Source organism: Pogoniulus pusillus, chromosome 25 (assembly GCF_015220805.1).
Source record: "Pogoniulus pusillus isolate bPogPus1 chromosome 25, bPogPus1.pri, whole genome shotgun sequence".
In the NCBI taxonomy this organism is placed as follows: Eukaryota; Metazoa; Chordata; class Aves; order Piciformes; family Lybiidae; genus Pogoniulus; species Pogoniulus pusillus.
In genome coordinates, this window is record NC_087288.1 from 15,540,861 (window position 1) to 15,684,445 (window position 143,585).

A 143,585-nucleotide genomic window follows, 5' to 3' on the forward strand; every position below is an offset into this window, starting at 1 on the left:
GTGTTCTACTCTGGGTGATCCTGCTCTAGCAGAGGGGCTGGACTAGATGATCTCCAGCGGTCCATTTCAACCCCTACCATTCTGTGCTACCCTGATGCAAACAAATCACACGGTGCAGCGTAGACATATCTGAGCTCAGAGGTTTAAACCTGTCTGGCTTCACAGAATGCAATCCGCAGAGCGTCAAACCAGGCTTGGAATGACTCGCCCAAAGACTCCGTCAGCAGTTTTTGGTAGGAGCCGTTCAAGTTCATATTGTTGCAAAGGCAATGCAGTGTCATGCTTTCACAGTATCACAGTATCACCAAGGTTGGAAGAGACCTCACAGATCATCAAGTCCAACCCTTTACCACAGAGCTCAAGGCTAGACCATGGCACCAAGTGCCACGTCCAATCCTGCCTTGAACAGCTCCAGGGACGGCGACTCCACCACCTCCCCGGGCAGCCCATTCCAGTGTCCAATGACTCTCTCAGGGAAGAACTTTCTCCTCACCTCCAGCCTAAATCTCCCCTGGCGCAGCCTGAGGCTGTGTCCTCTTGTTCTGGTGCTGGCCACCGGAGAGAAGAGAGCAACCTCCTCCTGGCCACAACCACCCCTCAGGTAGTTGTAGATAGCAATAAGGTCTCCCCTGAGCCTCCTCTTCTCCAGGCTAACCAATCCCAGCTCCCTCAGCCTCTCCTCGTAGGGCTGTGCTCAAGGCCTCTCCCCAGCCTCGTTGCCCTTCTCTGGACACACTCAAGCATCTCAATGTCCCTCCTAAACTGGGGGGCCCAGAACTGAACACAGTACTCAAGGTGTGGTCTAACCAATGCAGAGTACAGGGGCAGAATGACCTCCCTGCTCCTGCTGGCCACACCATTCCTGATGCAGGCCAGGATGCCACTGGCTCTCTTGGCCACCTGGGCACACTGCTGGCTCATGTTCAGGTGGGTATCAATCAGCACCCCCAGATCCCTCTCTGTCTGGCTGCTCTCCAGCCACTTCGACCCCAGCCTGTATCTCTGCATGGGGTTGTTGTGGCCAAAGTGCAGCACCCTGCACTTGGAGCTATTTCCCTCCCTCCCCCTCTCTCCACCTCCCCCCAGTATATTTTCTAGGTGGTTCTGCAGCACCTAATACCCTAGCAAATAACTTCTCGAATGCTTGATTGGTGGACCGCTGCTGGTTTTAGCACAGAGGGTAGCCGGAGCATGACTGCACTTAACGCTTGCTGGCTTTTGTCCTTGGCTCTTGCTGCTGAGTTTCAGTTCAACTTTATTTGACGTTTCCCTGCGTTAGCAGTTTCACGTGTCCTGGAAGTATGGGTAGTGGTTCCATACAGGAGTGTTTTCACTCATCAGGTAGAAGGTGGTCTGTGCCATGTGTCTTCTACACTCCCATTGCGGTAAATGATCAGAAGAATAAATTACAGCAGAGTTATAAAGGGGCTTGTGCTGAGGAAATTTCCAAGCATACGTACCAGGGGAGCTTTTGGTTGGACACTAGAAGAAAATTCTTCACTAAAAGGGTTCTCAAAGATTGAAACAGGCTCCCCAGAGAAGTGACATTGTAGCCAGGTGGGGGTTGGTCTCTTCTCCCAGGCAGCCAGCAATAGAACAAGCGGACACGGTCTCAAGTTGTGCCGGGGAAGGTATAGGCTGGATATTAGGAGGAAGTTCTTCACAGAGAGAGTGATTTCCCATTGGAATGGGCTGCTCAGGAAGGTGGTGGAGGCACCATCCCTGGAGGTGTTCAAGGAAAGCCTGGATGGGGCACTTAGTGCCATGGTCTAGTTGACTGGATAGGGCTGGGTGCTAGGTTGGCCTGGATGATCTTGGAGGTCTCTTCCAACCTGGTTGATTCTATGATGATTCTATGATCAAATCCCTATCCCTGGAAGAGTTTAAAAGATGCAAAGGTGTGGTGCTGAGGGACATCTTTTAATCTCAGACTTGGTAGTTAGAGAATGGTTGGACTCAACAATTTTGAAGATTTTTTTTTTCCAGCTAAAATGATTCTATGACTCTATATAGCAAGTCTCAGATGAAAATAAGGATAGAATCTACCTGAGATTTTAGAGCCCCAGCTGGAGTGTGTTCTGTCTCCTGCAAAACTTGGACAACTCAACACATCCCAAATAGCAATCCTGGCCATCTCAAAACTAAGTGCAGATCAAAAAACTCAAAAGGTTCATTTCTAAGAATCAAAACTGTCAGCTTTATTATAAAATTGCATTATCCACCCAGCTAAATTCTCAGCTTGTTTGTATTTAACACAATAAACCCTTGCTGATGACTGCATGCAACGAAACTCATTGATCAAGACCAGGCAAATGATTTAACATTGTTTTCTGCCCTGAATTTTAAGATGATTTTTGGACTGCAGTGTTACGATTAGCAGTATATTAAGCACAGGCATGACAAATGAATATTCCCAAAGAACACACTGAAGGATTTTGACTGTTTTGATGTTACCTGTTCAACATAGCAAAAGAATCTCATCCAACATACATCTAGAGATTCTGTATGTCATTTTGAAATTATTGAACACCTTAATGTAAGAATTCAGTTTGGATTCTATAAAACAAAATTTCAAGCTCAGTTATCTGCTTGCTTTCTTTTCCACCAAGCTCACTCTCTCAGCCTTCCAAGTGAAGAAGTTTTAGTGCTTTAAGGCACAAGAGATTGTTTAACTGTGTTAGGAATGCGACTGGCGTAATAGTCATAATTTCTCAGAGTGGCAAGGACCCCAGCTGAATTCATGTGTTTCACTTCCTTATTATACTGAAATGAATTCCCATGCATATCAGTTATCTTGCCTGCAAGAAAAAACAAAGAAAAATATTCCAGCAAACAGCATCTGGAAAGAATTTATTAGTACAAGTGATGTAACTAAGAAAAAAACAATGGTCTTTGGCATACAAATGCCTCTCTTCAGATTGGAAATACCTTTGCCCCCAGTGCAAGTTTTTTATTGACTAAACTTGAATAGCTAATGCTTTTACTTTCTTTCAGCAATGCTTAAATTCCTTATGTTTCAGGAAAACAACCCCTTTCTCTTATGGATTAATCAAAATGCTTCCTGGGTAGTTTTGATGTTGGCCATTGACAAAGAAAGACAAATACTAATTTCAGGTAAAAGCCAGGCTAAGTGTACAACAAAATCTAACATAATATAGAAATAACCTCAGTTAGTTTTAAATGAGTTTCTAGAAATCACTTGGTGAGAGCAACACAGATCTTTATGCAAGCTAATTTAGCAAGATACCTACATAATGAGGCTAAATACAGCACTGTGCTGCCCCAGATCAGTTGAGGGTTTGTGCTTAAAGCTATGCCAGTTATCAACACTGGAGACTGCAGAAGAGTTAAATAATGGCATTGTGAAGCCTGTATCCTGGCTTGATAGAATTTAGGAGATCAAATCCCACAACCTTAGCTTATGGTGGTGAAAGGTCTCTCAAGAACAACAGATCATAATAATACTGCAATTTATATTCAAATGGCTATCAGTGAGATTTTTCATAACCTCTCTAACCTCTTGCCCTCTAGAAAAGTAAAATGGCTCGTGTTGGCTAAAGACCACTAATTTTACTGAATTAGACAGATTACTCACTTTTGGACTTTGAACATCCAAAGAACAATTGCATGATTAGGGTCATTTTTGTTTTAAGAATTCAATGTCCACATATTATGTAATATGTTGCTTTTAATACACTACTCTATCCAGTTAGTAGGTCAGGATGACTTCACTGTGAAATACTAGCCAATAATAATTTGCTGTCCCTTTGGGGTTACCCTGTTGATTCCAAAGGGCTCAAAGCTTCTAGTGAATTGTGACTATTTAAACATACAACTGTATTGTCATTTTTCTTTTCAAGGATGTGCTTGGAAATTCTTTTTTTTCTAAGAAAAGTATAAATAACTTCAGTTTTAGTTATCTCAGAATTTTGAATGCCATTAACTTACCTCCCACAGCATGTAGAATAGCTTCAGGTGCACATGTATCCCATTTCTTGCACCCAGGACTGGCAAATACATAAGCAGATGCCTTGCCTTCTATAAGCTGAATGATCTGTTATGAATAGAGAGTGGCAATCTTTTGCAAAGGATCTAGGCATTTAGAAATGGGTAAAAAGGACACCAGGAAACAGAGATTAGATCAGTTTATTCTATGTACTTAGAGAGGGAACACCAGCCATTTCCTTTTCAATATTAAGAGTTAGAAAGCTATACTCTATTACCATTCTGAGTGATTGTCTACAGGGTGAAAATCTGCCTTCAGCTTCAGAAATAAGAGTTTCCATCTCATGTAAGTACTAGTAAGTAAAGCACAAAATATCTGAGTGTTGTCTTGGTGCTGTTTTGGGCTTCACACACATGGAAGAAGAGAAATTGTATGGTCTTTACAGTAAGTGTGGTGAGACACTGGGACAAGTTGTCCAGAGAGGTTGTGGATGCCTCCCTGGAAGTGTTCAAGGCCAGGCTGGGTGAGGCCTTGAGCAACCTGGTCTAGTGGAAGGTGTCTCCATCCACAGCAGGGAGGCTGATCTTTAGTGGCTAGATGATCTTTAATGTCCTTCCCAACCCAAATAATTCTACAAATCGTTTTTTGACAGCCATGACAAAATTAAGCTTCAAAACCTGTAGTATGTACGGAGAGAAGTTTTGCAAAGGTAGTATCACTGCATGCTTCTACTTTTAGCCTTTCCCATGTGCTGCTACATAGCTGGAACAAAAACTTCATTAACACGAATAGGTGGAACTGTCTATCAATTGTGATTAAATCAAATTCTCATTTAGTCATCCTAGACTCACACATTTTAATTTTCTCCCCTAGAAACAGAATGTTGGGAAAGATGGACCTCAGCCACGACCAGCATAAACACTGTTACAAATATATCTGTACCAAACTGCCTCTACCTCTTGTCAGACTGCATACTGGGAAGATAGGTACTACTGGGTCAGGAGAAGGAAGTCAACTGTCAAGTCAAGCAAGTAAGCAAATTATTTCTATAAAATTATTTTTCCAAAAGAATCACCTTCCAGTGAAAGGAAAAGATTTGGAGTTTTCATACCTTGTTTCCTGCTCCTCCAACTCTGATAACACTGTCTGGGTTCAAGGCACTGATGCAGTCGTTCACCAGGGCACTACTGTGAGAACGAGTGGTAACAACAATGTGTTTCCCAGCAGGTGCTTCTGTGAGCTGAAATCCAAAGGCACCTATGCCCAGGACTCCCCAGATTGTCCTGCCCAACACTGCATTAGCTCCTGCCTACAAAAAAAAAAGGTACACAGGTTCAGGTGATAGTTAATCCTAGTGACCAGCATTTAAAGCACAAATGGAATTAATTCAGTATTGATACCATATTCCCTGATAGGAAAATATGTCTCTGTCAGGGAATGCAATATTAACACTGAGTTATACATTTAAACAATGACACTTAAGAATAACTACTCTAGAACCCAAAGTAAGAGGCTGGCTCATTTTCCCTCAGAGGCATTGACATAATTTACTCTTTTCTTATCTGTGACATTGTGGTGGTGCATTGCATCCTGCCTCCAGTGACTGACAAATTAATATTTCTATATTTAGGTACTTCAGGCACAATCTCTAGTTGAAAATATGATTTTAAATGTTTGGTCATATGCATCACATAGCACACACAGAGTCAGCTCAAATACTTTTTCTTTAAAATACTAGTAAGTTTAATTAATCAGGCTGCATGATGAGCTATTGCCTCCCCTCACAGATACTACTGAAATAGTCTCCAGACATGTAAATACCTGTAGGTGGCCACCCAGCACTTATACCTGAAACTTAACCCAGCTGTCTGTGACAGGTATGCTGGGACTACTAAGGGCTGCAGATTTATAGCAGTAACCAGACATCACAAATGCACCTATTGCATGGATTTACTGCAGATTTTTCTAGCAAAGACTGCCAGAACACCCATCTGTACTTGTTTCACAGTGTAAGCTTTATCTGTCCTACAGAAACATGTACAGTACATATGTAAAATATACCATTTCAATGTATTACACAGGCCTCAGGATTCAGTACAGCTCTTAAGAGAGCCCTGAGATTCACTCAACTTTGAAAATGTTGAGGAGGGCCATGAAGATGATCAGAGGGCTGGAGCACTTCTGCTGTGAGAGTTGGGGCTGTTCAACCTGGAGAAGAGAAGGCTCTAGGGATACCTTAGAGAAGCTTTTCAGTATCTGAAGGGGGTCCACCAGAAAGCTGGAGAGGGACTTTTTACAAGGGCTTGTAATGATTGGATGAGGGGGAGTGGACTGAAGCTTGAGGAGGGTAGATTTAGATTGGATACTAGGGAGAAACTTTTTACAGTGTGAGGGTGGTGAGACACTGGAACAGGTTGCTCAGGGAAGATGTGGATACCCTCCCCGTGGAGGTGTTCCAAAGCCAGGGTGGATGAGGCCTTGAGCAACCTGGTCTAGTAGAAGGTGTCCCTGCCCATGGCAGGGGGATTGGAACTAGATGATCCTTAAGGTCCCTTCCCCCCTGAACCATTTTATGGTATGTTTAATAAAAACATCACCTTATATTACAACACCAACTCCACACTGCTTTTCAGTTTAGAGTGTGCTAACTAGAAAGAGACAGTTAGAAATCACTTAATGCTTTTAAACAAATCAATGCATTTAATACCTCATAGTTGTAATATGGCTGGTTAATAACTCCTGCTATTGCTTTGCCTCCATAAGCAATTCCAATTAAAACTGTTACGTGGTCAAGGAGACCTGTACAGAAATCAAATGAATGTATGCTTGAAAAACAGGAAGTGTATATATTTAAAATAATATCTTTAATGAAAGTCCTCAAATTAATATACATGCTGGGGTCTTAAAACTGCAAATATCAATCAAGATTTTCAGGTGTAATAGGGTTGGCTGATATAATATTTACTTTTGCTTTAGTCATTTAGCCTTGAAATCTGGATAAAAATGGCCCACGTAGAATTCTCTTAATAAAGCTACAATTAACACACAATGAGAAAAACTTAGTAACACAGCTACATAGCAGTATAAGATGATATTATTCTGTAACTGTATGAAATCCTTAACAGGATTCAAAACTAGTAATATGTTGACAGCTGGAATGGGTTGCCCAGGGAGGTGGTTGAGGCTCTGTCCCTGGAGGTGTTTAAGGCCAGGCTGGATGAGGCTGTGGCCAGCCTGCTCTAGGGTAGGGTGCCCCTGCCCATGGCAGGGGGGTTGGAACTAGATGATTCTTGTGGTCCCTTCCAACCAGACTGATCCTATGATTCTAAAAACTGCTGGGCACTCAGTAGCTCCTCAGGATCATTGGATACTGGTTAGAACTAACTGGAATGATTAAAAAAAACCCATAGAATTCAAACTACAGAAACAACAATAGCCTTATGAAACAATATTGTGTGTAACTTCTGTCATACAGCTACCTACATCTATGCTACTTTATTACATAGCTATAATTATTGTTTTAATCAGCACAATTGAAAGAGAAGCCAACCTTCAGTGTACTCCTTGGTTCCATCCAAGGGATCAACCCATATTACAAGCTTAAAAAGTAAAAAAAAGAGGAAAATTAACAAATACAGATCATGTCAATTACTATGCAAAGTATATAGTTCAGTGGTTTGGGTTTGGAGGTTTTTTTCTTATGATGGTAAGGAAATAGAGATTCCATTTTATAACCTTATGATGTGACTGAAGCCTACAATAGTATTTCACAGTAAAGCTTGAACACTGACTAGAACTAAGAAAATATCTTAATGGAGATATTAAGGCTTGAACTGAACTTAGTGATGACATTACTTTCTTATGTCCAAGTAGATTCCTTCCAAATTAATTTGAATTACAAGTTGTAGAAAGCCAAATTTACATTTCTCATTATTTCACATAGGGATATGCAGAATTTCCAGTTCTGGAGGTATGATTCTGATGACTGTATGTTGATTTACAGACAATAAAAATTTGGCATCATTCTTAGCTAAAATCAGTAAGTAATACAGGGTAAAATGTGAAGACATGTATCACATTATCACACTACCTCTTCCTCTTTAATTCCTGAGTACTGAGCAGGACAAGCTTTCTTCAGTATTTCCTCACAGTGGCCATCTTCAATTAATTCCTCACTTACTTCATCACTAGACAGTTCCTAACAAAACAATTTCCAAAATTAATAGAGGAGTTGCAGTCACTAAATTTGCCTTAGAATTAGATTTGCTTGCTGCTTAACTGACAAAGATAATGAATGATCTCAGAGGTCTCTTCCAACCTGTTTGATTCTATGATTCTATGAATGGAAAGGTGAAATGCCATGGAAATACTATTGTAAAAGAAAAAAACCAAAACACACACACACAAAACCCACTACACAAACAAACAAACAAACCAAACCAAACCAAAACCACAACAACAAACCCAGATGATTTCCTACAACCTACCAAAGGAAATCCCACTGTAAGCTACAGCAAGTTACATTGTTAGTATGATAGAAACTAGGTACTTACTTCTTCTCCTATAATTGTCACCTTGGGAAACTTCCGTGCCAAGGAAGCACAAATGCTCATTTGTACCAGTCTGTCAGCTTTGGTCTGCAAGTCATTGGCTCCAGTCTGTCAAAGGATGGGCAGGGTTATTCTTCCCCTGTAACAGGGGTTATTCTTCCCCTGTACTCAGCACTGGTCAGGACACACATTGAGGACTGTGTCCAGTTCTGGGCTCCTCAATTCAAGAGAGATGATGAGATATTGGAACATGTCCAGAGGAGAGCAACAAAGTTGGTGAGAGGCCTGGAACATAGAGCTGTGAGGAGAGGCTGAGGGAGCTGGGCTTGTTTAGCCTGGAGAAGAGGAGGCTCAGGGGTGACTTCATTGCTGTCTACAACTACCTGAAGGGAGGCTGTAGCCAGGTGGGGTTGGTCTCTTCTCCCAGGCAGCCAGCAATAGAACAAGGGAACACAATCTCAAGTTGTGCTGGGGGAGGTCTAGGCTGGATGTTAGGAGGAAGTTCTTCCCAGAGAGAGTGATTGGCATTGGAATGGGCTGCCCAGGGAGGTGGTGGAGTCACCGTCCCTGGGGTGTTCAAGAACAGACTGGCTGAGGCACTTAGTGCCATGGTCTAGTTGACTGGCTAGGGCTGGGTGCTAGGTTCGCCTGGATGATCTTGGAGGTCTCTTCCAACCAGGTTGATTCTATGATTATCCTAATCCAAAATTCATGAAGGGCATGGTACTTCCAGCAGTTAGAAAATAGGAATGGAAGTCAATGGGAAAGACACATTAATATGATTTCTGACATGGTATCCAAAGTTGTGTTTTATAAGGAAAACAAGAACAAAATTATGCTGTGCTTAAGTGTCCAAACATCATTCAGAAATACTGGTCAAAAGACAAGTTATTTAATGCTATTTTAATCCTTTAGTAAAGAATATTTCTTGTATCAGGGAGGTGAGTACTCTATTTTCTTCTCCATTTGCTTTCAAAAATACTAGTTTGACCTGTATTTAACCCAGTATTTATGACAGAAATTAAACTGAAACAAAGTAAAAGTAATACCTTCTCAACTATCCCCAGGTCTCCTGTAGCCATTACATTTCTAACAATTGTTGCAGCTTTTTCTGCAACAGAGTAGGCAGAGGCAACCACACGCATGAGAAGAGCTGGAGAAGCCATTCTGAATGCTGAAAAGAAAGAAAAAGCAAACTTGTTCATTTCTATCTTCAGGAGAAGGCAAGAAGAAAAATATTTTACATAGAATAGAATCATAGAATCAACCAGGTTGGAAGAGACCTCCAAGATCATCCACTGCAACTTATCACCCTAACTTTCTCCTAACATCCAGCCTATATCTCCTCTGGCACAAATTGAGACTGTGTTGCTGGTTGCCTGGGAAAAGAGACCAACCCCCACCTGGCTACAGCCTCCCTTCAGGGAGTTGTAGACAGCAATGAGGTCTCCCCTGAGCCTCCTCTTCTCCAGGCTGCACATCCCCAGCTCCCTCAGCCTCTCCTCATAGGGTTTGTGTTCCAGGCCCCTCACCAGCTTTGGCGCCCTCCTCTGGACACATTTCAGTATCTCAACATCTCTCTTGAACTGAGGAGCCCAGAACTGGACACAGCACTCAAGGTGTAGCCTGACCAGTGTTGAGTACAGGGGAAGAATAACCTCCCTTGTCCTGCTGGCCACACTGTTCCTGATGCAGGCCAGGATGCCATTGGCTCTCTTGGCCACACTGCTGGCTCATGTTCAGCTACTATCTACCAGTACCCCCAGGTCCCTTTCTTCCTGTCTGCTCTCAGCTACTCTGTCCCCAGCCTGTAGTGCTGCTTGGGGTTGTTGTGGCCAAAGTGTAGAACCCTGCACTTGGCCTTGTTCAATCTCATCCCATAACATTTCAAACAGAGCTTAAGCTAAGTAAGAAGAGTAAAGTGGGTTACTGAGCTGCCCGGGGAGGTGGTTGAGTCATCAACCCTGGATGTGTTTAAGGGTCATTTGGATGTGGTGCTTAGGAATATAGTTCAAGGTGAATCTTGTAGAGTAGCATTATAGGTTGGACTTGGTGATCCTGAGTGTCTTTTCCAGCCTGTGATTGTGCAAAGCAGTAATGAAGTGAGCTTCAGTGTTTTAAAAATACAATTAAACATGGGGATCCAAGGCTATTTTAGGCCAGATTTTTCAAATATCTATTTCTCCTCACTAAAATAAAATCTAGATTTAAACAACAGCAGAAATTCTTTATCAGAAGCGTTTAAAAAATGTATTCATTTTTGTATGTTTTGAACATACAAAACTCAGAACTGAGCCTACAGAGCTGTTTTTTTGTTTTTTTTTTTTTTTGCCCAGATTCAAGTACAAGGCTACTAGACAGAATAAGAAGAGGAACTTTATTATTTGAATTTATTTTATTATAAAACAGGTTTTTGTCGGTGCTCTAATTAGACATTAGGAAAAACTTCTTGACTGAGAGAGTGGTGAGGTGTTGGAACAGGCTGCCCAGGAAGCTGGTGGAGTTGCCATCCCTGAAGGTGTTCAAGAAGCATGTAGATGTGGTGCTTCAGGATATGGTTTAGTGGTCATGCTAGATGGGTTGTAGTTGGACTTGATGAACTTAAAGGTCTTTTCCATCTGTAGTGATTCTATGATTCTAATTGTGGACATAAAATAAGCTACTGGTCTGCAGACACTGCAAAAATTTGCTTGTTAGAGGCTGTTCATCTAAATTTTAACATCATTTCTATTGTCTTTAACCTTTTTCTTTTAATATATTTTAGGAAATGTATTACATCTCCTTTCCTTCTTTTAGCATTTCATGCTCTGCCATTCTTTTTATTGTCTTCTACCTCTGTTGCCCTGCACACATTAGTGCCATACACCATGCCTTCAGTTCCCAAACAGGAAGATACCTATCACTCTTGCAAAAGGCTAACAGTCATCCATTCCTCCAAGCTTTTGTCCACTCCAGGAAAAAGAAGTCTTGATAACTACTCTGTATTCTTTAAATTGTGGTGCTCATTGCTGTCATTTCTTTTTCTGTGTAGATTGCATGCTCGTTGGGTTGGACTCACACATATGATGTAATTCCAAGTAAACACTTATCAGCAAAAAAATACAGAGGAACTCATTAACCACCACCACTTAGAAAATGATACTCCTCTTGCCTCAAAATCAGTCTTGGCAGCAATTGCAGCAAGCATTGCATAAGTAGCAATAGGTCATTGTATGTTTCTTGAGGAGTCTACCCAGTACAGTATAATATAATGAGATAAGTCTAGCTACTGTAGATGATATTGATGTGACCTCAGACAACATCTGTTTACAGCAAAGGCAAAGAGCAATGCTAGAGGTTAGCCACTATATAAGTATCACTCTTAGCTTCAATAAATGGTATCGACTTTATCCATCATATTGGTGAGTGAGCATGTCATACTGGTCTCCCACACAGACTTTGAGGAACCTGGCATGGTGTGCTGGATATTTTTGGTTAGATAAACATGTGTGCTAGTTAGCCTTAAGTTTCTCATCTTTCTAACTTCACTTTCTAAGTTGCTGGCATACTCTTTCTGATGAGGGCAATGCCCATGCCACAATCCATTCGTGGATATATTGCTTGTGAACAAACAAGGACAAGGCTGACTCTTACAAAACTGCAGTTAAGGAAGGCTGCACAGCACCTACCCCTCAGTGTAAATGTGCACATCATTTGCCCTTTCAAAGAAAGTCTGTGTGATTGCCTATGAAATAGGAAGCCTGCACTTCCCATTTCAGTTGCTAAAGTGCTTGCTGAGATGGGACTGTTTAACTGGAAAGAGAGGGGAAGGAAGTTTGTCATTGCAAATCTGCATGTCGACAATTAGCAGATCATGGGACTAATGTATTTTAAGATAAAAGAGAAAAAAAGAAAAATAAAAATAAAAAGAAAAAGAAAGAGAGGAGAGGGAAAGGGGAAGGGAAAGGGAAAGGGGAAGGGGAAGGGGAAGGGGAAGGGGAAGGGGAAGGGGAAGGGGAAGGGGAAGGGGAAAGGAAAAAGGGAAAGGGGAAAGGGGAAAGGGAAGAGGGGGGAAAAAAGAGGATTGACCAGCAGAAGTGAAAAAGATTAACAAGGAATTCTCTGGATTTCACTCCAGTGTTGTTGCTTGCTGGACAATCATCAAGGCAGGGTTCATTCTGTACTTCATTTGTACATATATACTGAACCTGTTCTAGTGGGAGGAGTCCCTGCCTATAGGAAGGTGTTGGAACTGGATGATCTTTGAGGTCCCTTCCAACTTAAACCATTCTGTGATTCTGTGATTTTCAAAACCCCTCCACCTCCAAAGGCCATCCTTTCTCCTAGCCTAGCAACTAAACTATTGAATGGTCTCAACTGAAAAAGCCACCCTGCTTTGATAACTCCTGAGTCCTCCAGTTCTTGTTACACGTGTTAACGTTGAAATAGTTAACTATTACAGTACGGCTGCAATTAAGTTATCAAGCAAGTGGGAAGGGTTTGTTGATGTTGCTATGATAGTGTCTTTTCTGCAAACATCCATTTTCCAGATTTACAGTTTCACCTGATGGAAGGAGAAGACGGATACCTTTTACAGCACATCTTTACATGCAAGTGCTAAACCACAGCTTCTTCCTCTAAGCCCAGATGACTAGAGGTCCCTATTTCTTTACAATAAACTTTGGCTCACATGTAGTAAATGATAAACTTTTCCTTCTGCATACCGTAAGGAGATAGTATTTACCCAGCAGAAGTAGGCTGGAGTGTGTGCCTGGGTCTCACTGGTTCGCCTACAGAATTCCAGTGGGAAAGCACTGTGCCACCTCATCGATTCACCAAAGTGCTCGGAGGTCTCTTGAGCTTGTGTTCTTTCAGTGGTGCACAGAGACCAGACAAGGGGCAGTGGGCACAAACCTGAACACAAAAAGCTTCATTGGAACGTAAGGAATAATGTCTTTGACGGTGACAAAGCACTATCTAGACAGTCTACCTAGAGGGGCTGTGGGATCTCTGGAGACTCAAAATCCACCTGGTTCCTGCGCAACCTCATCTAGGCGAAGTAGCTTTAGCAGGGAGGCTGGAGTAGACGGCGCCCAGAGGTCCCTTCCTACCTCTACCATCCGGATTCTGTCGTAACTGGGATTCACGCCAGTAAACCACGAGCACTGCAGCCCGTACCAGCCAGCGCTGTAACAGTGCTCTCCTAATCCGTTTAGGGGAGCATCGCACAAAACGGCGGACGCGCACGGCAGGCACGGCTCTCTCGGCTGCGGCGCCGCTTAACTCACCGTCTCCCGCCTGGCCTTTCTCTGGAGCTCGACGGTTTTCCTGGCGCTCCTCCAGCGACCGACGCTGTTCCTTACCCTCTCCTCCGGGCGCCGCTCGCCTGCAGCGTGCGGGGCAATCTGAGCTCGCTAAGAGCCCTTCCTGTCCGTCTCCTGGCCCGGCGATGAAGCAACCGGAACCGAAGTCCAAGCTCCGCCGGGCACTCCTTACCCGTGCCGCGGCTTCTGCTCCGGCTTTCTCAATAACACCCTCCGATCACGTCAAGGGGACGCCACCGTTTATACAAAATAGGTTAAACCCGTCCTAAAGCCTCGCGAAGTGTTGAAAGGCTCTCCCGTTTCCCCGCCCGGCACGGCAGAGGGCCTCCGCGGCGGGAAGAAAAACGCGTTGCTGCGAGACATGTCCTTCCCCGCGGCCCGTCGCCGGCGCGCCGCTGTCTGCAGCGCAGGCGGAAGCGCTTCCCCATCGCGCGTTGCGGGCGCCCGGTGAGGATGTTTCGGGCCTGGCCGGTGCCGCCGGTGGCTCTCGCCCGGGCGCGGGTGCTGCTGCGCGCCCGGGCTGGCGGCTCCTGCGGCTGGCCGCGCTCCGCCGCTTCGGAAGCGAACAGCCAGCAGCCCGCCGCGGAGAGCCGGCAGGACTCCCAGTACCGCGACACGGTGCTGCTGCCGAACAGCCGCTTCCCCGCGCAGCTCCCGGGGCGGCTGCAGCCTGAAACCGAGCTGGAGACGCAGCAGGTTAGCGGCTGGGGGTTGACTTGCCCAGGGGGTGCGAGGCCCGGCGGCTGTGGTGTGGGCGCGGCAAGGCGTGCCCAGGCGATGGACGGAGCCCCGGTCGCGGGGAGCAGGGCGGGGGTGGTGGTCGGAGGTTTGCGTACGAGCCCGCGTTTGCTGCGGTCACCTTCTTGTGGGGCAGGCTTTCGTGGGTGCCTGGGCAGGTTTCTGAAGTCAGATGGCAGAGGAGGTGGAGGAGCTGGGGATCTTTAGTTGAGTTATTTATAGCCCGAGTAGTCTCAAGTTTGTTACAGTTTTGTCTTTGTTTGCCGGGGAAAGTCTAGGCTGGATGTTAGGAGTAAGTTCTTCCCAGAGAGAGTGATTGGCATTGGAATGGGCTGCCCAGGGAGGTGGTGGAGGCACCATCCCTGGAGGTGTTCAAGCAAAGCCTGGCTGAGGCACTTAGTGCCATGGTCTAGTTGACTTGATAGGGCTGGGTGCTAGGTTGGAGTGGATGATCTTGGAGGTCTCTTCCAACCTGCTTGATTCTATGATTCTATGAAAGCAACGATCCTCCTGATAGTGGAGAGCCAGAATACGATTATTAAGCTTAATGTTGGTCTGTCTCAGACTTTTTGATGTTTGTAAACTACTAAAGTCTTGCGTTACTGAATTAGAGAAGTTAACTGTAGGTATTTATTTATTCATTTGGTTGGTTTTATTCTGTGTCTTACTCTCTATCTAAAATCCAGATTTTCTCTAAGCACAAAGACTTGTGATGGGTTTTAGTTATTTTTTTTCTTGTTGTCTCTACAGAAATGTGGTTTTTTGGAACTATATTCATGGCAAAGGCAAAGGAAAACAAAGCAGGAGTTTTGTCTTCATGATGGACCACCTTACGCCAATGGAGACCCTCATGTTGGCCATGCTTTAAATAAAGTAAATATTTCTTCATTCATGATTTGCTGGTTTAAAGTGATAAACACTTTCTATAATGTGCTGTGTGTGTTATCCATTCTCATGTAAATCAGTATCACTTTAACGTGTTTGGTGTTTTGGCAGTGAGGCTTTTGATAAGCAAATGATCTGGCTATGCACATACAATCTGCTGCCACGGTGACATAGATACTGTGCCATGGCATATATACCATATACCAGTATATGATACATGTATGCTGAATGTTTATTCATGAAGCTGAACGTTGCACTAAAAAAAAGAGAACATCTTTTTGGAGAAAGTCTGGTCTGTAATTAATTCTCTTGCATCAGGAATGGTGTGGCCAGCAGGAGCAGGGAGGTCATTCTGCCCCTGTACTCTGCACTGGTTAGACCACACCTTGAGTCTTGTGTTCAGTTCTGGGCCCCCCAGTTTAGGAAGGACATTGAGATGCTTGAGCGTGTCCAGAGAAGGGCAACGAGGCTGGGGAGAGGCCTTGAGCACAGCCCTACGAGGAGAGGCTGAGGGAGCTGGGATTGGTTAGCCTGGAGAAGAGGAGGCTCAGGGGAGACCTTATTGCTGTCTGCAACTACCTGAGGGGAGGTTGTGGCCAGGAGGAGGTTGCTCTCTTCTCTCAGGTGGCCAGCACCAGAACAAGAGGACACAGGCTCAGGCTGCACCAGGGGAGATTTATGCTCGAGGTGAGGAGAAAGTTCTTCCCTGAGAGAGTCATTGGACACTGGAATGGGCTGCCCGGGGAGGTGGTGGAGTCGCCGTCCCTGGAGCTGTTCAAGGCAGGATTGGACGTGGCACTTGGTGCCATGGTCCAGCCTTGAGCTCTGTGGTAAAGGGTTGGACTTGATGATCTGTGAGGTCTCTTCCAACCTTGGTGATACTGTGAAGATTAAGTGCACTTATTTGTGCAGTGAACATAGCACACATACACAACATGGATTAATGTGTGTTGCTTTATGTGTGTATGTAATAATTTGCTGTATTGCAGGGTTGAGCTGTGCCTTGTTAGTCTTTTTTTTTTGTTCCTCTTTGATTATTTTGTAAGTTTGTTCTGTTGCATTTATTTTATTTTATGTGGATGGCCTCAGTGGAACCACAGTGACTAAATGTTGGTGGCTTTTGAAATACAATTTTCAGCTTTGAAATACAACTCCTAAATATGCTTGTGGAATATGTAACTGCTATCACTCTCAGGCCTGATCCAAAATGTATTCAAAGTGGGGAAGACTAAAATGCACCCTGCAGCTTCTTTGCAGGATTAGTGCCAAAGCCTGGGCTTCTGAAAATGAGAAGCTTTCATAGGTCATCACTTATACCAAAAAACAGTAATATGCTCTAGGCCAGCACTGTAAATCTAGCTCAGTGTTTTAAAGATGAGAGCAGGTGGGATCTGTTCACTTCAGTTCTTGCATGTTTATACACTGCATCTTTCAGTTGTATTGAGCATGAATTCCTTTGAGGAGAGGTCCTCTGAGGTTCTGCCAAAGTACAAAATGATGAGGAAATAAAATCATGAGTGCATGATCTTACATGTGAATTTACCATGTGGTCTTTTATTGTTGTGTTGGTTTTTTTCCTTTGTTTTTCCAACCTGGTTGATTCTGTGGTTCTATGCAGCTATTCCATGTAGGGAAGCTAAAATGATAATACACTTTATGTCTTTTCAGATTTTGAAAGACATCACTAATCGTTTCTATGTCATGAGAGGTTATAAAGTCCATTATGTGCCAGGTTGGGATTGTCATGGGTTGCCAATTGAGCTGAAGGCATTGTCAGAAGTCAAAGATGCTGAAAATCTTTCACCGATGCAAATCCGACAGAAAGGTAATCTGCTGTTTGCTGTATCATTATAGAAAAAGTTGGCTTGAGTAACCTTACATCCTACTCACATTGTGCATTCTATCCTTTATGTTAGCTTTTCTGCTTTATTGTTGGCTTTTATGTTAGCTATTGGTGATGTTTTCTGTGGTCACTGTATCCATTTGCTAAGATGACGTGGCATCCTGGCCTGCATCAGGAACAGTGTGGCCAGTAGGACAAGGGAGGTTATTCTTCCCCTGTACTCAGCACTGGTCAGGCCACACCTTGAGTACTGTGTCCAGTTCTGGGCTCCTCAGTTCAAGAGAGATGTTGAGGTGCTGGAACATGTCCAGAGAAGGGCAACAAAGCTGGTGAGGGGCCTGGAGCACAAACCCTATGAGGAGAGACTGAGGGAGCTGGGGGTGTGCAGCCTGGAGAAGAGGAGGCTCAGGGGTGATCTTGTTACTGTCTACAACTACCTGAAGGGGCATTGTAGCCAGGTGGGGGGTGGCCTCTTCTCCCAGGCAACCACCAATAGAACAAGGGGACACAGTCTCAAGTTGTGCCAGGGTAGATATAGGCTGGATATTAGGAAGAAGTTCTTCACAGAGAGAGTGATTGGCATTGGAATGGGCTGCCCAGGGAGGTGGTGGAGGCACCATCCCTGGGGGTCTTCAAGAAAAGCCTGGCTGAGGCACTTAGTGCCATGGTCCAGTTGATTGGTTAGGGCTGGGTGCTAGGTTGGACTGGCTGATCTTGGAGGTCTCTTCCAACCTGGTTGATTCTATGATTCTATGACAGAGCATAATGTCATACTATGAAATGGGATAATTCAGTATAGGCTTCATTTGCTGCTGTGATGAACGCACATTAGCATTGACTATGAGTTATAAAAAAAAGGAGGGCAGGGGGTTTGGATTTCTGCTTTCTTTATGTAGTAGCATTCAGATGTATTTATCAGATGAGCATCCTTTTGCCATTTGAGAATGGGATTTGATTAGGATGCATGTGAAAATCAGGCTTCCTCAGGACAGCTTGGCTGTAGGTTCCTGCTGTTGTACAATATTTGTTTGCTGAATGTGTTTTTAGCAATGCTACAAAAGTAAAGGAGTTGATCCTTTCAGAGGAAGATAGTCTGTGTTATATGGAAACTGAAATTATTTCTTCAAAGCAAACATAGTGTGTTTTGGAAGACATCAACATTCAGCCACCTTAGGTTGAAATTGTGGCAATAAAATAGGCTAACTTGTTTTCAGATGCATGTTGCTTTGAAAAGTTTGGATTCTCCTCAACAGAGGTGGTTAATTCTTGCTCTTGTTTCAAATTATGTGAGAATACATTTTGAAAGCTTGTTCTTCATGACTAAATATACTGCTTTATTTTTCTCCTATTAAAAATACAGTTTATATTCTAGAGACATCTGTGGTTTATCTGTCTGTAACAGTAAAAAATTGCTGCTGCTGGATTTTTTTTTTTTAACTCTTTGCAGTCATTTTATGTAACTACTTCTCTGAAATAAGTATTTTTTGGAACCATAATAATCTATTTCATATGCTTCAGTGCATGGTTTCAATGTATTCAGCTCAGGCTTTTTCTAAGAATCATAGAATCAACCAGGTTGGAAGAGACCTCCAACATCATCCAGTCCGACCTAGCACCCAGCCCTAGCCTGTCAACTAGACCATGGCACTAAGTGCCTCATCCAGGCTTTGCTTCAACACCTCCAGGGACAGTGCTTCCACCACCTCCCTGGGCAGCCCATTCCAATGCCAATCACTCTTTCTGCCAACAACTTCCTCCTAACATCCAGCCTAGACCTTCTCTGGCACGACTTGAGACTGTGTCCCTTTGTTCTACTGCTGGTTGCCTGGGAGAAGAGACCAACCCCCACCTGGCTACAACCTCCCTTCAGGTAGTTGTAGACAGCAATGAGGTCCCCCCTGAGCCTCCTCTTCTCCAGTGGCATATTTATAAATTTATGTGTATAATTCATATTTCTATTTATATATAAATGGTGTTACATTTATTTTAGTGGGCTAAACCATGTGCTTAATTGCACTATTCCCTTCAGCCAGAGAATTTGCTGAAAGAGCAATTGAGAAACAGAAATCTGCCTTCATTCGTTGGGGTGTAATGGCAGACTGGGCTAACTGCTACCGCACGTTTGATCCAAAGTATGAAGCAAACCAGCTGAGAGTCTTCTATAAGATGTATGACAAGGTATGTTGAACTTTTCTTGAAATGTATTTTGATTTTCTTAGGAATTTCCACTCTTATAGCTTTCTTTTTTCCCTCCTTTTTCTCTTTAGGGTTTCATTTATCAGGACTATAAACCTGTTTTCTGGTCCCCTTCAACGAAGTGAGTATAAACTTAATGTATACCTTCAAAATTTCAGCAGAGATATCAATGGCTTTTCATGATCAGTTGGACTTGGGTGATCCTGAGGGTCTTTTCCAACCTGAATATTTCAGTGTGTTAACTTAATGTTTGATCTCTACCCAGGACAGCCTTGGCTGAAGCAGAGCTTGAGTACAATGAGCAACATGTCAGTCGTTCTGTGTATATAAAATTTCCCCTGCTGAAGTCACCACCTAAGCTGACTTCTGTGATAGGTATGACTGCTGTGTTGAATTTAAGACTGATAGCTGCTTGCTTTGTTTTGTTATAACTGTAAGTAAAGTATTTCTAATTTACTTCTGTAGATGAATCATCCCCTGCTAGTGTGCTGGTCTGGACCACACAACCCTGGACTGTGCCAGCCAATCAAGCGGTTTGTTACATGCCAGATTCAGCGTATGTGTCTTTCACTTGTGTGATGGTTTGGGTGTTTCCCCCATCCCCAATTTGGAAAATCACCCAGGCTAGATTCACTGGCTCTAGAAATTGAATGAAGCTTTGTATTTACAGCTTAGCACAAAGTACAAGCAGAGATTTACAGTATATACAGTTACAGACAGAAATATACAGGGTACAAGGTAATACAGAAACACAGCAGCCCTCCCAGAAACTGAGTTCCCATGAGGGCCTCTCAACCACCCTTCCACCTTCTTCCCACCCCTCAACCTTACCCTATATCTTGCCTAATGTTTAAGGTAGCTTGGAGGATTGGCCAGGGGGGTTAGGAAGCAGGTGGATTAGTCACACAGACGGCAGGTTAGGTTAGAGAGAGAGAGAGGTTCAGCCCAAAGCCCAGGCAGCGACTGTTATCTATGTTTTTGTTCTTGTTCTTATACATCTCAGCAAGCCTATGAATGAAGTAGACATCACCGTTGTTTCCCTGTCACAGCCTGTAATCCTTATCACCAAAACATTCTAGCTAGCTTTAAACTAGTGCAGTAATCTGCATCAGTCCTTGTCTACAAAGTTAAAATGTCCTGGACTACCATTACATTTCATCTAAAGCATCCTTTTTTGTGTGTTTACTATTTTAAGTCATGCAATTGTAAGCTTTGTTCTATATCACCATTAGTATTTTAATTACTTATTTATTAAGTTACTTATTCCTAATGTTAGAATATTTGGTATTTACAGATTAATTGTAAGCTTTGTCCTGTATCTCTACTGATATTTTAATTCATCTTTTTATTTAACTACTTCTTAGAAGTGACTTCTATAGAAGTGAGTTCTATAAGAGTTACTTCTTCCCAATGCTATATTATTTTGCAGATTTTTTTGAGGTTGATTTAATTGGACATGTAGATCTTAAAACATATTTTGCTGCCTTATGTAGATGGAGCATTAAAGCAATTTGTAGCTTTGTGATGTTAGTAATTATTATCACAAGTATCTATTTGCATTGCAGATACTCAATTGTGAAGTGTGCAACTACTGGTGAACGCTTCATTCTAGCTGCAGAAAGAGTTGAGTCTACAGCTGCTGTTTTGGACACACAATTTGAGGTTTTGTCCACCTGTAAAGGTGAGTTTTAATAGTGTTGCAACAAAGCTGCTTAGCAATCTGCTTGTAGGTGTCTGGACAGTGCTTCAGTTTTGATGTATTCATTTTCTTATGTATGTTTTGAGAACATTCTTCACCAAAATAATACAAAGGGGAGTCTGTCAGACTTAAAATGCTGTGTTGTAGCTCTGGTTTTCATCCATAGATTTCAAACTTTATTCATTTGCCTTTGTCAGCAATTCAGTGCTGGAAATATGCCTATGTAAAAGAGGTGGCAGTGGTGGTTTCTTTGACTCTTTTCAGGTCGTTCTGCTATGTTTCCTTCTCTTGAGACATTCAAAACATGCCTGGATGCATTCCTGTGTGGACTACACTAGGTGATCCTACTTTGGCAGCGGGGTTGGACTCAATGATCTCTGAAGGTTCCTTCTAACCTCTAACATTCTATAATTTTGTTTCCTTGTCTTTCTTTCTCAGAGGGGAAAAATTATCATTTTCACTGATGAATAATCTTGGGTTTGTCTAGTGACAGAATTGGAAGTGTTCTTCTCAAAGATTCCACATTTTTGAATCCTATAATGTGGAGATAAAATACAACAGTAGAGTTGGACCTTCTTGAAAAGAAATTTAATATTAGAACCTGTTCTGTGTTCCCACAAGTTCAGTAATTAGTTATATTTGTTACCTTTCTGTACCTGTCTCACAGCAGTTACTAAAGATCTTCCCTCCAGGAAGAAAGCTTTCAGTGAAAGCCATTTTTGTCATATGAAGCATTGCTTAAACTCTGTGATACCTTGATTTTCAGCAAGGCTTTGCTGCTAAGATTTCATCAGTGTCTTTTCAACCTTAAAGTGCCACTAGCTTCATTCATGTGACAGTTTGGGTGTTACTTGTCCCCTCCCTCTTATGAAATCACCCAGACTAGACTCAGCTGGATGGAAATTAAGGAATGAAGCTTTATATTTACATCTTAGCACAATATACAAGCAGGTATTTACAATATATACAGCTCTGTACAGAAATATACAAGTTAAAGAGTGATAGGGAAACACAACAGCTCTCCCAGAAACCAGAGTCCCTAAGAGGGGCTCTCAACCACCCTTCCACCTCCTTTCCACCCCTCTGCCTTTATCCCAGACTTTGCCTTATGTGCAAGTTGAGTTTGGAGGATTGGCCAGGGGAGTTAGAAAGCAGAAGAATTAGTTATACAGAAAGCAGGCCAGGGAGAAAAGTACAGACACCAACTGCAACAGAGAGCCACACTGTGTTATCTGTGTTTTGTGTTCTTGTTTTTATACATCTCAGCAAGCCTATGAGAGAAGTGCACATCACCACTGTCTCCTTTTTACAGCTTATAATATAATTTCTTTCACTAGAATATTTCAGTTAGCTTCAAACTAGCACTCTGTGCTCTCTTTGTATGTAATTTATGAGAATTTAAATGAACTTTTCATGGTAGTATTAGTACTTGAGGTCTCTTCCAACCTTGCTGATACTGTGATACTTAGTGGCAGAACTAGTAATACATTCCAAATTCAAGGTTTATAGCCTGCCCAAGTGTTACAGGGATATGTTTCCAGAGCATGGAGAATAGCAGTTCTTAAGGGTTGGGAATGTGTGGAGTGTCCAAACCAAAAAAACTTAAACAAACAAAACCCCCCAACTGTGTGCAAGATTGAAAATGCAGAGAATTTGGACTGGGACCCACAAACAAGATGAAGAAGTGGTACATCTAAACAATATCATGTGTTGATCAGTCGTTCCATTTCTGCTCTGATGAAATAAGCTGAATGCATGAATTGTTTCTCTGTTTTCTCTCCTGTTGTTTTTTTTTCATTCCCAGGTGTAGATTTGGCAGATGGTTCCTGTGCTCATCCCACAATTCCTGGCAGAGTCTCTCCTCTGTTACCTGCAAATCATGTAACAATGTCAAAGGGAACAGGATTGGTTCACACAGCTCCAGCTCACGGCATGGAAGACTATAGCGTAGCTTCCCACCATCAGCTACCCACGGTACTTCAGTTTTACAGCTATTGCTCTTGATTCCCTGCAACTGTTTGATCTTGTGTGCCCAAAGTGCTGTAATTTCTGCATAAAACTTTCAAAGTGTTTTGAAGTGTGGTTGGGTTTGGGTTTTTTGGGGAGTAGAGTTTTCCTTTGTGGGGTTGTTTATGGTTTTTCACTGTTAATTTTAAAAGCTGTTGAAATACTAATCAGTGGCATGGTGTAAGGTGTGGAATCATAGAATCAGTCAGGGTTAGGAGGGACCACAAGGATCATCTAGTTCCAGCCTCCCTGCCATGACACTAGATCAGGCTGGCCACAGCTTCATCCAGCCTGGCCTTTAACACCTCCAGGGACAGGGCCTCAACCATGTCCCTGAGCAACCCCTTCCAGGCTCTCACTCACTCTCATGCTGAACAACTTCCTCCTTCCATCCAGCCTGAATCTCCCCACCTCCAGCTTTGCTCCATTCCCCCCAGTCCTGTCACTCCCTGATATCCTAAAAAGTCATCCCCAGCTTTTTTGTAGTCCCCCTTCAGATACTGGAAGGCCACAAGAAGGTGACCTGGGAGCCTTCTCTTCTCCAGACTGAACAGCCCCAACTCTTTCAGTCTGTCCTCAGAGGAGAGGTGCTCCAGCCCCCTGAGCATCCTCGTGGCCCTTCTCTGGACACTCTCCAGCACATCCACAGCCTTCTTGTTATGGGGGGCTCCAGAACACAGGTAGCTGTGCTGTATCTGCAAAGAGAGTGGTGCTTTTTTCTTCCAGTATGTAAAATTCACTTGCTTAAGAGATTACTAAATCTGAAGTGTACTTAAATATAGCATACTTTGCTGTTAATCAGAAAAGTATATACTCTGCAGAGTACTTAACAGAGAGGTAATTAATTTCTATGTGTTATTTTATTGACATGATTAACATCTTTGCCTTAAGGATTGCCTCGTGGATGAAAGTGGTTCTTTTACTGAGGCTGCAGGTCCTAAACTTCAAAACAAGAACGTTCTTGAAGAGGGGAATGAAGCTGGTGAGCATTCCATGTTTAGTCATTTGTTACTTTATCAGTTACACTCCTGCAAGTATATTTTGAGGGTTCATGTAAACTGAAAACATTTTGACTGTGGATGAAGTATGGGCACTCTTTATTAGGTGTTCATTGTGGAAAGGAATTAATGATGTTAACAGTAGCAGTATGTTCAAACTGGAATTTAATCTTGCCTCACTTTTCCTCTTCAGTAATTCAGATGCTTCGAGCAGCTGGGAGCTTGTTGAAAGAAGAGAAGTATGTGCACAGTTACCCATATGACTGGAGGACTAAAAAACCAATGATTATCCGTGCCAGCAAACAGTGGTTTGTAAACACAGCAAATGTGAAGGCTGCAGCACAGGTATCTAATTTGTTTTATTATAAGACATTTAAAGACAGGTGATGCCATTTGGAACCACGAAAGCATCTTCCTGTAGCTCATTCCAGAATACATTCTTTTCTATGGTTTACAAGCAGTAGTTAAAGTATTTGTGGAACTGATGATTGTCAGTATTGATATAATACAAGATAAACACACTGACCTATTTATTCATTGTACTTACAGGAGATTTTTAAGTTTCCTAGAACTACTGATTTTTTTTTTTCTCCCCAAAAAGTAATTTTAAAATAAAGTGTTCCAAGTAATCAGTTCAGAAGATGCCATTTTATTAACTAGTGAAACTACCTTTGTGTTTTGATCTCATTGCATAGCCAGACATCTTTCTTTGCTCCCCCTACTATTTTTCATAGAATCATAGAATGGTTTAGGTTGGAAGGGACCTCAAAGATCATCCAGTTCTAACCCCCTGCCCTAGGCAGGGACACCTCCCATTAGAACAGGCTGGCCAAGGCCTCATCCAACCTGGTCTTGAACAGCTCCAGGGAGGAAACATCCACAATCTCCCTGGGCAACCTGTGCCAGTGCCAGTGTCTCACCACCCTCACTGTAAAGAACTTCTTCCTAACGTCCAGTTTGAATCTCTCCTCTGCCAGTTTAAACCCATTACCCCTTGTCCTGTCATTACATGACCTTGTAAATAGTCCCTCCCCAGCCTTCCTGCAGGTCCCTTTCAGGTACTAGAAGGCCACTATAAGGTCTCCTTGAAGCCTTCTCTTCTCCAGGCTGCAGACCCCCAACTCTTGAGCCTGTTCTCATAGCAGAGGCACCACAGTCTTATTTTAAACAACTTTAAACCATATTTTTTCAATATGCAGTGCTCTTTTAAATTATATATTAATCAAACTCTGACCAGCACCCTTAGGTTGTCTTGATAACTGTGATTTCACTCTACTTAGGGCATGGACTGTTTATTCCATATCCATCTTTATCTAGAATAGAAGAAAACATGATCTTTATTAGGTGATCTTTAAGGTCCCTTCCAACCCAAGCCATTCTATGATGGTTATCCAGTGGGATTGGGGGTGAATGGTAGTTGACACTCTGTAAATACAGCCAACAAGATGGTCTTTAAAATTGGATAACAGCACAAGACACAAGGGACTATTGAACTTCATGTAGAGATACCAGTGCCGTTTCTAGCTCACGTCAGAGTGTGTCTGCTAGAGCTGGCAGAAGGGCATTGTTTGCTCTCTGAGGAGATGTACAGTGTCTGAAAGAGATTATTGAACAGCAGTGTATGATGAAGTCAACAGAGAACATGACAGTTGCCCAGGAACATGTGTAGGTGTAGACCTGAACTTCTTCATACTGCTACCACAAACAGTGTTTGAATGCTGAAGTATATTCAACAAATCACTTGTGTACTTCATAGGAAGCAGTGAAAAAAGTGAAAGTTATTCCAACATCTGCACTGAACAGAATGCTGGAAATGCTGGACAGAAGGACCTTCTGGTGTATATCAAGACAAAGATGTTGGGGCGTTCCGATTCCTGTTTTCTATCAGAAGAACACAGGAGAGTGCTTGATAAACAGGTATTTGTCTAACTTTAGATACTGAACAGTGAAAGAATGTCTGTTGCATTGCAGTTACAGAATATACCACTTCTCACTATTTAAGTATAAAGACATGCTTTAATTACTGTTGTTTATCCACATACCTAATTCTGCCATGAAACAAGCAAGAAGTCATTGCTGAAGGTGACTTGTGTGTATGTAATAGGAATAAATTTCCTTATCCATTTAAGTTACATGACAGGTCCCCTTGATAATAATTACTCCTTTTATCCCTCATCTTCAGCTTGAGTTGGCAGTAATCACTGGCCTTTATATTCAAGCAAAGAGTGAAATGCAAGCTGTTGTTAGATTGGAGGTGTAATTGTTGTTAGATTGCAGGTGTAATTGTAGCATTGTGAATTGAACAACATAGGTGTTTTGTCATAATAGCTGTTTGCAGTTGGGTAAGTGACAGTGGGGTATCTGAAGTGCAATAGCCATGTGACAGTGGGGTATCTGAAGTGCAATAACTATGTGACAATGGGGTATCTGAAGTGCAGTAACCATGTGACAATGGGATATCTGAAGTTCAGTAACACTGACAATGAGATATGTGAAGTGCAGTAACCGTGTGGCAGTGGGGTATCTGAAATGCAGTAACCATGTGGCAGTGGGGTATCTGAAGTGCAATAACCATGTGCCAATGGGATATCTGAAGTGCAATAACCATGTGCCAATGGGATATCTGAAGTGCAATAACCATGTGCCAATGGGATATCTGAAGTGCAATAACCATGTGCCAATGGGATATCTGAAGTGCAATAACCATGTGCCAATGGGATATCTGAAGTGCAATAACCATGTGCCAATGGGATATGTGAAGTGCAATAACCATGTGCCAATGGGATATCTGAAGTGCAATAACCATGTGCCAATGGGATATATGAAGTTCAGTAACTATGTGATAATGAGGTATCTGAAGTGCAATAACCATATTACTCACTACAAGAAGGACACTGTGCTGGAGCATGTCTGAAGAAGAGCAAGTAAGGTAATGAAGGACCTTGAACACAAGTCGTATAGGGAAAGGCTGAGGAAAATGAAGTAGTTTAGCCTTCAGAACAGGAGACTGAGAGGAGACCTCATTGCTCTCTACGGCTACCTCAAAAGAGGTTGCATCAAGTTAGGGGTTGGTCTCTTCTCACATGCAACAAGTGACAGGACAAGAGGAAACAGCCTTAAGTTGTGCCAGAGGAGGTTCAAGTTGGATATTAGGAAAAATTTCTTCACAGAAAGGGTTCTCAAGCATTGAACAGGCTGCCTGTGGAGGGAGTGGAATCACCATTGCTGAAAGTGTTTAAAAAACACGTGGATGTGGTGCTTAGAGACATGGTTTAGTGGTAATGGCTTAGCAATAACGGGTTGTGAGCTCTAGGTATGCGGTTGGACTTGGTGATCTCAAAGGTGTCTTCCAATCTCAACAGTTCTGTGATTCTGTAGTAGTTAATGAATAATGTTTTTTTAAACACAAGGTGGTTAATCAGAGTGTTTTTGAAGAGTCATCCTCAATAAATACAAGTAAGTGACCTTTAGCCAGATGATCTGGTATGTCTGACACTTCAGATACTGTCTGTGTTCTGCCATCTTTTGGTTAATCCTATCCAAATTTTGCAGACACTGCATTTCAGGAATTCCAGACACTGTAATCCAAACTATGCTTTAAAACAAGAAATCTCCACCAAATGTGATCCTTTTCTATCTTTTCAGGAGTATTAGAATACTGATTTTACCTCTTGGGGTATGAATGTGATGAATATCTTCTAAGTTCAGTTATGAATATCCTCTAAGATGTGGTTTCATAGAAAAAGTATTGTCAAGTTCCACATTATTTGTTCATTTCCATAGTTGGTTTTTGTCATGAGGTAAGCTAGCCTAAGTCTATTTTATACATCCTAACCTTACAACCCTTTGTGCAGATTCGTTATAGATCATAGAATCAAGCAGCTTGGAAGAGACCTCCAAGATCATCCAGTCCAACCTAGCACCCATCCCTAGCCAGTCAGCTAGACCATGGCACTAAGTGCCTCAGCCAGGCTTTTCATGAGCACCTCCAGGGATGGTGACTCCACCACCTCCCTGGGCAGCCCATTCCAATGCCAATCACTCTCTCTGCCAACAACTTCCTCCTAACATCCAGCCTAGACCTCCCCTGGCACAACTTGAGACCATGTTCCCTTGTTCTGTTACTGGTTGTCTGGGAGAAGAGACCAACCCCCACCTGGCTACAACCCCCCTTCAAGCAGTTGTAGACAGCAATGAGGTCCCGCCCTGAGCCTCCTCCTCTCCAGGCTAAGATTGTGTAGCTGAAGGTGAACTTAAGTAGAACTATTACAGAAAGTGGATTTTATTCTGATATTGACTAAATGTACTGCAGAGTCCAGCATGTTTTCCAGAGGTTGGGCTGAGCACACAGGTATAGTAGTAGGTGAAGCTTAGGGTGTGGAGAGCAGGGAATGGACTTTAAGCAGTTAGTCTTTGGCTTCACCTGGGTGTGTAAAGGTGCACAGATAGGTACTTTGACTCGCTCATAGTAGACAATAATTGCAGGAAAAGACCACAATAACTGTAGTGGTTGATAGTACCTGAATCATGCTGACATGTACCAGGAAGTAATTAGATGAAGGCTCCATGGGGTGTAAAATCACTTAACCCACAAAAATTGTTAGTGTATTAAAAATTGCTTATATACTTAGAATCATAATGGTCTTTTCCAACCTTAATGATTCTAAGATCAAGTTCAACTGGAAAAGGCTTCCAAGATCATCAAGTCCAACTGTCAACCCAATACCACTAGACTCACTTAACCATATTTATTGTAGTCTCTCTGCAGATAAGGCTTGAGTGTGTTGCTTGTGTTCACTTTAGGTTATTGCATGTGTATTTTAACAACAAAATATGGCTGTAATGAAAAACAGTATAGCAGCTGTCAGTCAAACATGAAGGACACTCTGAATCAGTAGCTCCTTCAGAACACAGAGATGCTAACCGAGCTGCTACAGAAAGCACTTACAAAGGAGGATGCATGAGGATTCCTCTAGGTTGTTGTAAAATTACCTTGAAAACCAGTAACTTGTGTTAAAAAGCAAATGTTTTGTAAGTGAGATTATTGCTGGAGTTAGGTCTGGCCAGTGAGGCATTTTGATGTGATAAACTCTGCAATAGTTTAGCAACTCAACCTTTTGGTTGTAGGTGTTGGCCTTGCAGTTACACATGTAGGCAGATGAACAGAGAAACTGTATGGCATGTGGGGTTAGAATTGATCTGGGGGAAAAAAGAGACATTTAGGGAAGAAAAAAAAAAAGACATATCCAATATGCTTGAAAAATAGATTTATTTGGCTGACAGCTTCTGATACTCATTTATAGTCAGTACTTTGCTAAAGTATTTTACAGCAGAGGTTAAATTTTCATAGCAAAGTGCAAAAAAGTGCTCATTAAATATTTAACCTTAGCCATGGCAGACTTCTGTAAGCAGACTAGGAAAAGTGCACAGAATATTGGCCTATAGAAATGACAGACAAACTTAGAAAGCAGTCTGTCAATTCATAGGTCATTTTCCTGGACACCAGTTCTTGTTGAAGTAAACAGCTAAGCCTAAAATGTTGCATTTGCATTATTTTAATACTCTTAGCACAACAGGATACTGACATAAGAATGTTCATATTCACATTGTGTCAGTGATTAGTATCATTCATTATAATCAACAGTAAATAACTTACATTTCAGAACAAAAGCTGTTTTCTTATCCTGAATGCTGGATACACGTGCAGCTACTCTGGAGTTTTTTGAGTGTCTATCAAAAGTAACAGCATCTCCACTGGAAGTAAGCGTAGTCCACATGGAGTTGCTGTTACATATGAGAGCACCAGTGGTCAGTCTTGAGTGATTCTGTTCATGTAGCTCCTGTAAAAAGACTTTAACAAAAGAAAAGTCCCTAAAATATACGTGCTGTGTTTCCTTCTGTAAATGAGTTTATGTGAAAGCCTGCAGAAAGCTTATGCTTCTATTTCAAGATGGAACTGCTTGTCCCTAGTAAAAGTATTTTCCCCACATCAATAATGCTGGCTTTCTAAGTTGAGAACCAAGCTAGGTTTTAATTTTATATTCAAAAAGGTTGATGCAAGTTTTCCAAGACTCTTTCTGTTTGCAGTTGTGTCCTCCGCTGCCACCATAGCCCTTGGAGATATTTGACTGTATGGCACTCTTGTCTGTGGTTATAAAGAATCTAATTTTCTATAGCCTATTACATTTAGGTAGAGTATACCACATATATGCTGCAGTCAGGAATTTAGAAGGTACTGTAAAATAGCAAAAAACCTCTATGAGAGAGAGAAAATGAAGGTTTTTTTCATTACTGCTAGTTTCATTATAATACAGAGGTAAGATTCTGTGTCATTTTGCTGCACGAGTGGAGCCCAAAAGAGTTTAGTGAACGTGCACAAGTGAATGCTTATCCTCTTTCTCAACTTTGAGAACGTATTACATTTTGAGAGAAAACATTTTAATTCTGGGAGATTCTGTAGCTCATGGGAGAGAAGAGAGAAAAAGCTGCAAAAGTAAAATGAGAGGTTTCTATTTCCGGTAGTCGTTCAGACCAGAAGCTGGTCTGAGAAATCAGGAATGTAAAAGGAGCTATAAAATAGCAAAAAACCTCTATGAGAGAGAGAAAATAAAGTTTCTTTCATTAGTGCCATTTTCCTTAAGAATACAGAGGTAAGGTTCTGTGTGATTTTGCTGCACGAGTGGAGCCCAAAAGAGTTTAACTAGCGAACGTGCACAAACGAACGCTTATCCTCTTTGTCAGCTTGGGAAATGTGTTACATTTGGAGAGAAAACGTTTTAATTCTGGGAGATTCTGTAACTTGTGGAAGAGAAGAGAGAAAAAGCTGCAAAAGTAAAATGAGAGATTTCTATTTCCAGTAGTAGCTCAGACCAGGTAATCAGTGTGAGATACATACTTCAATCTGGCCTCATCTAATAACCTCTTTACAAACCCACCGTTCATAGCAATAAATACTAATGCAAGGATTATCTCATGCATGCGAACTTTTGTCCTCTGTAACTTCGATTAACAAGCAACTGAAATTTCTGACAGAGCAAAGCCCAAGCTGTTTTTGAAGTAGATTCATTCTGGGCTAAGATTTACCTTTTGAAAACATTAAGGCATTTCAATGGACTCTTAAGCGATGACAACTTACCGTAAGGTCAATACTTACCGCTACAGTAGTAGTTCGCGTTCATAAAGAGGACAAGCGCTCCTCTTTGCCCTTGTTTGAATCAAGAGAGCTCAAGAGAACATCAGGCACTGTATTCCTCTCCTCCTGACTATATCTTAATGCTGCCTAATTTCTGTTAACACGTTAAGTAAGCGTTCAGCATAATCAATATCAGACTTCAGAGCGATTGGCTAGTGTCATGGTAGCGTGAATTGCCGTAGGGGGTTCAGTCTTAAAACGTAGCGAGTGACACGTAATGCAAGTTCTTCTAGATAGTGGATGAATACAGGGCAAAGTTTTACAATGGCTTTTATTGCTAACTCGGGGAATTATCATGCTCACGTTGAAGCCCACAGATTATAAAATGATGAGTAGTTATTTGAGAAAGGTGGTGGTTTTTTTTTCTTCTCTTGCACCTCGCCTGAAAGTACTTTGCACAAATCTTACGGTACAAAAATCTTACTCCTTACAACGCAGATAGCTTTAAATGTAGTTCTTTCTCTCTCCTGTGGTAGTAGTTAATCTTTTCCTAGGATCCCTACAATTAGAGAAACAGGGAGAGGTTTTTGGGGTTTTGGGTTTTTTTAAGCTGTAGAAGGAAAAAGTCTTTATCGAAGCGATAGCCTGGAAATCTTTGCTCTTAACTGTCTCCTCTTATAAAATACTTGCTTGTTAATGGTCATTTATATTCAGTTGGGAAAATTTATTATAATGCTAAAAAACTTGCAGTGCTGACTTCTTTTAATGATAAAATTGTAAGAATGAAAAAATAACAAGGTGACTTCAGTCATTGACTCCTTATTTCTTGTAAGTCATTGATAACACAAATCTGACCTTTTAATTGTCTGGAAACTGATCTAGAAGGAGAAAGTAACAAGGTGACTTCAGTCCTTGACTCCTTATTTCTTGTAAGTCATTGATAACACAGATCTGACCTTTTAATTGTCTGGAAACTGATCTAGAATGAGAAAGTAACAAGGTGACTTCAGTCCTTGACTCCTTATTTCTTGTAAGTCATTGATAACACAGATCTGACCTTTTAATTATCTGAAAGCTGATCTGTAGCATAATTGTATTCACGTGTCATGAAAATGTGTCTTTAAAGTAATTCTGCCCTTCATAAATTAACAGTGTAAACCTTTGCATTGCCATACACTTTGTAAAAGGTTAGTCCATAATACTAGTAGTGTGTCCACAGTGGTGTGACATTGGCAATATCCACTCAGTGTAAATTAAGGCAGTCATTTTATGGTGGTTTCCCAAGGGAGACTGATAGCCAGGGTTTATTTCCATATTGTCTCTTCCCCCGCCTCCACTGGAGAGGAGAACAGTTTGTCCTCACTACAGGTGATAGACAGGTAGCACTAACACACTGTTTCAGCACTAGCAAGGTGTATCTCCACCTTGTTAAGTCTCCAAATATTTGTGTGATAGGCCTGACCTAATTATCTCTTCCTTTGAGGAGGGAGGGCATCACAGTTAACAGCTGCAGTGTTAGAAAATTGGTGGCACTTCTCCTTTGCTTTTCTCTTTTATCTCCTTTACACCACTACTCCTTTACCTAAGGCTTAGACAGATTTCTGCTGTGGCCAAACTGAATCCAGGCAGGTGCTGGAACACATTATTTGCTAGGAGTGTGTTCCCCTAGCTTGTTCAAGGTAGCTGTTAGTTTTGGGTCTGTAGCTGGATCTATCACCTTTTCAACATTCCTGCAAACACTGATGTCATCAAATAACTGCTGAATGCTTTAATAATGTGTAGGTTGAAAAATAATTAAGCACTAGAGTTTATGTCCATCCACTGAAGCATGTTTGCAATATGGAGAAGTTACTGTGGAAGCCAAGATAAGTTCCTGTCTAAATTTTCAACTTGCTTTATAGGGCATGCTGGTAGCTTTTCTGTACTAGTTATGAGTATGATTCTTGAGCAGAAAGTTCTTCTCTCTCTAATTTGATGCCAGGGCTGTTAGCTAAGCATTGAATTGAATTACACCTTCCACAAATGCACTCAACATGCACTAACATTTTATGTGGTATTAAGCACATTTTAGGGTAAGTCATCTTTTTAATACAGCTACTCTTTCTTCTGACGGTGACTTGTATGGGTAACACTTGACCAGTAACAGGAATGTGTTGAGACAGTAGAGAGAGGTCTTGAAATGTTCACACGTCTTGAAATGTTCACTTGAAGACTAGTTGTCTATAATTGTCTTTAAAATTTCCTCTGATAGAATCATAGAATCAACCAGCTTGGAAGAGACCTCCAAGATCATCCAGGCCAGCCCTATCCCCCAGCGCTATACAATCAACCAGACCATGGCACTAAGTGCCTCATCCAGGCTTTGCTTGAACACCTCCAGGGATGGAGAATCCACCACTTCCCTGGGCAGCCCATTCCAATGCCAATCACTCTCTCTGACAACAACTTCCTCCTAATATCCAGCCTAGACCTCCCCCAGCACAACTTGAGACTGTGTCCCCTTGTTCTATTGCTGGTTGCTTGGGAGAAGAGGCCACTCCCCACCTGGCTACAGCCTCCCTTCAGGTAGTTGTAGACAGCAATGAGGTCAGCCCTGAGCCTCCTCTTCTCCAGGCTGCACACCCCCAGCTCCCTCAGCCTCTCTTCATAGGGTTTGTGCTCCAGGCCCTTCACCAGCTTTGTTGCCCTTCTCTGGACACATTCCAGCATCTCAACATCTCTCTTGAATTGAGGGGCCCAGAACTGGACACAGCACTCAAGGTGTGGCCTGACCAGTGCTGAGTACAGGGGCAGAATAACCTCCCTCATCCTACTGGCCACACTGTTCCTGATGCAGGCCAGGATGCCATTGGCTCTCTTGGCCACCTGGGCACACTGTATATTTAGTATATTTAAGAAGTAAAAAGTGGAGCTTTCTGTGACAAGGAATGAAAAAGAATGTTGTGTATTGGTTTTTCTGAAGTGTTTCCAGGTGCTGTGCTCTGTCTCATCACTGGAGGTCTGTGTGTAAATGCAGCCTTTTCATTATGCTGACCCCACAAGAGAGAACAGTGGAATAGTTTAGTTTGGGCTGAAACAAACAAACTTCTTCTTGGCTTATTTGATTGTCTTTCCTGTGAGCTTTCTGAATTGAAAAGTTTAGTCTGAAGGAAGCAAGACATAAGGGATGCTTATCAGCTATCTGCCAGGACCGGAGTTGTTGTTTGCTTTTCTCTTGGAGAAGTAACGCTTCATAACTATAAGTGTAGGCAAATAGGGCCTCTGTGCAAATAGCTCTGAAAGGGAGAGATACCACTCAGAACCAGAGCTCCTAAATGTTGTTTTACTGAGATAAATGGTAGCAGATATGTTGCAAAGCCATAAATTGTGTCCTAATATTGCAAAGCCATAAATTGTGTCCTATCATTCTTAAACAGAAAGCTGAATGATACCCATTCTAGTCCGAAAGGGTAAGAATGGCAGTGGTATGCTAGCTGGTTATAGCTTTGCTAGCATTACTGGTTAGTGGATTTTCTCTCCAGAAAACCTACTGAGATGTTCTACAGGAACTTACTTTTTAAATGAATCAATTAATTGATGATTGAGTTATACAAATCAGTTGTCTATCGTTGCAATTTTATTCCTACGTTCAATAGCAAAATGGCATTTTCATCCTACTGTTGCACTTCATGTCATGTAATGGAGTCATAATTTGTTCTACATTTTTGTGGAGAAGGTGGGTTTTCATGCTTAGACCCTGTGTATGAGTCGACTAAGTGTTGTGGCCAAGTATCTCAACTTACTAGCAGTGCAGAAAAGTACTGTGCTGAAATCCAAGTGCAAACCCAAGCAATGAGTGACAACACTAAAAAAGTTAGATTGTTTTCATCCTACTGTTGCACTTCATGTCACAGTATCACAGTATCACAGTATCATCAAGGTTGGAAGAGACCTCACAGATCATCAAGTCCAACCCTTTACCACAGAGCTCAAGGCCAGACCATGGCACCAAGTGCCACGTCCAGTCCTGCCTTGAACAGCTCCAGGGACGGCGACTCCACCACCTCCCCGGGCAGCCCATTCCAGTGTCCAATGACTCTCTCAGTGAAGAACTTTCTCCTCACCTCCAGCCTAAATTTCCCCTGGCACAGCTTGAGGCTGTGTCCTCTCCTTCTGGTGCTGGCCACCTGAGAGAAGAGAGCAACCTCCTCCTGGCTACAACCTCCCCTCAGGTAGTTGTAGACAGCAATAAGGTCTCCCCTGAGCCTCCTCTTCTCCAGGCTAACCAATCCCAGCTCCCTCAGCCTCTCCTCGTAGGGCTGTGCTCAAGGCCTCTCCCCAGCCTCGTCGCCCTTCACTGGACACGCTCAAGCATCTCAATGTCCCTCCTAAACTGGGGGGCCCAGAACTGAACACAGGACTCAAGGTGTGGTCTAAGCAGTGCAGAGTACAGGGGCAGAATGACCTCCCTGCTCCTGCTGGCCACACCAACTCAGTATCTCAACTTACTAGCAGTGCAGAAAAGTATGCTGAAATCCAAGTGCAAACCCAAGCGATGAGTGACAACACTAAAGAAGTTAGATCATCTATCTTCTGTGTTTTGAAGATAATTATGCCAGGCCATTATTTTTCTTTTCCCCCTTTTGGACTACTGTGTCATGAAGTTAAGTAGGTAACATGAGAAATGAAGATTTAGTCAGACCCAAATCTCTGGTGGCTTTGGTAACAGCAGTTGTAGTTTGAACTTGGCAGGTCACAATGGTCTGCTGCGCTCCTGAAGTGCAGTGTGTGTTCCAAACATCACCTCTTTAGTAAGTGCTCTGTGAGTCAGCAAGACAAAGCATGTGGGGTTTCATTTATTTCCTAACCTTTAATTTATGTCTAGACTTAGCATTGAATGATGTTAAAAATCAGTTCCCTTACCTAGTGGGGATAGTGACTGTGTCATAAATAGTACACAGAACTGCATAGCATTATCTGTTCACATGAGGAAGAAAATACTTAGGCTTTCTTATTTCTGCAGTATCTCTTTATTTCATCTTGCTATACCATATGAACTCACCTGTTGCCTTCAGATTACACAGGGAATGCTTGCTTACATCACTCCTACTGGGCACAGAAGTTTCAATTTCTCACATTATTTGGGTTAATACATTTATATAGGTGCTTCTTACCATTTAAAATAAAAAAGATTGTTTTAAAAAGTCTAATACATATTCATAGAATGCTTTAGGTTGGAAAGGACCTTAAACATCATCTCAGCCCCTCCTGCCATTTGGAGTGATGCCTTCAACCATACCAGGTTGATCCAGGGATTATGTTCAAGGCCTTATCCAACCTGACCTTGAACACCTCCAGGGAGAGGGCATTCACAACCTCCCCGGGCAACCTGTTCCAGCATCTCACCACTCTCACTGAAGAATGTCTTCCTAATAGTCCATCCAAATGTACCCTCTCAAGCTCAAAGACATTACCTCTCTTCCCATCACTACAAACTCTTGTAAAGTCCCTTCCCAGCTTTCCTGTAGGCTCCTTTCAAGTACTGGAAAGCTGCCACAGAGTCTCCCCAAAGCCTTCTTTTCTACAGGCTGAACAGCCCCAACTCTCGCAGCCTGTTGCCATAGGGAAGGCACTCCAGAAGATACCTTTGTGGCCCTCCTCTGAACCTGATCCAGTAGTTCCATGTCCTTCTTATGCTGGGGGCATCAGAACTGGAGGCAGTAGTCCAGACGAGGTCTATGGAGAGCAGAGTAGAGGAACAGGAACTAACTCCGTTTCCAGGTCAAAGTCAAGAAACAGCAAGTGAAAATGATGCTGCTGGCATCTTTTTTTGAGTACCCAGTTATTGAGTATTTGAAGAAAAGAAGCTCTTTAGAATACATGTGGTTGTCTTTGTGTTCAGATTTTACACATCCCTACACATCTTGGGAGATAAAATGTAGGAAGTCTTTTTAATGCAGGCAGGAAGCTCCATGGAGTCTTGTCTGGATGAGAAGCTGGAAAATCACAGGTTTAAATAGTTTGATCTCTGTCAGTGTATCTCACCATGTTAGATACTTGTTGATACTTTACTTAGATACTTTACTTGGTACTTTAGATCTTAGATACTTGTTGATTAACTCCTCAATTCATAAACCCCTTTTTTCCTTGTAATTCAGTGAAACTGTCACAGATGTCATCAAAATAGTGGAGCAGCAAGGAACAGATGCATGGTGGAACCTTCCTATTGAACAACTACTATCAAAAGAGGCTGTAGCAAAGGCAAGTCTTTTTTTACTTCAAATACAGGTAGTGGAGACAATTCAATGATGAGAAATAATATAAAACTTTCATACAGTCCCCTGATCCTTTTCATATTTGTGCCTTCATGAGGTGTCCTGCAAAAGGGATACTCAGAAATGAGGTCTGGGTATGGTAAAATACACCTTCAGATTTGTGCCATTAATTGAGAGGAGAGATCTCCAGCCTCCTCTTCTTAATTCAGGAGGAAAGTAACTGAGCACATTTTGAGCCTAACCATATATTTCTTTTTGTTATGAAATGAGAATTTTGTTTAGAGCCTTCTCCTTTTTATTGTTCCTGTAAGCACAAGCTTTTAAGATAGCACACAAATTAAGGCGCCCCTCTGCCATTTCAGGATTTTTGGTCGTTTTAAATTGTTCTGGTTTGGGTTTTCATAAGTAATTATCTGAAAATGATTGTGGAAAATTATCTGCTTTGTCAGTGAACACAAATTATGTAGCAAAGCCTGTACAAAACTGGTCCAGAGAGCAAGTCTGCTTTGTTTTCAAAAGCACTAATGATATGAATATCACACTGGCATTATTTAATAATCTTTTCTCCAATAGGCTGGTGGTCAGAATGTTCTGGATTATGTCAAGGGACAGGATGTCCTGGATATCTGGTTTGACAGTGGAACTTCCTGGGCTCATGTTTTAGAAGGTACAGAATTAATACATTGATCTTTTTACTGGGAGAAAATCTAACTGGTTGGCCTGCTGATGTTGCTATCGGCAAAGCTGAGTTGGATCCCGCCAGTGGCAAACTGGTTGTGACTTCTTGTGAAGCAGCTTTTGCTTGTAAAGATAAGGATTCAGTGTTGGCAAACTCATTTTCAGTTGAGATTTTTCTGCTACTCTAGCCTGGCTGATTTTGCCCTGTGGCATACCATAGATCAGATCTTGTGATCAGAATGTGCTTGTTTAGAGGATGGAAGTTTGATGACATGAATGGCCAAGGGACTGTACTGCTGATTGGGAACTTCAAGTATTTTCCATTAACAAATTTCACTTTGTGCTTCTGCATGCTAGTTGAGGCAGAACAAAATTTCTCTGCTCGACCTAAGAAAGGCTTATAATTTTAAGAGTATAGGGTATACTTTTTGACTTCTCTTGTGATTTCTGGCAACAAAAGCAGAAAATGGCTTGAAATATTTGTTTGCTCTGTGCTGTTTGTAGTTCCTGCTGCCACTAGGAGCTACTCAGAAGGCAGCAGATACATATTTCTATAAAAATACATAAAATACACACTGCTTGAAGGATAGTTCAAAGTCAGGAGTCATAGAATCATAGTCCTTTCTGAAGGAGGAGTCTGGTCCCATACATCGAGTCTGTTGGACTTTAAACCCTAAGTACACAATTCCGCGATAACGATCTTGTTGAATTAAAAACACGTTAGTACCAGAGGTTTTATTTCTTAGCAACGTGGTCAGGCAATAGTGCCATCAGCACACAAGTTTTCTAGAAGACCTTTGCATATGTTAAAGTTCAGACTCTTTAAAAATCTTTCTGGTTTGGTTTTGAAAGGTGTAGCAAAGCAGTGGCGTTTTACGCAGTTACAGACTTGGGTTTTTTAGGAGCTTAACACCTCCTATACAAAATCTAGCTCTAATCCTGCCTAATGGAAGTTAGCAGTTTTAATAAGCAATAGCAGAATCAAAACTCAGTTCACTCTTCATTTGATCAAGGTTCCCTTTTGGATTCTGTGATGTCTAAATATGTGTGAGTCTTTTACAGTACCAGCTTCCTTCATGGAAGCTGTGAAAGTTCCTCTCTCTATCTAGCCATCTGTCTTCTTGTAGCTTGCTGGAATAGAATCATAGAATCAAGGAGGTTGGAAGAGACCTCCAAGATCATCCAGTCCAACCTATCATGCACGAGGCATCTTCTTTTGCTGTCTGATATGACTGGATGGGACCCCACTGGTTGAAAAGTTGGGGGAAGGACTAAGAAGCAGTGTGATCTTCTAAGCCTCTATCTTCAGAAATGACCCCAAAGTTGTGTTACCTTTCTTCCCTATGCTGCCAGGAGTGGAAGTGCAGTCTCAGTGATTCATAAGAAGTGACAGCTTTAGTTTAGCCTTTAAAAAAAGCAATTTCTCTTTCCCAGAGAAATTGCTGAATTCCTAGTTCTGTCTTGTGTTTCCCAACGTGCTTCAGCTTTTCTGACTTTTTGTAGAACTTATCCAGTATCAATAAAAATGATTGGCAAGCTTAATGGACAGGCTAACAGGTGGGATTCTTTTCCAAAGTACTCTTAGGGAAAAATGGATGAAATCCATGGAGAGGATGCCATAATGGGAAGAAGAACTTTCCATGGCTTCAACTGGTGAGAGCAGAGAGACTTATGGAAGCTGCTGTGCTTCTTGCAAAGTGTTACCTGTTAAGTTCGTAGCAGGAGATCAGTGATAACAGCAGTTATTGCCTCTGGTGACAGTGTCATGTATGGCAGCAGTTCTTTTGCAGCATGGGAGTTAATTTCAGGTCACCCAAAGGAGTAGATGGCTAAAACTGTGAGACTAAGGCTTATAATTTTTTCACTCTATCATGAACTCAAGTTCCAGACTGACAAAAATGAGTTGTGCTCTCCAGTATCTGTGCAGCTTGGAGAACTTAGGCCTGACTTTTCACTGGACTTGAAGTAGCTGCAACTGAGCTTATGAAATGAGATGCAGGAGTTATGAAATTGATCCCTTTAGCTGATGACCACACATTGCTTTCAAAAAATGTGGTAGGTTGGGAACAAGGTGGGGAGGAGAAAGAGGAGAGATTCTACAATATAAGAAGGCCATAGTGAGGTGTGAATTGCTGTTTTCTCTTTAGTATCAAAATGGGAGGAAATGGCCTTAAATTGTGCCAGGTGGGGGTTAGTTATCACAGTATCACCAAGGTTGGAAGAGACCTCACAGATCATCAAGTCCAACCCTTTACCACAGAGCTAGGGGGTTTAATAGGGGAAAAATTCTTTACTGAGAGTAGTCAAGCATTGAAACAGGCTGCCCAGGGAAGTGGTGCAGTCACATTCAAGAAATGTATGGACACAGCACTCCAGGCCATGGTTTAGTGACCATGGTGGTGTTAGGTTGGTATCTGGACTCCACCATCTTAGAGGTCTTTTCCAACTGAAACAATTCTGTGATTCCATGAGAGGTTTGAACAGGTTAAAGGAATTGCTTGTGACAGCAAGGTCATTGGCATATATCATAGGTTACATGGACACAGTCCTATTTCCAGAGCTTCCTTAGTACAAACTGGGCACAGTTCTGAAGGAAACAACTTAAAGTTGCTCTTTTTCATTACATTATGGTTGCCTTCCTTTTTCCAACCTGACTGAGGCAAAAGCACAACTTCTAGTGAAATGACAAATGAACCAAACCATTCTCCATCACCAGTGTGGCAGGTTGGAGAGCAGAATTGACACAGTAAGATCCAAGTTTGTGTGTCACAAACCCACCAATGTCCCGTTGTGACTAGATTTGGTGTAAAATAAATACTAACGACCTTGCATTTTTGAGAGCAGCTCCACAAGTGCAACATGCTCTGAAAAACCTGGGTGGGCAGAGGCCAATGGGATGAGATTTAACAAGGCCAAGTGCAGGGTTCTGCACTTGGGCCACAACAACCCCAAGCAGCACTACAGGCTGGGGACAGAGTGGCTGAGAGGAGCCAAGAAGAAAGGGACCTGGGGGTGCTGGTGGATAGTAGCTGAAGATGAGCCAGCAGTGTGCCCAGGTGGCCAAGAGAGCCAGTGGCATCCTGGGCTGCATCAGGAACAGTGTGGCCAGTAGGACAAGGGAGGTTATTCTTCCCCTGTACTCAGCACTGGTCAGGGCTGTGTCCAGTTCTGGGCCCCTCAATTCAAGAAAGATGTTGAGGTGCTGGAACATGTCCAGAGAAGGGTGACAAAGCTGGTGAGGGGCCTGGAGCACAAATCCTATGAGGAGAGGTTGAGGGAGCTGGGGGTGTGCAGCCTGCAGAAGAGGAGGCTCAGGGGTGATCTTATTACTGTCTACAACTACCTGAAGGGACATTGTAGCCAGGTGGGGGGTGGCCTCTTCTCCCAGGTAACCAGCAATAGAACAAGGGGACACAGTCTCAAGTTGTGCCAGGGTAGGTATAGGCTGGATGTTAGGAAGAAGTTCTTCACAGAGAGAGTGATTGGCATTGGAATGGGCTGTCCAGGGAGGTGGTGGAGGCACCATCCCTGGGGGTCTTCAAGCAAAGCCTGGCTGAGGCACTTAGTGCCATGGTCTGGTTGATTGGATAGGGCTGGGTGCTAGGTTGGACTGGATGATCTTGGAGGTCTCTTCCAACCTGGTTGATTCTATGAAAACAAAGCAGTTCTATGAAACCTACTGCTGCTGAAGTTTCCTGGGGACACTGTTGGCTTCTTTAGTGCTTTGTTTGCCTAATACTGAGACATCTAATCCTCGTTTTTTCTTGCTACATGTGTCTCAAATGTTTTTGGAAAGTACTGTTGCTGTATTCTTTTATCCAATATTAAGCTGTTAAGTCTGGATGCTTCCTACATGAATATACTCATTTTCACAGTACTGCTGCTGAGAGAGAGGAGTGCCAGTGCACTGCCTCCAAAAAAGAAGGTGTGGTAAAAGGAAAAAGCATTTGCTGATTTTGAATAGTCACAGGCTCACAGGATGTTAGGGGTTGGAAGGGACCCAAGATGATCATCGAGTCCAACTCCCCTGCCAGAGCAGGACAATGCTATCTAACACAGATCACACAGGAACACATCCAGACAGGCTTTGGAAGTCTCCAGAGAAGAAGACTCCACAACCTCTCTGTTCCAGTGCTCTGTGACCCTCACAGTCAAGAAGTTCCCCCTTGTGTTGAGGCAGAACCTCTTTTGCTGCAATTTACACCCATTGCTCCTTGTCCTATCCCAGGGAGCAGTGAGCAGAGCCTGTCCCCCCACTCCTGGCCAGCTCTCAGATATTTATAAACATTATCAAATCCCCTCTCAGTCTTCTCCAGACTAAACAGCCCCAGGTCCCTCAGCCTCTCCTCATTAGCCATGCCCTCCAGTCCCCTCATCATCCTAGTAGCCCTCTGCTGGACCCTATTCAGCAGATCCTGTCCCTCTTCAACTGGGGAGTTCTAGTCAGTGCTGTGGTGCCCAAGATTTCACTTCTTTCTTATTTCTCCTTCTTTTTTGCCTTTCCCCCCCCCCCCTTTGCTTTTAAGTTCAGTCTGTATTCAGTCTTTTGATAGAGCTTATTTCAGTAGCTTGTTTGGTATATCCATTTCAGAGAATAATTATTTTCTGTCTCAAAATAACTTTTACAGCTCTGGACTTTTTCTTCTTGGGCTGAGAACTGCCTGCACAACAACCTTAAGATGATTATTTTTTAAAGTATTTCATACAAAAGTGCAGATTGGTCTCTTTGTGATGCCAGTGGCAAGAGTCACAGAGCTTTTTACCCATAGTTTTGTCTCACAGTGATGATAGCTTTCGATATCATAACTTTTTCCTTTTCCCTATCTTATTGGCTAATATTTAACTGAATGAATATGATCATTTTACAACTTAACCTACCTAAGTGTTTAAACTTTTGTGCTGACTGAGAGACTTGAATTTATCTTAGTTGATTCATTCCTGACATTAAAATACAGTATGTTTAATCTAAAAGTCAAGGTCTTGACTTCAAAGATACGGAATCTTGAAATCCAAACTAGAAGGATCATAAATTGTAACTCTCTTTAATGACCTATGTCCTTTAACTCAGTGTAAAATAAACAACTGAAAAGTCTTTTCTGGCTTGCTGAACATACTCCTCCATTTACAGAAACATGTGCAGAGTAATTAATTTCTGCATAACTATTGTAGCTTGAATGAAGCTGGAGTAGGGGAGCTACCTGTGCACCTAAAAGGCAGGCTCTGAATATGCAAACCCTGTGCTTGTATTTTACAGAGTTAAACTGTTCAGGCCTCCATTAACTTTGTAAGCTACAGTAGCCAGCCTGCCAGATGTGCTAATTCCTGTCAGACAAGGCTGGTAGTTTGCTCTTTGAAATCAGTTGGTTGTTTGAACTCAGTTGTCTGAGTTGTAATTATGGCATCCCCATCAAAAAGGTTCACTCCTCTAAAAGCAGTTGCTAGTTGCAAATAACAAAGGTGTTGTTACAGATTTTTTCCACTGCTGCTTTTTTGCTGCCCCCAAATAGTCTGCCTTTTTTATCTTGTCCTCAGGAGGCTCAGGGGAGACCTCATTGCTGTCTGCATCTACCTAAAGGGAGGTTGTAGCCAGGTGGGGTTGGTCTCTTCTCCCAGGCAACCAGCAACAGAACAAGGGGACACAGTCTCAAGTTGTGCTGGGGAAGGTCTAGGCTGGATGTTAGGAGGAAGTTGTTGGCAGAGTGATTGGCATTGGAATGGGCTGCCCAGGAGGTGGTGGAGTTACCATGCTTGGAGATGTTCAAGAAAAGCCTGAATAAGGCACTCAGTGCCATGGTCTGGTTGACTGGCTAGGGCTGGGTAATAGATTGGACTGGATGATCTTGGAGGTCTCCTCCAACCTCGTTGCTTCTATGATTTTTGCAGCCTGTTAGTATTAAAGTCTGATTCCTACTTACTCTTTTAAAAGCCTGGCTCTTTGTAGTACTTCTTGAAGGGATAAACAGTAGTGTTAAAAACCATAACATCCACCCACACATTTTTCCTGTGCTAGCTGGAACTCTGCAGCCTTGACCTTTGTAATGTTTGAACTTCCTTTTATTGCAGGATGGATCTAAATATCGAAACTTCCATTAAGTTAAACAAATAAATCAAGTGTGTCAGCAGCAGAAAGGAGCCTTGTCCCAGGGGTCCTAGGAAGAGGTGGATAAAAGGAAGTAGTAGATAAAAACTGAGTAGAGAAACTTTAGTTGTGTATAGCTGGAAAATTACACCACAAGGTTTTAGAGTCAGAAGGAAATTCCTGCCAAGGATCTGTATCAATTTGCACGTTTGTAGGCTTTGACTTGTCTGTTCTGCTGCGTTCCACATGATTATGTTCTCACTCTGGTGGTGACCTCTCTAGGGTAGTTTAGGACAAGGAGGGACTTCTTAGGGAACCTCTTGAGTCAACAACTCTTGTACTTTATTGTACGATGACTGAACTCCATCAGCGAAGCCAATAAAACTTTGCTGTCCTCTTTCAACCCTGTGGGAAAGCTGAGTTTGCTCTCCTGCTTTTAACATGCACTCAGAATACTCAGGCTGTGCTTTGCAGCCACTTTTCCTCTGGTGCCAACAGACTCATTACTTCTACTTGTTCTTCTCCAGCATTCTTCTTTTTTCTGTATTTCATAGAATCATAGAATCAACCAGGTTGGAAGAGACCTCCAAGATCATCCAGTCCAACCTAGCACCCCACCCTGCCCAACCAACCAGACCATGGCACTAAGTGCCTCAGCCAGGCTTTGCTTGAACACCTCCAGGGACGGTGCCTCCACCACCTCCCTGGGCAGCCCATTCCAATGCCAATCACTCTCTCTGTGAAGAACTTCCTCCTAACATCCAGCCTAGACCTACCCCAGCACAACGAGACTGTGTCCCCTTGTTCTATTGCTGCTTGCCTGGGAGAAGAGATCAACCCCCACCTGGCTACAATGCCCCTTCAGGTAGTTGTAGACAGCAATAAGATCACCCCTGAGCCTCCTCTTTTGCAGGTTGCACACCCCCAGCTCCCTCAGCCTCTCCTCATAGGTTTTGTGTTCCAGGCCCTTCACCAGCTTTGTTGCCCTTCTCTGGACACCTTCCAGCACCTCAACATCTCTCTTGAATTGAGGAGCTCAGAACTAGACACAGCACTCAAGGTGTGGCCTGAGCAGTGCTGAGTACAGGGGAAGAATAACCTCCCTTGTCCTGCTGGCCACACTGCTCCTGATGCAGGCCAGGATGCCATTGGCTCTCCTGCCCACCTGGGCACACTGCTGGCTCATCTTCAGCTTACTATCTATCAGTACCCCCAGGTCCCTTTCCTCCTGGCTGCTCTTCAGTCACTCAGTCCCCAGCCTGTAGTGCTGCTTGGGGTTGTTGTGGCCAAAGTGTAGAACCCTGCACTTGGCCTTGTTAAATCTCATCCCATTGGCCTCTGCCCACCCATCCAGCCTGTCCAGGTCCCTCTGCAGGGCTCTCCTACCTTCCAACAGCTCCACACCTGCTCCCAGCTTGGTGTCATCTGCAAACTTACTGATGCTGGACTCAATCCTCTCGTCCAGATCATCAATAAAGATATTGAACAGGACTGGGCCCAGCACTGATCCTTGGAGAGCACCACTAGTGGCAGCTGCCAACTGGATGTGGCACCATTCACCACCACTCTCTGGGCTCTGCCATCCAGCCAGTTCTTGACCCAGCACAGAGTGAATCTGTCCAAACCATGAGCTGCCAGCTTGGCTAGGAGCTTCTTGTGGCAGACAATGTAGGGAATAATGTTTTCACCTGGATAAGCTAAGCAAGCCCCCAGACCTGTCTCTTCCACAAGCTGCCCTGACCCCTTCCTGAAAGTTTTCATGGAACACCAGTGACCAGAAATGTAAATTTTGTCACAGCTGAGCTGTGCTCACTGGCAAAGCTTCCCCATCTCCTCTCTAAATATCTGGTGCCTTACACAGGCTGGTCAGGCACCTCATGTATGTGACTTGTATTCTGAGTATTTCTCCAGCTGATGAAGTTGTAGGTTGTAGCATGGATTTTTAACTCCAAAGTATGTGATTTTAATTCAGTTAAGGCTTTTTGTTTTGTGATTTGATTTTGGTTTGGTTTTTGTTTTGTTTTTCTTAGGTCCTTCAGTTGGCTTAGGAGTACTTGGAAAGGGTTTTGAAAACTTATGAAGTCCTCTAAGCTCCTTTGTTGCTAATTTATTGTTTTGTTTGAATCAGAGAATCAGTCAGGGTTGGAAGGGATGACAAGGATCACCTAATTACAACCCTCCTGCCATGGACAGTGACATGCATGGACAAAAGGCTTAATTGATCTCTAATGAAAATGGAGGCAAGAATCCTTTGTGGTCCCATTAGCATTGTCAGGGAAACAATGAAGATTTCCCTGGCAAAATACTAATTCCATGCATTTTCTTGCTGTTACTTCATATTTAGAATCACAGAATTGAAATACTAACCAGTGGCATGGTGTAAGGTATAGAATCATGGAATCAGTCAGGGTTGGAAAGGACCACAAGGATCATTTAGTTCCAACCCTGCCCCCTGCCATGGCCAGGGACACCCTACCCTAGAGCAGGCTGGCCACAGCCTCATCCAGCCTGGCCTTAAACACGTCCAAGGATAGGGCCTCAACCACCTCCCTGGGGCAACCCATTCAAGGCTCTCACCACTCTCATGCTCAGCAACTTCCTCCTCATGGCCAATCTGAATCTCCCCATCTCCAGCTTTGCTCCATTCCCCCCAGTCCTGTCACTCTCTCAGAGCCTAAAAAGTCCCTCCCCAGCTTTTTTCATAGGCCCCCTTCAGATACTAAAAGGCCACAAGAAGGTCACCTGGGAGCCTCCTCTTCTCCAGACTGCACAGCCCCAACTCTTTCAGTCTGTCCTCATAGCAGAGCTGCTCCAGCCCTCTGAGCATCCCAGGGGCCCTTCTCTGGACACACTCCAGCATCTCCACATCCTTCTTGTAATGGGGGCTCCAGAACTGGATGCAGTACTCCAGGAGGGGTCTCAGCAGAGTGGAGTAGAAGGGGAGAATCACCTCCCTGGCCCTGCTGGCCACACTTCTCCTGCTGCAGCCCAGGCTCTGGTTGGCTCTCTGCTTTGGGAGAAAGCAGGCTCCTTTGTTAAATTGGGCATTCAGCAAACCATGGGTTTAAAAAGAAATTGTGCTACTACTGAATCACTTCATGTTCAAGTGCCCCTACACTGTATAAAAAAGCATAGAGCAAAATCTTAAGTTGTACTAATCACTTGCTGAGGTTCTCTGGTAAGTGTAGTCATTGTTTGAAGCCACAAGCTGCTGTTTTAAACAACATCTCCTGTTTTTAAAGGTGCAGAGCAAAGAGCAGATGCATACCTTGAGGGAAAAGACCAACTGGGAGGTTGGTTCCAATCCTCCCTGTTGACAAGTGTGGCAGCAAGGAAAAAAGCACCATATAAGTAAGTGTGTGGATTGCAAGCACGTTGCTAGTTTCATGCATTAAATACCAGGCTCTTGGTCGTGTGATGTGTGGGCAGCAGTGTTTGAACAAGAGAAGCCAAACCATTATGAAGGGTTTGATTTATGTTCTTATGTTTTCAGTATAAAGTTTTTTTCTTGGATTAGATGGTAGTGGATTTATTGTTTAGAGTTCCCATCATAATTTTAATAGATGCTTTTGTTTCTCATTCATTTGGGTATATCCTGTTGTATCATCAGGGACAGGTCTGCTCTTTTTCCATCTCTCCAAGTCCCATCATCAAAGGGACTGTTAGGGGAGGTGCAGTATGAAAAACATCACCAACTTGTGAGTTGAACATTAGGCTGCAGGGAGCTCAGAAGCACTGTGTGCATGTGTTATAGTGGAGCTGTGACCCACTGGTTGTCCCCTAGAAGATAAAAAAAGCATAATGTGGGTCAGCTGTGAAGTGCTGGGAAATATATTGCCTTAAATAGTAAATAAAACTTTAATCTTTATTTCATCTGAAATATATAGGCCCTGGATATTGCATTCTGTTGCTCACAGGAGAAAATTAAGTGAGGGAAAGGAAGTTGTATGTCCTACTGGGATGGGAGTACAGGCTATTTGTGGTTGGGTGAACCCAAGAGATGAAGCTTAACACAAAAAAGAGGTTTTCTGTATGTTTTGGCTTAGAAGTATCCTCATTAGAAATCTATAGTTTTAATATAGATTTCTTTTTCACTGAGGTTTTGTTTTCACTAAAATCTTCAGGACACTGGTAGTTCATGGATTTACTCTTGGTGAGAAAGGGGAGAAGATGTCTAAATCTATTGGCAACGTGGTGGACCCCGATGTAGTTATCAATGGAGGTGAAGTAAGTCAAACTTTGGAGTTTCTAAGCGTGGCCAGTTCCAATTTCCTTTCACTGCCAGAGTCTGCGACTGTCTTGTGAAGTGTTTGTCTCTGAAGAGTTTCTCGTAGCAGAACTCTGTAAGGCTCTTCTAAAGGCTTTGGCTGTGCTGCAATTGGCACCTTTGTTCTGTGCAAAGACAAGAGAAAATGTATTGCATGGAAAGGGTAGAATGGTTCCTTTTAACTCAGGAACACCGTTGAATGTGTGATGGGTTCTGCACTTTGGCCACAACAACCCCAGGCAATGCTACAGGCTGGGGACAGAGTGGCAGGAGAGCAGCCAGGAAGAAAGGGACCTAGGGGAACTGGTGGATAATAGGCTGAAGATGAGCCAGCAGTGTGCCCAGGTGGCCAAGAGAGCCTATGGCATCCTGGCCTGCATCAGGAACAGTGTGGCCAGTAGGACAAGGGAGGTTATTCTGCCCCTATACTCAGCACTGGTCAGGCCACACCTTGAGTGCTGTGTCTATTTCTGGGCTCCTCAATTCAAGAGAGATGTTGAGGTGCTGGAACATGTCCAGAGAAGGGTGACAAGGCTGGTGAAGGGCCTGGAACACAAACCCTATGAGGAGAGGCTGAGGTCCTCTTCAACTGGGCAGCCCAAAACTGAACACAGTATTCAAGATGAGGTCTCAGCAGGGCAGAGTAGAGGGGAAAGAGAACCTCCCTTGATCTGCTGGACACACTCCTCCTTAGACACCCCAGGACCCCATTGGCCTTCCTGGCCACAAGAGCACATGGCTGTGCCATGGATGTTATCCACCAGAACCCCCAGGTCCCTCTCCACAGGGCTGCTCTCCCAGCCTGTACTGGTGGAGTTTGCTATTCCTTCCCAGCTGCAGGACTCTGCACTTGTCCTTGTTGAACCTCATCTGGTTCCTCTGTGCCCAGCTCTCAGTCTGCCCAGGTCTCTCTGGATGGCTGCACAGCCTTCAGCTGTCTCAGCCAAGCCTCCTTGTTTGGTGTCATCAGCAAACTTGCTGAGCAGACTCTGCCCCCTCATCAGTGTCATTGATGAAGATGTAGAACAGGACTGGCCCCAGCACTGATCCCTGGGGGACTCAAATGTCAAGTGTTCGAAGGATTCAAGATGAGTTTCTCTCAGCTTAGCTGAGTTCTAGCGTTGCCTGCACCCAGACTGCTGGGAGTTTATCGTGTAGCCCTGGCCTAACAATAACTCTTGTTAAAAGGGGGTGGAGAGCTCTAAATGCAGTGAGCTTTCTTGGCAGCTGTGCACACAGCACTGGCAGCACAGAGCTGTGCTGCTCACCGTGCTGCAGGACCCCCAGCATTCCTCCTCTTGTGCCTTTCTGTCTCCACTCAGGATCACAGCAAGGATCCGCCGTACGGTGCCGACGTTCTGCGCTGGTGGGTGGCTGAATCCAACGTTTTTGCTGAGGTGCTGATCGGGCCTGTTGTGCTTAATGCTGCAAGAGATGACATCAACAAGGTAAGAGCCAAATATGCTTAAGCTCTCCATTCTGAGGACAGGTCTGGGGGAATCCAGTGTGAGAGAGAAAGGTAAGGAGCAGTGTTTAAGCGCTTGACCTTCATTCCCACAGCTTAAGGATGCCTCCCATGGAGGTCAGGCCACACTTTGAGTGCTGTGTCCAGTTCTGGGCCCCTCAATTCAAGAGAAGGGCAAGAAGACTGGTGAGGGGCCTGGAGCACAAACCCTATGAGGGAGCTGGGGTTGTTTAGCCTGGAGAAGAGGAGGCTCAGGGGTGACCTCATTGCTGTCTACAACTACCTGAAGGGAGGTTGTAGCCAGGTGGGGGGTGGTCTCTTCTCCCAGGCAACCAGCAATAGAACAAGGGGACACAGCCTCAAGTTGTGCCAGGGGAGGTATAGTCTGGATGTTAGGAGGAAGTTGTTGGCAGAGAGAGTGATTGCCATTGGAATGGGCTGCCCAGGGAGGTGGTGGAGTCACCATCCCTGGGGGTGTTGAAGAGACTCATCTAGTGGGTGCTGCTGCTTTCTACCCCTGCAGTTCAAATAGCAGAGTGTGCTCAGGGAAAGGATTACTTTTTGCAGCCTTGCCTTTACTCTTCTATAGGTCCTTTTGGCATGTGGTCTTCATGATGCTTTTGTAACTATTCAAACAATCATTTTGAGTAGCAGCCAACTTTAGGTAGCTCAGTATAGAACAGGATAATTTCGTGTTTCATCTGAATTGTGGGCCATTAACATTCCATGTCGCTGCTTTGTGCCTAGCTCCGGAACACGCTGCGCTTCATGCTGGGAAACATGGCTGGCTTCAACCCAGAAACAGATTCCATCCCCCCTTCAGAGATGTACATAGTAGATCAATACATGCTGCATCTGCTGCAGGATTATGGCAACAAGGTAGGGGGAAATTGTATTTAGATGAATACATGCCATTGGAATGGGCTGCCCGGGGAGGTGGTGGAGTCGCCGTCCCTGGGGGTGTTCAAGAGATGAGTGGATGAGGCACTTGGTGCCATGGTCTAGTTGACTGGCTAGGGCTGGGTGATAGGTTGGACTGGATGATCTTGGAGGTCTCTTCCAACCTGGTTGATTCTATGCCTGATGTTTTCTATTGCTTATACCCTGTAGGGAACATTCTTTAAGTGTATGAGTAAAGAGGCAAATGATGACCACAAAGATGTTTCTGATGCAGTGTGTACTCTCTTAAGCCTGTTTTGAGAGGAAGGGTTTGTTTTCAAACGTTCCTAAGTTGGTTTTGACATCATTTGAACAGAACAGGTTATTTTTTTTTTTTAAAGACACAAAAACCTCCAAGCAAACAAAAAAAATCCACACCCAAAAATTTAAACAGACCAAACCCCTCCTCCCAAAAAACAGTAAACAGAAAAAAAACCCCAAAGCAACAAAACAAACAAGGCCAAACCAAAAAGCAACCCACTGAAACCCAAAACAACCTAGAGCTTTGGGTGTCTGCATTCCAACATTTCATTTCTTCCACTCAGAACTGTTCTGCTGACTGAGAACATCTGAGCCTCATTTCTGGAGTTCTCCCATCCTCTTCCCTTCAAATTTCAACTCATGGGGTATTTTTTGGTCCTAATTGTTAACCAAATTGACTTCTTTTTTCCCCTCTCTGTCCTAACAACCTCTTAAAGAGGAGATGCTCTCAGACTTTGTGTCGCTCGTTGCAGTTTGTGTAAGTTCAGGTTCTTCAGGGGTGTTCACTGTGTGCCTCGTGTTGAAAACTGATACCCTGTTCTCACCTCTGCTCTCCCTCCCAGGTTACAGAAGCATACAAAGAGTATGATTATAGCAAAGTTGTTCGATTACTGCAAGCATTCTGTTCCAGAAACTTGTCTAGCTTTTATTTCACCATGATCAAAGACAGGTAAGCTCATTGCTGCTGCCTTTAAAAGGGCCAAGTTGGTCACTTTGACCGGGAGATAACATTGTAGGGGACTGTTGAGTGAATAGAGCTATCTCAGAGAACATCTCACAGGTGAAGGTTTAGCTGCTTTCTGCTGGTTTTGCCATCAGTGTGTTTCTGTATTCTCCACACTAGGGATACTGAGTAATTGTGGAAGGTAATTAAGCATATGCAGTCAAAAGTAAATTGGGCTTTAAGGATAGGTTCTTGGATCTGTCTACCTAGAGGTGTGCATTTGAATTTGGGGAGGTAGGGGGAAGGGCTTTCAGCACTTACCTGGGTACCTTACTGCCTTTTACCTGTATAAAACACCAAGTAAAAGATTCCTAAGGATATGAACTTTGAAAGAGCTGTTTCATGTGGGAGGGAGGTGGAGGGGGATGTACTCACCTTTAGTTTCCATAATGCAGGTAAAGGGGAGGGGGAAAAAAAGGCCCTAATGCTACTTTTGTAGATGAAGCAGAAGAAAGGAAGGACATGGGCCTGATGGAGCAGGTACAGAGGAGGGCCAGAGGGTTGGAGCACCTCTGCTACGAGGACAGACTGAGGGAGCTGGGGGTGCTCAGTCTGGAGAGGAGGTGATTCCAGAGGGACCTAATAGCAACCTTCCAGTACCTGAAGGGGGCCTACAGGAAGGATGGAGAGAAGCTGTTTACAAAGGCCTGCAGTGATAGGACGGGGGGCAATGGGTTCAAGCTTGAAAAGATCAGATTTATGTTGGATGTTAGTAACAAGTTCTTTGCTATGAGGATGGTGGAGCACTGGAACAGGTTCCCCGGGGAGGTGGTTGAGGCCCCTTCCCTGGAGACATTCAAGGTGAGGCCTGTTGGAGCCCTGGGTGGCCTGGGCTAGGGGAGATGTCCCTTGCTGACTGGAGTGGGGCTGAACTAGGTGACCTCTAGAGGTCCCTTCCAACCCTGACCCTTCTATGATTCTCTAACGAGGCTAGCAGAGCTGCAGGATCCCTCCCTAATATTCTCTTCTATACAAATGAAGCAAATTAATGTGCTAAGGACAAAAGCTCCTTTGCTGCCCTGCCCTAGTATCAGGTGATACATCAAAAGGGAATGGCCTGAAATTGTGCTGGGGGAGGTTTAGGTTGAGTGTTACGAAAAATGTCTTTCCTGAAAGAGTGGTAAAACAGTGAAATAGGTTGCCCTGGGAGGTGGAGGGGACACCATCCCTGCAGCTGTTCAAGAAATGTGTGGACATGGCACATGGGGACATGGTATAACAGCCCCACTGGTGCTAGGGTGCCAGTAGGACTTGATGATCTTATAGGTCTCTTCCAACCAAACCAATCCTATGATCTTGTATATTCAAATGGTGCTTGCTTAGGAAGGGAAATTAAGAGAAGCTTTCTGGGAAGGACAGCTGGGTCAGACTTACTTCTGCACTGTCACTGGCACTCCTGAAAGTATGGCTGTCACTGTACAAACATTTCCATCCGTGCCTTGCAGGCTCTATTGTGAAGAAGAGAAAGATCCCAAGCGTCGCTCGTGTCAAACAGTGCTAGCAGAGGCCTTGGACATAGTGGTCCGATCCTTCGCACCAATCCTCCCTCACTTGGCAGAGGAGGTTTTCCAGTACCTCCCTTATAAGAAAGGTAAAGCACCCCTAGTATGTAAGGAATTCTTTAGTGCCCTGTTTCAATGCACACACAGATGTGCCCTTCTTCCTTAATTAATAAACACCTGGATAAAGAGACACCAAATGAAAACTTCCTTTGTTGGCTTTGAAGACTCAGAGGGCGTGTTCCGGACGGGCTGGATTAAAGCAAGCCCAGCGTGGAAGAAGCCTGGCATTGAGGAAGCAATAGAAGGTGCCTGTGCAATGAGAGATTCTTTCCTTGGCTCCATCTCTGGCAAGAATGCTTTGGAATATGAAGTCATCATTGTAATTGAGCCTGGATTGCTGTTTGAGTTAATGGAGGTAAAAGATCATATTGGCTGTAGGAAAAATAGTTAATTGCTGTAAACTTTCTTCTGCTTTTTACTTACCAGAAAAATCAGAGAGTAGTTGAGGTTGGAGGGACTGCTGGAGACTTTATGGTCTGCATGACATGGAGACTTTAGAGGGGCTTTTGCTACTCTCCATGACAATAGCCCAAGCCCCCTTGCTCAGGCAGGGTTAGCTACAGCAGGTTGTCCCGGACTGTGTCTAGTTGGGTTTGAGGATTTCTGAGGATGGAGACTCCACAAACTCTCTGGAGTACCTGTGCCAGCATTTGACCACCTCTTGTGTGTTTTCTCCTCTACCACTTTGTTACCTCTTGTCCTGCCACTGGGCACCACCAAATGTACCTGGCTCCATCTTCTTTCCCCCCATCAGTTATTTCTAGGAGACTGAAGGGAGACTTCTTTCTCTCTACAATTCCCTGAAAGGGGGTTGTAGTGAGGTGAGAGTTTGTCTCTTTCCTCCAGTATCAGGTGAGAGAGTAAGAGGAAGTGGCCTGAAGCTGTCAGGGGAGGTTTAGATTTTCAGTAAAGAAATTTCTCCTGCTATGCAGAGGGGACAGGCACTGGAACAGGCTGCCCAGGGAGGTGGTGGAGTCACTGTTCAGTGAATATGTGCACATGGCACTTTGGGGCATGGTTTAATGGCCACAGTGGCGTTAGGTTGAGGGTTGGACTAGATGATCTTAGAGGTCTTTTCCTGCTGAAACATTCTGTGATTCCCTAGGCACTGCAGGCTGAAGAAACATCTAGTGTTTCACAGCTGAATGAGATAATGATGGCTTCCCAGACCACCCTGCTGAGTGAGCTACCTAAAGAAACACCTGCAGATGCCAACATCATCAGAGGGAACTTTCTGATAAACATGGAAGGTAAGAGAATGATTCCAAACAGGTTACTGTGCTAAGCAGCTGTTCTCTGCTGGTTTCATGGGCAGAGTCAAGTATGCTCACTGCACCTACACCAGCTCAGTACTGCTGCTGTCTTCACCAGGTGGTTTTATCCGCGAGGACTCCTCATACAAAGTTATAGCCCGCCCCATTGCCAAAGCAAAATGCCCTCGCTGCAGGAGATACACTGCTGACTCCTCAAGCACTCCCTGCCCACGGTGCCTGAAGGTCATTGCTGGGAAAGGAAGCACGTGAAGATGGGATGCCTGTCCAGGAGCTGCTCCAAAGTCACAGCTAGTGATGTGTATGCAAGCGGTGGCTGCCCAGCTCTGTGTACCGAGGCCTCTGGAACCAGACGCTTAAGCCTCAACCTGAGCTGCCTTCTCCTGCAGGGTTTGGTGGGAATTGTCTCTGTATATTACTTGTGTATATTACTTTTCTGCTTGATAAAAAGGGTGGTTCAAAATAACTGATCTTCTTGGCTTTAGCAACCTGTGCACTTCGGAAGTTCACTTCCATTTAAGTGAAACCCTGCAGTGAAACAGCTATTGTGGAGCTTTTATACTGTCAGCAAAGTGGTTCTGCAGCCCCCCCCTGCAGAGAACCAGGCTTCTCTACCCTGGCCTTTCTACTCCTCTTGTAAACCAGGAAGCAAAAAAAAGGGTGGTGAAGACTAATCCTTAAAAAAAGATGGAAAAGCCACAATGAAACCTCAAATTTTATTTAATCAATTTACACAAACCCACAGCAAATTAGACACAAAATAGCGCTATATACAGAGTATTACTTACAGTACATTACAGATTTGATTGGTGTAGTGTCAACTCTGACATGATATTGGGGCACAGTAAAACCCTTTACCCAGCTGGACTAGGATACAGGAATCTAACACAAGTAAGAACCACTTTCAGTCTTTCTCAGGTTCCATGATGACCAAATCTAGCATACTCATTTCTGCAGCAGTGCTGTGTGCCTTCCATTTTTTTCCCCTACAGCTGTTTTAATCTCTGTCATAGAAGTCAGCATAGAAATTGCTAAAGCATTAAACCAAGGCAGGCCCCTTGCTCTTACCATTCCTTGGCCTCACATCACTATGAGAAGTCAGAACGTCGAGTACCAAAACTTCTCAAGAAGCCTTCATCAGCTAAAGTGCAGTGATCAGCAACTGGAGATGCTGAACAGGTGAAGGAAGCTGTGTAGAACAAGCCACCTTCAGAACCATTTTTTTCAGGAGGAGTCTTAACCCTTAGATGACAGTAGCACGTGCTCCAGAAATGTAAGACTAAATTCTGTCTCCAGCAAGGCAGACCACTCTGAATGTTTGTCACACTTGGAGCAGGTAGGAGCAGGTTACAAGATGGAGCTAGTTATTTCAGCTGACTTCAAGACAGAAACAGTTTACAGCAATTCCATTTTTCTCTCCTGGCTTCCTTTAGGTAGAAGGTAAACAGTACTAAATGATGAAAGATAATCATATGCTTAATACCACTCCAGTAGTGAAGATAGTCACTATTTGATTCCCTGTAGGTACCATTAATAAAAGTATGGTTTTTAAGGCTAAAGTACTCAGTACTATATATAGATCTTCAGTGAAGTTGGGTCAACTACTTAAGCAGTTTTGGACTACAAGTTAACTTGTGCAGAGATTTATAGCATACTACATCTTCTACAGCGGTAAGATGGGGGAACAATCTTACAGCAAGACATTCCTTGACCTACTTAAACTCAGCAGAGCTTAATAATAAAGAAGAGGGATGCAAATCCAGTTGTAGCTGAAGCCCAGCGCTGTAGAGGCAATAATGGGAGGTCCAGACCAAATAAGGAGCCCACGTTTGTGTCTGGAGAATTGGCTTCTCCTTCCCACACAGTTTCTCAGGGGGGCTGTTGTCCCTTTGTGTAAAGCCCCAGCATGTTTCAGCCTGTTCAGTGCAGTTGTCACTGTCACATGTAATGCAGCTGCAAAGCATGAGCCCACCCAACACCAGCTCTACCTTCTGAAAGTACAGTCATGGGCTTTACATGGTAACTTCAGAGAACGAAGTTTGTCTCAGGTGTATCTACAGCTTGGTTTGGAGAAACAAATCATACATGGAACACTGAGACTGCAGCAGTTACAGCCAGCATGAAATACGGAGTTACAAGAGATGTGGCTTTTGTAAAGAGACTAAAACTGCTGTCAAATATACCCAAATTTAGACTACCTCAAGAAGCACTCAAGTCAGAAATAAATAACAAAGCATTTGAGATACTGACAAGTGTACTAGAAACTAAACATCTTTCTACTAGTGCAGAATTGAAAACATACTCCAGTTTAAAGTTACCTTCCGGAGTTGCAGGCTTGGGGAGCAGTTCTGTTTGTTGTTCCTTTCTGCAAGGTTGAGCCTCCTTGTGTAAAACCATGCACGATGCCTCTGTGGAGCAGAGCTGTGCTACCCAACAATGTCATGTGGAGATGGCTTCTACAGCCTCGATCAGGTTCAAGGCAAGGCTGTACTGCCCGTGATTCTCTGGCAAGTGCTCTATGACTTTGTTAACTAGTTTAGCTGTTGTGGCAGTTGGCACTTCTAGGTTTTGAAGTTCCTGGGGGTCCTACAGGAAAGAATAACCACAGCATTAGAGTAAATTTACAGACCATCATCTGCAAAAGAAGCCCTCCTGACCTTGCATAAAAGAGATTACTACGGTTCATTGACCCATGAAACTGCTTTCACCCTTCATGAAACAGAAGTAGCACGGGGAGAAATGAGAACAGATTCTTGTATTGGTTAGTACAAAAGGGCCACCCAGATGTAATGTCTGGCTCAGTGAACAGGAGCTCTTAAAAGACATCAACCTTTATTCCTAAATAGAGCTTAACTTACCATAGCTTTGAGCCAAGTACACAGTGTTGAAGGAAGCCTAGCAAGGACTTCCATACCCTCCTTTGTCTGTGTATGAAGTAAAGCGAAGGCCATTCTCTGCCCAGCCAGTATGAGCAGCTGAGATGCAAGCACTTCTTTGTCAGTCACCTGAAGAAAGGCCTGAAAACAGAGAAACGTAAGGAACTGATCAGCCATTTCAGCACAGCTCAGGTCACTTATCTGGAGACTTGAAAAGCTGTATCAAAAGAAGCTTCTCAACACTAAAAGGACAGATAGTTTTGAGACTGCTCCCTGTGTTACCTGTAATAAAGCAGGTTGTTAAAACCTTCAGGAGGAGAAACAAAGAGGATTTCCAGCGCCTGAAGAGCAACTACAAGAAAGCTGGGGAGGGACTTTTTGCAAGGGCTTGTAGTGATAGGACAAGAGGAATGGCTTTAAGGTGGAAGAGGGGTGATTTACACTGACTATTGGGAAGAAATTCTTTACAGTGAGGATGGTGAGACACTGGAACAGGGTGCCAAGGGAAGTTGTGGATACCTCCTCCCCAGAGGTGTTCCAAGGCCAGGTTGGACAAGGCCTTGAGCAACCTGCTCCAGTGGAAGGTATCCCTGCCCATGGTATGGAACTAGATGGTCTTTAAGGTCCCTTTCAACCCAAACCATTCTGTGAATTACAGGTATTAGCCTGAGTATGAAATCTCTTTTACAGCTCAGCAACATAGTCCTAATTTCTATATAATCTCATTTGCTTTTCTGCTCAAGAAAGTGGAGGATTTCCTGGCCACAGACTGGTAAACTCCTCACAGAAGTGAAAAATGACAGGCAAAACCCCCAGATCCCTGAAACTATCAAATGCAGTAAAACAGAAAAGGCTGCACCAGTTTGAAGAAGCAGAACAGAACTCCCTGTCACCTTCCCTATAGTTGCTATAGGCAAAAAGGAAAACTGAAGGTCATTCTCAGTCTTGACAAAATGCTTTTCCAGCCTCTGCTGTTTTCAGCCTGGAGATATTTTGAGCCTGGTAATACTTGCCTAACCCTTCCAGGCATCATCTTAAGAGAAAAAGTAGTTTTAGCACAACACTCGACACAATGTCCTATTGATTTAAAGCCATTAAAAGCTGTTATTACCTCTTCACCAAGGTGATCCATCCCGTAACTATACAGTTCACAGACATAATGCCTTCTGATCACATCATCAGAGATCTGAAGATACTGAGCCAAGTCTGCAGCCAAAGTTGGCCAATTCTTCCCCTTTTCAAAAGGAAACAATTCTTCTGAGACTCCTTTGGCCTTTTCTGATGAGCAGAGTGTTTGAACCGCTGCACTCACGACTTTGACCAAGAACTTGGCAGAAAAGATTGCAGGTTACTTCAGTTGCATTCCATTTTACAAGTTTAAGAACTTTCAGCACAAAACTTTTACCTACCTGCTGCCGTATGGATAACACACTTGGATCCATATCCCCACTAGGCAGCAGCTGAATTGAAGTGAGGTCTTTGAAAAATGCATTTTTGCCCTGAAATCGAGAACCAAAGAGAGGCCTCAGAGATCCAAAGGAATACAGGTAAGCAGTTTTGCTCCAATACTAAGAAGCCTACTTACTTTTAACATCTGTGTTGCATCATCTGTTTCTCTGAGGACAAACTTCTTTATTGTAAGCTAAAGCCACAGAACCAAACTTCTGTTCACACAATCCCAACACATCAAGGATTTGCTTCCAAACTGAAGGCTACCTGCCTAGGAAATTAGGTAGCTGACAGACTACCAGCTGAAGCTGAACTTTGGATCTATTTCCTGAAGCAACACACTAAGCTGGACATGTTCCTGTGCAGCTTGATCTAGGTGGACTGGACTGGGTGATCTCTGTCGGTCCTTTCCAACTGTGAGCACAGGCTGAGGGAGCTGAGGTTGTTCAGCCTACAGAAGACTCTGGGGGAGAGCCTTCCAGTACCTAAAGGGATCCTACATGAAGGCTGGAGAGGTACTTTTCCTAAGGGTGTCTAGCGATAGCCTCATCCCTAGAAGTCTTTAAGGCCAGGCTGGATGGGGCTCTGGGCAACCTGACCTAGTGTGAGGTGGGTCTCTGCCCTGGCAGGGGGGTTGAAGCTAGATGATCCTTGAGGTGCCTTCCAGCCCTAACAATTCTGTGAGTCTCCAACTCTATGAAGCTCTACCATTCAGTGATACAGAGCATAGCATGCAGGATAAAATGCAAACTGACACACAAATGCATTTTATCTGTCACCTGTTTATATAAACGACACCACTTAATTTTAAGATCTCTTGAGCTACAGGTTAAATTTCAGGCAAATCTCTGAAGGACAGCACAAGGAAGCCCTTGTTTTAGCCCACCCAGTGGGCAGTGTCTCCAGCTGTGACAGACTCAATGCCAAGCATCTGCATCAGTCCTGCTCTGTACTAATGCTGGCAACAGGGAAATTGGTACTCAAAAACGCCTGCATTAAGACAGTGATGAATGTGTAGGTCTAGACAGTGACTTGCTTTGTCAGAAATAAGATAATAAATGGTGTCTAAAAGTTTTAACCATTTTTTCAGTCATCAGCCAAGATTCATTAATAGATGCATCAAAAGAAGCATGGCCAGCAGTTTGAGAGGGGTTAATTCTGTTACTCTGCTCTGGTAAGACCTCACTTGCAGTATTGTGTCCAGTTCTGGTGCCCTCAACACAAGAAGGACATGGAGCAGGTCCAAAGAAGGAGCATAAAACTGATCAGAGGGTTAGAACACCTCTCCTACGAGGACAGGCTCAGGGAGCTGGGGTCATTCAGCCTGCGGAAGAGCAGACTCTGGAGAGACCTAGCAGCAGCCTTCCAGTACCTGAAGGGGAACTACAAGAAGGCTGAAAGGGGATTGTATACAAAGGCCTATAGTGATAGGACAAGGGGCAATGGTTTTCATCTAGAGAAGACTAGACTTAGGTTGGATGTTAGGAGGATGTCTCTGCTCACTGCAGGGTGCTCAGACTAGATGACCTTTGGAGGTTCCTTCCAACCCAAGCCATTCTATGATCCTCTAAGGACCTCTTAGAAATTCTCTCATAAAACTAACAGAACAAATGGAAATCTTGGGTGAGCAAAGACAGCAGCTGAGAACAGCTGTATGTAAAAAAGAAAGAGGCACAGGAAGAGGATCTGATTTTCCTCTTGAGATGTAGTATACGTTCTTAAATGACACTAGGTAGTATAATGTTTTCTGCTCACAGATAAGAAAAAGATAAAAGCATAAAAACAATGGAATTTGATCTGCAGTAAAATGCTAAACCCAAAGCCAGCTGCTTCATCAGAGATTGTACACAGACAAGAACTTACATCTAAGGGAGAGTAATATTCTGCACTTAGAAAATTCCAGTAGATCACAAACAAGAAATCTGCACAGTAGAACAGGAGTGATTCCTTTTCTCCTCAGCAGAAATTAAATGATAGCCCACACCAATACTTTAATTATTTCTAGAATTGCAGTGTGTTAAAGCTAGGAGGAGGAAAGCTCGGTTTGTGGTACTTGGCTGTATCAGAATCAAGCTCTGCTTGGAACTAGACTGTATTTGAGCTTTTACTCTGTTTTTAATGTACTGCATTTTACATGCAGTGACTCTGTGAGTATGATTCTACATGCATTGAATGACAAGCTGTTTATTCTCTTTGAGATGCTCACAGCACTGGAGCAAGCATCAGCAATAATAGATACTAACAATGACACTGACACAAACCATTTTTCACCTTAAATATTTATGTTTTCTCTGACCTAGCACTTCTCAAAGCAATCAGGAAAAAACTGTCAGCCAGTGTTCACACCATGCTGTATTTTCAGGATAGAGAATTATTTAACAAGCTGATTTTCATGCATCTGAGGTCCCTAAAAGCCTTGTACTCATAAGGAAAAGCACCAAGCTTGGGTCTCAGCTAGGGGTGTGGTGACAGCTGCATTAATGCACCACAGTGGACTAAATGTCTTTCACAGTAACTGTTCAAAGAGTGAAAGCCAGCCTGGATCAAAGGTGCTAAGAGGAAGAGTAGCAATATGAAGATGTCCAGTTTAGGAGGGACATTGAGATGCTTGAGCGTGTCCAGAGAAGGGCGACGAGGCTGGGGAGAGGCCTTGAGCACAGCCCTACGAGGAGAGGCTGAGGGAGCTGGGATTGGTTAGCCTGGAGAAGAGGAGGCTCAGGGGAGACCTTATTGCTGTCTACAACTACCTGAGGGGTGGTTGTAGCCAGGAGGAGGTTGCTCTCTTCTCTCAGGTGGCCAGCACCAGAACAAGAGGATACAGCCTCAAGCTATGCCAGGGGAAATTTAGGCTGGAGGTGAGGAGAAAGTTCTTCCCTGAGAGAGTCATTGGACACTGGAATGGGCTGCCCGGGGAGGTGGTGGAGTCGCCGTCCCTGGAGCTGTTCAAGGCAGGATTGGACGTGGCACTTGGTGTCATGGTCTGGCCTTGAGCTCTGTGGTAAAGGGTTGGACTTGATGATCTATGAGGTCTCTTCCAGCCTTGGTGATACTGTGATGTTATGCTTTCCAAAGACATACCTTGCTATCAAACAGCGACAGAGGCTTCACACTCTTCAAGGAAAACCTCATGATGGCATACAAGATAGCACATAACACAAACTGGTGCTCCACCAGAGGGTAGTGAATGCTTTTCTGCTCAAGAGCCAGCTCTACGATGGACACTGGTCCTTCCACCGAAACCCAAGCATCCTCAGTGTCCAAGACAGGAGCCTGCATTTCGTCGTTGCCGATGTCGGCCTGCCAGGGCAACACAGAACAGTAGGCACTCATAAAATGTCATCCAGATTGGCCTTCTGTGCAAAAGACACTGTTTGAAACAGAGGTTCTCTGCAGTGACATGAAAAGTTCCTGTTGCCCATAAATTCCTTAGTTTGCTCTTGTGAGACCCTCACCTCGAATACTGTGTCCAGTTCTGGTGTCCTCATCATAAAGAGGGCATAGAACTGTTGGAGTGAGTCCAGAGGAGGGCTACAAGGATGATCCAAGAACACCTCTGCTGTGAGGATAGGCTGAGCAAGCTGAAGTTGTTCAGTCTGGAGAAAAGATGACTCCAGGAGGCCCCTACAACTGCCTTCCAATACTTAAAGGGAACCTGCAGGAAACCTGGAGAGGGACTTTTCACAAGGTTATCTAGCAACAGGACATAGGGGAATGGTTTCAAGCTGAGGGACAGTAGGTTTAGACCCCATCTCAGCAAGAAGTCCTTCAGTATGAGAGTGGTGAGACCCTGGAATAGCTTGCTGAGGGAGGCTGTGAATGTCTCCTCTCTGGGGGTGTTCAGGGCCAGGTTGGACAGGGCTTTGAGCAGCCGAGTCCAGTTGCTCATCAGATGATCTCTAAGGTCCCTTCCAACCTAAGCCATTCTATGATTAATATTTGCCTGGATGGAATGGTGCAAAACTATGTGTACATCTCATTCTTCAAAGTGGTGTTTGAATCAACTGGTTTCTTTCACCAAAGAAAACAAAAACTTACCTCTAGCAGTGTTTGCAGAAGATCTGAACAGCAGCCAAGAAAAGCTGTCATTGCTGTGTCACCCATACCTACGTCCTGTTAACAAACAGTGTTATTTAAAGTGGTTTAGTTGGAATTGAAACAGGCTTTTATTAGCTCTGGATGTTGACAGCTGTTGACATAAACCACACTTAAGCACAATTTATTAAACTATTATATTTAAAAGGTAAACAAATACTCACTGAAGTACAGTGAAAGAATCAGAAAGAAACAGGAGGGGGGAAAAAAAGGCAAAACAAAGCCATTTACAGTATTGTTATGTCTAAAGAAAAATTAACTCCTCGAGCAGTTGCTTCTAGTAAACTCCACTGCCTGAGCATACCAATTATATTAAAAATTAAACTAATGAAATGATGCATGAAAAATAACAGTAATTTGTCATGTTATAGTCCCAAGCCTACCTTCTAAACTATTCAATGCTATACTACTGTTCTAACTTGGCTGGTCAGAGATTTGCTTTGGAGAGAGACTTGTTTACAAAGGCTGGTAGTGGCAGGACAGTGGTTTCAAACTAGAGAAGGGTAGATTTAGTTTGGATGCTAGGAGCAAGTTTGTTACTATGAGAGTGGTGGAACACAGGAACAAGTTGCCCAAGGAGGTGGTTGAGGCCCCATCCCTGAAGGTATTCAAGGTCAGGCTTGACAGCCTGATCTAGGATAAGGATGCCCCTGCTTATCTCAGAGGGAGTTGGACTGGTGAAGGGCCTGGAACACAAACCCTGTGAGGAGAGGCTGAGGGAGCTGGGGGTGTGCAGCCTGCAGAGGAGGAGGCTCAGGGCTGACCTCATTGCTGTCTACAACTACCTGAAGGAAGGTTGTAGCCAGGTGAGGGTTGGTCTCTTCTCCCAGGCAACCACCAACAGAACAAGGGGGAACAGGCTCAAGTTGTGCCGGGGGAAGTATAGGCTGGATGTTAGGAGGAAGTGGAGTCACCATTGCTGGGGGTGTTCAAGAAAAGACTGGATGAGGCACGTGCTTCCATGGTCTAGTTGACTGGATAGGGCTGGGTGCTAGGTTGGACTGGATGATCTTGGAGGTCTCTTCCAACCTGGTTGATTCTATGATTCTATGACTAGATGACCTTTAGAGATCCCTTCCAACCCAAACCAATCTATGATGAAGATCAATTTACATTTCTTTAAATTCCTAACATTTTCCCTAGGGCAGCAATTTAAATTTCTGGGAAACTGTCCACAATAAATCACAAACTAGTATAAAAGTTAAGGCATTTTTCTTTCTTTCCATGTAGGCAACATGAGTATTACTTGCCCGTCTGCATAATCTGTCCTTTGGAGCTTTTCCAACCTGTTTTAAAAGAGTAAAAATAAAATCAGTTTCATGGCAATACCCAGGGAAAAGGGACAGAGAAAATACTTCAATCATTGTTTTCTCTCTTAGGTTTTGTATACACACACAGATAGTCTCAAGCCGTTTCACAAATGCTTTTTATTTAGCAGTTGCAAACTGACACTTTGCTAAAGTCTTCAGTACCTATCAGCTAGTGCTGATAATCAATCACTTAAAGCTGCCTAGAGTTGATCATAGGCTCACAGGGTGTTAGGGGTTGGAAGGGACCCAAGGAGATCATTGAGTCCAACCCCCCTGCCAGAGCAGGACAATACTACCTAACAGAGATCACAGCAGATATTTTAAGATACTCATTCCTCCACCAAGTCCAAAAGTTAGCTGCATGATAAACCCAGTAAGGAGGAAACTTTTGATGCTTAAATCAAAGATATTACAAACTTGTTTTAAAACACCAAAACAACAGTTCAAAACTCCTAGCTTCACTTTTCAGTTCATAAAAAAAATCTCAGCCTGAAAACTACTGTCACAACACAGCACTCACCTTGTCCATCAGGTATGTAGCAGCAGAGAGCCTTTTTACTATGAATGTATTCCACATCATCAGAGCAATACCTACAACAATTGCAAACTTGTCAATTCCAAGTGAATGCAAAAGAGATCTTACAATTATGGGGTGAAAAGCCATGGGCCAAAGTTCTTTTAATGGTGAGGGAAATTCAAAAGAGATGGTGAATAAAACAAGAAGGAATTGTGAGTTATCCTCACTGCTTTATAGTTGGACTTGAGATTTCAGATTTCTCATGAGAAAATAAGACCAGATCTAAACTGGATATTAGGAAGAAATTCTTTACAGTGAGGATGGTGAGACACTGGAACAGTTTGGCCTGGGAAGCTGTGGATGCCCTGTCCCTGGAAGTGTTCAAGGCCAACTTGAATGAGGCCTTGAGCAGCCTGGTCAGGCAGAAGATGTCCCAGTCCAGGGCAGGACAGTTGGAACTAGATCATCTTTAAGGTCCCTTCCAAACCAAATCATTCTAGGAATCTATGGATCAGTTATAATGACTGTGTTACTCAGGCTGGGTTAAATAGTGTAGGCACACAGAAACTGTGGAGCAAAGCTGGAGGTGGGTAGGTTCAGACTGGACCTGAGGAGGAAGTTCTTCACCTGGAGAGTGGTGAGAGGCTGGAATGGGTTGCCCAGGGAGGTGGTTGAGGCCCCGTCCCTGGAGATGTTTAAGGCCAGGCTGGATGAGGCTGTGGGCAGCCTGATCTAGGGTAGGGTGTCCCTACCCATGGCAGGGGGGTTGGAACTGGATGATCCTTGTGGTCCCTTCCAACCCTGACTGACTCTATGAAACTCTAGAGGTACACATGAAGGTTTAAGCCTGAAACTTTAGGCATGGAGCAATAAAGAACATCAAGAGGTGACTGAAATGTATAAAAATGCCACTACTTAAATAGAAATTAACTACAAATGGAATTGTATTTATATTTATTATATTACAGTTTCTATTTTCTAATTATAAACTATAATTATATGATAATAATTATATTATAATTGTAAATTTTTATCATATGATAATTTAAATACTATTTAAATACAAGTTACCTACAAATTAGTTTGAGAGCACTTTTATATTTAAATTTGGTTTAGTTTTACACACCAAGCAGCTTATTTTCATGGAAACTCAGTTCCAACAGATAAGCAAAAGCCTGAATTACTACTTTTAGACAAGTTGGTCATCACTACTACACACTGCATGCATTTACACAACTTAGCAAGCAGTCACTTGTTCTGTTTGAACATTTCAGGTCTGTTTCACAGCTTCAGAGATAAGTTTTAATAACAGCTTCATACTCACCATGCTGAATGTGAGCATTAGTGATGCATCTCAGATGATCTAAAGACCTAATGAGAAAACATGCTTCCTTATGGAAAACAAAAAAGAACAAGTTACTACATGGTTCAAAAACTTGGTTTAAGTGTAAACTACCAATTCTTAAAAGGCCCAGGTAGATTATTTCAAAGCTACTCATTTTTTGGCAGTTGTAAAGCTTGGAAGTTACTCTGATACTGCAATTCTCCCTGCTGCGATGAGACACACAAACATGCAGGTGGGCAAAGCATGTTTCAGCAATCAAGAAGCACAGTGTGGCTTCAATATTCTTTTCAGAGCTTTGGTTTTTTTAGTGTATGTACTGCTGAGGTGCTCTGCTGGAAAGTGCCTCCACTGACTACAGTCATTTTTCAAATACAAAAATCTATCTGTGCTGGAAAGATGAATTTATTTTTTGGCTTACCCCATTTCATTTTGATGGAGTTACATTTTTAGCAGTCTCAAAGGAACCTTTGAGAGCAAAGTGTTCTGTTGTACAGATGTAAGGTGCTGATTTTAGTTTTAATATCATCCAAACTTAGGACAAACTTCTCCAATATTAGGGAAGCTATAAGACAGCAGTAGGAAAAAGGAATTCTTTTCTCTTCTCTGACAATTCCCAGCAGTGATCAGGGAATCTAAGAATATTCAAGAAAACTCTCCTCTTTAAATTGAATGGATTCTAAACCAAATTTAGCATTCTATGAGATGTTTTAGCACATCTCATGCAGAGGAAAGTACTTAAACCATTTTGTACTGGCACAAATCAAAATCCTCCTTCATGCTGCCTATTTGAATCCAGTTGTCCCACTTGTAGTTTTGAGGATCCAACAGGTTAGCAACACAGAGTCCTGTCTTTGTGAGGTGCCATCCAGCCTCAGGACCTCCACTCATTTTCTCAGTTCTCATGGCTTTAAACTGGAAGAGGGGAGATTTAGAACAGAAACTAGGGAGTAAAAGTGATGAGACACTGGAAAAGGTTGCCCTGGGAAGTTGTAGATGTTCCCTTCCCTGGGAAGTGTTCAAGGCCAGGCTGGATGGGGCCTTGAGCAACCTGGTCTAGCAGGTGGTGTCCCTGCCCAGGGCAGGGGCACTGGAATTAGATGATCTTTTAGGTCCCTTCCAACCCAGACCATTCTATGATTCTATGAATTCAAATTTCTGCTTGCCATATGTTCCAGAAAAATTGTAACCAGCACACTTTCAAAGTCAGGCTTCTCAGTGAAAGCTTTTAATGGACTACTACAAACTCATGAAACTGTTTCTGTTGAGTTGGTCTTAACCATCCCTCCTTGCAAATGAAATTGTTTTACCTCTGGGTCCTTATTCCACTGCACTACATATTCCCAACAGCAATGTGCATGGAGTACATCCACTTCAAGACTACATGGAAATTGCTGATATGCTAGTTGCAGCAGCTCTAGAAAAAGAAAGTCTGAAGTTACAAGACAGATGTCTTCCCACTGTAATTTCTGCTACTTCTTTAAAGCAGCAACTAAAACAGCTCTGCATTTAGAAGAATAGTTTTTAATAAGTGTTATTTTCTTACCTAGGATTGTTTCCAAGCCTGCAACTGCTTCTGGTTCCTCAAGAAAGATATTGGCATGCATTTCTCCAGATTCTTCACTGCTGTCTGTATGGTTTCTGTGCTGGGCCCAATTCAGTACAAGAGGATTGAAGCCTTGCTTGAAAATCCACTTTGCTACAGTGTCAGCAATACCTCCTAGGACATTAAAAAGGAAAAGGAATATGAGGCATGGTCAGTACATTTCAGATTTACAGTTCATAACTGAACAGAAGAGATACAAGTTTTAACTACTCCCATTCAATACTTAATTACCAATTAGAAAACTTCCTAATCAATTCATCAGGAGTTTCCAATATGGTCTTCACAAAAACAATTCTAAAGCAGTACTCTCCCTGGATTGCACTGTCTTTTAGCTTAAGTGGAGAAACTAGCAGGACAACTCCCAGTACACCATTAAGGAGGTAAAGACTGCTCAGAAGTCTATCAGAAAGACAATCACAGGCTCACAAGATGTTAGGGGTTGGAAGGGACCCAAGGAGATCATCAAGTCCAACCCCTCTGCCAGAGCAGGACAATGCTATGTAACACAGATCACACAGGAACACATCCAGACAGACCTGCAAAGTCTCCAGAGAAGGAGACCCCACAACTACTCTGGGGAGCCCATTCCAGTGCTCTGTGACCCTTACCCCCTTGTGTTGAGGAGAAACCTCCTGTGCTGCAACTTACACCCATTGCTCCTTATCCTATCCCAGGCAGCAAGTAAGCAGAGCCTGTCCCCCCACTCCTGGCAGCCTTCAGATACTTAGAAACATTTATCAAATCCCCTCTCTCTTCTCTTCTCCAGACTAAACAGCCCCAGGTCCCTCAGCCTCTCCTCACAAGCCATATCCTCCAGTCCCCTCATCATCCTCCTAGCCCTCCACTGGACCCTCTCCAGCAGATCCCTGTCCCTCTTCAACTGGGGAGCCCAAAACTGAATACAGCATTCAAGATGAGGTCTCAGCAGGGCAGAATAGAGGGGGAGGAGAACCTCCCTTGATCTGCTGGACACACTCCTCCTAATACACCCTAATACAATCAACCACCTTTCCAAGGAGAAAAAAAAAAAGTACCTTTTCCAGCTTCAAGTAATTTCTTGACAGAAAGTCTGTCCAAAGGCTCACTCTGGAGTGATGAAACTCTTTTTGTCCCTTGGCTTGCTTTACTATGCAGTAGTGTTTGAAGTATCAGACAATCCTCTAACTGTTTCAGCAAAAGTTTCCAATATTCAGTATCCAGGGAAAGGGCTTCCCAGGACTCTGCATCTGAACCTACAATTATTTGGGAAAACTAACAGAAGATAGGAATTGTTTTAGATCTCTTCACTCAAAGTGACCACAGATTTCTGTTACAGAAATGCACAGGATTAAAACTGAAAGCTATATCCCAAGAGCTACTGCATTTTAAAGAATAATTTAGTTCAAAGTGTGTACATTAACTATTATGCAAGGATCAATTAATATCCCACATAACTCATAGGCTGCACAGGGTCTTGAAGTCTAAGGAAACAAGAATATCTGAGAGGTTTTAAAATCCCGTTTTTAAGTTCAGATTTAGTTGAAGAATGAGTTAGAATCCCTACTAAAGGACTTAGTTTTAAATCTTCCACTACATATATGACTAATTCACCTACACTTCAATCTCTTACCTGCTCCATATGGGTTGTACTGCATCATAACACATTGCAGTTCAGAATTATCTAAGTAATACTCAGATGTTTATCAGCAAATGCTTTGCCAGGAAGCCCAAGAATCTTTCCAATAGGGTGCAGACCTGATATTTAGCTTTGTGCATTAGGCTTTAAGCCAAAGGATGGTTCCTCTTCTCAGTCTGGAGGAGGCTCCGAGGTGACCTTATGGTGGCATTTCAGTATCTGAAAGGGGTCTACAAAAAAGCTGGGGAGGGACTTTTTAGGATATCAGGGAGTGACAGGACTGGGGGGAATGGAGTGAATCTAGAAATGGGGAGATTCAGACTGGATGTAAGGGAGAAGTTCTTCAACATGAGAGTGGTGAGAGCCTGGAATGGGTTGCCCAGGGAGGTGGCTGAAGCCCCATCCCTGGGGGTGTTTAAGGCCAGGCTGAATGGGGCTCTGGCCAGTCTGATCTAGGGTAGAGTGTCCCTGCCCATGGCAGGGGGGTTGGAACTGGCTGATCCTTGTGGTCCCTTCCAATCCTGACTGATTCTATGAGTCTAAATTTTCAGGCCTGCAGGATGAGCATGCTTGTGCCCATCTTAGAACAACAACAAATGAATGTTGATTCTATGACAAAGAGCAAACTGCATGGAACTGATGTACATAAAACAGTAAGTAAAGTAGAAGAGGGAGGTCTGGCCGGACTTACCTTTTTCTCTGTCACACTGTCAATCATCTGTGCGGTTACAGAATGCCCAACGTGAGCAGTTAACAAGGCAGCTGCGTTGTTTTCTGACTGAACACAAGCTGTACGCATCTGCTGCCACCAGGGGGATACAGACTGCGTGTCCCAGGACTCATCTATGGCAACTGCAGAGAAAGGCAGAGGAGGAAACAGAACTTGGGTCATTAAGTGTGTTAGCACCAGGAAAACCAGCAACCAGCCCATAAAGCGGCAGTTATTGGTACAGCTTATATTAGGAGCCATTTCCAACTACTTTACATCTTTCTAGAGATGAGTCACAACATTTCTAGATTATAACTTCATTTAGAATGAAGAGCACAATGTGAATGACTTCATTCTCCACAACTAGCATGTAGGAAACAGGCAATAGATAAAGTAGTAAAGCCTGCTGAACACTTACTAGATCTAAGACATATTACAATATGGCACTTCACAACTCAGAGAGATGCTTTTGTGATTTTAAGATACTACACAATTACTGCAGCCAGGATGCCTCCTCAGGATCCCTGGTGTTCAGCAGAACTCAATTTATTCAGGCAGCAGCAGTAGCTTCCAGTTTCAAGCTGATAATGATGCCCTACGATGAACTAGACATAGAATCAAGAATTGTTTTGGTTGGGAAAGACCTCTAAGATCACCAAATTCATCCATCAACCTAACGCTACCATGGTCATTAAACTATGTTCCAAAGTGCCATGTCATATAGAATCATAGAATCAACCAGGTTGGAAGAGACCTCCAAGATCATCCAGTCCAACCTAGCACCCAGCCCTATCCAGTCAACTAGACCATGGCACCAAGTGCCTCATCCAGTCTCCACTTATTTCTTGAACACCTCCAGGGATGGTGACTCCACTACCTCCTTGGGTAACTTATTTCAATTCCTGACCACTCTTTCAGTGAAGAATTTTTTCCCCAATGTTCAAGCTAAACCTCCCCTGGCACAATTTCAGGCCATTTCCTCTCGTTCTGTGACCTGACACTAGGGAGAAGAGACCAATCTCCACCTCGCTCCAACCTCATGTAGAGAGCCATGAGGTCTCTTCTCAGCCTTCAGTTCTCCAGACAGAAACATGTAACAAAACATCTCAGTAGTTCATTAAGAAACAAAGGAGGCAGCTCCATCACTCACCTCCTGGAAACTTCCTGTAGAGCCAGAGCTGGCAGCTCTGTTTGGTCACTCACTGAAAGCTACACCTGGCACAGACATACCCACAGCAGCTCTGAATGATGTAAGATAACTGATATTTACTCACTACACTGCTTACCCCAAATAAGGGCAAGCTGACTTCATAGAGTGCTCCTTCAAGTTACAGAGATGTGCAATATACACTACACAGCTTACCCCAAATAAGGGCAAGCTGACTTCATAGAGTGCCCCTTAAAGTTAGAGAGATGTGCAATATACAAATGCTGTTACATTACCAATGTCTTGATGACTTTAAGCAACTAAAAGGACTTCTGAGAGCCAGACAGCACAAGGGAAAGGGGCAGGACTCCCCCTTGATTGTATTTTTAGTTAGTTCAACAGACAGCATATAGTTCTGTATTGTAGTTTGGGGGGGGGGGGAACAACTCTTAACTAACCACACAGGTTAGTCAGTACCAGATTTCTACTAACAATTACTATTAGTTGTGTATAAGTGTTCCAAATGTCCATTTCACCTTTCATTTTGCTCAGAAGTGACAGCATGGTGTGAAGGCAACTGACAGAATCTGGTTTGTCTAGAATATCTTTTTCCTTGGAAAGCCACAAATTGAGAAGGAGGGACTGTAAAAAACAAAAGAACATGGAATCAAAGCAGCAGAATGTAACTGTGAAATTGCAACATACCCAATGCAAACGTTTCATCAAACAAATTTTGTTCTGTGGAGCAGGAACATAATAAGGCTTCAGGGATATAACATTAACATAGAAAGCAAGTTTAGAATATATTGCATAAGGCAGCCTATGGCAGACTTTGAAATGAAGCAATATTATCTCTATCTTTCATTTAGAAAGGTAACTTGGAAAACACCTTGTGTTGAAGGCACAGCCAGCCAATACCAATATGTCAGCAATTCCAACTAGGTAAACACCAGGAATTGTTAATACTACAACTAAAAACCTTAACACAGGCAAGTAATACTGAAATATGTATTTCCACAGATAGGGGATGGAAGAAAAGCAGTAAAGGACTAAAGTTATAAGCAGATAAAAGATAAAGATGATGGTTTGAATACTACTAGTGACTCTGGAAAAATAGACTTTTAAATCCTTTCAAATTTCCTGGCTTGCCTGCAAAAAAGGAATTGCAACAAATGTAGCAGTACTTGAAATTGACTACTCATAACTTCTGCTTCTTAGTAGAACATAACCATAAAAAAATTTATTAACACTTGCAGATTTAAATGCATACTCCAGATATTCCCACCAGAATATCCACATTTTCTGCTAGAAGATTCTCTTCCTTTAATCTTTCACTCCTCTTTTAAGTGGGAAATAAAAATGTGAGATCCTAAAGAACTAAAGGGGGTGGGGGGAGGTTGTATTTGAATACAGTCTGAACACAGCACTAATCCAACATTGGGAACTTCTCATTTCAATGTTTTCATTTCAAAAAGTTTTTAAAGTATGCAATAAATATCTTACCAACAATGTTTGAGGGCTAAAACCTGCTGACTCCAATGCATGACACATTTCCTCTGTGGAACTCTCTCCACACAAACATTTCCAGAAGAAAAAGCTGCCTAAAGCAAAAATTAGTTGACATTACGAGTGATACCTAAACCCACAGCCTCTCATTTTAAACTTAGATGAAAGTTCATCTGCAGATAACCCTACTTTGTGCAATATCAAGGATTAAGTTCCATTCAGGATACACTGATGGTTCACTTTCAGCATGCACTGATGGCTCACTTTCACCATACACTCATGGCTCACTTTCACCATACACTCATGGCTCACTTTCACCATACACTCATGGCTCACTTTCACCATACACTCATGGCTCACTTTCAGTGGAAAAGGTTTGTCACAAAGGACAGAGTGTTTCTGACACCACAGGAGTCACATAGAAAAAGGATTTAAACCAACACAAAGGTTTTTGTACTGCATGAATGTCCTGCTTTTGACTGGTTTGAATAGAGTTTCAACTGTATGAATGTCCTGGTTTCAATTTTCTTCCTAGTAGCTGGTACAGGGATGTGTTTCAGATTCAGGATGAGAATAATGTTGATAACACACTTATGTTTTAGTTGTTGCCAAGCACTGTTTACACTTTTCAGCTTCTCACACCACCACCCCAGCAAGCAGGCTGGGGGACACAAGAAGCTGGGATAAGACATAGACAAGATAACTGACCCAAACTGGGCAAAGGGATATTCTGTACCATATGACATCATGCCCAGTAGGAAAGCTGGCTGAAGGTACTGCTCAGGAACTGGCTGAGCATCTGGTGGTGAATGGTGAGCAACTGCATCATAGAATGGTTTAGGTTGGAAGTGACCTCAAAGATCATGTACTTCCAGCCCTCCACCATAGGCAGGGGCACCTCTCACTAGAACAGGTCACTCAGGGCCCCGTCCAACCTGGCCTTGAACACTCCCAGGGAGGAAGCAGCCACAACCTCCACAGGCAACCTTTTCCAGTATTTCACCACCCTCACTGCAAAGACCTTCTTCCTAACATCTAGTCTAAATTTCCCCTCTTCCAGTTTAAACTCATTACCCCTTGTCCTGTCATTACAAGACAAGTTTGGCCGGGGCGGGGGTTAGGAAGCATAGTGGATTAGCCCAAAATGGAGGGTGAGGTTAGAGAGTAAGATGTAGCTCAGCCAGCAGCCCCAGTGAAAATGATGCCAATTGTGTTATCTATGTTTTGACTTATGTTTTTATACATCTCAGTAAGCCTATGAGGGAAGCAGACATCACCACTGTTTTCCTTTCACAGCCTGTAATCTAGTCCTTCTCACCAAAACATTCTAGCCTGCTTCAAACTAGCACAGCTGGTTATCTCTTACCTAAAGCCACATAGTCTCCATCTTCCATATTTTTCACATTAATGACATCCTTTTCATATTCCAGACATTCCAAGAACATTTTCACAGACAGTATGTCATCCTTCTCATCAGCTAACTGAGCAGCAGCTTGGGTGTTTTCTTTCTTGTAGTTCTCCAGCAAAGCTTCGAGCCTACGAAAATCTTTTTCTTCCAGGCGAAGCAGTTTAGCCAAGTCCTTCAAAGCAAAACCCAAAGAAACATCCCACCTCACAAGACCAATGCAATCAGGTGTCTTGTTCAAACCACAGTAAAAGCTAAACCAGAAATCTCAAGAGTCAAAATATTTCGTTTTGAACATTAAAAATGTCTTTTAAAAGGACCAAAATGATTGAATGATCTCAAAATGAGCTATTAATAGAGCACAAACAAAAACCATGCCTAGCATCATTTGTAAGGACTTCAGCAGTTACACTTCCCATATTTAGATCCTGTCCAGAATCAAGCAAACAAACCTTTAGAGCATGACTCCACATGGCTTTTACAAATGTGCAAACAGTTTCACAAGTAATATCAAAAGCCAGTCAAATTATGATGCTACACAAGCAAGTATCAGAGACTGTAATTCCTACTGGTCCCAAAATATCCCTCTCCAAACTAAACAAAGTTAAGAATATGCTGTGAACTTTGGATGAAGGACTGAAATCAGGAGATCCTGGCTATAATTTCACATCTGTTTCAACTTTGTGACTGCTGAAGAATATCAGGTAGATGAATCACCAGGCATTTGTAGAGGAGGAAGAAATGGTATTGTAAAACAATTACTTCATTAAAAGTTCCAGGCCACAAAAGCAGGTAACTTGCTTCTCTACTTATTTTATCTGAGACCTTAAAAACTTGGTTTTATGCTTAAATCATCACACAGTTCTGTAAGACAGGTAAGCTTTTAATATACTCACATTATCTGAGGATGGAGTGTCTTTGTGTATTGTCTGGGAATTTAGTTTGCTAACCAGTTCATAAAGATGTAACAGCTTTAACTTGTTTGCACAGAACTGCAGTAGTCCTTCGTCCACACACTCGAGCTCTGAGGAGAAATAAAACTGCATCTGAAATGGAAGATTCAGCCTGGAACACTGAACCAAACAGCAGCATTAAACTCTTTCCTTATTGAGACTGGAAAGCTTATGTGCCTCAGTGTAGTTTTTTGATGCAGTGTTGCTTGAAATGGTTATATTTAATTCATAGAAGAATTATTTTTACAAGAAGCTCTAGAGAAATATATGAGGATCTTTTTCTTAAATGAAATAGGTTAACAATGTTGAACTGAACAAAGACAATTCTCTGGAGACTTCTGAAACCCACCTGGATGTGCTCCTGTGCAACCTGATCTAGGCAAACCAGTGTTAGCAGAACACTTGGACTAGATGATCTCCAGAGGTCCCTTCCAACCCCTACCCATTCTGTGTTTAGATAATTCTGTTGCCTTCTCCTGGTTTAAAGCCAAGCTAAAGATTGCCAAAAATTGAAATGCACTAAGTCTAAAGCATATTTCTTTAATCAAGGATATCAAGCTGTAATCTTATATTCATTCTGTCAGCATATTTCTTTCATCAGAAAAGAGACTGTTATCTACTAATATCAACTCAATCTCTGAAAGGCACTTTTGTATTTCCACAGTCTCTGAAATAGAATTTGGTTGACATTAAATTTCAACAACAATTAAAGCAATCAGAATACAGGAAACGAACACCAACACCATGTTAGGGAAAAAAATCTATTACAACTTTTGTTTTAAAAGAAAACATTTTGGAAAGATCCTAAAAGGACTTTTCTGTACCAAAAAATACCTCTGAAAGTATCTTCCTTATTCCTACAAACCCTTAAACACTTCTGAGAAGTTGACCTTTAAAAATCCTCAAAAGAGGAAGCCACAAAGCCTGATGCATTGTTGCTTGACCTTTTCTTCACAATTACAGTATCCATACAGCCCAGCATTTGCTTTGCAGCATCTTTAATAAGCACAAGTGAGAGGATATTGCACTACTCTTCTGAAATTAGAAGGCTGGAACATCAGCCAAGTTTGTTTTCTGTTGTGACTGTGAGAAAATAACATGTCTATAAGAGGACAATAATGAAAAAAGACACTCAGACCTCAGCAGGCATACATTTCTGTCAGTCTCTCTTTGGTGTGAAAGAGAGCTTTTTTTGTTTGGTTTTAGAAGTTCTAATAGAAATGGATAAAGAATAGATTTAGATTGGATGTTAGGAACAAGTTCATTACCATGAGGGTAGTGGAACACTGGAACAGGTTGCCCAGGGAGGTGTTTGAAGCCCCTTCCACAGAGACACATCAAAGTTAAGCTTGATAAGGCTCTGAGCAACCTAATTTAGTGAAGGATGCCCTTGCTCACTGCAGGGGGCTTGGATTAGATGACCTTTGGAGGCCACTTCCAACCCAACCCATTCTATGATTCCATGCCAGTGATTTAGAATGCCACGCCAAAATCAGAGAACTGCATGTATGAAACACTCCATCTGCTCTATCTACTTCAAGAAGACCATCAAAGAAATCCAAACAACACTAGCCCAAGTGAAAGAAAGATTTCCTCTCAAGGCTTTGAAACTATGAAAACAGGTTGTCATGTTCTCATGGAGGTCAATCACAGGACAATGTTCTCATGGAGGTCAATCACAGGACATTGTTCTCATGGAGGTAAATCACAGGACATTGTTCTCATGGAGGTCAATCACAGGACACAGTCTTTCCATGGACAAATAGTTTAGTTCAGTTTTTAGTTTTAGACTTACACACAACAAGGGCAGGGATTTACTGACTGGTGTTTCTAAAGCCTCAATCTCTAACAAACCAAAGTGAACCTAGTGCTATACACATGCTTCCTCTACTCTATTCCTCAATACTCAGTTGGGTCTCCAAAATGGGAGCCACTTGAAGCACAAGGCTTCTACTAGTTTAAGAAGTGTGTAATTTCAAAGAAACAAGCTTGCAGACTCCCAGCAACAAAATTTTGGATGGGCAATGACATTTCCTGACGTTGCCTCTGAAACCTCTAGTAAAACATGAAGTAAGAACTTCAGTGAAGTATACCAGGAAGAGATACTCGGCACCTAGCCAGAGCTCAGACCCTCAGTAATACGGATTTGGTGCTTCCAGTACAGCAAACTTTGCAGATGTGATGTACCCTATCCTTACTGCCTTCCTCAGAGAGAAAAAACAAACTAAATCATCTTCATGCAAAGGACTAAAACCTACTTTCTGATGGGAGCTTTTAGTGGATGGAAGTACCCATGGGTACCTGCTGGGTGGCTGAGGTGTTTTGGGGTTTTGTCTGTGGTTTTTTGACTGGTTTTTTTTGTATGTTTGTTTGTTTAATACATAATTACAAGTTACTAGATACACAGCAAGCATATCAAAGCATACTTACTAGCAAGCTATTTGCAATCTGCATTAAAAAAATATCTATGTGGAGCAACATCCTGAGATACCGAGCAGCAAAACTAAGCACATCAAATCTGCTCTCCCTGTGAATCAGAACAGTTCTACCACCATTTTACAGCATTGCAGAGAAAGTGCAAATGTTTCTCCATATTTGCAAACTAAATATTGACCTACCCTGTTTTTTTAAATCATCCATTAATGTCTGAGTGATGTTTGTGAGAGATGAAAGTGGCACACGTTCGCTTGCCAAAATACTTTCCAGAGCCTGTTAAGCAGAAGATCAACAGAATTAAACATTCACTTAACTTTACTGTAAAAGCATGTAAGATAGGCCCACAACAGCACAACTTTGACAATGATTTTTCATCTCTATTGTTTCCACACATATGCTTGATCTTACAGAAACGTTGTTGTAGTAGGCCTGATAGGTCCAAAATAGGCTTACACATATCCTGCCTTGCCTAGGCATGTTTTTCTGCTCTGCCAGAGAGGCAAGCATGGGAAAGGGACACAAAACTTGGAGCTGCTGAGTCTGGCCTGCCCAGGGTCCTGTGGTGTAAGGCACACACACTTAGCTTGTGCCTGCCTAGTGCAAGGCCTGTGCTTTTCCCAAATTAGGGAAAAGTGAGTCTGTGGCTTTGCCTAATATGGTAAGGTTTGGCTAACTGCCATCCTGATTGTCCAAAGGGCAATTAATCTCTGCCCACATTGACAAAAGGAGATGTGCAGGTGAACAACCTGCTTTGCTTCCCTGCTCTTTGCCTGCTCTCTCTGCTGTGCCCAGCCCTGCTGCTATTGCACACTGCCTTATTGCTGCCTGCTAAACTCCACTGCTGCCAGTTACCAGGAGCAGACCCTGGATGCCTGCAGGTGATCAGCCTGTGTGGCCAGTGTGACACTGTGCTGAGACTGCACCACACCTGCCTCTGCACCTGAAGGTGCTGCCTAGCAGTCCTGAACATACACACAGACCATCCAGAAGAAGCCAGGAAACAAGGTCAGAGACTGTTTGCATCCTTTCCCCAGAAGCTGGGAAGATTCAAGCCTCAACGCCCAACAAGACAGAGTCCCCTGAAAGCATTTGGACACTGTCTGGACTGTGGCTAAGCCCCCATGAGTGAGTAATAATAACCTGTGAGTAAATGCTTAAATGCCTCTTTGTAATTCTCCATTGCCTTTTGCCATAGAGCAGAAAGAGCTCCTTGAGCCCAGCTACTGGGCACACAGCATAGTGACCTCAAGCAGCATCTGACCGTGGGAATAGTCTCTTCCAGTTCAATGAATGTTTCTATATTTTGCTGGTTACATTAGATGTGGATATTATCCTCAGAATGTTTCCATTACTGTGTAAGAACTGAAATATGATTAAAATGAGTGGTCAGAGGTGGGGAGAGTTCTGAATAGCAAAATGATTAAACAATAATAATTTTGGAAAATATCATCTTGCATCAATTAATTTCCCCTCCCCAACAAATGTTTGCTCTTATCATTTTGACTTGTATCTGTCATGGGGAAACTACAAGTGATAATTAATTCTAGTCATAGACTTGGTGCCATGGTCTAGCCTTGAGCTTTGTGGTAAAGGGTTGGACTTGATGATCTGTGAGGTCTCTTCCAATCCTAATAATACTGTGATACTGTGAACAACAAAATCCAAAAAAACTAAACCAAACTAATACAAAGACAAAACAGCTCAAATATTTGTTTCAAATAACCTTAGGAAAAGATAAATGTTTTGAAAGATTAAAAACTGAGATTTAAAAATAGATCAAAGCTTGAAGAGAGTAGATTTAGACTGTCCATTAGAAAGAAACTCTTGACAGTGAAGGTGGTGAGACACTGGAAGAGGTTGTCCAGGGAGTTTGGGAATGCTTCTTTTCCCTGGAACTGTTCAAGGCCAGGTGGATGAGGCCTTGAGCAACCTGATCTAGGTGGAAGGTGTCCCTGCCTGCGGCAGAGCGGCTGGAACTAAATCGCTGATGTTCAAGGTCCCTTCCAACCCAAAACATGCCATGAATAAAAACATTTAACACTCATCTGATAAGACAATTGATTTTTTTTTCTAGTATTAAAGTATACTGGCTTGTAAATATTCACCTGTTTCTTTGTAGCAGGGTATTTGATATCAAGTATTAATTCCTTTGCTTCAGCTTCAATCAAGTCTGCAAAAACAGGAGGACAGTCATGACTTCAATTTGTATTTCTTAAATGCATTCTGGAAAGCAAGTAAACATGCACCACAACCAAGTCCAACTGAGATACTATTACAAAAGCTGTCAAAAGAAACTTGTGGAAAATGAAACAAAATAACAATCTACCTCTTATTCCAAGTCTGTGTTTTGTAAGAAATGCATATTGCTCAAAGGAAAAAGGATAACTGGAGTCAAATGCTGAACTCTATTACATAGCATAATGGATTGTAAATAAACCATCTTTTATGCAAGCACTTGAAGTAGCGTTTGGTTAAGATTTATGTGCCAAAAAAGGCTTATCCTGGAAGCTTGCATGAGATAAATTTAATCTGGTATCATAAAAAAATCCAAAACACCAGAAATAAAAAAAACCCAAACAAATAAACACAATCTTCCAAACAAAGAAAAAAGCTAACCATGTCCTGGGCTGCAGCAAGAGCAGTGTGGCCAGAAGGGCAAGGGAGGGGATTCTCCCCCTTTGCTCTCATTAGACCCCACCTGCTGTACTGTGTGCAGTTCTGGAGCCCCTAACACAAGAAGGACATTGAACTGTTGCAGCAAGTCCAGAGGAGGGCCATGAAGGTGCTTATAGGTCTGGAGTAGCTCTGCTCTGAGGACAAGCTACAAGAGTTGGGGCTCTTCAGCCTGGAGAAGAGAAGACTTCAAAGAGACCTTATAGTGGCCGTCCAGTACCTGAAGAGGACTTACAGGAAGGCTGGAGAGGGACTATTGACAAGGTCTTGTAATGACAGGACGAGGGGTAATGGGTTTGAACTGGCAGAGGAGAGATTCAAACTAGATGTTAGGAAGAAGTTCTTTGCAGTGAGGGTGGTGAGACACTGGGACAGGTTGCCCAGGAAGGTTGTGGAGCACAGAAGCACTGAATGTGAGGAGCACATTCTGTGCTCCACAACCTCCCTGGAGGTGTTCAAGGCCAGGCTGGATGAGGCCTTGGCCAACCTGTTCTAGTGGGAGATGTCCCTACCTATGGCAGGGGGTTGGAACTAGATGATCTCTGAGGTCCCTTTCAACCTAAACCATTCTAGAATTCTATAAAAAACACCACCACAATCCACTTAAAGATGGTAATTCCTAGCATATGTAGTTGGCAGAATGCACCACAATCCAACTGTACACTTAGAGGACAGGTAAAACAATAACCATTTGATACAGATCTGAAGAAATTATGCAAGAGAACCTACCTGGATCTGAGGGTTTAGCTTTGAGTAAAGCATTTAACTTCTTCACTAGATGCATATCCTTCGCTCGTTCACTCTTTTTATCACTAAAGGGAAACAATTTTAATTGTATGAGTGTAGAGAACTAAGGTGAATGACTCAGGATTAAAACAAAACCTTATGCTACTCTAAGGTAACAACATATCAAGAAAAACAAAGATAATGCATACAAAGCAATCAAACTGTTACCAGAGCACTACTCAGTTTGAAAGGATACACCAAAATTGCTCTCTTTAAATAAAACATTGTTTCAAAAAGAAATTACATTGAGTTTGCTGTAGAGAAGACAGAAAATCCTTACCTCAGTGCTAAATGGAAAGGTACATGGACAGTTTTTACATTTCCAGAGACTGGATCAACAAGGCATATCTGATAAGTCTGAGGCTGCCATCCTTGACTGGTCACATTGTTCAGACCCATTATTTTATAACCAGGATATAACAACCTGAAACAAAAAAAAAACAAAACCCAAAACCACAGCCTTTACAGCAAAGGAAAAAAAAAGGCAATCTTCCATCCCACACACCAAGACCAATTTTATAAAGCTTAGATTTAACAACTCTTAAATAGGTTTATCAAGAAAGACTGCAGAGTGGTGAAACATGACAATGGTCTGGTTGATTAGACAGGGCTGGGTGCTAGGTTGGACTGGATGATCTTGGAGGTCCCTTCCAACCTGTTTGATTCTATGACAAAGTCCCCTTCTTTAGAACAAGAAGCAGCAATCAGTACAAACACTGTGGGCAACAGCAGAAGTGCCTCTCAGCACTCTCCATTTGTACCACATATCACTTTATTGCAGCAGCACAGCCAACATGCACTTGCAAACTGTTTCTTACCTGCAGTATTTCCCTACATTGAAGGCTCCAACACGAGGGCCTTGCTGAGTGCTCCACACTTCCAGAATGCCTCTCCTTGGAGCATAGATCACAAGGAACTGAGCTACTCTGCTTGGACCCTGTGCATTTCCAAAAGGAGAAAAATCCATCTTCTCAGCTTCCCTCTCATTGAGGTCCTCTACAGTCTGTATCCAGCCAACTTCTGCATCACGGTATCCTTAGTAAGGGGAGACAGAGCTTCATTCACAGATAAACTGACACATGAGCAAACATCACCACCCACTTAGGTACTCTAGCAGCAACAAACTACCTTAATCTTTGTTTCAATTTGTGCAACTCTGGCCAATAGTCAAATTCACATCAAGAACTAAGGCCCATGAACTTAGAGCAAGGCCCACCACAGGACTCCTCAAAATAAAATGCAGCTTTCTGTTTGTTCTGGAGAGGAAAAAATTCTTCTGGGAGAAGCCACAGAAAACAAACCAACCCCATGAGGTCTGTACTCTGGACATTACACTAATGCAAAAGCTTCTCACTTCTCAGAGAAGAAAGGTCTCTAAGTAACTGTTCAGACTTGTCACATTTTAAACAAAATATTGAAGGACAAAAAACTTCATAACGTATTAAACAGTATAGATAAGTTTTCATTCATGTATTTTCATCATTAAAATGCATTTTGTAATAGCTCAATAAAAACACTCATCATTTCTCTCTTTCTGAGTTAAGGCAAATACTCCAGAAGTACTTCCTAAATAACATGAAGTTCTCACTAATTAAGACAAAAACCACCTAAGAAGCTTCAAAATGAGAGAAGAAAAATGCACAGGGAAACAACTACTGTAGCTATTACACTGTTAACATGCCTTTGAAATAGCAGCTCCATTCACAACCACTAATCTTTTGAATTGGTAGTTCAGGAGAGAGAGAGAAAACAGCCCAAGATTTTCAACCCCTTCTTAAAACATATCCACTACCTCATAAAAAGCTGCAATATTTCAATTCTTTAAAGAAGCCAAGTGTTCTAACTTCAGGTCTACATGATTTCAAAGCTTGAACTTCTGTATCATCTTACAAAGAGCCCTTAGATACTGAGCACTCCCTTCTCATGCAGTCACCATGATGAAATCAGAAGCTACTAATTTATCTGCTTACTGATGGTTTTAAAGTCCTGTTTATTTCCTCATCAGAATTAAAGAAGATACTGGAACTTATCAAGGGAAAGAATCTTCAACAATAGAATCATACAATGGTTTAGGTTGGAAGAGACCTTAGGGACTGTTATCTCCAATCTCTCTGCTCTTCCAAAAAAAATTAGGTCAAAAGTTTCCTGTTGGGATGTAGTCTGTGGAAAAAAAAAGAATAATTCTATCCAATACAAACCAAACAGACCAAATTTTCACAACAGGCTATAGCAGTATTTCAGGGATTGGTAAAACAATCCTTTTACAGTGAGAGTGGTTAAGACACTGAAACAGGTTGTGCAAGGAGGTTGTGATTTGCCATTGGAACAGGCTGCTCAGGGAGGTGGTGGAGTCACCGTCCCTGGAGGTGTTCAAGAAAAGCCTGGATGAGGCACTTAGTGCCATGGTCTAGGTGACAGGCTAGAGCTGGGTGCTGGGTTGGACTGGATGATCTTGGAGCTCTCTTCCAACCTGCTTGATTCTATGATTCCATGGAGGTGTTCAAGGTCAGGTTTGTTGAGGTCATGAATGACCTGGCTTAGCGAAAGATGTCCCTGCCCAGGGCAGCAGGATTGAAACTCGGTGTTCATTAAGATCTCCTCCAACCTAAACCATTCAATGAATCTACAAACAACATGGACCTTATATTACACCTGCCTACAGCACTACATAACAAAGCCTTAGTTAATACTGGCAAAACCACTCAGAATTCTAACTCTGACCAGAAGAAGCCACAGTGTTTTGAGAAACATTATTTGCCATGACTGTACCTTTCCACATGCGAACTGCAAGTCCCCTCGTAACATCCAGTAGAATAACTCTTCCAAAATCATCTGTTACTGCTGCCAATGTGTTGCAAGGAGACAGACATATTCTTTCACCGTGGCGACGGGAATCTGGAATTCCAAATCTTAAAAGAAGAAGAAGAATCAAGCAGAAACTCTCACTGCCTATTTTTCTTCACAGTATCACAGTATCACCAAGGCTGGAAGAGACCTCACAGATCATCAAGTCCAACCCTTTACCACAGGGCTCAAGGCTAGACCATGGCACCAAGTGCCACGTCCAATCCTGCCTTGAACAGCTCCAGGGACGGCGACTCCACCACCTCCCTGGGCAGCCCATTCCAGTGCCCAATGACTCTCTCAGTGAAGAACTTTCTCCTCACCTCCAGCCTAAATTTCCCCTGGCGCAGCCTGAGGCTGTGTCCTCTTGTTCTGGTGCTGGCCACCTGAGAGAAGAGAGCAACCTCCTCCTGGCCACAACCTCCCCTCAGGTAGTTGTAGACAGCAATAAGGTCACCCCTGAGCCTCCTCTTCTCCAGGCTAACCAATCCCAGCTCCCTCAGCCTCTCCTCGTAGGGCTGTGCTCGAGGCCCCTCACCAGCCTCGTCGCCCTTCTCTGGACACGCTCAAGCATCTCAGTGTCCTTCCTAAACTGGGGGGCCCAGAACTGAACACAGCACTCAAGGTGTGGTCTAACCAGTGCAGAGTACAGGGGCAGAATGACCTCCCTGCTCCTGCTGGCCACACCATTCCTGATGCAGGCCAGGATGCCACTGGCTCTCTTGGCCACCTGGGCACACTGCTGGCTCATGTTCAGGTGGGCATCAATCAGCACCTTCAAACATACTCAGCTCGTTACATACAGTTACAGTTGTAACTGTTACTCAGTTACAACATACAGAGTATCTTGTAAGGACTATGATTTCTCTTTTAAGGTAACAAAAGTATGGATAACATTACAAGGAAGTTACAGAAAAAGGTCTTGTGCTGTCTGTAATAGGTCTGTGAGATCTCCTGGAGTCCTGCTGAAGACCAAAGTTAAGGAACTAGGATAAGCAATTTCAGGAAAGGGTTTTGGAGCAGTGGAGTACTTTACAAAGCCCTATCTTAGTGCCAAATAGTGTTGAGAATACTTTATAAAAAACAAACAAACAAATAAATCAGAAAAAGTAATCAAGAATCAATTTAGTCTTCTACCAGCTTTCTTGGTAACATTAGGCTACAACCTGTTGTTCCCATTCTCCTCTCTCCACAATCAACAGGGTACAGGATACTGTCTAATTTTTGTGAGGAGCTTTGAACTACTAAAAGCAGCAAGTATCTCCTGCAGCTTCTTTGAATCACTTAGTGATTCAAAGTGATTCACTTAGTCACTTCAGGATAGGTATTTGTGTACTCATCCTGTCATTGAACTCTGCACACTGTTGTTTCACAGTAACACTGAACTCACGCACTGGAAGTGAAAGAGATGAGTAATTCCTTGATCAGAACAACAAATTGAAATTAAACAAATCTTAAAACAAAGGACCTACAAACTATCATTGATGGTTAAAAATCAAGAAAAAAAAAAAATGTCCATCCATTACACACCTTTCTAAATAATTCTAATATAATTAAAGACAGAAGAGATTTAAAGCAATTCTGACAGCATATAAAACTTACCTCACTGCCAATGGGGTAGCAGGTTCAACTTTTGGTTTCTGTTTTTGGGTAGGCTCTTCTTCATGTTTACTCTTCCAACCAAGCCAGCCACTTGCAATAGAAAAAAACACATTAGGAGAATCATACAAATAGTCCTAAAAATCCTCAAACTATAATGCAAATGCAACTACAATGAAAATAATCTAATTTCATTTATTTTATTACCTGGCAGCATTAAATAATGCTGAAGTCAGTTTACTTGCAACTGCTAAGGCAACGTGAGACAATAGTGGCTGTGAGCTACCCTGAAAGAAAGGAATAAAGTCTTTAGAAAGCCAAGAAATAGTAAGCTGTGAGCCACCCTGAAATGAAGGAAAAAGTGCATAGAATCCAAGAAATAGTTCTTACACTCAACTTAACTGCAGAATAGTTTTTCAGGCCTCCTACGGACTTTCAGCTCAGAAAGCATAGCTTTAAGACTCTGCAAAATGTTAATTCATTGCCCTCAGAAAAGCCATTCTGACATCTCTTTACCATTTCAAAATCCTCCTGCAAGTCACTGGTAGCTCAGTATGTTTGTCTGCAACAGAAGTCAAAAAAACCCTTTGTGTGACTTATCAAGGAGAGTTAGCTGGCGTATGGCTTTGGAATCCTTGCAAATATCAACAGAAGCATTCTTGTCATTGGAAAAGCAAGTACAAAACCAAAATTCTGATTCTAAGCATTTTCAAGTTTGGATCCTGCTAAGGATAGCACAAACATAGGGCTGAAATGAACATTTTCAAGTTTGGATCCTGCTAAGGATAGCACAAACATAGGGCTGAAATCAACAAGATACAGAGCTACACTGCTGTTCTCTTCTGCCAATAGAAAAGAAGAGAACTAAAATCTTTGCTATAGGTATCATTGTGGTTTAAGATGCAGTTTTTCATTTACAGTTAGCAGTTCCATTACATGAAATCAACACAATGTACTCAGGGCATGTGTGTACATGAACAAAAGCCAAAGGCCTCCAAAAATCCTTAAGGTGCATGTTTGCACAACGTTAACATAGCTTTTCAAAAGCCTTCAAGTTGCTTAATTGACAATAAACTAACAAATGACAATGAAAATTAAAATTACTTGACTATCACATGGATTTTAGGATAGAAAATTATATTTCCCATTAGCAGGAACCTGTGGCTATCACATCTACTCTGAAACATTCCAGTTTCAGAAGATCAAGAAGGGAAATATCAGCATGAAATGAATATAAGACTACAGAAACACCCATATATCACATCTACTCTGAAACATTCCAGTTTCAGAAGATCCAGAAGAAAGGGAAAAATCAGCATGAAATGAATATAAGACTACAGAAATACCCATATAGAAAACAGAAGGATTAATCACCCAAAGTTTCATCTAGTCAGCTCTGCAGTACATACCTCCAGGGCAAAAAAGAAACCGGTGAAAGGACTGGATCCAACAGTAACATACTGAGACATAGCAGGTGGGCTGTTTTTTATAGCTGCATTATATCCACCTATATTGGAGGCAGTCTTCATTTGATCAAAAGGAGACAGTGTCATGATGCCTAACAAAAACATCAAAGTGAATGTCTTACACTTTCAAAACAATGGCATGCAATTGCTCTAGAAGTCTAACTATATTCCTGCCTTCTTGACTGAACAACCAGCAATCAGGGGGAAGGGTGAAGGAGCAGTTTTAACCCCCAAAATTCCAAAGAATACGGCAGAAATAACCCAGTGTATTCAGGTTAAGGTATAGTTGGTTTCTTTAGGAAAAAAACACTTCAGCAGAGATCAGCAGCATCTATCAAATTCACTTCATCTGACCTCTTACATGCTTTTGTGAAAGGGGCAGAAGACAAATGAAGCTTACTCCTCATCCTCAGATCTACCTCTGACCTGACAAGAACCTAGGCTTCTGCAAATTGCTATGGAGTAAGTCTTTGAGAGCCTAGAATTCAGCCTGTCTTTCTTGGAAAGGAACAAGCTCAAATTTTAGTTTATGTGGTAGACTCAGGAAAGACCCACACCAGACTTAACCTGCCAGAGAAATAACTAGGTCAGACGCACCTTCTCTCAGCTCTTTCTTAACCAGCACAAGAGGATAAGACAGATACAGCTATAACACCCTTTCTCCCCTTACATGGACAGGAAAGGCTTGCTCAAAAGAGAAGAGAAAGTAAAATACATTTTTGGTGATGGTTAATGAGATCATTTACCATGACAGCCTTCTTCCACTATTTATTTGTTGTTTTATTCATTATCCAACCACTACCACAAAGGGCTCTCAGGCCAAATTTAACAGCAGAAAAACATTCACTTATCACCTAAGCCAAGTGTTTGAGATTAAACAGAAATGCTTACCAATACTAGCATGGTCAACAATCGTATCCACATCTTGCAAACCCCATTTCTTATAAGCTAATGGTGGAGGCTGAACATTTTCATTGCCAGATGCTGCAGCTGACAAAAGATGAGAAAACATCACAAAAAGAAAATCTTACTGAGTCAAAAAGAAGAGCATAACAGAAGGGAAAAAAAACCTGATGCAATCTGAAGCAACAAAATATTCTAGTTTTAAATTGACACACCTAAATATAATTATCTGAGCTACAATGGTCTTTTGAAACATTTGCCTCACTGAAATGAAAGTATCTTCTAAAATAAACTGAAGAAAATTTGCACATGATATTCCATCACAACTGTATTTTGCACTTGCAGAGAACTTTGATTTACTAGTTATTTGTGGCTTAATACACTGCACAATTTTTAAACCCTCCTAAAATGTAGGTAGCTCTTTGGGGTCAGTTGGGGTCAGCTGTCTCAGCTGTGTCCCCTCCCAGTTTCTGGAGAATCCCCCCAGCCTGCTCAGTGGTTTGAGAAGCAGAAAAAAGCCTCAGTGTCATGTAAGCACTGTTCAGCAACAGCTACAACAGCCACATGTAATCAGTGCTATTTTCATCACAAATCCACAACATAGCACCATACCAGTTACCATGAAGAAAATTAACTCTATCCCAGCCAAAACCAATATATAGTAGTACAGTGACAGCACACAAGACAGTCAACACTACTCAGACAGCTTGTGCTCTGAGAATGTTTTCTTCACTGGAAGAAATTTCTTGTATGTAGTAGAAGTTTATACATCAGTGCACAACCAAGGACCTTCCTAGAGGAAGGCTGGAGAGGGACTTTTCAGAAGGGTGTCTAGCAATAGGACAAGGAAGAATGGTTTTAAGCTGAGGGAGAGTAGGTTTAGAATGGATCTTAGCAAGAAGTCCTTGGGTGTGAGGGTGGTGAGACTCTGGAACAGGATCTAGTGGAGAGGCATCCTTGCCCACAGCAGGAAAGTTGGAGAAAACAATCTCTTCAGTCCCTTCCAAGCTAAGCCATTCTATGATCCTATGAATATTCAGATTCCACCTCGATCTGATATTTAAGAAGCAGACCTAAATTTCACTTAATACAAATTACTACTAACAGTCAAAAGTAAACATTTCCTCTTAAACATACCTCTGGCTACCTGATTGCGACACGCACGAAGGGACTGAAAGAGGCTGAAACCATCAATTGTCACAATTGCTGCTGGGTACAAGATACTTAGTTCTTCATTCTGTTGGGGGGAAAAAAAATGAGAGAAAGGACACAAAAAATAAATTTAAACCAAAACCCACTGTTACTATTCTAACAGCTTCTTTCCTGGATTTTTATACTATTAACTATACAAAGATGAGGATTACATTCGGAGAGTTAATATCTAACAAGCCACAGGCAAGAGAGTAAGGCAAAACTACAGATATTCAGTACTAAATCATCCAGTGTATGAAGAATTCATACAAGCACCTAGTTTTATTTTTTTTTCAATCTTCTTTCAAGGTTAGCTTAATATATTCTATGGCTTAGGGAGAAACCACAAAAGTTACAGCAGCTTGGCAAGGACATACAAAAACAAGTTTATCTAGAATGCAAGCATCAAGGTTTTATGAGCCAAATTCAAACTAGATCAGTGCCTGAATTACCACACTTGGGCACAAAAATGCTCATTTGGTAACATAAATTCAAGACTCCAATTCCTTAATGCTTCTATATTTCAGAGCTGATCCCAAAATGTCATGCTGTATTATGTGAGCATTTCTATAAAGCAAACTTGGAAACCTCTGCCAACTTCATTAGTTTTCTGAGTAAGCATGCCAACAGAGCCAAGAGCAAAACAAGCTGGCTTGAACCACTAATAGCTTGAGCTCTCCAAGAGCCTTCTCTGCAGAAATACTCATAATGACATGCAAGTTCCTATCACCATGCCCCATAAAGATTGGTTTTATTTTCAGCTATGTCCTTTGTGAAGGTAATTTCTTATCGATGAGTACTTATAGCTCTTGCTGCCTGTCAAGTAGCATTTCCTCCTTCCTTATCATAATTTGTGTACATAAATGAACGAAGCCTCCCCTTCACAACACTATCACAGAGAAAAACAGAACAAATCTACAGAGCTAAATGCTAAAACCAGTAATTTCTGCATCAAAGTATGCAGGCACGAATAATTCCCGAACAAGAAATCTCGTTCTAAGAAGTTGTCCATCCCATCAAAACTGGTAAAGGACACAGAGGATTCACAGAGAAGACTCCCTTCCATACCCCATAACACTGCCAGTTCGCTTTTGAAATAATCTGACAAAACCTGTTCTGTGACACCAGGATGCCTGGGAATTTCATAGGTTCTGCACTTAAGCTGCAGGACAGGATCTTCATTCAAAAGCTGCGCAAGCAGCAGCACTCCACTCTAGAAGAGAAAGGATAATAAGGCATGAATACTCTTGTCCCTTTTCTTAGGGAAAGCAAAGAGAAGTGTTACAGAAATAACTGTTTATTACAACAGCTTGCTTGTCTGTCTGCCACGCAGAGAAACCTACCTCAGTGTAAAAACGGACATAGCCAGAGGTGAAGCCAACCACAACGCAGGTCCAATCAGGACGGCCTGTGGAGCTCCTGTTTCACAAAGATATACCAGAAATTAAAAACCAAATCCTGCTCTAAGCTATTGAGAAAAAAAGGCTTAGAGGAGGCCTTCTTACCAGTACAAAAAGGGTGGCTACTCAGATGAGGGAGACTCTCTTTTTACAAGGAGTCACACGGAAAACATTCCTGGGGAGCTACAAACTGGAAACCAAGTTCTCCCAAGAGAACAGTTAGATATTGGTATAATCTGCAACGAGTGAAGAGATCTCCAGGAAGTAGCAGATTCCCCTTTGTTGGTCTGTTTAAAGTTTGGCAGGGTGCTGGACAATCTAATAGTAGCAGATGCCCCTATGTTGGTCAGTTCGAAGTTTGGCAGGGTGCTGGACCATCTAATTTAAACTACACTATCACCTAGAAAGGTTGGACCATATGACCCTTGGGGACTCCTTCCAACCTAGCATTCTCTGATTCTATGAGAAGTGTAATTTATGGAGACTGATGATGCATGTACATAAGAATATCAATCCTTACCTCTTCTGACTTGCCAATGGGATACACAATACACTACTCACAGATTCACTAGAAACAGAAAGATAAAACAAGTAAGTGTATTTTTCTACACTTCTGCTCTACACAAGACATCTTGACAAGTCAGCATTAGGATACCTTAAGAATATACTGAAGATAAAACAAATAAGTGTATTTTTCTACACTTCTGCTCTACACAAGACATCTTGACAAGTCAGCATTAGGATACCTTAAGAATATACTGAAGCACCACACAATATATCAAATTCATATTATAAAGAAAAAAAACCCAAAACTCTTTCATTTTAAAGACATTTTCAATTACAAGTTAAAGAGTGCCTAAACAAAATGCATGAGTGCTTATTACACCTTGCTAGTGTTGTCTTTCATCATTCACAGGCTTATTATTCTGCCAGTACTCTTCAGTAAAGATTCAAGTTAAACCTCACGTGCTTAAAGGTAATTTATTTTCTGATCTATAATGATACACCAAGAACAATCACTCTTAAAAGAAACCCCAACAAACCCACAAAACCAGAACACTGAACCATACTTACCAAAAGAATTACTGAAATACATTATGCAATGAGGTAGATTTTTACACAGGTTGCATTTCACTGCTTTAAAAATTAAGACCATTTAAAGGGCTTATGTGGTCTTCCCAGTTAATGCAATACCAGAGCATGCTCAACGCATGGCAGGCAAAGCATGCAGAAGGCAAACAGATAAGCAGGCCTCAATATTTCAAATCAAAAGTTATTTAGTTGTTACCATGACAGAAAGATTTACACTGTCTGGGGAAACAGAAGCAGTACAAAGGTTTTATGAAAGTGCATATAAATTCAAGATGACACCCCCCAAACAGTACTTAAAGCATAAATGTCTGCAGTACTGTTGATTATTTGCATTTCAGCTCCCCTCCATTCCCCAAGAGTGATTAAATATCAGGCTAGACAAGTACAGAAGAAAAGTTCTTTCTAAACACAAGTTGCAATTCGATTACAACTTCAAAGCAGTGTTACATATCTCAGTGAAATCTCATAGTTCTATAGCAGGGGGACTCAAACTACAGCTTGCAGACCAGATACAGCCCCCCAGGGTCCTCAATCCGGCCTGCAGGTATTTACAGAACCCCCCAGCCTGGGGTTGGGGGGGAACCAAGCAGCCACTTCCTGCCACTTAATCTGCTCACCAGCCTCCACAGCCCCCAAGGACACACCAGGACTGGGCTGGAACCAAACTATAGTCCAGCCCCCGACACTACTGGGCTGGAACCAAATTATAGTCCACCCCCTGACACTACTGGGCTGGAACCAAACTATAGTCCAGCCCTGACACTGCTGGGCTGGAACCAAACTATAGTCCTGCCCTGACACTGCTGGGCAGGAACCAAACTATAGTCCGGCCCCTGACACTACTGGGCTGGAACCAAACTATAGTCCACCCCCTGACACTACTGGGCTGGAACCAAATTATAGTCCTGCCTCTGACACTGCTGGGCTGGAACCAAACTATAGTCCTGCCCTGACACTGCTGGGCTGGAACCAAACTATAGTCCTGCCCCTGACACTACTGGGCTGGAACCAAACTATAGTCCTGCCCCTGACACTACTGGGCTGGAACCAAACTATAGTCCTGCCCTGACACTACTGGGCTGGAACCAAACTATAGTCCTGCCCTGACACTACTGGGCTGGAACCAAACTATAGTCCAGCCCCTGACAGCGTCCCTGTCCCTGTTTAAAATGTTTGAGGACCCCTGCTCTATAGCAAAGGAAAGTTTTTTGACAATCTGACAGGAACTGCCATATTTTAACTTCCACAAAATTGAACCACTTTTTTAGGGCCACGAGGATGCTCAGAGGGCTGCAGCAGCTCTCCTATGAGGACAGACTGAAAAAGCTGGGGCTGTTCAGTCTGGAGAAGAGGAGGCTCCCAGGTCACCTTATTGTGGCCTTCCAGTATCTGAAGGGGGCCTACAAAAAAGCTGGGGGGAGGCTTTTCAGACTCTCAGGGAGTGAGAGGACTGGGGGGAATGGAGCAAAGCTGGAGATGGGTAGGTTCAGGCTGGACGTAAGGAGGAAGTTGTTGAGCATGAGAGTGGTGAGAGCCTGGAATAGGTTGCCCAGGGAGGTGGTTGCAGCCCCATCCCTGGAGGTGTTTAAGGCCAGGCTGGATGAGGCTGTCCCTGCCCATGGCAGAAGGGTTGGAACTAGATGACCCTTGTGGTCCCTTCCAACCCTGACTGATTCTATGAAATAAATGAGAGGGCAATTTCAGTGGTAGTAAGAAGGAAAAACTGTAAAGAGATGCACACAAAACAGTTCAAATGCATGGCAGCACGAGTTTTATCAAAAAGGAATGTGATTTGTACAGATTGGAGAGAAGCTGATTAAGTCAGCACCTCCTGCAGTATAACAGAAGGTTGAAGCCAACAGGGAACATATTCAAAGGCAGACAGCAACTCAAGGCTGCAAACTGAATAACTAAATGCAAAATCCTCTTCCATATGGGAGATGTGAGAAATCATCTGTCTGGTTACTTGCAGACAGATAGAGCAGAAATATTGTATAAATACCAAATGTATGACCAATGCAAAATTTCCAAGTCCCTAAATGACTTGGCACCACAAGCCATTTCTTGATGACAGAGATGACTTTATATTTGCCTGAAGTTTTGTAAATAAGTGTTTCTAATGTAACTTTTTACATTTTCAGTTCTAACTTCCAATAACAAAATTTCATCTCTATTATAAAAGTAGGTTTTTCAAAATGGGTACTTGATTTTTTTTTCCTTTCTAGAATAGGAACTTTGAAAAAAGTATGATAGCCCAAATCTTTTAAAATCATAGAATCATACAATCAGCCAGGTTGGAAGAGACCTCCAAGATCATCCACTCCAACCTAACACCCAGCCCTATCCAGTCATTTAGACCATGGCACTGAGTGCCTCAGCCAGGCTTTGCTTGAACACCTCCAGGGACAGTGACTGCAGCACCTCCCTGGGCAGCCCATTGCAATGCCAATCACTCTCTCTGGGAAGAATTTCCTCCTAACATCCAGCCTACACTTTCCCCAGAACAACTTGTGACTGTGTCCCCTTGTCTAAACTGCAAGCAAATTTGGCACTGAAGAGTGCCTCTGTGTATTTGTATGAATTTATCCTGAGATATCACACTGCCCATGAAGAGCAACCTTTGCAGACAAGGTTTCTGATCACACAAATTACTCCATGTCTGTTTTCAACATTAAAACACATAGCACCTTGACTGCATGTGGATTAAAGGGGAAAAAAAAGTACAAATTAGAAGTTTAATGTTAAGAATGATTAAGCCTGAAAATGATATTTTAATCACAGCTGCATTTCAACACCTACCTTTCTTCAACATTCAGAGAGCCACTCCAGCCAACAGCATACTGCATTTCCTCTTTTCCCTTGTCACTCTGCTTCCATTTAGCTGTCATTAAGAATAAAGACACCATCTATCAAAACTATAAAGTTTGTGCATCTCACAATTGTAGTCCTACTCGTAATTGGTCTCTTCTGCACAATACATCCCACCATGCATGGGTAACATATCAGTTATGAACGCTGAAAACCATGGAAGTAAGACATTTTCAGTGAGTTTCCTAAAGAAGTGTCACATTCTCTTAGCAATGTACATGGGACAACACAACATATAAATCTGAAATGCCTTGTTTTACTTGAAAAGTTTTATACAAGGATAGCTACTTCATCAAATTTTGGGCAACACCCAAACCATCACATCTTTTTAAAGGTTCAATTACCTAAAACAGGGATCTTTAGAAGAGAAGTACAATGCAAGGTGAAACTCTGAGAAGATTACAAATGGACAATTTTAACTGCCAAGAAGGACATGGGAATCCCACAGCAAATCTGCTTTTTTTGTTGTGCCATCTGTATGACACCTAAAACCTAAGCCATAGAGATACTTCTGCCACTGTGTGGTACAGTTCATCGATTCATAGAATAGTTTAGGTTGGAAGAGAACTAAGTGATCATCTAGTTCCAAGCTCCCTGAAATGGGTAGCAACACCTTCCACTAGAGCAGGTTGCTCAAGGCCTCATCCAAGCTGGCCTTGAATATCTCCAGGGAGGTGGCACCCACAACTTCCCTGGACAACTCATTCCAGTGTCTCAACACTCTCGCTGTAAAGCATTTCTTCTTAATATCCAGCCTAAATTTATCCTTCTCAAGCTAAAATCCAATCCCCCTCATCCTGTCACTGTAAGTCCTTGCAAAAAGTCCCTCACCAGCTTTTTTGTAGGCCACTTTCACATACTGGAATGCCACTATAACCTCTGCCCACAGCCTTCTCTTCTCCAGACTTAGCAGCCCCAAATCTCACAGGCTATCTCCACAGAGGAGGTGCTCCAGTCCTCTGATCATCTTTGCTGCCCTCCTCTAGATGAGCTCCAGCAGTTCCACGTCCCTTTTTTGCTGAGGGCACCAGAACTGGAGGCAATATTCCAGGTGAGGGTCTCATATAAGCAGAGTTCTCCAGCAAGAGAGCCAAATCACCTCCTTACTCTTGATTCACTAAGATTTTTCTGTGGGATACTGCTATCTTTTCATTTTTTGGTGAAAAATTAGCACCTGTATAGGTTCTGGAACATACAAAATTGAATGGGAATGACAAATGCAGCAGGACAATTCAAAGCAATCTGTCTAATTCTGCCACTCTGAGCTTCACCAGCCTGTCTTTGATTTAAAATGGTATCATATTCCCCATAGCTGGAGGTTTCCCTTCATCACAGTCATATGCCACCAAATGCAGTTGTTAGTATCACCAGCACCCCAGACAACAGCTTATATGTAAACAACAGCTGGCAAATCAGTGTTCACATATTACTAACAGTATCTTTAAAAGTTCTGAGAGTCTGACTTGGGAATAAAATACAAAGCCACCCATTCTTCAAGACAGAGGAGAACTTTCTATCAGAGGTAGAAATCTCAAAAGCAATGCACCCCAATACTCCCTTCTCCATGTGGAAGGTCCCTTCCAATCGAAAGCATTCTATGATTCTATGAAGAGACAGTGGCTCAGCTCATTATATTCAAGAGAACAGTAAGGTCAAGTACTTCTTAATGGCCAAAACAAATACAAAAAATTTAGGTATTTTAATGAGTACAATTAATGTCAATACCTCTGAGCATCTCAAACAACTAAGTAATACCTCTGAGCATCTCAAACAACTAAGTAATACCTCTGAGCACCTTAAACAACTAAGTAGTTACAGTATATATCAATTACACATGATAAAACAGTGTTCTTATAGTTGAGAAGTAAAGACAAAACAACTTACTTGCTAAGCAGTACCTAGAAAATGCATGATGTGTATGATAAGAAACTAAAAACTTCTTTAAGGTATGACTTGAGGGGTAAGCAGATGGAATTTTATCACATTTACTATGAAGATTAGTACAATGTATACTTACACACTAAAAAGACTGCTTTCTGCTCATTAGCTATCACCATCAGGTCATTTGTTGGTGATAAGGACAACACACAGTCCTGAAGCCAGTAATTTCTCTGATTCTTGGAATTAGACTCCTCTTCTTCCTACAGGTAAAGCTTTAGTTAATGTATGAAATGATTTTTAAACATAGCAGAACCTGTAAGACTTTTAACAACGATTTGGCTTGCCCTTGATACCAGCACTGAACGGACTCCTGCTTATCAAGTCACTAGAGCTCCAAATGGCATGAAAAGCCATGAGAAATGCATCACCCTTGTGCTAGTTTTACATGTTTACAAATCAGAAAACAAAGAAGTACTCATATCACTAACTCTGCTCCCCAAAATCTTCTCTTCTCAAAGCAATGCTGGAAGAATGAGATTTGAAGTTTTATTAGGAATTATTAGATTGGAAAGGGAGAGCAGCCCTGAGGAAAAGGACCTGGGGGTCTGGGTTGATGAAAAGTTCAACATGAGCCTGCAGTGTGCACGTGCAGCCCAGACAGCAACTGTGTGCTGGGATGCATCAAGAGAAGTGTGGCCAGCAGAACAAGGGAGAGGACTGAACACAGTACTCAACGCATGCTGAGTACAGGGGGATGATCACCTCCCTGTTCCTGCTGGCCACCATGTTTCTAATATAATCCAGGATGCCACCAGCTTTCTTGGTCACCTGGAGATGCTGCGGACTCATATTCAACTATATAGTTGAAAGTTTAAGCAAGAGACTTCACTGCTGTGCTATATTAGTAATTCTCAATCCTGTGCTAGACTGATGCACTCATTTAGATGTGTGCTCAGACATACAGACTCACACATTCATCTATTCCTACACAGAACAATCTGTTTGCTGTGGATGACACTCTTTTCTTTCTGAAGAGTTTAACTCAGAGCTGCTAGCAACTTTGGAGTAAAACACGTAAGCAGAGAAGGTGGTCATTAGCATGAAGGGTTTGAACCACCCAGCAGAGGACTTCAATATTTTACAGGAAAGAGTGGAAAGATAATTCCCATTCAGCAACACCTGCTGGTTCTACTGAACTACAATATGAATAAAAACCAAAGATTTTTTTTCTCCTCATTAAAGAAGTAATAAACATTCCAGCACATCAAACAAAGAAGATATGGCCTGAGGAAAAAAAACCATTCACAATGGAACCGAATAGTTATACTACTTTAAAGTTTTTATACTCTTGTCATTCCCTGACATTACCATCAGTGATTCATCACTTGGAGACTCTATGCTCGTTTCAAATTGTCACCTCAGGTGAAAAAAACCTGTTTCTCTGCTGAAGTAGTTACAGCTTGGGCACACTTTCTGCATACTGAGATAATGACAGCAGGTAAAGGCAAGGTGAAGTCTAGATTCTTCAGTCTATCCAACTAACTCTCTCTGACAGGAAACTAATCAAGCAATTCTGTTCAGATGACTCATTTAGCTGCAGAGGATTTTTACACAGGCAGCTTCCTCAGCTGGTAGATAGAAGGTTCAGCCTTCTTGGGCTTAATAGACTCAACACATTATTCTTAGTTGAAATCATCCGGCAAAGGGGTGTTTTTCACCCTCTGAAGAGCAACTACGCTGCCCCATACTAGGTACATAATCTAACCCTTTCTGTAACACAATCTGCACATCACAAGATAAAAGGAGTTCTACAGGATCAGTGGGTTATGATTGAAGAGGTTTTAATTTAGATTAATTCATGGTAGAACATTGTAATTCCATTGCCATGCCCTACTGTCTCTGATTATCATAGAATCAGTCAGGGTTGGAAGGGACCACAAGGATCATCTAGTTCCAAACCCCCCTGCAACGGGCAGGGACACCCTACCCTAGATCAGGCTGCCCACAGCCTCATCCAGCCTGGCCTTAAACACCTCCAGGGATGGGGCTGCAACCACCTCCCTGGGCAACCCATTCCAGGCTCTCACCACTCTCATGCTCAACAACTTCCTCCTTACGTCCAGCCTGAACCTACCCATCTCCAGCTTTGCTCCATTCCCCCCAGTCCTGTCACTCCCTGAGAGTCTGAAAAGCCTCCCTCCAGCTTTTTTGTAGGCCTCCTTCAGATACTGGAAGGCCACAATAAGGTGACCTGGGAGCCTCCTCTTCTCCCGACTGAACAGCCCCAACTCTTTCAGTCTGTCCTCATAGGAGAGCTGCTGCAGCCCTCTGATCATGCCGGAGGCCCTTCTCTGGACACACTCCACCATGTCCACTAGCTAATAGATAAAAAAAGCTCCAGCTCCAGCTGTAGCAACACAGAAAAGATGTTTGTATCCTATAGTTAGAAAAAAACCTACTAAGCACAATAATGAGTAATTAGCACAGTAGGTAACATCCAAGATACACTGAGAAACAATTACAGAAGTAAGGGACAAAGAAGCATTACATTTAAAACATTGTTCAAGACCCTTCTTGCCCAGGTGTTAATGACACTGATGAATAAATAAATAACCAAACCAGCACACACAACCAAGTGGAAAAATCTTTTAGAAGAGGCAAGTCAGAAATGAAAACTCATATATATGAACTTACAGGTTCTTGTAATTCTGCTTCATCCCAGGCTCCCCAGCCCCCATCATCCCAGCTGGTAGATTTGCTTGCTATAAATGAAAAAAAGAGATTTGTCAGATGAATACAGCACAGGCAACAGAACACAATCAAAAGGGATTGTTGGTGGTTGCCTTCCTTTCCCTGCCAATGCAACATTGCTTACGGCAGAGACTAAAGGCATTTTACAGATAGAATAATGAACTGGTAGAAATGGCTCTCTTATCTTTCTGTATTTACTTCCACTTTGGACACTGTGGAAAAGTAATAGCAGAAAATGTAATCTAAGTACAAACTGGCAAACAGATGTTAACTACATCTGGCAGTATCTAGAACTCCAGGCAAGTAACATCTTCTTGTGCTCAGTACAACACACAACTGATCCTTCAACAGGACCTCTCTGCACTTCACTAGAAGAAATTTTTCAACCAAATCTGTTTTTTCTCAGTTTCTCAAGACATTTGGCCAAGCATTGGAACAGGCTGCCCAGGGGAAGTGATGAAATCACCATCCCTGGAGGTGTTCCAAAAAACATGTAGACATGGCATTACAGGACATAGTTTAGTGGGCATGGTGGTGCTGGGTTGATGCTTGGACTTGATGATCTTTCCACCCTTAATGATCCTATGCTTTCAAGAGATTTAAGACATGTTTATAGTTTTATACAGCCAGCTGAAGCAAAGAGTGAGAACTTAAAAGGAGGAAACCCCGTGTCTCTATTTAACAAACACTTTCTCCAGCAGATACAGAGATCTAAGACTCCACTGCAAAGTTTAAACTTTAGCTTAATATATCAAATCATTACTTCCCAGACAACAAAATCCCCATCTCACACATACTAGGTAGCTACAGATGGAAAGGGAACAGCAGGCTCTCTCCAAACCTTCAGGACTGTACATATATGCACCCAGATGTTTTACTAACTGCCATAAGATGACCTGTAACACACCACAAAAATGATACATGCACCATTTTTATATCTAGAAATACTATTTCTCATAAGTAAGATGCCATCCTTTCCATAATGGTAGATTTCAGATTGATTTAAGTCAATTACAGCATCAGCCTACTGGCAACACAAGTTCATCTTAGCAGAGAATTACAGTACAAGGAAATTCATCCATGACAACAAAACATCTGAGCTCAGGATAATGCAAATCCAACCACTTTTATTCCCAAAGCAAAAGCTGAAGCCGTGACCTCCGAGGGGAAAACGAGCACAGGGACCTTTGCTATTCAAGTCTTTGAAAGGCAACTCGGAGGAAAATTAAGACACTGATCAGCCTCAATTATGTCATTCAGAAACCTCAGAGAAACCACAAGCTTACAAAATACTTACAACACATCAGAAAACAAAGATTCACAGAGATAAGCCTACTTCTTCTCAGCTGTTCTTTAAAAGTAGTAGTCCTTTCATCTAAAGACACTGAAGTTTATATGAATTAAAAAGCCTATGCAAATGGCAATTATGCACAGGCATTTAGTAGTAGATGCATACTGCTCCAACATCACCATCACTGGGACCCTCAATAAGTCACTGAGCCTCACTGTAGCTCAGTAGAAAAGCCAAGTACTGATTTCCATCTTAGAAGCACTAGCACGGACTCTGCAGCAGTAACATCAATAACACTTTAAGACTCTTCCAATTATTTCTTTCATGATTTTTCTTAACTGATGTTATGGTTACTTTGACATTAAGAGGTTTAAATGCTATGTCTCAAATGAGTTTAAACAGAGTTTTAAGCAAGCATGATTTTGCCCTTTTGAATGGTCAAAAAGGACAGACAAGAAAGTTTGTATCAAGAACACTCCAGTTTTATTTGGTTTTCAAAAGCTGGCTCCTTTTCCACCAAACAAAGGCAGAAGCCAATACAACAGAAGAGAAATTTGTGTTCTGTTTAGGCTGATTTTTAAGTTTTTGTATGGGTAATAATGACAAAACACTTAAAAGATTTTAAGTAAGAAAGAAACTTTTCATCAATGCTGTTGAGAAGGTATTTTACAAGACTGAGGAGAACAAAATGCCCACTCCATGAGTAACCTTTATTAAAACTGAAGGGTCTGTACCATCTATAAAGTGGGTGAGTCAGCCCTTTTTACTGCATCATAATCATCAATACACATCTGACCACAGCTATTTTAGACATAACTATATGAGCATCAAGCTTCCAACAGTCAGTCTCATCTTGTCTTTGGGGTTGAGAATTTTCCAGTGTATAAACATATGAAAGAGAATTATGGCAAATACTGTTGAACAAAAACCACATGAAGAAAAAAGTAACTAACTTCAACATTTAGTTTAGGATAACTAACAAAATTCTACTTCTGTTTGCATTTTATTATCTCAAAAGGCAATAAAACCTCCTCCCTACAAAACTCTTGGAGGAAAGAAATCTGTGTGCCACAGTCCAGACAGAAATATAATCCCAGGCAAGGAATACTCTGGGCCAACATCTTCCCTACAACACAGAACAGACCAACCTTTCTCAACCTTGGCCACTTCCAATTCTGAGACTGAACACTCAAAACTGTGGGGCTCTTTGCTAAGTCTTTGCAGAGAGGCACATTTTCATGGTGGTTGTCATCTTCCCGAGATGAAGATAAATCAGTCAAAAAAGGATGTAAAACTTAGGTAATGAGGAGGCACCATCCCACTAATAAAGCTGCAGAGATCATAGAACCAACCAGGTTGGAAGAGACCTCCAAGATCATCCAGTCCAACCTAGCACCCAGACCTAGCCAGTCAACCAGACCATGGCACTAAGTGCCTCAGCCAGGCTTTTCCTGAACACCTCTAGGGATGGTGACTCCACCACCTCCCTGGGCAGCCCATTCCAATGCCAATCACTCTCTCTGGGAAGAACCTCCTCCTAACATTCAGCTTGGACCTCCCCTGGCACAACTTGAGACTGTGTCCCCTTGTTGCTGGTTGCCTGGGAGTAGAGATCAACCCCCACCTGGCTACAGCCTCCCTTCAGGTAGTTGTAGACAGCAATGAGGTCAGCCCTGAGCCTCCTTTTCTCCAGGCTGCACACCCCCAGCTCCCTCAGCCTCTACCCATAGAGTTTGTGTTCCAGGCCCCTCACCAGCTTTGTTGTCCTTTTCTGGACATGTTCCAGCACAGGAGAGAAGACTCAGAAGGGCTTTAATAAATGTTTATAAATATCTGAGGGCTGGGGATCAGGAGGAGGGGGACAGGCTCCGTTTACCTGTTCCCTGGGATAGGTCAATGAGCAATGGATGGAAGCTGCAGCAAAAGAGGTTCCACCTCAACAAAAGGGGGAACATTTTTACTGTAAGGGTCCCAGAACACTGGAACAGGCTCCCCAGAGTGGTTGTGGAGTCTCCTTCTCTGGAGACTTTCAAAGCCTGTCTGGATGTGTTCCTCTGTAACCTGGGCTAGATTGTATGGTCCTGCTCTGGCAGAGAAGTTGGACTCTATCTCTTTGGGTCCCTTCCAACCCCTGACATCCTGTGATCCTGTAAGTGAAACAGTTTTAGGATTTTGTTATATATATATATATATCTATGTGCTGCAATTCTGACACAACTGGACTGCATGAATCGTAAAGAACGGCCAAGGAATTGTAAATATAGTTTAAGAACTTCTTGCTATTCATTAATCACAGACCATTTTTAGGCCACTTAGTCCCAAAGCTCCTCCAATATGAGGACTGGCAAATATATTAGAGTGTTTTGCCAGCATTACTAAGAAGTCCCTTTTGAGACCAGTATTACATTAGTTTATCTTATCACTTCAGACATTGGTAAGTGTGTGTGTGGGGAATTACATTCAAACTGAGATAGCTCACTAATCTGGAAAAGAATCACTTGAGCAATTTCTCTTCCTTTAGATAGCCACTGCAGCTTTCAATGGAATAAAAGATGACCAAATTAAAAATAACTCAGCTACTACATAGATGCTTTAAAATAATGCTACAAATCTCCCTGGTTTAGAGTTATAACTTCAAAATCAAAGTCTGAGACATCACAATAGAAGGAATCTTGTGATGAGAGTATCATGAAGCTTGGGAAACAAATGGAACAGATTACATATGGAATACAATATTTCAGCTTTCTTTCAGGTGCAAATGACAGCTTAAGTTAGAAGGAAGTCTATCCAATGGAGGAGGTGCAAAAGCAGCAAAAAGCACAGGTGCAAGGAGAATCTGGGCAAAGTACTCTGACAGCATTCTGAAAGGTGTGCTAAGAACACCTCATTTAGTTTTCTTCCTCTCAGAACAAGAACAAATGTGACACAATGCAGGTAGAGCACCTATTTTTATGATATTTTATGTGAAATCTGAAAGAGAGGAATCTTAAAGGTCTGTAATGCAGTCTGGAGAGGTAGCGTCTGATTGTGATGGGAGTTACCCACCCCCAATGAATTCACCCAGACTAGACTCAGCCAGCTGGAAGGTAAGAAATGAAGCTTTATATTCACAGCTTAGCACAAGATACAAGCAGAGGTTTACAATATATTACAAATATTTACAGCCATATACAGATATATAAAAGTTAAAAATAATATAGCAACACAATACTCCTCCCAGAAATCAAGAGTCCCCAGGATGGGCTTCCAATCACCCTTCCACCTTCTTTTGATCCCCATCTCTTATCCCAGAATCTGCCTTACGTGCAAAGTGAGCTGGAAGGATGGGCAAGGGAAGTTAGAAGCAGAATGATTAGTTGGGTTACACAGATCCAAGCAGAAGCAGAAGCCCAGGGAGAAAACACAGGCACCAACAGACACTGAGAGTTTCCAACAGACTGTCTTATCTGTTTGTGTCCCTGTTTTTATGCATCTCAGCAAACCTATGAGTGAAGCAGACATCACCACTGTTTTCTTTTCACAGCCTATAATCCATTTTTTCTCATTAAAATACTCCAATTACCCTCAATCCAGCACACTGATTAAAGAGGCAATACAAAAGAGCTTGTCAGAAGATTCTTTAATAGTAAAATACTAAACTCAATAAGAGAGACACAGAAACAGTTAAGAACAACCCCACTGCTAAATGCAATCTGGAAATTGATTTGGCAATTTTTTTTTCTTTGTAATTTTGTTATAACTCAAATAAAAAGCCTGGCCTTCTGTATTTCTGAATTGAATTAGTTGATCCAGATAAAGCAAAGCATGACAGCACAACTCCAAAAACATTCTGAGCTGAAGAGCACTTTTAAGAATGCTGTCAACATAGCAGAGTTGGATTTTGGAGATGAGTTTCTCCACCAGGCTTAAGATTTCACTTCTACTGTATAAAGAAGCAGTAAAGTTACACCTCTTAGCTCTAAGCAACTTTCCAAATCAGGGAGATCAGGTTTTTTTTACCCCCAAATAAGCAGCAGCATCCCAAAACTTGTGTGCCATACTGAAGTGACCAGGTCACTATCAGACATGCAGGTATCACTTACGAACTCCCAAAGGATAACTCTGGTTTGAGGTTTTTCTTCTAATTCATTCCATTCATTCTAAATAATTTCCATTGCAGACAAGTACAAATATTTTTATTTCATTTCAACTCCACCAAAGTTTATCTACAATAGTCCTACTTGCCTATGCCACTGAATTGATGTCAATCGAGCCTATCAAATGTTTTAGAACACAGAGTTCAAATCCAGAGTCTACTAGAACAGAGAAATGCATCACTTCAGATAAACTGTAGGTAAATTCCTCACATTTTGTACCTTTATTGCCCAGTTCTCTGCTCTTTTCAGTTAAATAACCATTAGATTCTTAAAGCTGTTCTGCCTGTGAAGCTTTACGACATCCTGCAGATAAGATGGATTTATTCATCCACGTGGGCACCTTATTAGAGACAGCTGTATAATGGAGTTAGCTGTTACATCTGTTTCTGATCTAGCCAACACACATCCCAAAACATCTTCAATGCAGCAAGCTGTCAAATTAAATGTCATGTAAATACTTTCTATTCCCAGTATTTGCACAGTTGTTACAGCAGTTTTCAAAGCCATTTAGATACCAATAGGCTCAGGCTCTACAGAGGATTTGTGTCTCATTATTACCATTTCCTTTTGCTGCTTTCTCATACTTTGCTAGTCCTGTTCATTAATATTTGAAAAAAAAACATTTCAAACCCTTTTTTTCCTAGACAATAAAGGTAGAAGAACTCCATATGAAGCATCTTTTACCAACTTACTCCGTAACACCATTTTCATTTAAGTCATGAGAGACAAGATCCAGCTCAACATCTTTCATTTCAATATGCACAAGTTAAAAGCAGTCATATTTTGCTGCAAGGCAGGTGAAAGGTCACCTCAAACAGTCTATGAATACTTCTTACGTTGTTTCAGCATTGCATTTTTAGCAATCTTAGCATACGATTGCATAACACAAGCAAGAACGGAATGAATTCTACCTTCCCATATTTCATGAGCTAGCAGACATCTGCAGAACTGACCTTGTTGGGAAAAGTAATATTAAATGTAGTGATTCTATAGGTTCAAAGGAGGGGGCTACATTTTCTTTTCCTCCCCAGTTTACCAGGCAAGCAGATCCTTTGCTTGTCCAGACAAACTGTTGAGCTAATAGAAAAAGATTAAGTGAAGTTTTAGCTGATAGGATGTTTTCCATCCTCTCTTTCTGCTGTTGAATGTGTTTAAATGTTTACCTGCACAATGGAAGGAAAAATAATGACAGATTTCCCTCAGAATAAAAATGATTTTTTTTTTCCCTCAAGTAAGTTACCTACATTTGTATTTTTAATATATGTAGCACTTTGGTAATGCTTTTTGAATTAAATCTGAAACTGGTGACCTAAATAAACTTACTAGAAATAAATGAAACATGCTACTATATCAAATACAACTGGAAAGAAGGGACAGCTTTTGTAGTCATACCAATGACACCTAACTTCAATCTTTAAGTCACAGCAGCACATAGTGCTTTAGGAATGTATACTTCTTGTATTTTTAGAAGCAAACAAGCTTATTTAAAACTTATCTTTAAAAATGCTTTTTACATCAATCACATTAGACTTTAGTGGAGCAAATACACTCACAGAAAACATTTGGGTTCCTTTGATTAGAATCTAAACAGGGACAAAACTAAAACAGAACAAAAAAATCTTCTTTGATCAATAACTAAGAATTCAAGAATGAGAAGACCTACAGCTTCTAACAAATTCCCCAAGCTTTGTTATCCAAAAAAGTTCTGAAAATTCTAAGCACCTAAACCATTCCAGTTATGAGTACAAGTAATCAGTCTGTTAAATACTCTCTGTGCAATAAAAATATTTAACAAACATTTCTAAGTGGACAGTATTTTTCATTTAAGTAGGAAGCTTGAATGCTAGCAAGTTTCAATGCACAAAGTAACAAAATCAACACCACACACAAAAAAAAGAACAGTTCATAGAAGATGATGGTTCTCCAGCTTAAAATTAACAATACTTAGAACTCTGACATGTTCATTGATATATATATAATTATGTGTGAATAAACATAAATTTAGAACTAAAGCAGTATTTGATAGAAAATGAACTTATTTTCTTTGTTGAGTTTATCACTAAAAAACCCCTCTCTTTTCCTCAAAAAAGTACAACTAGAAAAGCAGATTAAAATTCAAGTGTTTTAAATACACAACTTTATTCAACTACTGGTTTAACTCAGTTCATTTTGGAGCAGTTTTTACTACAGCATTCTCTGATGAAAACCATTCACTTACATCTTGCTTAGCTAAAAATGTTTGCCTTGGCTCTTTGTGCTATAAAAGTGCAACATCTACTTTCAAAAAAGCAAATAAACAAACAAAACTCATTTGTTTTTTCTGTCCCTGGAGGACAACATTAGAAGCAAAGATTTTTCATGTTCACACTTCCTAACTTGTAAATACTTTATTTACAGCAAAACATCCTTCAATATGAACAATACAAAAGTCAAGACACATAATAATTATCAGAGAGTAAAGGGAGTCATTTTGAATTGCCATGCAACAGGTCAATTGCTTACCAAGAAAAATGAAGAGAGAATGAAAGGACAAGAGAACAAAAAACTGAATTTGTAACTAGAGAAGTAACTGAGTGCAAGGCTAAGAGACATGCAATAACTGCAGAATCTACACCATCTCAACTCCAGTTTCAAACCAGCCCTGCAGCTTAGCTAGTCACTTAGGTCATAAAGTAGCAACAAAGCCAACATGGATGAACCAGCCAAAGGGGAAAAGAATCTCCTGTTCCACACAGCCAAACTCATTTTGCTCTGACTTATGATAACTCCACAATTAACTTATTTCTAACTTAAAATACCTCTACAAGTTCTAACAGTGTTTCTCCCTGTCAAAGATGAATTTCTGCTTCAAAATGACCCATTCATGATCTTCAGAAAAAGCCACTTTGGGAATTCTCACTTTGCTTGCGTTTATGCTCATTTATCCTGCAAGTTACAGGAACAAATCCAAAAGATTTCAAAGAATCTAGATAAGCAAAATTCCAAAAAAATACTCAGTTCTGACACTGCCTCAATAGCTCAATGAGCAATGATAAAAACAGTTCAGAATAGAGCTAACTCATTTAAACGGAATAGAAGCACACTTAAAATCTTTTGTTTTCTTTGCCTCTACCATTTCAAGTAGTTTCCTTCTCTCAGAGTGTTTCAAAACCCACCCATATTCATTCCTGAGGCAGGGAGTATGGTGAGTGTTGGATTAGATCGTCTCTAGAGGTGCCTTTAAACCCCTAACATTCTGGGATTCTTGTAGTTTTGCAACATATTAAATGCTTTCTCTCTTTACAGCTGCCATTTGATAAATCCACTCTAGCAAAAGTACCCAAAGTTATTTCACTCCAAATTCTCTCACATGGACCACCAAGTAAGAGATAAATCGATTTCTTTCAGCAGGTAGTTTTAGAAACACACAAAGACATTACAGTCTTTGCTTTCACCTTCAGTGTTCAAAAAGCACTGACACGATCCTATCAGTTCCAGAATCCTCAGAATCCTCCCTTTTGATACAGACAATATTGGAAACTGTGTGTATTTTTCAGAGTATTATTAGTCAAACAATAAGCACATCACTGTTTTCTACGAGCAGCTTGGGGCAAGGAGGGCTGATTGTACAAAGCTCTTCCAAAATGACTGTCTTTTAAGTCCAGATCAAGAACAAATCCAATTTTAATATGAAAATAAAGCAATAATAGAACAACATGCATCCAGGAGTTTTAGTAGTGAAGTGAATTAGCTGAACACACAGTGTGTTTTTAAAATTTTTCATGTTGTGTCATCTTTTGATCAGGATCTACAGTGACAGGGCAAGGGCCAACAGTTACAAACTGCAAGGTGGTATATTTAAAGTGGATATAACCAAGAAGTTATTTACAATGAAGGTGGTGAGACACTGAAACAAGCTGCCCCAAGAAGTTATAAAGGTCCCATCACTACAAGTCTTGAAAGGCAGGTCAGAAGGGGGTTAGAACAACCCAACCTAGTGAAAGATGTCCTTGACCATGGCAGGGAGGTTGGACTAGCTAGACTTTAAAGGTCTCTTCTAACACAAACTGTCCTACTATCTGACACTTTTTATTGCCTAACAGGCCTTTTAAGCTTTTTAAAGGAGCACTCTGATGCTTCTTCTCATAGCTGTTTACAACTGAGAGGACTTCACCAGCATCCACATTAACCTCTCCACACACTTCCCTTCCATGCTGTTGTCAAAACACCAAAACATCAGGCAAATAAAAATCATAGAATCAACCAGCTTGGAAGATACCTCCAAGATCATCCAGTCCAACACAGCACCCAGCCCTAGATAGTCAACTAGACCATGGCACCGAGTGCCTTATCCAGGCTTTTCTTAAAGACCTCCAGGGACGGTGACTCCACCACCTCCCTGGGCAGCCCATTCCAATGCCAATCACTCTCTCTGCCAACAACTTCCTCCTAACATCCAGCCTAGACCTACTCCGGCACAACTGGAGACTGTGTCCCCTTGTTCTATTGCTGGTTGCCCGGGACAAGAGGCCAACCCCCACCTGGCTACAATGTCCCTTCAGGTAGTTGACAACATACAGGTCAGTGTTTCGTTTCCTTCTACTGTCTCCCCCAGGCATGGAGTAGAAGCTGGTCCTCCTCTGTTCAGAATACTGCTTCTATATGCCAGACAGCTGCATTTTCAGCATGCATTGCTTTATAAAACACAAATCTAGACCACAACTTCAGATTGTAGTTGCTGCAAGACGTCTTTTAAGCTGTCGAACTAAACGTTTAGCAAGTTTTAAGCGTGTTTTGCATTATGAGACAACCCTGCATGCACAGCGTTTGGTAACTTCCCTAGAACACCTTTAGACAGCAGCATTCGCTCAGCGAGAATATCCAAACTTTGGTCTCGACGTTTGTGGCAGACACGGTCCGTGGCCAAAGAGTTTCGCGGACATACAACAGAATAAGGACCGACAGCTGAGCACAGCCCAACACCTGGAACTTCTGGACACCGGAAAGTTTGAAGTTGTAGGTGAAAATGTGCCCCCCCCCCCCCCCCTTCCCCGTAGCAGGACATCCACTCTTACAAGTCTCTATCACTGCAACGATGCCGAGCACTCAGCTGTCCGCGGCTGACCCTCCAGACGGCCGTGGCGCACCCTTGAGCGGACAGGGACAGCTGGGAAAGAGCGGACGAGGGAGCCTAGCGGCTGCCTCGGCCTCAGCGTCACGCAGCCCCGGCTGTGGCCACCGGAAAGCGGCGCACGGCCCCGTCTTCCTTGGCTCCCTCCCACAACCCTGGACTGCCGCCGCACGCACCCCCCAGGGGACTGCGAGGCGCAGCCTCGCCACCGCCGCCACCACCACCGTCGCCGCCTCCACAGGCCGGGCCGAAGCGGGCTCTCAGTTCCCCCTACAGCGCGGGGCAGACTCACCGCCCTCCTTGCCAGCCGCTGCCTTGCCCTGGCGACGGTTCGGGCACAGGAAGTCTCGAGCCGCCTCCAGGTCCTGGAAGTGGCCGAAGGGAACCAGGGAACACGACATGGTGCCGGTGCCACTGCCGGTGCCACTGCCGGTACCGCCACCCAACCCGGAAGCGGTCGCAACCTTCCCTCCTTCCCTTCCTCTTGCCCAGAGCCGCGCAGCCCTGCGCAGGACGCATGCGCGGCAGGGGCCGCCCGCGAACGCGGTGCCTGGTGGTGGCTGTGGCGGGGAAGTGAGGACATGTCCCGCTCGGCTCGGGGCATTAGGCCCTGAGCACCACATCTCTGCAGCTTTCAAGCACCTCCAGGGACAGGGATTCAGCCACCTCCTTGAGGAGTCTGTTCAAGTGTTTGAGAATCCTTTCAGAGAAAAAATTTCTTCTAACGTCCAACCAAAACTTCCAAACTTCCCCTGATGCCACTTGAAGACATTTTCTCTTGTACTATTACTCGTTCCTGGGGAGAAGAGGTCAACACTCACCTGGCTCCCAGCTCCTTTCATGTAGCTGTAGAGTGCCAGAAGATCTCCTCCCAGTTTCCTTTTCTTCAGGCTAACCATCCCCAGTTCCCTCACCAGACCTGTTTTCTATGCAGCTTCACTGCCCTTCTCTAAATCTGATCCAGGACCTCAGTGTCCTTCTTGAAGTGAAGAACAAAAGCCAAACACAGTACTTAGCTTGCCTGGGCTGCAGATGGGGTAACTACACTGTGACATGATTTGAGGAGATACAGTGACGTTAATTTGAATATGACAGCATGTAAAACTTGCTTTCAGGGCTTCATGGAAGGACTAACCCACTTCAAGAGTATAGTTTCTTGTTTTATGGGAAATTTTAGCATGAGGAAAAGGATCATTGGACTGGCTCCAAACTAGGGGATGTTTTCTGGGCTCCAAAGAGCTAGAAATGGCCCTACCTCCAGGCTTTACAGTTACTAATTTTGGGGGGAGGTAATGGATCTTACTTTACTAGATTTATATATATATATATATTTATGAAAAATCATAGAATCATAGAATCAACCAGGTTGGAAGAGACCTCCAAGATCATCCAGTCCAACCTAGCACCCAGCCCTAGCCAGTCAACCAGACCATGGCACTAAGTGCCTCAGCCAGGCTTTTCTTGAAGACCCCCAGGGACGGTGCCTCCACCACCTCCCTGGGCAGCCCATTCCAATGGGAAATCACTCTCTCTGTGAAGAACTTCTTCCTAATATCCAGCCTATACCTACCCTGGCACAACTTGAGACTGTGTCCCCTTGTTCTATTGCTGCTTGCCTGGGAGAAGAGGCCACCCTCCACCTGGCTACAATGCCCCTTCAGGTAGTTGTATATCTTGTTGCTTGTTTTCACACAGGTGTCTCTTGCTTAGTAGATAACAATGTGGTTGTGTGTGATAGCAGAAAAATCAAGGAGTGTTGGTAAAGGGTCTTACAGACCAGATGCACATTTTGAGGATGTCTGTAGTAAACTATAAAATACCAAACTTCATAGAAATGTTTGTTTATAGGAGTCGATAACGTGCACACCTAAATAACAACTACTGCAGAAGTGTCTGCAGCTACTAGGTGGAGATCTGTGCTATGTAATCTTGTAAAGGCCCAGTGACTAAGGAAAGCAGGGGCAGAGAGTGGGAAAATACCTATGTTAATGAACTCCAAGAAATAGTTGTAATAACCCTACCTCTTATCATGAATATGTATGCTCTTGTAACACAAGCTGTGGCTTGTGCCAGCATGGGGTGTACAGGATTGATGGGGCGATCCTGCCTGCACCCAGCTCTGTAATAAAATACACCTACTTCATAACTCTGCATGAGTTTTGGGGTTCATTTCACAGGTCATGTGTCTTTAGTAGTTAAAAGCAGAAGCGACTAAGCAAGTAGGCAAGACATTCTGAAAGTTTGCTTTGTGGTCTAGGTTTTTTTGGGTAGTCTGAGACTGCCCACATTTGTACTAAGATAGGTTTCATTCCATGCTGGAATCCATTTGAACCTTGACTGCATAGGCTGTAACAGGCAATAAACTCTGTAGAAAATCTCTGCCACGTTTTCAAAGAAAATAGCTTTAGCTTATCCTGACGAGTTTGTAATGTCTTCAGCTGTTCTATTTTGTTGCAGTAATCAGAACCCAATTTTTGCTTTTGGCAACAGAAGGGACGTTCTGTTTCTGCATTCAAAATCTGTGATTCATCAGGCAATAGGTTAGACTTGAATTTAAACAGCTGAATAATCATGTGCCTTTTGAATGCAGAGTTGGTGAATCCGGTTTTGAACAGGCATAAAACCACATGTGGCATACCTTTGGAAAGGAGGTGCTTCAAAAATGAGGTCAGAGTGTGGGAAATGTGGAAAGCAGCTGGTATTGAGGAATGGCTAATGACTTTGAAGATGCTTTAATTAAACATGTAAAACTGGGGGGGGGGTGGGGGAAAGAAACACTTAATGATATTTTTGATCTGGCACCTGCACAGTCGCTAGTAATGTCAAGTGAATAGAGTGTGCAAGAAATTAATGTTCTGGTTTGTCATTCTTCAGTGATGCTTTCATCACATGAAAATGTCCTTATTCAGAGACTAGTAAACAGTCCTATCCTTGCCTGGTTTGCTGTACACAAAGAAGTCAAGTTACCAAACTGCCAAGACACCAAATAAAAGGTAATGAATAATTTAGCAATTGAGTTAATATTTCAAGGAAAAGTTAAGCCCTGATGAACAAACATTATTGCTTTGTCCACTGAGTTACCTTCAGTGTGTTCATTACACCTTCTTCAACAATTAACTGATTTTTTTAAATATTCACTGTAATTGTGTGGGAGTTGTGATGGATGATGCAAAATTAATAATCTTTATTAATGCTGATATCCAGGCAATGATTGGTAATAACTATGGAGACTGTTTATTAACATTAAAACTCACCAGAAAACTTATTCACACATTCAAAAATGCAGAGCTTGAAAATTTATACACACAGGGAACAGGCAAAACTAGAGCACTTATTTCTTGAAGTGGCAAATGCAAATTTTATACTGGAAGAGGCTTTTAAGTATTTACTCACAAAGTATAAATCAGTACCCAAAGCCCATTGAACTCTGTCTTGTTGGTCACTGAGACTTGATTCTTAGCAGACTTCTGGGGAAAGGAGGCAGACAATCTCTGATCTTGTCTCCTGGCTCCTCTGGATGATCTGTGTATCTCCAGGACTTTTAGTCTTAGCAGGAGACTTTCAGGTGCAGACAGAGTGTGTTGCGATGTGTAGTCTCAGCACAATGTCTGCTGGCTATGCAGGCTGATGGCATGCAGGCATTTAGAGCCTGTTCCTGGTAAGCTCTCCAGGCAAATTCAGGATGCAGAAATGAGGCAGCAGCCCCATGCTACCTGTTTATCCCTTTTATCAATATCCAGCCCAAGACTAAGGGGGCATTGGACATAGGTTAACCAATCACTATGGCACTTTCACTGTATTAGGTGAGGCCAGGGCTTTTGCCCTCCTCTCCCATGCTTGCTTCGCCCAGCACAGAAGCAAGGGGGTCAGGACAACATGTCTGGACATTGCTCTATCAAGCCTACCACCACAGGAGTTTATCTGGGGAAAAAAATGACTTTGAAAGACCTCTGCCATAAATATTAAGCAAAGTTCTGGAAGCCATTCAGATGCATGCTTAAAAAGCCATTCAGACAAATGCTTGGTATCCAAAATAAACAATACATTTCCAATGCTATGCGTTTCCATAGGTCCCAGAATTTGGATACCTTAGTGCTGTTTACAAAAATACATAATTATGGATGTTAGGGATTTTTCACTTGAGGAAATGAAGGTAATGAAACATTTGAGTGATTTGCTCGAGATCTGTAGAGTACTGTGAGTAAAACTCTGTATTAGCGTCAGTAATGATCTTCACCTGCTGTTCATTCATGCTAGTTGGCATAAATGAATGTGATTATACTCTCATATGCAAAGTCCTGCATTTGGTCTTTGAGAATAAGTGAAAATTAAACTAGCAATTAAGTAATAGTTACACCAGCCACCAAAATGTCAGCTTGGTAAAATCAATCACCATGTCACATACGTGCGTAAGTCACTTCCAAGTAATGCAGTTGGCACTCCTGGGAGAGAGTAAGAATTAATCAGTATTCAATAAAAAAGCAGAGAACAGAGAGAATAAAAAGAACCTGTCAAATGTTCCTGCTTGTACCAAGGCTTTCACTGCTGTCTGATCACAGCTAAGCACAGAACTGCATCCTCAGATGCCTGAAAATGTGATGTTAGTCTCGTGTACACCAAATACTTCTGATTCCCAAGGTTTCAGTATAAACTGGTGGTTTGTCACATCTGAACATCAGTTTGAATATTTAAATCTTTATATACATTTCAAAATTCAGATTTATATATAAATATGAAGATGTAAAAAGAGCTGTCTGTCACAAAATGATCAGCCTTAGGATATCCATAGTAAGCCTTTCTGTCTATCCAGTAGGCAAGACACTAAATACTTTGCTCCCAGCTCCCACTCAGCCACGAGGCAGAACGGGCAGGGCTAGAAGCCTGAAGATTGACTGCTGCTATTGCAGACAGTTTATGAAATTTAGTAAAGGTTGTGTTTGAGGAACAGAAGATGGAAAGATGCACTGAATAGTTCTCTTTTCCTACATTTCTTGCATATAGAAAAAAATATTCTAACCTGAGCTTGCGAAGAGAAAATAACATACTGAAGGAATTGCTTCCATTTTTGTCCCCCAGATTAGCTGTTCTAACAGCAAAGGCAGGACAGGTACAAAGAGCTAGGGCCAGAGAGTATGTCACTTCAGGTCATCCTGAGCTGCATTAAGTCTAGATGTAAGCAACCTTTTATTCCTTTCTACGCACTTAGGTGGGCCACTGAAGGCAGCTCCAGATGAAATCTATCAGTAACAGGCTATGAGGCTTAACAAAATTCTGGCTATGCCTTTCTCCAAGTTCATCCTTTTCATGTTGAGATGAAAGGCATGAAGATAGTATCTTGACTTGACTACTCTTGTGATTTTAGTCACAAATCTTTCTAGAGAAATGTGTTTACTCTCTTGGCTTTCAATTAAAAGAATGGTTTTACTCAAAACTGTAGGTAATCTGAATCCTAAATTCACATTTCAGATTGTTATTTTCAAAGTAATATGATTCTTAAAATAATCTATGTCTTTTTCTGTCATCATTGAATGTTTGAGATTGATGCTGCACATTTCGAGGCTTATCTTCTGCAGTTCCAGATTTGTGCCTAACGATATGGCTTAAACACTGTTTTAACAGAGTGCCAAGGTATATGCCCACATCCAAGCACCTATAGAAGATGTTTCCCCACATTTGCATTTTTGGAAGGCAGGCTTGGTGCAGACAGGATCTGTTCTATAAATCCCACACATCCATCGTGGAAATGCCAAGCCCTCTGGCTGGAGACAGCAACAATTAGCCCTCTAATCTCTGTGTGATAAAGTTATGTATGTTCCTTCTTGATACACTTCAGTTTTACATGAAGTTGTAAGTGTTGGGATGTGATTAATTACAATCCATACCCCATGCATAATAATGGACTATTTTAGATTTGTGTGTGTGCATCCAAAATATACTTTGTTGCATGCACTTGATTCCTGTCCTGTGCTGAGCCAGTGGTTTTTATTTGAAGCATCAGTTCTGGGAATGAAAGCAAATCCAAACCTTGCCTTTCTGACATCTCTGCCAACAGAACAATGTGCAGTGTCAAATCCCAGATGGGTGCAATCTGTCTTGCTCATTTTTTTCTCACCTGCCTGGGCTAGACTCAGACTGGCATCCCTGCTTGCCTGTTATCTCTGCGTGGAGGGTAGCTGTTGCTAAGCAACTGTGGAACAGGCACCACAACCTGGTTTTAAAATGGAGAATTAGCCAAATTACTTTTGACAAAGACAAGATACAGAAGGAGTGAGGAAAAGATTTTTTTAATTAAAAAACTAAAAAAAAGGCAGCTGTGATTTGCACTACAGAGCAAAAGATGTCCAAGCAGAAAGAAGAGTTTTGAAAGTAAAGAGGAAATGCTGTATGTGGCCCAAGTGGAAGAAATAAACAAAGAATTAGGTGTTCTTCAGGGGAAGCACTGTCTCCACATTTGTACAACAACACTCCAAATCTAGTGGGGCTTCAGGACACTGTCATAATATAAGCAAGCAAAAAATAGTGCTGCCATGGAACCTTCTATCTCCCTCTCTCATTGGTCCTGATTTCAGTAGTCTCACTGCCTCCTCTAATAAGAGATAAAGACTATGGAAAGAGAGGTGAAGGAGTTTAGTAGTTCAATTTTCTGTCCTGGGGAACTGTTACATCCACTGACTCCTTGAGAAGTGCTTGCTTAGCACTTCTCAGAAATTTAGCTCAAACCAAGTTCTTTTCTGAGATGTTGGGACATATTGTTTATCTCAGTCTCTGGCAGGGGGTTTAGTGCACAAGCTAGAGCTCTCTAGAGAGGTGCTTAAAAGTTAGGGACCTCTCTGGTATATTTAAGAATGCTGCTGGCATATCCATAGATACTGTATCATCCCTACTTTGCTAACAGGCTATCAATCAACCAAAAAATACTCATCTTCTGTATTTGAAGTTCATCTTTTCAACGTCTCTATTCATTACAGTGAGACTTTGGTGTCACAGATCTGAGAGAAATATCAGAGAGAGAGATAAAAACACAGAGAAGAAAGGCTGTCTAGCATACATTATGCTTAATGAGAGAAAACCTGAATGTCAGCACAGCAAATTTACCATCTCAGAAGATGAGTTCAGACTGCCATCTGGGGGATTTAGGGCTGATAAGTCTGGCTGAAGGGCTGAGACATACAGCCTCTGTAGTGAATCTATCTGGACACCTGCCAGTAGTCAAAACACTCACTGCAAATACCTTACCCAGTGAGCTTTTTACTGAGTTGTTCAGTTTGCAGACTCTCTGAAAACCTAGCCCAATTTCCAGGTACTTGTGGAATTGTTTGGATGAATAATTTTCAATCTCCAGCCTGCTCTCAAACTTGCCTTCAACATGTTTCTGATCCATGCCTGGTAACTTAATTTAAATAGGAGTTTTATGTATTTTTCATTGGATGTTTTCCAGAGGGAAGTAAAACATACAGAATTATAAAGTGCTTAATAGGTAACCTGTCTGTGACCATCACCAGCAGAGCAAAAAACCATCAGCCATTCATAAGAAGCTGAGGAAATGCTTCCCTAAGGTTTGTATGTCCAATGTTGGCTGTTATGAACAGCCTAACAGGACGACATCTAACATGACAGCCAGCTGGAATGTTAACTGCCACCCACAAATTCTTGTAATGAAATCATCACCAGAGTGTGGCTGTTTGAGCTATATTTCTAGCTCAGACATAGGGGAGAGGTGAGCATTCCAGGGACAGGCCATATGATGGCAACGATGGATAAGCTAATATCATTTCATTGGAGCATCAAGAGCTTTATGTCTAGAAGCACAGCTTGTTCTTGCCCCTTGCTGGCTTCTGCTGCTTCAGCTGTGCCTGCTGCTATCTTCCCCCAATGCTGTTTTGTCTGCAGCTGCTTTGCTGCTGCTTGAGCCTTTCTCCATTCTCCTTAAGGTTATTATATTTTCCCTAGTAGTTTATTTCTCCTTACACTGTTATATTTAAACTATAAGAAATACAATTTCATTTTCCCCTGACATGCCAAAAAAAGCTGTGTTGTGGTGAGTTTGTTCTACTGGGGGAGGGATCCACCCTAACCTGGGACAACAGAGTGCAAACAGGAGCCAGACCTGAGCTGTCAAACCACAGTGGTGAAGCATTACTCAGGGGTGCAGGACAGTTTGACATGAGTCAGCAGAGGGTCACCAAGCCATATTCATCCACGTCATGCTGGTTCCAAGTGTCACCATGATTCCCAAGTGCAAGGGAAGAAGTTCTGCTCTGAGCTGTGGGTTCTTCTAGTCTTGTTTGGGTATTTTATTTTATAGCTTGTTAGCTTATGCCCTTCTAGGGCAGGGGAGGGCATGCCTGCATCACTTCCTAGGGATGCTGGGATACAACAAAGGTGAGGCAGTGGCATCTGCACTGTCTATACAAGTTTCCAATGTCCCTAATTTCATGCACTGTTTGCCTTATCTTTACTCTTAATATATGTGTTTAGCCAAGACTTCTGAGGGACACGACAAGTTTTGTTTCTAATGGCAACTGATGTATCACAGCTTAGAATTATAGAATCATAGAATCAACCAGGTTGGAAGAGACCTCCAAGATTATATACATTTTCCTCTGCACAGAGAAAAACCTCAATCTCATCTATGCCAGAGTGAGCTTTTCCAGTACATCTGGGTTTTTTCCACAGTTCAAGAACAGAGGAGTTCATCACTGAGTCTTACCAGTGCTCCTCAGTGACTTTTTGAGAACCACAAAATTTGCAGTTTGTAAGCCATGCAGGCCTTTCCATATGAGATCAGGATAGCTTGAAATAATAGAATCACAGAATCAACCAGATTGGAAGAGGCCTCCAAGGTCATCCAGTCCAACCTAGCACCTAGCCTTAGCCAGTCAACCAGACCATGGCACTAAGTGCCTCAGTCAGGCTTTGCTTGAACATCTCCCTGGGCAGCCCATTCCAATGCCAATCACTCTCTCTGCCAACAACTTCCTCCTAACATCCAGCCTAGACCTACCCTGGCACAACTTGAGACTCTGTCCCCTTGTTCTGTTGCTGGTGGTCTGGGAGAAGAGGCCACCCCCCACCTGGCTACAACCTCCCTTCAGGTAGTTGTAGACAGCAATGAGGTCCCCCCTGAGCCTCCTCTTCTCCAGGCTGCACACCCCCAGCTCCCTCAGCCTCTCCTCATAGGCTTTGTGTTCCAGGCCCCTCACCAGCTTTGTTGCCCTTCTCTGGACACCTTCCAGCACCTCAACATCTCTCTTGAATTGAGGAGCCCAGAACTGGACACAGCACTCAAGGTTTGGCCTGACCAGTGCTGAGTACAGAGGCAGAATAACCTCCCTTGTCCTGCTGGCCACACTGTTCCTGATGCAGGCCAGATGCCATTGACTCTCTTGGCCACCTGGGCACACTGCTGGCTCATCTTCAGCCTACTATCTATCAGTGTCCCCAGGTCCCTTTCCTCCTGCAAAGCTACAGCCTTCAAGCTACCATTCTTTCCTTACAACACTCATTTTATTATTTTACAGATCCAGAAGTGTGAAAGGGAAAGTAAGAGAGAACATTATCTTTAAACTAAACTAAGGGGAGTATATCTTAGAGATGCACACAGATACACAATTTTATCTGTAATTTCTCTTTCATGATTCTGCACTGGTCTCTAAGTTATTCCTTTTTTTCCCCTGTGGTGGAAGCATCCCATCAGCAGGAAACAAATAACTGAATTTCTCTTATCACCCTCAGAATAATTTTTCTCCCTAACACTTATTCTTGCATCAAGGGGCTTATCCAGACGTGCACAGAAGGCTGCAAATCTTCAGTCAACACCTTAAGAGGCCCTCACTGGTATTTTAGAAAGGAAAGCTGTTTTGCTCATTCTCTTTAATCTATGGCTGCAGCTATTCATGGCCAGAAAAGACACAGGATTGGCACTACCCTGTTATTCTAAATAATGTGGATGGTGTGGGTATGACTGGATTTGCAAATTGGATTGAGGCTGTAGATACAAAGTTTCTGTTGAAGTGCTTTCTCTATCATCTTCCCATCTAACCAAGGTAATGAAGCACATCGAAATTGGAATGCTGTGTGCTTAACGATCTGCCTACATGTTTCCTCAGATGCTAAGTGAATGGTAATTTATCTTTTAAATCCCAGTTAAGAGCATCAGTAGATAACCAATCTGTTTATGTAATCGTGGAGAATTAATGTCTGTTAAAATATGGCTAATTTACATCCTGTTGTCATCTGTTCAGTTCAGCAGGATTTTACTAAGTTATCTTATTTCTATGTGTACCTCCAAGAGACCAAAGTCAGTCTTTTCGTTGTTAGATGACATAAGGAATATCCATCAAGGCCTCTGAGCTGATGTGCTGCATGCACAAACCAAGCAGCTATGTATTGTTGAGCTGGGTGACACAGTTAGGAGCCCAGATCTAGGCTACAACTACAAAGATTGCATGATACCTGCCCCCTTAGAGAAATAAACAATCTCTAGATAGAAAAGGGAGACAGAGCAGCTGCTAGCTTTAAGCTCTGTGTAATTTATTTAACCTCATAGTGCCATGGGCTCATTAGATTGGCCAGTGTCACAAGCACAGAGTGTGCCACTAGGCTCACAGTTAATCCCATTAACACTAGCTGCTTAGTTTCTAAAACTGGAACCAAAACATTGGGTGACAGTTGCATTCAGCTCTGTTATCTTAGCTAGAGCACTCCTGCAGATGTGAAGACCTACATGGCATGAAAAAATGTTCTCAGAAGAAATCAGGTTGTCAGGGTTAAAGGTTCTCTCCCTTTTCAAACTGTGTGTTTATTGTGCAGAAAGAGTGTGATTGCAGTGCTTACACAAATGGCTTTCTAAATTGGCACTTGAAACAAACAATCCTGCCTGGATATACCTGTTAGACTAATTTCCAATCATTAAAAAAATGCTAATCCCCTCCTATTATGGGACAACATTTATAGAGGTTCAGGGGGGAAAAAAACTGCTTTCTGTGATTTTTATTTATGCTACTATTTTTCAAGCAGCTCTCAAAGTATTAATCCATGAGTGGAAGCAAACTGAGCAGCTAACACAGCCATCTCTGCACAGTCTCATCTCAGAAATGGCTTTAATGCTAATTACATCAACCATGTAGCTCTAGGGAAGAAAAATACTCCGAGTTCTGCAGTATGGACATCAATGTCTTAGCCTTACTGCTTTTTTTAACAGATTCAGGAAGAAAACCTGCCTTTGGAATGTAGTTTAGGAGGGGTGAGTTGTGGTAAATCCAATTGCAGCTGTAATTCACTCAGTGCCGATGCGGTTTGGACTGTGTGAGGGAGGGAGAGATACGGTGCAAGGTGTCCTGGGTTAGGGTGGGTCCCTCCCCTGGTAAGCTCACTACAACATGGACTTTTATTTGAAAGTCAGGAAAAATGAAATGGCATTTCTTGTACTTTAAATATAACAGTACAAGGAGAATAAACTACTACAGAAATATGATAACCTTAAGGAGGAAGGGGATGGGGTCAAGCAGCGGTGAAGCAGCAAAAGCAGAAGCAGTCAAAACAGCAGCGGGGAAAGATAGCAGCAGAATCACAGAATCAGTCAGGGTTGGAAGGGACCACAAGGATCAGCCAGTTCCAAGCACCCTGCCATGGGCAGGGACACCCTACCCTAGATCAGGCTGCCCACAGCCTCATCCAGCCTGGCCTTAAACATCTCCAGGGATGAGGCCTCAACCACCTCCCTGGGCAACCCATTCCAGGCTCTCACCACTGTCATGCTCAACAACTTCCTCTTCACATCCAGTCTCAATCTTCCCACCTCCAGCTTTGCTCCATAAGCAGCAAGGGGAAGATACAAGCTGTGCTTCCAGACAGAAAGCTACTGATGTTCTAATGAAATGATATTAACTTATCCATTACTGCCCTTATATGGCCTGTCCCTACAATGTCCACCTCTCCACTCAGAGCTTCCACTTCTCAGTTCCTCTGTTCCAATGTTTTTTTTACATCTGAGCTATAAATCTAGCTCAAATGGCCACAGGAGGGAATAAAGCAGTGTGCCTAGGTGGCCAAGAGAGCCAATGGCATCCTGGCCTGGATCAGGAACAGTGTGGCCAGTAGGATGAGGGAGGTTATTCTTCCCCTGTACTCAGCACTGGTCAGGCCACACCTTGAGTACTGTGTGCACTTCTGGGCTCCTCAATTCAAGAGAGATGTTGAGGTGCTGGAAGGTGTCCAGAGAAGGGCAACAAAGCTGGTGAGGGGCCTGGAACACAAACCCTATGAGGAGAGGCTGAGGGAGCTGGGGGTGTGCAGCCTGGAGAAGAGGAGGCTCAGGGGTGATCTTATTACTGTCTACAACTACCTGAAGGGAGGCTGTAGCCAGGTGGGGTTGGTCTCTTCTCCCAGGCAACCAGCAACAGAACAAGGGGACAGAGTCTCAAGTTGTGCCAGGGGAGGTCTAGGCTGGATGTTAGGAGGAAGTTGTTGGCAGAGAGAGTGATTGGCATTGGAATGGGCTGCCCAGGGAGGTGGTGGAGTCACCATCCCTGGAGGTGTTCAAGCAAAGCCTGGCTGAGGCACTTAGTGCCATGGTCTGGTTGACTGGATAGGGCTGGGTGCTAGGTTGGCCTGGATGATCTTGGAGGTCTCTTCCAACCTGATTGATTCTATGATTCTATGAGATCAAAATAAATTCATCCGAAAGACTCCTTCTTCCCCAAAAGTGTTGTTTGGGTTTGCTGTTGAAGCAGGGTGGTGTTGGAGGGCAGATTCCAAGCCCTGTGTGTGCTGATAGTGCCTTGGTGCTTCTGATGGCCAGTTACGGTCAGAGACGTGCCGGCCGACGGGCAAAAGCAGCACGAAGTTCGCCTTCCAAAGCTCCATCGAAACTGCAGCAGCACACATCTGTGGAGCTACAGAGACAGCAGCTCAGAGCGGAGTCGGGCCCCGTGTTTCCTAGCTCATGGCTTAAAGCCGGTATGTGACTGCTGTGTACTGCTGTTAGAGGGCAGCAGATAGCCTAAGGAAGGTCTCCGGACGCTGTGACCTATTTCTGCCAGGGCTTTGCGGCGTATGCAGTGGCAGAGAAATGTTGCCCAGCACTCGTTTCGCCCTCTGGGTCTAGTCAGCTACGAGGTTTGTAAGTTTTAATTGTTCAGCTTCATAATTTCCATGCTCTGTCTTTCTTAGCTCTTAGCTTAGCCCTAGCCAGTCAATCAGACCATGGCACTCAGTGCCTCAGCCAGGCTTTGCTTGAACACCTCCAGGGATGGTGACTCCACCACCTCCCTGGGCAGCCCATTCCAATGCCAATCACTCTCTCTGCCAACAACTTCCTCCTAACATCCAGCCTCGACCTCCCCTGGCACAACTTGAGACTGTGTCCCCTTGTTCTATTGCTGGTTGCCTGGCAGAAGAGACCAACCCCACCTGGCTACAGCCTCCCTTCAGGTAGTTGTAGACAGCAATGAGATCCCCCCTGAGCCTCCTCTTCTGCAGGCTGCACACCCCCAGCTCCCTCAGCCGCTTCTCACAGGGCTGTGCTCCAGGCTTTTCATCATCTTTGTCACCCTGCTCTGGACAGTTAAGATGAAGACTCTGTATAAAAGTTCTATTTCATCATTAAATCTTAAATGTGCATGTTCAGGAGTCATTTATTGTTCATCCTCTTTCCTGGTAAGCATTCTGAATGTAGGTGGTGTTCCTTCCACAGACCAACCTGCAACTTTGTACTTTAGGAACTGCTATTCCTTTGGAGGAATTATTCAGAGGAATATATAAAAATAACTAGTGTACTACACAAAAAGACTCCTGCAGCAGTTATTGAGTTTCAGACTGCTTCTCTTGGAGATCCTGACTAAACACATCAGCCTGTTTAAAGATACTGAACATAAATGTTTCCTCAGACATAAAGAAAACATGCACATGCAATGACCACTTGCTCCTCTAATCTGTAAATAAACAAGTAAATAAATCCTTGTTACAAGGGGTGTTAGTAAAGTGTAAGCTGTGAAGAGATTTGTACTGTGAGGTGTTTTCCACCTCAGCAGTAACTAAGGGGCTTTTTTACAGGCTCTTCACAGTATCACAGTATCACAGTATCACCAAGGTTGGAAGAGACCTCACAGATCATCAAGTCCAACCCTTTTCCACAGAGCTCAAGGCCAGACCATGGCACCAAGTGCCACGTCCAGTCCTGCCTTGAACAGCTCCAGGGACGGCGACTCCACCACCTCCCCGGGCAGCCCATTCCAGTGTCCAATGACTCTCTCAGGGAAGAACTTTCTCCTCACCTCCAGCCTAAATTTCCCCTGGCACAGCCTGAGGCTGTGTCCTCTTGTTCTGGTGCTGGCCACCTGAGAGAAGAGAGCAACCTCCTCCTGGCCACAACCTCCCCTCAGGTAGTTGTAGACAGCAATAAGGTCTCCCCTGAGCCTCCTCTTCTCCAGGCTAACCAATCCCAGCTCCCTCAGCCTCTCCTTGTAGGGCTGTGCTCAAGGCCTCTCCCCAGCCTCATCGCCCTTCTCTGGACATGCTCAAGCTAAAAGTCAGGTTTAAGGATGAAGGAGAGAGAGCCTTGAGAGCTGCAGCAGGGCTAGAAGGATTCAGCCAAAGGGAAGTGTGGCTGTGGAGAGATCTGGGTTCTAAGAAGCCTTTTTCTGGGTGATGGCTCTTTGCCCATGTTAAAGGATAATCCTCAGATTATGGTTATTTTTAGGGTTAGGATTCAGGTTTGGGTTGAGTGAAAGCCTAGAGCTGCAGTTGGAGTGGGACTGCAAAGGGGCTGTCAAAGAAGAGTGTGGACTGTGTGGAAAAGGGCTGGTAAAGATGATACAAGGTGGACATCAGCCAGTACAGTGATTTTTCTTCTCTCCTGTTGAATAAGGTCAGGCTCAGGAACATATAATCTAGTGTTACCTTCCTGCCTTCTCTGGCATTTGTTTCTACAGAAAAAAAGAGCAGCCTATTTAAACAGAGCATCATGGTGTTAAATATGCTAACATCCAGAACCTGCAGGCTCCTTCACCAGTTTTATTCTAACTGGTTAAAGGAATTATTAAGTACTTTATTAAATATCTTCATTTTCCCTTCAGCATTTCTGCCTGACCTGTAGTAATTCAAGAATTCATTACTTCTTTTCCCAGTCTCATATTTTTCAAGTCCTTTTCTTTCCTTAATGTGCTTTTAACTGTTTTTTTTTCTAGCATTCTTCTAGCATTACACCAGACACAGTGACAGCAACAACTGAACTGCATTTTTTTATGTGCTTTTAGCTTTATTAAAGAAATTAGTTCATGACTGCAAAAATAGTTATTAGTAGCAGGAAAAGTCAGAGTCATAGAATCATAGAATAAGCCAGGTTGGAAGAGACCTCAAAGATCATCCAGGCCAACCTAGCACCCAGCCCTAGCCAGTCAACCAGACCATGGCACTAAGTGCCTCAGCCAGACTTTTCCTGAACACTTCCAGGGACGGTGACTCCACCACCTCCCTGGGAAGCCCATTCCAATGCCAATCACTCTCTCTGCCAACAACTTCCTCCTAACATCCAGCCTAGACCTCCCCCAGCACAACTTGAGCCTGTGTCCCCTTGTTCTGTTGCTGGTTGCGTGGGAGAAGAGACCAACCCCACCTGGCTACAACCTCCCCTCAAATAGCTGTAGACAGCAATGAGGTCTGCATTGAACCTCCTCCAGGCTAAACACCCCCAGCTCCCTCAGCCTCTCTTCACAGGACTGTGTTCCAGACCCCTCACCAGCTTTGTTGCCCTTCTCTGGACACCTTCCAGCACCTCAACATCTCTCTTGAATTGAGGAGCCCAGAACTGGACACAGCACTCAAGGTGTGGCCTGACCAGTGCTGAGTACAGGGGCAGAATAACCTCCCTTGTCCTACTGGCCACACTGTTCCTGATCCAGGCCAGGATGCCATTGGCTCTCTTGGCCACCTGGACACACTGCTGGCTCATGTTCAGCTACTATCCACCAGTACTCCCAGGTCCATTTCTTCCTGGCTGCTCTCCAGCCACTCTGTCCTCAGCCTGTATCACTGCTTGGGGTTGTTGTGGCCAAAGTGTAGGACTCTGCACTTTCAACATTCAGATGAAAGTAAAAGAGAAAATGTTAGCATGCTAACTTTTTTTTTTTCAATTGAAAGAGCAGAGTATCTCTAGTAAAAAAAAAATTCTTTGTACCAGTTTCTCAAAGTAGAGAGTCTGAGATTGTCCAGGAATAATTCTCCATCTGATTCACTGAGACCAGCCTGCAGGTGGGAAGTTAACAATAATGTATTCTCATATAACAGCTCCAACTTGTAATCCAGATACAGATAACCTGGGACTTTCGTGGTGTATAAAGCTGCACCCAAATGTAGGTTCTCACCTTCTATATAATTAAAGAAAAGCCTTAAATCTCACTATGGTAGATAACAGCAAATTTAAATGTTTGGGGTTTTTTTTTTAGCCAGAACATCCCAACAGAAAACATGGGAGATGTGTACAGGTGCCTTTAGGCATTTGTAGGATGCAACAGTCCTTTAGGAAACAACAGCATGCAAAACAAGAACAGCACAGGCTATTCATATTCAGGATTATATGAACAAAATGAGTGCATTGAACAGAGCAAAATAAAGAGTAAATAAATAAGAAGAAAGAAATGTCCATCTTGTGATGGATCCAGGAGCTTCCTGCAGTGGCACCCATTTCTTCATGCAGTCTAATCTGTCACACACCTGCTGCTGCAAGCTGTGGTGAGTTGCAGTGGCCACAGAGAAGACTGTTCTAAAAAAGCTTTCTGGGAGGCTTTTTTGGCTTGGTTGTGCATCAGAGATTTAAAGCCTGGAACATATGTAGCTGCTGTTGAAGTATGTGAGACACATTGTTTTAGGAGCAGGAGAGGGACCTGGCCTGAAGAACCTGGCTGCTATCTACTGAAGTCTCTGCCTACGCCTCTAGCTACAACATTGACTCAAGTAATGTCTGCAAAATGGTTGCAGTGAGGAAAAAGAGCAGCCTCTCATGACTGTTAGAAGATACTTTTATTGTTTGGAAGCTCTGACCTGGCTGAATGTAGGAATATAATTTGAGCAGACAGCCAAAATACCCACTAATTAACCTGAACTTCCTTCCACGTCACCCTAGGAGCAGGCTGTGGCTGGAAATAATTACTTATAGGAGACATCTAAAACTTTACTGTCTCATTTTTTTTACCTTCTCTGTCCTAGCTGACCACAGTTTGCAGCACAGAGAATCAACCTAATTGCACTTTGTTGCTAATACTGGCCTGTCACCAAGAGCTTTCTGTGGCTGTGTTTCTGCAGATGGGAGGAACGTGACTTAAATGTCGAGCAATTATACCAGCTTGAAATGAGAGACACTGAGCTTTGCAGACCACCAGCAGAATAGAAGCCTGCAGCATGCAAATGCAAACAAGTAGATGAAGGCTGTTCCTTCAAGCCAGGGAGTGTAAAATGATTCTATTATTCAATGAAGTTCTGCAGGCAAAAACTGGAAAAAAAAAAAGCTTCTCATCTTGAATGAGAAAAGAAACAGAGCTGGCAATGTTCTTTTGCCTCTGTACCAGGCTGTTCCAGATATGACCCTACCATTGCCCAGAAATCAAGGACAATATTATTTGTGATCTGTAACAGATGTTAGACTGGGCTTTTTGCACAGGGAAGATTAAAAGATTCAAGACAGGTATACTGAGAGCACACAACTGCACTTACTCCACATCCCAGGGCACTTCCCGTCCACCCCTTAGGAGATATCTTTTGATGGCACTGACAAGCACCTACTGGTCAAAAGGAGAGGAAAAAGAAACCCAGTGCAAACAGACTGACTTTGGGAAAAGAGAACTATCCTGGCCATGCAATGAAGCAAACCTGCGCTACTACTCTCACCAAGTTCATTTTCTTCCTATGGAAGTACTTCTGTCTCTTAAAGGGACTGCAGTGGTCTTATGATCACCTCTCTGGCAGTATTCAAGGCCAGGTTGGATGGGGCTTTGAGCCACCTGTTCTAGTGGAAGGTGTCCCTCCCCATGGCAGTGAGTTGGAACTAGATGATCTTTCAGGTCCCTTCCAACCCAAACCATTCCATGATAATATTGTATGACATGGATGTTTTAATTGATCTAAATAGATCTAAAGAATCATAGAATCAACCAGGTTGGAAGAGACCTCCAAGATCCTCAAGTCCAACCTAGCACCCAGCCCTAGCCAGTCAACCAGACCATGGCACTAAGTGCCTCAGCCAGGCTTTGCTTGAACACCTCCAGGGACAGTGCTTCCAGCACCTCCCTGGGCAGCCCATTCCAATGCCAATCACTCTCTCTGGCAACAACTTTCTCCTAACATCCAGCCTATACTTTCCCCAGCACAACTTGAGACTGTGTCCCCTTGTTCTGTTGCTGGCTGCCTGGGAGAAGAGGCCACCCCCCACCTGGCTACAATGTCCCTTCAGGTGCAACTTGAGGCCATTTCCTCCTGTCCTATCACTTGTTACCTCAGCACAACCTCCTTTCAGAGGGCAAGGTGCTCCCCTGAGCACCCTTCCTCCAGACCATGCAGCCCTATTTCCCTCAGCAGCCTGTTCTCCAGATCCTAAACCTGTTCTCCCCACCTTAAGAGGATACAGTCCTTATCCTCTTCCCTTTTAGGCACCACCACAACTGCCCTAACCTTCTCTACCAAATAGAAGGCAAACCTCCAATGTTGCTCTTTTCTTACCCAAACCACATCCCCATCACTCCCAAATACACATCCCCCATCTCCCAAAGAAGAAACTCTTCTTGACTGTAACATTCTTGACTGCCAGTTTCAAGACTTCACCTTTACCTCAGAAGGGTGTAATTTAGGTTGAATATGAAAACCCATCAGGCTTATATAATGTCTCTTTTTTTTTTGTACCATGACTGGAGCAAGAGCTGGTCATCACTTGTTCATAAGCAGGTTCCCTGACTTCTATGTCTTCACGCTCTGGTATAATATCCTGGGTGGCTCTGAATGCACTTTCCAAGAGGAGAAAGGCACTAGGTGAAGTGCTGGCTGTAAGGCCCCATTTTCATTCCCTTTTGTGCACCTCCTGAGGGAGTGGTCTTGAACCTGACCCCAGGTGGTCTTGATCCCTCCCCAGGAGTGGGTTTGAACACTACCAGGTGTGGTGGTTAGCCCACTCCCCCTTCCTGTCTAAGATCCACAAAAGCAGGGGTATGTCCAGCTTGTCCCTCTCTCCCCTGCCTTCCTGCTCACCAGCAATCACCATTCCTGTTTCCTGCTGCTCTTTGGTTCACCACGTGGCCATCACCCACAAGGCAGACAAACCCACTGCCATCAAATCTGGTTGTATATTTTGGGATGGGGTTCAATAGCTCCAAGTGCAGGGTGCTGCACTTTGGCCACAGCAACCCCATGCAGAGATACAGGCTGGGGTCGGAGTGGCTGGAGAGCAGCCAGACAGAGAGGGATCTGGGGGTGCTGATTGATACCCACCTGAACATGAGCCAGCAGTGTGCCCAGGTGGCCAAGAGAGCCAATGGCATCCTGGCCTGCATCAGGAATGGTGTGGTCAGCAGGAGCAGGGAGGTCATTCTGCCCCTGTACTCTGCACTGGTTAGACCACACCTTGAGTGCTGTGTCCAGTTCTGGGCTCCTCAATTCAAGAGAGATGTTGAAGTACTGGAAGGTGTCCACAAGAGGGCGACAAAGCTGGTGAGGGGCCTGGAGCACAGCCCTGTGAGGAGAGGCTGAGGGAGCTGGGGGTGTGCAGCCTGCAGAAGAGGAGGCTCAGGGGGGACCTCATTGCTGTCTGCAACTACCTGAAGGGAGGCTGTAGCCAGGTGGGGTTGGTCTCTTCTCCCAGGCAACCAGCAATAGAACAAGGGGACACAGTCTCAAGCTGTGCTGGGGTAGGTCTAGGCTGGCTGTTAGGAGGAAGTTGTTGGCAGAGAGAGTGATTGGCATTGGAATGGGCTGCCCAGGGAGGTGGAGGAGTCATTGTCCCTGGAGGTGTTCAAGAAGAGACTGGATGAAGCACTTAGTGACATGGTTTAGCTAATTAGAAGGTGCTAGGTTGGACTGGATGATCTTGGAGGTCTCTTCCAACCTGGTTGATGTTATGATTCATGATTCTATGATAATTATCTTTTAAAAAAAACCATTTCTTTGCCACTTTAGTTCTTATAAAAGTGATCTGAGTGAGCTTCAAAATGTGATGCAAAGGCTTTAGAAAATACCTGGATACTTACACACACGTGCACTATGCATTAACCTAGTTTGCAGTATAGCTATAAACACTACTAAAAAGTCTCTCTAGATCCTCAGGAGATGTCTGTGGAGCTACACCAGGGTGTATTAGTTGTAGGTGAAGAACAAAGATCCCAGTGACCTCTGAATCTGGCAATGATAATACAACTTCTGCTGCAAAAACAACCCTGTCTCTGAAACAACCAACCAACCCTCCTGCCAGGTGCTGTTTAAAGTTGGAATGTTTTATCCATCTTGGCAGAAGTTAAAGACTGAACAAACTAAAACGTTACTCATAAATACAGGCTTTTAAAGTCCAGGCTGAGAAGCACTGGAAGAGAAGAGACAGAGAAACTTCAGCTCTCAAGCAGTGAGAGGATGAGCTTCCAGAGGGATAAAATTGCCACAACTGTGACAGCAGCTCACAGTGGGATTTCATTCCCATGGACATGTGAAGAAAACAAGGCAGTTCAACTGGGTGGTTTTGGTGTTTGAACAAGGTAAGGTGAAGAAGGATTACTCTAGAACCTTGAAAACTTCCCATCTCTGACTCTTTCCATTCTTTGACCCAGTTTAACTCTAGGGTGAAGCTATGAAGCTGCATGGGAGTATTCTATAAACTTAGCTGAGAGCATGATGTGGTTTTATATACACATTTATGCAGAACATCTTGCACAGCACTCTACAAACAATGACTTAGATACTGGGAATGCATCAGCTATGTAAGCAAATGTGGCAGCAGCTCTATTTCAGTAATAGCTGGCACAGAGTCCATCCCATCTTACAAAGAAAGGAATGTTGGCCAGGCCATTAGAAGGAGAATTATTCCCCAGCCTATTGCTAAAGGACTGATGAATTCACAACCTCTTCCTGAATGCTTGGCAGTGCAAGGGAAGGCAGGACCTGGATCAGAGCCTTGTCAGCAAGCCTGCAATGCAGGTGCTGAGAAATCTCATTCTTTTTGCCCTGTTGTGCTTTAGGTATAAGCAATTTTACCTTGGCTAGTTTCTGCCTAACAACATCTTATAAACACTCCTGAATTTTAGCTTTTAAGTACTTTTCAATTCACAATGGCAAGTGTGGAGATGTTTATGTTCCCACTTGAACTTGAGGAGCACATCTTATCTGTAATGACACTTCTAGTCCTAAGCTTTTTCTTATTGTCAGTAGATTTGTAGCTGTACTCTTGCTTTATCTCTGATCAGCTCTCTTAAGGGGTGAAAAACACAAGCTATGTAGTTTCTTCATTGGCAAAACCAACTAGCTGGATTAAGGATAGTGCCACAAGATGGTGCTGGACATTTCATTGACATAAGTCCTCAAAACGTTTGAGTTTGTGAGTAACAATTGTTAGCTTTGCATTTTCTCTGGCTAAACCCCTCCCCAGCTGAAGTTTACTCTGCATCTGTGCTAGCTCACTATGTGCAGATACCAAAATGAGCTGCCATTTCACCCAGACTGGATAACAGGGTTTTATGGCTTAGGCTTTCCCCAAAATATCATCAGTGTTCCTTTACAGTTGTGCATCCCAAGGTGTGGGTAAGGCTGTGGATGTAGTCTACCTGGACTTCAGAAAAGCCTTTGACATCGCCTGCCACAACAAGCTCCTGGCACCTCTCAGCCTCCTCTCCTCTAGGCTAAACTCCCCTGGCTCCCTCAGCCTCTCCTCATAGGGATTTCGTTCCACGGGTTTAATGGGTGGACTGTTAGGTGGATAAGGAATTGGCTGCAATCAACGTAGTGGTCAATGTCTCAGTGCCCAGGTGGAGACAGGTGACAAATGGTATCCATCACGGGTCTGTACTGGGATCAGAAATGAAGATATCAAACAAGAAAGCTGGGGAGAGACTGTTTACAAGGGCATGTTATGATAGGACAAGGGGAAATGATTTTAAAGTAGAACAGGATAGATTTAGATTGGACATTAGGAACAAGTTCTGTACTATGAGGATGTTTGAACACTGGAGCAGGTTGCCCAGGTAGGCAGTGGAGGCCCCATCCCTGAAGACATTCATAGTCAGGTTTGATGTGGCACTGAGCAACTTGATCATAGAATCATAGAATCAACCAGGTTGGAAGAGACCTCCAACATCATCCAGGCCAACCTAGCACCCAGCCCTAGCCAGTCAACTAGACCATGGCACTAAGTGCCTCAGCCAGGCTTTGCTTGAAGACCTCAAGGGACAGTGCCTCCACCACCTCCCTGGGCAGCCCATTCCAATGCCAATCACTCTCTCTGCCAACAACTTCCTCCTAACATCCAGCCTAGACCTCCCCTGGCACAACTTGAGACTGTGTCCCCTTGTTTTATTGCTGGTTGCCTGGCAGAAGAGACCAACCCCACCTGGCTACAATCTCCCTTCAGGTAGTTGTAGACAGCAATGAGGTCACCCCTGAGCCTCCTCCTCTGCAGGCTGCACACCCCCAGCTCCCTCAGCCTCTCCTCATAGGGTTTGTGTTCCAGGCCCTTCACCAGCCTTGTTGCCCTTCTCTGGACACATTCCAGCACCTCAACACCTCTCTTGAATTGGGGATGTCCCTGCTTACTGCAGAAGACCTGGACTAAGTGAGTTCTAGATGTTTCTTCCAACTGGTGCATTCTGTGACTCTATGATTATTGATTTATTGTTGGTCATTTTTTCAGCAATTCATGTGACATGTCACCTTGGGACATGGTTTAGATGGTTGGACTTCATGATCTTAGAGGTCTTTCTAGCCTTGATGAATCTATTTTATGATTTCATGACTTTTTTTTCATAGAATCATAGAATCAGTCAGGCTTGGAAGGGACCATGAGGACCATCTAGTTCCAAGCCCCCTGCCATGGGCAGGGACACCCTACCCTAGATCAGGCTGGCCAGAGTCTTAATTAATTATGTATTTTTTAATTTTATTAATTTATTATTATTATTAATGTAATTAATTATGCACATGCAGTACCAATTAGACTTATAGGAATGGCAGGTAATGGTAAGAACACAATTGCTCTTAAAATGACATTATAGAAGACAAGATCATTTCTAGGCATTCTTCTGTGCACATGTTGCAGGATGTGAGATTGGCTTTCTTCCCTTACCCTTCAACATGTCTGGCAGAAAGCATTATTTGATATCCTATTTTTACTCTAAATGATGAAGGGAATATGGTAGATTACTACATAAATAAACCAGAAGCTTTTAAGCTAAAGAATTCTGTGTTTTCCTAAGCACATTCAAGTCTGGCATGTTACTTGGGTTGCAAGGTTTGTAATGGAAGTGAGAAGTTTGATGTTTACATCATGTCTTCTGTATCAACAGTTTATAGTCTCTGGAAAATGTGGTGGAATATTCATACTCCACACCCTACATGAGTGATACAGCTATTGTATCCTTCTGACAAGTGTAAACTACAGAATGAAACCTACTTTCAGAGTCATTCAGAGTCCTCTCACACTGTCACTGCTGGTTGGTTTGGGATTCTCTTGCTCTACAGGAGTCTAAGGCTGCAATGAAAATGAAAAGCATGGCCTGATGCTTTGATGATCTGACTACTCTTCTCCATTAAGTCACCCTTGCAACTACTTAGTCAAAGTTGATGAGAAGGGAAAAAAATCTAGGTCTCTTCATTGTAAAACACTGCCTATTTATCATGGTGCTTTCCCCAGTGTTATTATTATGATACAGCCTCAATAAAGTAGTGAAATACCAAAGAGCTAACACTTTGAAACTTCTTGCCTTATCCTTGGGATGTTCATTAATATGGAGAAGCCACATTGTCCATGGGAAGAACCAAGTCAACCACTGTTCTGCTTGCCCTGGCCTGTGGCATCAAGCAAGAACCAAAAGATGCAAAAGAGATTCTGCATTTAGGACTTGATTATTTGTTGCCATGAAACATGGAGCTTGCTTGCACCTAAACAAAATAGGGTTAAAAAATGGCACAATTGAGCTTCTTTGACATGCATAGGTGGGTATAGACTCACTTTCTGCCACTCTAGTTTGTGCCTATCTTCATCCTTATTTGGCTGGTTGTCCTAGTGCAATTGCTAATCACAGAATCAAGCAGGTTGGAAGAGACCTCCGAGATCACCCAGTCCAACCTAGCACCCAGCCCTGTCCAATCAACTACACCATGGCACTAAGTGCCTCATCCAGGCTTTGCTTGAACACCTCCAGGGATGGCAACTAATCTACTTCTCTGGGGCAGCACAATCTGTAAGTTTGATTATGTACCATTATCATAAGGTGCCAGGTTGGAAGGGACCTCAAGGATCATCTGCTCCAACCTTTCTAGGTAATATTATAGTTTAAATGAGATGGCCAAGAAACTTGTCAAGCTGAGTCTTAAAATTGTCCAATGCAGAGGAATCCACTGCTTCCCTTGGGAGATGATTCCAATCTCTAACTGTTCCCATGGTGAAACCTTTTCCTCTACAATCCAGTTGGAATCTCCCCAGGAATAACTTGTACCCATTCTCTTTGTCTTTTCCATGTGACTCCTTGTAAAAACAGTCTCCATCTTCTTCATAGGCACCCTTTATGGTACATGGCAATAAGGTCTCCTCTAAGCCTCCTCCTCTCAAAGCTGAACAAGCCCATTCTGAGGGACAACTCTGGGAAAAAGCATAGTGAGTAAATGGAGAGTGGAGTCTATAAGGCAACTGGTACAGAACTTTGGGGATTTTTGTTTAGCAACTGTTCCTAATTACCTGGAATCACTATTGAGTCTGGACAGACTCTGGTGTGTGTGTGTGCTTGTGTGTTAAAGGAATAAGGCTAAGACTTCATACTGCTGGGGATATTCTTGTTATTCCAGATAACTGCCATTATACTGACTTCAAACTTGGCTTAGCAGAGCGTAATACATGACTTAGAGCAGTCATTGAAAACTCTGAGTACTGTGGCAAAGGCTAATGTAAATAAAGGGAGATCAAAGCAAACTTTGAAGTAGGAATGGAGCCTGACATAGCTTAGCAAGACATACTGTGCTTAGGTACAACCCAACAAACTGGAAATATTTCATTTTCAATATCCTGTCCTAGATACCAGCCTTAAGACTTACTTTTTTGATCAGTAAGCCACATTTTAGTTATCACTGCCATTAAGTACAAGCTGTGCTGGCAATTTATTTTGCAAGCTTTACATGAAGATATGGACTACATTTTTGTCTTCTTTTTTGTGTAAACTCTAGCATTTTACCATGCAGTAGAAGAATGCAGTTTACCAACTCCACTAGCACCCAACAAATCTTGCCAGTACTCCCACAAAACCACCATGCAGCAAAGAGAGAGCTCAGTAAATGCCCGAGACAAAGTGTTGACATGTTGCATCCATACACTTTATAGTGTCCTCTCATCCACCTCTATTTTCATCTTTGTATAGAACCTCTCATGCAAGCTACAGTGCTGGAAGCAGCTGTGCTGAGCCTCATTTTCCAGACCTGTCTTAGAATCACTTAAATTGGAAGAGGCCTTCAAGAGGTGTTGAAGCAAAGCCTGGCTGAGGCACTTAGTGCCATGGTCTAGTTGACTGGCTAGGGCTGGGTGCTAGGTTGGACTGGATGATCTTGATAGATTGGGCTGGATGATCTTGGAGGTCTCTTCCAACCTGTTTGATGCTATGATTTTAAGATCGTAAAATCCAACCATTAGCCCTATTCTACCGAGCTCACCACTAAGCCATTTCCCCAGGCACTACATCTACATGGCCTTTAAACACATCCAGGGATGGTGACTCATCCACCTCCCTGAGCAGCCTGGCCCAATGCCTGACAATCCTTTCTGTGAAAAAAAATGTCCTAATGTCCAGCCTAAACCTCCCCTGGCAGAGCTTGAGGGCATTCCCTCTTCTTCTCTCAGTAGTTACTTGGGGGAGAGACAAGCACCTTCCTCACAACAACCTCCCTTCAGGTAGTTTAGGGAGCAAGAAGATCTCCCCTTAGCCTCCTCTTCTCCAGGCTGAACAATCCCAGTCCCCTCTTTGTAAGACTTGTTCTCTAGGCCCTTCAGCAGCTTGGTTGCAGTTCTGATACACCTATTAAAGGCTTACCCCATGGTTCCAGCCATATATGTCTGTGCAGGCTCTTGAGGGAAGCAACACAGAGCTTCAGAATTCTGGGTCTCCAATGCTGGAAGCCCCCTGGGGCAATCCTGCCACTACAGCTCCTCAGTGCCTGCAGATGAGGCATTTTTCCTGCCTCACATCCCTCAGAAGATGGTGAATGAGCATCAGCTGCAGAAAAATCTACATCTAGTGTGAATGCACCCCACCTCTTACACACAGTCTCACACCTGAAGGCATAGCTCAAAGCGTCTTCTCACTGACACGTGCAATGCAGCTGGCCTCCCACTAGGCTATAGCAATGAGTTAGAGAGACTCACTCCTGGTGAGTTGTATCTACTGCAGACAGGCCTGAGCAAGAAACTCCAAATTCTAACCTGGATTTATCCAGATCCCTTGTCTAGGCATGTCCTACGAGGTAATCAGCATCTTTTATTGCTGCCTGATAGACAAAGTTTAAGTGATTTTGATTTATTACTTGGCAAGCTTTAATAATGACTTCTGATGATTTTCTTCTCTGAACACAGGATACTGACTCCACTCTTCTCCTTCTTTGGTGGTGTGAGAATGGCAGAAATGTCCTGTTCTAATAATCCCTGGAATCCTTGAAGGACATGGTGCTGGAGGGAGCAGCATGGCTGCTCTGGACAGAACAAGACAACAAACAGCAACATGATAGTCATTCTGCAGCCCTCCTGGCTGCCTTCCCATCTGGGAGCAGAAGCCACAAGGTAGCAGAAAGCTCCTTTACATTCCCACCACATCACTCAGCTGAGGTCAGAAAACCAAACTGGAAATCAAGACCTCCATTTTGAATAGTTCTTGAGTGTAATGTGAGGACAATCACCATGGGAAAGGCTCTAGGTTTAAATGTTCCCCAGTAGATCAGCTATAGCATAAACACTGACATTTCCAAACAGACCTAGTCCCCCTGGGGAGATTAGAGTAAATCCCAGTACTTTATTCTAGCTATAATCCCAAACAGCAACATATCTGGATCTGATGTAAAAGATTAAATAATTCTTCCTTTACTTTTTTGTCTTCCCTGTGTCAAAGAACATCCTAAGCCTTGTCAGTCAAGCACTCAGAAATAAGGAAATACTCAAGACATCAGCTGTTTTGTTCATATACAGGAGAGTCTGTCCTCTACCATGCCATTTACACCTTGAGTGCTGTGTCCAGTTCTGGGACCCTCAATTCAGGAGAGATGTTGAGGTGCTGGAAGGTGTCCAGAGAAGGGCAACAAAGCTGGTGAGGGGCCTGGAACACAAACCCTATGAGGAGAGGCTGAGGAAGCTGGGGGTGTGCAGCCTGGAGAAGAGGAGGCTCAGGGGTGACCTCATTGCTGTCTACAACTACCTGAAGGGAGGCTGTAGCCAGGTGGAGTTGGTCTCTTCTGCCAGGCAACCAGCACCAGAACAAGGGGACACAGTCTCAAGTTGTGCCAGGGGAGGTCTAGGCTGGATGTTAGGAAGAAGTTGTTGGCAGAGAGAGTGATTGGCATTGGAATGGGCTGCCCAGGGAGGTGGTGGAGTCCCCATCCCTGGAGGTGTTCAAGAAAAGACTGGATGAGGCACTTAGTGCCATGGTCTAGTTGACTGGCTAGGGCTGGGTGCTAGGTTGGCCTGGGTGATCTTGGAGGTCTCTTCCAAGCTGGTTGATTCTATGATTCTATGATTCTATGTACCACGAGCTGGAGTAATTGCATTGCAAGTTCTCTTCTAGAAAAGGGAACTATACCCAAGTGAGCAATCTTGGGGCCTGCACTCAAAATGCTGATTGCTAGGTTAGTGCTTTCATTATTAGAGGTTCTTTGTGGAAACACAAACCACAAGAGCAGAGAGCTCTCATGATTTGTACAGCTCAGCAGAACACAGTCTGTTGGGTTTGGATGTGTTTTATTAACACTGAGCATTCACTTCACACACGGATAGCTTCTGACATTGTTGGCACTTAGGTAACAATTAGACTCCCTACTTTCCTGAGGGAAAAAAAGAAGTCTTTTTCTTTCTCAAAGGCATCTATCTGCCTTTGCAACATGAGATGCTTCTGTATCATCTCTACCTGAAGGGATGGGGTATGGTTGGTGTTATCACCGCTTCATAGGAAGCCAGGCTCTGGGGATGCAGCTGTGCTGCCAGAAAGTCTGCACACTATAGACATCTCCTTTGTGCACTGCCAGTTAGTTGTGGCTGTGACTACATCCTTAAGGCTTCCTGAAAGATTCTGGGCTGTCACTGCACCTCTGTACTGCCAGAAAGCCTGTGATTGTGGTTGGCTTTGCCTTCAGAGCTGAGAAGCTGTGGGCTGCTGATCTATCAGTATGTGCTGTAACAAAGCCTGTGTGCAGTAGGTGTATCTCACTTTTCTGCCAGTGGCCTTTGGGCAATTCCAGGGCTATTTTTCTCCACAGCATCTGGGACACAGGCTTCTCTATTTGCCCTAGCATATCTTCATGGTAATAAAGTTGTAGGTGTGCTAAAACATTTGTGCTTGATTATTAGCATAAGCACCATCCCTCTGAGCATCTCAAGACAATTTGAAATTGCTAATTAAGCTTCCTACACTGCAGACAAGTGAGGATTATTATGCCCATTTCACAGATATTTGCTGCTTAGAAGGTCAGTGTGCTGCTTGGTGGTGGTGTATGCAAAAAACCCTTTGCACATTCAGGATCCCTAATTAGCTTTTAACCAGATGCAGCTAGCAGCTGAAAGTAGCACTCTGCAGCAAGTAATAAATCTGAAAGCTGAGGGCAAAGGGAGCTTAGCTGGCACACAGAGAAAATACCACATGCATTCCTTTTCCTGCTTTCAGGAACTACAACTTTGATTCAAGAACAAGTCCCAGCTGCATGCTGCAGAATCTGGGCAGTCTCAACAGATCTAAATCCTACCTGCACTATGAGTTTGAAGGACAATAGAGCTGTGTGTACTACAAGCATTCCCAAATGAATGAATTGTCCTGCAGACAAGGTGTGCAAATTCATAACAAGGCTCCTATTCATAGATTCATTACAACCATACAATGTTTTGGGTTGGAAGGGACCTCAAGAACCATAGAATGGTTTAGGTTGGAAAGGACCTCAAGGATCATCCAGTTCCATCCCCCTGCCCTAGGCAGGGACACCTCCCACTAGAACAGGTCACTCAAGGTCTCATCCAACCTGGCCTTGAACACCTTCAGTGAGGGAGAATCTACAATCTCCCTGGGCAACCTAATCCGGTGTCTCACCACCCTCACTGGAAAGAACTTCTTCCTAACTTCTAGTTTAAATTTCCCCTGCTCCTCATCCTGTCATTACAAGACCTTGTCAATACTCCCTCCCCAGCCTTCCTGTAGGCCCCCGTCAGATACTGGAAAGCCACTATAAGGTCTCCTTGAAGCCTTCTCTTCTTCAGGCTGAAGAGCCCCAACTCTCATAGCTTGCCCTCATCTAGTTTCAACCTCATTGCCATAGGCAGGGACACTTTTCACTAGACCTGGCCTTGAACGCCTCCAGGGAGGGGGCATCCACAATCTCCTTGGGCAACCTGTCCCACTGCCTCACCACCCTCTCTTTCTAATATCCAGTCTAACTCTACCCCCCTCAAGCTTCATTCTAATCTTTGTACTTGTTTCTGCTGTGTGTTTCTCCCTGAACAATTAATTGGCTGCAAGGATGCAGTCTGGACCACACTTTCTCTTTCTCAAACTAAAAGTACAGAGATGTGAAAAGATGATGAATCAAGACAGACATGTAGCAGACTAAAACTTTCAGAGGATTACAGAGATTCCACTTTTATATTCACTTAGTATAGTTCCTCCTAATTTTTCTCTCTGCATGGGAAGAAGTACTTATGGTCTCATCCAGTAGTAACATAAAGCTGACTGTTTTACTCTGAATACTCAAACAGTGCAGACACTTATATGTGTTTATGCAGGAAAAGCATCTGATCACATGCTCAGGTGAAAAATCACCTGGTTAGAATCACAGAATGTACTAGGTTGGAATGGACCCTCAAAGGTCATCTTGTCCAACCTCCCTGCAGTGATCAGAGGCATCTCCAACTACATCACAGTATCACAGTATCATCAAGGTTGGAAGAGACTTCATAGATCATCAAGTCCAACCCTTTACCACAGAGCTCAAGGCTAGACCATGGCATCAAGTGCCATCAGGTTAACCAGGACTGTATCAAGCCTGACCTTGAACATCTCCAGGGAAGAAGCCTTGCAACCTCTGTGGGCAATTCGTTTCCAGTATTTCACTGGGAAGAATTTCCTCATTATGTCCAATCTAAATCTAACCTGCTGTAGTTTAAAACCATTGCCCTTCACCCTATCACCACAAGCCTTTTTAAACAGTCCCTTCTCCAGCATTCCTGTAGTCCCCCTTCAGGTACTGAAACGCAGCTCTAAAGTCTGCCTGGAGCCTTCTCTTCTCCAGACTGAACAGCCCCAACTCTCAGCCTGTCTTCACAGGAGAGGTGCTCCAGCCCTCTGACCATTTTTGTGGCCCTCCTCTGGACCCATTCCAAGAGGTCCACGTCCTCTTTGTGCTGGGGGCTCTAGAGCTGGACACGATACTCCAGTTGAGGTCTCACCAGAGCACAGCAGCAGAATCACCTCTCTTGATCTGCTGGTCACCCTTCTTTTGATGTAATCTAGGATACAATTTGCCTTCCAGGCTGCAAGTGCACACAGCTGGTTCATGTCCAGCTTTTTGTCCATCACCTTTTGCCCAAGTCCTTTTCTGCAAGACTGTGCTCAATCTCATCATCCCCCAGCCTGTACTGATAATGATGATTATTCTGAACCAGGTGCAGAACCTTACACTTCAACATATCGAACCCTATGGGGTTCTCCTGAGCCTATTTCTCTGGCCTGTTTAGGTCCCCCTGGATTCAGAATTAAACTCAGCACCTTGGGCTCCTCACTAACTGGAAGAATTGCATGCACAAGCATGATTTCATGATCACAAGGCCTTGAAAATGTGTATGTATATGAAATGCATATGAATTTTTCCTAATATTCAATGTAAACCTCCTCTGTCAGGTTCAGGCCATTTCCACTCATTCTATCACCTGATACTAGGGAGAAGAGACTGACTCCCACCTCACTCCAACCTCTTGTCAGGAGGTTGTAGAGAGCAACAAGGTCTCCCCTCAACCTCCTCTTCCCTAGACTAACAATCTCAGTTCCCTCAGCCTCTCCACATACATCACTGGAAGGAAGTAATAACTTGTTAGAGATTTGGGTTTTGAACTTGCTGCCCTGAGGATTTACATTGCAAAGGTATTTTTTTCAGGAGGTACCTTCCTCCCTTCAGAGAGCAGAGTGATACCTCATGAGCTGCATGTCAAGGCACCTCAAAATGGGAGGTGCAAATGTCTTATCTTGTGGATACTCCTTCCCTTGCATGGGCACTTGTTCAGCCCCATAGAGGGGACCTTCAGCTCCACCTTCAGTTACTTCAACAAACGAGGCTACTTCTGCCTTCCTGATGCTACTGAGGAGAGCTGGCACCAATCCCAAACCTGTTCCAGCTCTCTCCCAAAGCTGCTATAGATGACCTGCTCATTGGGCTGACAGCCAGGCTAAGTGGCAAATGCCAGATTGCAACACTCTTCTCTCAGGCAACAACCAGTCACAAAATCACAGCAACATCCAGGTTGGAAAAGACCCTCAGGATTACCAAGTCCAACCTATAACCCTACTCTACATGATTCACCTTAAACCATATCCCTAAGTGCCACATCCAAACGACCCTTAAACACATCCAGGGTTGGTGACTCAACCACCTCCCTGGGCAGCTCATTCCACTCCTTCCAGGGAAAACTTTTTCCCTAAGATCTAATCTAAACCAACCCAGTCTTAGCTTGAGGCCATTCCCCCTTGTTCTGTCTCCAATTACATGTGAGCAGAGACCAAGAGCAGCCTCTCCCCAACGTCCCTTCAGGTAGTTTTAGACAGCAATGAGGTCTCCTCTCAGCCTTCTCTTTTTCAAAGTAACCAGCCCCAGCTCCCTCAGTTACTCCTCATAAGATTCATTCTCTAGACCCAGAATAAAGCAGCTGAGAAGCTTGAGGCCAGACAGAAGGTGTTTTGAGGGGTTTTTTGACCCACAAAATAAGGAAGATTGTGAAAAAAGGAAAAGTATCAGGCAGAGTGTCTGGAGCCTGTCTCCTATACCAGGAGAACCTTATTCCAGGTCACTCACCATACACAGTAAGGAATCATGTGGGGAGCTGGGATTGGTTAGCCTGGAGAAGAGGAGGCTCAGGGGAGACCTCATTGCTGTCTACAACTACCTGAGGGGTGGTTGTGGCCAGGAGGAGGTTGCTCTCTTCTCTCAGGTGGCCAGCACCAGAACAAGAGGACACAGCCTCAGGCTGCGCCAGGGGAGATTTAGGCTGGAGGTGAGGAGAAAGTTCTTCACTGAGAGAGTCATTGGACACTGGAATGGGCTGCCCGGGGAGGTGGTGGAGTCGCCGTCCCTGGAGCTGTTCAAGGCAGGATTGGACGTGGCACTTGGTGCCATGGTCTAGCCTTGAGCTCTGTGGTAAAGGGTTGGACTTGATGATCTCTGAGGTCTCTTCCAACCTTGGTGATACTGTGATAACCCTATTCCAGGTCACTCACCATACGCGGTAAGGAATCATGTGGGAAGACAATGAGGGAGTTAATAGCTTGGAGGATCCTGCATGTCTTTCAGGCAGAGAACACCACTGGGTGATGGCTGGAGAAGTTTGGATTCCCTCTTCCTTCCCAGACCTGCTGTTCCATCTGCTCTGGCAGTTTCCAAGTGCTGCTTCAGTTCTCACAGCTGCGTCGGTGGTGTGAGAATCCCTCTGAAGAATATTTGTAATCAGCTACAATTTTGATGTGCTGCCAATATTTGTTGTTCTTTTTTCCTCCAGGAGTGAGGAAATAGTAAGTTTTCAATCATTTCTATTGTGGCAGTACCCGAAGAGAAATTCACAGAAGAAAATATGAAGTACTTTACTGTGCTGATTGCTTTCTTCCTGCCAGATTTCAAAGCCTGAGACAAATAACAAAGGTGCCGGAGCTTTTCAGAAGAGGCGACAGGAAGCTTTCACCACATGAAGTGCTACCTCAATGAGAGGGATCATGGTGCATTGTCTGTCTCTATGAAGCTGAGAGCTGAATTTGGTCCATGTGGAATAAACAGACTAGTAAGAGCTGAGAAAGGAAGTTTAGCCTCCAGGTAAATAAAATCAAAATGCAAAGCCCTCAAAGTCAAACTCCTCTTGAAAGAAAATCAATCTCACAGTAGTGATCTTAGAATTATAGAATCAAGCAGGCTGGAAGAGACCTCCAAGATCATCCAGGCCAACTTAAAATTATAGAATCAAGCAGGTTGGAAGAGACCTGCAAGATCATCCAGGCCAACTTAAAATTATAGAATCAAGCAGGTTGGAAGAGACCTGCAAGATCATCCAGGCCAACTTAAAATTATAGAATCAAGCAGGTTGGAAGAGACCTCCAAGATCATCCAGTCCAACTTAAAATTATAGAATCAAGCAGGTTGGAAGAGACCTCCAAGATCATCCAGGCCAACTTAAAA

At 43.1% G+C, this 143,585-nt stretch overlaps 3 protein-coding genes and 1 long non-coding RNA gene across 7 annotated transcripts; 2 read left to right on the plus strand and 2 right to left on the minus strand.

Moving 5' to 3' along the window:
* Positions 1-2,173: 2,173 nt before the first annotated feature.
* Positions 2,174-14,119, minus strand: BPNT1 (3'(2'), 5'-bisphosphate nucleotidase 1). 3 transcript variants are annotated; one of them, XM_064164542.1, is made up of 9 exons: positions 13,764-14,116; positions 9,546-9,670; positions 8,500-8,604; positions 8,037-8,144; positions 7,497-7,545; positions 6,654-6,745; positions 5,058-5,255; positions 3,949-4,054; positions 2,174-2,798 (listed from the first exon to the last, which is right to left on the minus strand). In XM_064164542.1, the coding sequence occupies exons 2-9, from the start codon at positions 9,660-9,662 to the stop codon at positions 2,650-2,652; spliced, it is 924 nt and encodes a 307-aa protein (XP_064020612.1). In that variant the 5' UTR covers positions 9,663-9,670; positions 13,764-14,116; the 3' UTR covers positions 2,174-2,649. The 3 variants fall into 3 exon arrangements, with proteins under 3 accessions (XP_064020612.1, XP_064020613.1, XP_064020614.1); XM_064164543.1 differs by lacking the exon at positions 8,500-8,604 and having other exon boundaries at positions 13,764-14,119; XM_064164544.1 differs by lacking the exon at positions 9,546-9,670 and having other exon boundaries at positions 13,764-14,115.
* Positions 14,078-55,263, plus strand: IARS2 (isoleucyl-tRNA synthetase 2, mitochondrial). The gene is made up of 23 exons (XM_064164540.1): positions 14,078-14,495; positions 15,288-15,410; positions 17,091-17,247; positions 19,295-19,443; positions 19,533-19,582; positions 19,727-19,836; positions 19,927-20,017; positions 21,027-21,142; positions 22,965-23,134; positions 24,059-24,149; positions 24,359-24,510; positions 25,922-26,082; positions 37,435-37,537; positions 38,125-38,218; positions 47,551-47,659; positions 48,433-48,535; positions 49,898-50,023; positions 50,788-50,919; positions 51,804-51,910; positions 53,410-53,555; positions 53,691-53,881; positions 54,632-54,776; positions 54,898-55,263. The coding sequence occupies exons 1-23, from the start codon at positions 14,253-14,255 to the stop codon at positions 55,047-55,049; spliced, it is 3,021 nt and encodes a 1,006-aa protein (XP_064020610.1). The 5' UTR covers positions 14,078-14,252; the 3' UTR covers positions 55,050-55,263.
* A 236-nt stretch (positions 55,264-55,499) lies between these two features.
* Positions 55,500-110,194, minus strand: RAB3GAP2 (RAB3 GTPase activating non-catalytic protein subunit 2). 2 transcript variants are annotated; one of them, XM_064164538.1, is made up of 35 exons: positions 110,044-110,194; positions 99,158-99,225; positions 96,600-96,723; positions 94,514-94,595; positions 91,143-91,190; positions 90,566-90,641; positions 90,334-90,435; positions 89,169-89,268; positions 88,020-88,118; positions 87,072-87,220; positions 85,870-85,949; positions 85,666-85,755; positions 83,989-84,128; positions 82,038-82,254; positions 81,500-81,643; positions 81,163-81,245; positions 79,866-79,930; positions 77,943-78,033; positions 75,268-75,395; positions 74,333-74,546; positions 72,964-73,061; positions 71,997-72,102; positions 70,296-70,456; positions 69,024-69,240; positions 67,930-68,103; positions 67,694-67,800; positions 66,366-66,432; positions 65,045-65,115; positions 64,465-64,500; positions 63,158-63,232; positions 62,201-62,419; positions 59,083-59,172; positions 58,785-59,000; positions 57,656-57,814; positions 55,500-57,383 (listed from the first exon to the last, which is right to left on the minus strand). In XM_064164538.1, the coding sequence occupies exons 1-35, from the start codon at positions 110,150-110,152 to the stop codon at positions 57,237-57,239; spliced, it is 4,152 nt and encodes a 1,383-aa protein (XP_064020608.1). In that variant the 5' UTR covers positions 110,153-110,194; the 3' UTR covers positions 55,500-57,236. The 2 variants fall into 2 exon arrangements, with proteins under 2 accessions (XP_064020608.1, XP_064020609.1); XM_064164539.1 differs by lacking the exons at positions 91,143-91,190; positions 94,514-94,595; positions 96,600-96,723; positions 99,158-99,225; positions 110,044-110,194 and having other exon boundaries at positions 90,291-90,435.
* A 26,105-nt stretch (positions 110,195-136,299) lies between these two features.
* On the plus strand, positions 136,300-137,046 carry LOC135186526 (uncharacterized). The gene is made up of 2 exons (XR_010307001.1): positions 136,300-136,433; positions 136,543-137,046. It is a non-coding gene; the product is annotated as an uncharacterized LOC135186526 (long non-coding RNA).
* The last annotated feature ends 6,539 nt before the right edge of the window (positions 137,047-143,585 follow it).

Coding starts and splice junctions, on each gene's coding strand:
- BPNT1 (XM_064164542.1), bottom strand. CDS start 9,662: ATGGCTTCTCCAGCTCTTCTCATGCGTGTGGTTGCCTCTGCCTACTCT. Junction 7,546..8,036: donor CAGGAATTAAAGAGGAAGAG/GTAGTGTGATAA, acceptor TTACTTTTTAAG/CTTGTAATATGGGTTGATCC. Junction 2,799..3,948: donor TATTCTACATGCTGTGGGAG/GTAAGTTAATGG, acceptor TTTTTCTTGCAG/GCAAGATAACTGATATGCAT.
- RAB3GAP2 (XM_064164538.1), bottom strand. CDS start 110,152: ATGTCGTGTTCCCTGGTTCCCTTCGGCCACTTCCAGGACCTGGAGGCG. Junction 91,191..94,513: donor TCTCTGAATGTTGAAGAAAG/GTAGGTGTTGAA, acceptor TTCTGTTTCTAG/TGAATCTGTGAGTAGTGTAT. Junction 78,034..79,865: donor ACCCTGCTACAAAGAAACAG/GTGAATATTTAC, acceptor TCTGCTTAACAG/GCTCTGGAAAGTATTTTGGC.
- IARS2 (XM_064164540.1), top strand. CDS start 14,253: ATGTTTCGGGCCTGGCCGGTGCCGCCGGTGGCTCTCGCCCGGGCGCGG. Junction 19,444..19,532: donor TCTATAAGATGTATGACAAG/GTATGTTGAACT, acceptor TTTTCTCTTTAG/GGTTTCATTTATCAGGACTA. Junction 53,556..53,690: donor GTACCTCCCTTATAAGAAAG/GTAAAGCACCCC, acceptor TTGGCTTTGAAG/ACTCAGAGGGCGTGTTCCGG.